At 38.3% G+C, this 144,179-nt stretch overlaps 1 protein-coding gene across 4 annotated transcripts; it reads right to left on the bottom strand.

The window, feature by feature from the left end:
* Nucleotides 1-75,048: 75,048 nt before the first annotated feature.
* LOC127421401 (zinc finger protein 516-like) lies at nt 75,049-141,503 on the bottom strand. 4 transcript variants are annotated; one of them, XM_051664429.1, is made up of 6 exons: nt 140,119-140,376; nt 104,252-106,193; nt 91,895-93,142; nt 86,505-86,609; nt 81,361-81,423; nt 80,006-80,137 (listed from the first exon to the last, which is right to left on the bottom strand). In XM_051664429.1, exons 2-5 carry the CDS (start codon nt 105,966-105,968, stop codon nt 81,365-81,367), a joined length of 3,129 nt encoding a protein of 1,042 aa, XP_051520389.1. In that variant the 5' UTR covers nt 105,969-106,193; nt 140,119-140,376; the 3' UTR covers nt 80,006-80,137; nt 81,361-81,364. The 4 variants fall into 4 exon arrangements, with proteins under 4 accessions (XP_051520387.1, XP_051520386.1, XP_051520388.1 ...); XM_051664427.1 differs by lacking the exons at nt 81,361-81,423; nt 140,119-140,376 and adding an exon at nt 141,257-141,503 and having other exon boundaries at nt 75,049-80,137; XM_051664426.1 differs by lacking the exon at nt 81,361-81,423 and having other exon boundaries at nt 75,049-80,137.
* Nucleotides 141,504-144,179: the final 2,676 nt, after the last annotated feature.

Here is a 144,179-nt window from a genome sequence, read left to right as displayed (position 1 = left end):
GCGGAGATGACGACATGCTTTCCCGGACAGCCGCGAGCGTCGGTTAGAGTGGATTTCACCGCTCTTCCCTGAACCCTCGCGGCTCTGTGATTGGTTCCTGGGCTCGCGGCGCCGCTCAAAGCCACGCCCCGCCCCGTTCCTTTCTTCCAGGAAGTGCATGAAGAGCTGACAAGATCGCGGGAGGCACCTTTTACTGCCCGGTCCCGATCTTTTCAGCTTCCCCACTCTCACTACCCTCGATGGTGGGGCGGCCAAGGGTTATTCGGCAATCCCCCGGTGGATAAAGGCGCTCGCGGTGCACCTATGCCCGCAGAGCGCCGCCACCTGGCGTGGGTGCCCAAAGCCCCCGTCCAAGGCCTGTAGGTTTACGTTGTCTCTGACGGTCAAAGCCTACGGCGCTGCTGGACAAGCCGCCTCCGCCCTGCACGCCATGGCTCTCCTGCAAGTCTGCCAAGGCGCTAAAGGAACTGCACGAGGGTAGTTCCGCCCCGGGATTGATGCAGGAACTACGCTCGGCGACTGACCTCGCTCTCCGAGCGACGGAGGTCACGGCACGGTCTCCCGGGCGGACGATGGCCACACTAGTGGTCCAGGAGCGCCACCTTTGGCTCAACCTGGTCGAGATGGGTGAGGCCGACAGGACACGATTCCTTGCTGCCCCCATTTTCCAGGCGGGCCTATTCGGCGACACTGTCGAGGACTTTGCCCAGCAGTTCTCGATGGTAGAGCAGTAGATGGATGCTAGCCGGCTTGTCCTGCCCCGGCGTGGCTCAAGATCCCCCCATCTACTCATCGCCGAGGGCGTCCCCCTGTGGTGACTGCACCGGCTCCGCCGCAGCCCGCCCCTCCGGCCCGGCCCCGGCGTGGAGCCCACCGCAGGAAGCCGACGCCACCCGTCTCACAGCCGGCACCGAAGAACCCACGGAGGTCTTCGAAGCGCCCCTGAGACGGGCGACCCAGGGACAACGAAACCCGCTGCTCTGGAGCTGGTAAGCAGATCTTCTTTTTGTTACCTTTTGCATTTAAATTGTGCTGCATGCCCAAGTGGCTGCAGTACTCAAGAGCTCCGCAAGAGTGGTTTCCTTGTTCCCTGGGTCACATATTCGGTGTGTACGGCTGGCATCACGACCACCGTCCACCACTCCATTTGGCAGGTTGGCGCTCCAGCGGCGGTCTCCCGCCCTGAGCGCCCAGCTGTGGCACAAATCCGCCCCCGATGTGACAGTCTCCACGGGTCATGAGGACAGGCCTCTTCCTCCCCCGTCCCAGGCTGTTCCGGGGGTGGTCACAAGGAGCCAGGTAAGTGCTTCGATGTCCTCGGACTCAGCACGGCCACGATGTGGTGTGGCACCTCAAGCTCCGCCCCGCCGCGAGGCCCCACCCGCCGGTACATCCGATGACGTTGTCCCTTTAGTCCCCCTTGCGCGGAACTCGGGTGCATGGCTTGCGCTTTCCAGTCCGTCGCGAGGGCTGGTCCGGACCGTCCGACTCGGCTGCACGATTCACTTCGCTGGGCATCCGCCCAGGTCCAGCGGTGTCCACTTCACCTTGGTGAAAGATGGAAACGCTGCTACCTTGCGCGGAGATCGTTACCCTCCTACGGAAGGACACGATAGAACCTGTCCCTCCAGCCGAGATGAAGAGGGGGTTTTACAGCCCCTACTTCATTGTACCGAAAAAAGGCGGTGGGTTGCGGCCAATCTTGGACCTGCGAGTACTGAACCGGGCCTTACACAGACTCCCGTTCAAGATGCTGACGCAAAGACGCATTCTAGCGAGCGTCCGGCATCAAGATTGGTTCGCGGCGGTAGACCCGAAGGATGCGTACTTTCACGTCTCGATCCTTCCTCGACACAGACCCTTCCTGCGGTTTGCGTTCGAGGGTCAGGCGTATCGGTACAAGTCCTCCCTTTCGGCCTGTCCCTGTCTCCTCACGTCTTTACGAAGATCGCAGAGGCTGCCCTTGCCCCGTTAAGGGAGGTGGGCATTCGCATTCTCAACTATCTCGACGACTGGCTAATCCTAGCTCACTCTCGAGACGGGTTATGCGCACACAGGGACCTGGTGCTCTCACACCTCAGCCGACTAGGGCTTCGGGTCAGCTGGGAAAAGAGCAAGCTCCTCCCGGTTCAGAGCATCTCTTTTCTCGGTTTGGAGTTGGACTCAGTCTCCTTGACGGTGCACCTTACGAACGAGCGCGCCCAGTCGGTGCTGGCCTGTTTGAAGGCGTTCAAACAGAAAACAGCGGTTCCACTGAAACATTTTCAGAGGCTCCTGGGGCATATGGCGTCCTCGGTGGTGGCCACCCCGCTCGGGTTGATGCATATGAGGCCGCTTCAGCACTGGCTCCAGACTCGAGTCCCGAGACGGGCATGGCGCCACGGGACACACCGCGTGGCCATTACGTCGGTCTGTCACCGTCTTTTCAGCCCTTGGACCGACCTCTCGTTTCCACGAGCAGGTGTTCCGCTAGAACTGGTCTCCAGGCGCGTCGTGGTCACGACAGACGCCTCCAAAATGGGCTGGGGCGCTGTTGGCAACGGGCACGCAGCCGCCGGCCTCTAGACGGGTCCGGAGCTGCGTTGGCACATCAACTGCCTCAAGTTACTGGCAATTCTGCTCGCCCTGCGGAGGTTCCGGCCGTTGATCCAGGGCAAGCACGTGCTAGTTCGGACAGACAGCACGGCAGCGGTAGCATATGTCAACCGCCAAGGCGGTCTGCGCTCCCGCTGTATGTCATAACTCGCCCGCCGTCTCCTCCAACGGAGTTAGCAGCACCAAGTCGCTGCAAGCCACTCACATCCCGGGCAACCTCAACACTTCGGCGGACGCGCCGTAACAACAGGTTACCCTCAAGGGAGAGTGGAGACTCCACCTTCAGGTGGTCCAGCTGATTTGGAGTCGATTCAGTCAGGCACAGGTGCACCTGTTCGCCTCCCAAGAATCCTCCCACTGCCCGCTCTGGTACGCCCTCACCGAGGCCTTCCTCGGCATAGACGCGCTGGCACACAGCTGGTCCCCTGGCATTCACAAATATGCGTTTTCCCCAGTGAGCCTGCTCGCACAGACCCTGTGCAAGGTCAGGGAGGACGAGGAGAAGGTCGTCCTGGTAAGCACCCTACTGGCCCGCCCAGACGTGGTGCTCGGACCTCACGCTCCTCGTGACAGCTCCCCCGGGCAAATTCCCCTGAGAAAGGCCCTTCTTTCTCAGGGAAGGGGCACCATCCGGCACCCGCGCCCAGACCTCTGGAATCTCCATGTCTGGCCCCTGGACGGGACGTGGAAGACCTAAGCTGTCTCCCACCTGCAGTGGTAGACACATTCACTCAGGCTAGGGCTCCCTCTACGAGGCGCCTGTATGCCTTTAAGTGGTGTCTGTTCGCTAAGTGGTGTTCTTCCCATCAGGAAGACCCCCAGAGGTGCGCAGTCAGATCAGTGCTTTCCTTCCTGCAAGAGAGGTTGGAAGGGAGGCTGTCCCCTTCCACCTTGAAGGTGTACGTTGCTGCCATAGCAGCACACCATGACGCAGTCGACGGTGAGTCCTTAGGGAAGCATGATCTGATCATCAGGTTCCTAAGAGGCGCCAGGAGGCTGAATCCCTCCAGGCCACGCCTTGTTCCCTCATCGGATCTCTGTAGTTTTTCAGGGTCTACAGAGAGCCCCCTTTGAGTTTTGCAGTCAGCCGGGCTTAAGGCACTCTTTTTGAAGACTGCCCTCCTGACTGCGCTCACTTCCATCAAGAGGGTAGGTGACCTGCAAGCGTTCTCTGTCAGCGAAACGTGCCTGGAGTTCGGTCCGGGCTATTCTCACGTGATCCTGAGACCCCCGACCGGGCTATGTGCCCAAGGTTCCCACCACTCCTTTTAGAGACCAGGTGGTGAACCTGCAAGCGCTGCCCCAGGAGGAGGCAGACCCAGCCCTGGCGTTGCTGTGTCCGGTGCGCGCTTTGCGCATCTATTTGGATCGCACGCAGAGCTTTAGACTCTCTGAGCAGCTCTTTGTCACAGCGGAAAGGAAGCGCTGTCTCCAAGCAGAGGATCGCCCACTGGCTCATTGACGCCATAACTATGGCATGTCTCGCCCAAAACATGCCGCCCCCGGTAGGGCTACGAGCCCATTCTACTCGTGGTGTAGCGGCTTCTTGGGCCCTGGCCAGAGGTGCCTCTCTAACAGACATTGCAGAGCAGCGGGCTGGGCAACACCCAACACCTTTGCAAGGTTCTACAACCTCCGGGTGGAACCGGTTTCGTCCCAGGTAGTGGCACGCAACACAAGCGGATAAGCCCGGGATAGCCGGCCGGGTGTATCGCTTGCACATAGCGCCTTCCACCTCCTTTTGAGCTGAAGACGTGCGCTGTTAATCCCAGTAGTGTTCACAAAGGTTGTTCCCTGGTTGACTTCCTCCGAGCCCTGTGGCAGTCGAGTTTTCGGAGAGACTCGCTGCCGGCCCAGTACATGCGCTAACTAAGAGCCCGGTTCTGGGGTAGGTGCTCCGCATGTGGCGGTTCCCTGTAAGGCTAACCCCATGCGATCTATATCTTCCGCTAGTTCGTTTCCCTACTGGCAAACTGCGTCTTCCTTGGGCAGAGCCCCTCAGTCTCCATGTTGTAGTAACCCCTCCCCCATTGGGTAGGATCTACCTTGAAGGCTCTCCACATGGTTGGAAAGACCATGTGATGTATTCTTCCACTTAAATATCCCCCCCTCTCTTGGGGCGAGGTGTGGTCTCCGCGGTGTCCTCCCCTTGGGAGGGACACCCCCCGACTAGACCTGGCGGCCCAGTCGGATAATCCCCCTTCTTTTTTAGGGAGTGGAAAAAGAGAAGGGGAAAGAGGCCATGACTGGGTTAAGCCTGTCTCTATCTCTGGGTAGTCGACTTGTCCCCAAAAAGGGCCATTCGACACTCATAACTGTGTTGGGGGAGGTTACGTGTCGACCTGGTGTGCTGGCTATAAGGCACACAGCAAGTCTGCCCACCACACACCGCCAGTTCATGTAACACAGTTCAGCCTTGTGGCGTTTTGTATAGGGACCCCTAGTGTCACTACATCGACACCAACGTCGAGTGAGTGACAGATAGGGAACGTCATGGTTACTGGTGTAACCTCCGTTCCCTGATGGAGGGAACGAGACGTTGGTCCCTCCTGCCACAACGCTGAACTACCCGCTGAAATGGCCAGACCTTATATCGGCTCCTCAGCGTAAAACCTGAATGAGTGGTTGCATACCAGCTCCTTTTATACCCGTATGTTCGGGGGAGTGGCATGCAAATACCACTCGCCAATTTTCATTGGCCTTTTATCAAAGACCAGAGGTGTCTCGGGCTCCCAAGAGTGACCCCTAGTGTCACTACATCGACACCAACGTCTCGTTCCCTCCATCAGGGAACGGAGGTTACACCAGTAACCATGACGTTATGTCACATACAAGGAAATAATATTGAGGTAAAAATTTAATTTCTCAGTTGTTTCCAAGTCTTCACTGAATTATTGTAAGATACAGTATGATGCATTAATGCAGATTTGATGCCGCCACAGGTTCTGACCGAAAAGCAGATCTGTAAGTAAAACAAACGGTTAAAATAAAATGATTGAATAATTATTAAATAATGATAAAAATGTTTAAAATACAATTATTCAGCCCGCAAATGATATCGTTTAGTTCAAACACATCGAAGCAGTGTGTATGCATGCAAAAGAGAGGGAGAGATTTTGGCTATTACTTGATTTTAGATGGCCAGATGTATTTTTTTAAATCTTTTCAATATTTTGGGGGACTGAAAATAAGATACTTTACTTAGGCTACTGTATACTTTGCTTGTTATGATCGCTGTTATTTTCCCCACATGAAAAAAAAAAAATAATAAAAAAAAATATATATATATATTGCTTATTTTCACTTATTTTGGTTGAGGAAAGTTTCTTATTTTTAGCTTGTTTTTACAGAACAGGTCCCTTTTTTTTTTTCTTGAGAGATCTGGTAACACTGCAACTGGTATATTACCCACCCTTAGCATAGAGTACTGTAATAAATAAAAAAAAAAAATAAAGAATATTATTAACCGTTCTTTAATTTCATTCTTACCAGTTATCAATTGAAAAGGAAGCAGCGGAATGGCGGAACCGGAATGAAAAATACCGTTTCTGCTAAGATCGATCCGAAAATGAAAACATTACGTTTTTTTTGTCCCTGCTCACTACTGGCGGAACCTGTGCAATAAGTTTAAATGAAACGGCCTAAGCCCTTGATTACTTCACCTGCTAAGAAGCCAAGCTCACTGTCACTCATGCAATAAGGCTGATATCATTTTGAGGAATTATTTTGCACCAGAGAAGACAACATTTTCTGAGAATGATGCAAAGAAATTTGTAATTTCAGAGGCTTTTTTTGTTTTGTTTTGTCTAAGACAAATTTTTTTGTTAGAATTAATTGTTAGAAAGAATTATTGTTGACTCGACCTTTTACCTCAAAAGTGTGTAAGCTGTTTGACTGTAATAACAAATGATAAATGCTTTACCTGACATTTGCAGTGTAATAATTCTACTGCAATATAATCTACACAAAATCTGCCAAGTTTATACAAACAAAAATGGTAACATTACAATGAATACAAAGGCTATGACTGTGTAACAAATAGTCAGCTTAAGGCAGATACAAGTATTCTGTGGTTAAATGTCAATATAACTGTTCTAAACTGCTTATTTGACCTAACTTCTCTTACAAGGGTGGGGGTAGGTTAAGCATGATGTCACAGTCGAGAAGTATTTTGGGATATGGAGCTGTCTGAAGCATACATATGAGTAAGATCACTGCCTCGGACAAAATCGAGGGGTTGAGGTTCTGTCAGCAAAACCTTCCCTCACCCAGTGAATAAGGTGGAACAGACTTCCAAAATGGCGGCAGGGATTCTCCCGAAGGGGAAGAGTTTAGAATAGTTAGCGAGTGGATGTTTAAAGTGAAGTGGAGCACAGCTCAGGTGTGATGTGTCTCACTTGTCCACTTGTGATCGGAATGCCCAAACCGCATCTTAATAACAAGTTTGAACAGGTACACACAACCAGTAAAACTTAAAACTCAAGTTGTTTGGTTTGTTCTTCTTTTAATTTTTTGTACTCCTGAAGTGTGTGTGGGTGGTTTCAAAGTGTGCAGTTCTTGTTATTTGTTTGGTGTTACTTATCTGAGAGCCAGTTCATCAGGACAGGAGTCAAGCATAATAATACATAAAATATTCAAATCAAAAACTTTTGTATCCTCTTCACACATTTACAGTAGAGTTTGAGTGTTGAGACAACCACACTGTCTCAACACTCAAACTCATGACACATCTCACTCTCTCTCCATCTGTATCTCTTTCTCTCCCTGCGGAGGAGGGCTGCCACATATCTCTTCTCTCTTGTCCTCATTGTTGTTCATGGATGTGGGGGCAGTACAGTGTCAGATAACTTTATCCTGGGCCACTGCCAGTATTTTTGCACTCACTCACTCACACACACACACACACACACCAGCTGTGTGGGTGACGGCTCCCAGGCAACAACAGGAGGTCAGGTGGTCCTTTGCAATGCATGCTGGGAGTGTAGGAGTGTGGGGGTGTATCACAAGTTATTTCAGCTTTTGTTTAAAAACATGTGCAACAGTTTTACTTAGTGTTCAAAATGTAGTCACTCAGGAGTTGCTGTGGACTATCATCTGTTGGAGTGTCTTAAAGGTGAAGTGGGTCATTTATCGCCATTAGTGTAACCAAACAGAATTGCAAAAATAAGGGCAAAAATTCTGAATGGCATACTACCATACTCTTCTATTTCTGCTAAATCTCTACACTGCAAAAACAGTACGAGTAGGATGGTAGTATGCTGTTTCGAACATATATGCTGCAGTAAATTACTGTTTTCAAACTGGTTTCCCTAACAATTCCCATCTTGCATTTATTGGACAAACAGATAGTTCTGCCCCAAACTCACACCATTGGTTGAGCCAATATAACTGCATTGGGTTGGTAGGGATGCTCAAACAAACAAATTGTTGGTCTTGTGTTTTGTTTTGTTTTTTTGTCTTAACTTTGTAAGCATGTCATTCTGGTTCTGTTAGCTGTATCTCCCTGCAAAAAGTCTTATTTCATTGCACAATTTCACATTTCATCCCCCGCTTCAATCACCTTCTATCATAATCAACAGATCTGAAATGTAGGTGGTGCTCTAACGCAGCTGAACACACCATAGACATCCAGTCTATTTTGGATCACATGCATGTTCCCCACTCTTTGTCAAATATCTCAGCCTCTGAGTGGACCAGAAGCTCAATATATGTGTCATTGGAAAGCATGAGACCTTGGTAACACTTTACATAAGTTCCATTTGTTAACATTAGTTAAAAATGTTGGTTAACATGAACTAACATTTTAACAATTTGTTTACAGCATTTATTAATCTTGATTAAAGTTAATTTCAACATATACTAATACATTTTTTAAATCAAAAGTTTTATTTGTTAACATTAGTTCATGCACTATGAACTAACATTAACAAATAATGAACAGTTGTATTTTTATTAACTAACATTAACAAAGATTAAAAAATGCTGTAAAAAAATATATTGTTCATTGTTAGTTCTTGATACCTAATGCATTAACTAATGCTAACGAATGGAACCTTATTGTAAAGTTTTTTCGAGATACTCATCAATAGATGCTAACATATTTTGCAGATGATTTATTTATCATGCTTTTTCTGCACATTCCTGAGAACGAGAGTTTTCATTTGATATATGAATTGTCTGTTTAAGTGCTGTGTGAAAAAACCTTTATATTCATAATCATATTTCCACATCATCACCTCTAGGTGGCGCTCCTTCGCAACTTTATTTTGTTACTTTGTGTAACATAAATGCAAAAGTGATGCTACTGTTTGACAAGTTGAGATTCTAAACTTTAAAATGGTACCACATATGAGTGTCAAGGGACTTTTACAATTTAAGCGTAAATTATCAAACACTTCTGGCCTCACCCACAGATCCGCCGGTGGGTCTGTACAGTTAACGAGGTTTTAGCTGGGATAGGAGAACGTATTTCAACATAGAAAATATTACACTCATCACCATTTTTGTTGTGGCTCCTGCAATGGATGTAGTGAATCTTTTATATTTTTGGCAAGAAAGAAAAAAAATCACAAGATAAAAGAATGATTTTTGTCTGAGTACAATCAGTTTACACTATAGGTGCACTGTCAGATGGACCAAATTCTTCATGTCTTTGTTATAATCCATCATACAGGACTATCAAGCTGATATATGACTTCCATTTAATTCGAAACGTAAGTGCTGTTGGTCACACAAGGTTCATATCCCATCGTCAGCGTTGCTTTTAATTAGCGAAACCTCTCCTGAACTCGCTGTTCACAACTCCCTAAATATTGATTTGTCTGTGGAGCACTGCTAAATCAGTCAGCACATTTAAAGCATTGATTGTGGGTGGTAAAAAATGGGACCAAAAAGAAAATAAAAATCTGAAAGAATTGTTTTTGTCGTCATGACAACCGCATTCTACATAGCCGTCTTTACCCCTCAGGTCAGGTTTGGATAGGGGTTCGGACGACGCGTAGGGAACAGGGTGATTTTGCTTAGCCTTGCCCAAAGCAGTGTACACATCTGAGTGCAAGTATGCTAGCTTGATTTTTATTTTATTTCATTTTAATTTAATTACATTTATAAAGTGCATTTAATTTCAGATTGGTAGTCTCAAAGTGCTGTTACAGAAGCAAGGGAAAGGAAATTTAAAGTTAAAGTGTGTACTTTCTGTGCCACTAGCGCTTCTGAACGGAATTTCAAAAATAAACTTGGTTTTCAAACAGTTTTCCAAATATGCCCTCCTGCCTGCTGTTGATCGAACTACCAGATAGTCTCACCACCAACTCATGACACTTGTTGAGTAAATGTTGTTGTGTTGGGCTGGATGGGCCGCTCAAAAAGAGGAATTGTTATAGCTTTTATAGCACAGAGACACAGGGTTTACAGAATTCAAGAAAATTAACCAACAAATGGCTTACTTATAGTTGTTTCTGCAGTAACAGACTTCAGCTTTAAAATAACTTTAGCTACTGTAGGCCTGAGAAAAACAGGCCTGTCTGTACTGTATGCAATTATTTCAGGATTTCAAGTTTTCAGTTTTCTAATGTTGTTTATGTTGATATTATTACATTATTTGGCAACTAAAATTAAATGGCATTATAGTCACAGCAAAATTGACTTGAATGAATATTACATGATGAAATATTAACAAAATGTTAAGACATTTTTGTTCAAAGGAGAAAAATTGCAAAAATAATAACATTTTCAAATGAACTCTGGAACTACAGTGTGGCATGCTCCATCTAAAACTATATTAAACGTAGTTGTTATTCTTTTAGAATTATGCATGCAATTTTTATGACCTCATATTAATTGTGAAACTAATTGTTGTTTGTTTTAATTTATTACACAACAGGACCAACTTCAAATAGCAAAAAGATTGACATGGTCTAAAAACATGTTCCTGGTCTTGTACTCAATTTATTAATGCACGTAAAAAAAAATAATAATAAAAATAAAAAAAAAGGCTGCATGGTCAAAGAGCTATTTAGCCATTGTTTTAGGCAATATCTTGCCAATAGTTTATGTAGTAATGTAATGTCTGTTAATAAAGGTTATGACAATAATATAAATAATGATAGAAAAAGCGTTACCATTGGAATATGTCGAAATGCTCTTGAGGATGAACTTGACCTCCAGCCTCCACATCCAAGTCAAAAGGCCTCCTCATGAGTGGGTGCCAGCAGTCCTCCGCAACTGACTGCAAACTTGCATTCAGGTCTGCCCCCGTTCTGGTATCAGACACCCACTTTTCATGATGAAGTCAATTCTTGATGATGAAAATCAAGCCCTGTCCTACATTTTTGTTGAATACCCTGTTTTACTCATAAATCTGTCACATAAAAATAAAAGGAGCTGCAAATGCCTTTTCAAGTTGACTAAATGAAATAGTAACCGGTTAAAGCATCTAAAATACATGCTTTCCATTGGACATTCATATAAAATTTTAACGAAAGTCCTGATGTTGAGAAAATAAGTTTATGTCCGTGTTATTTTTCCATGTTATTTGTCAACTATCGATTAGCATTCAGTGGTTCGAGGCTATTCATATTATAAAATAATTATTTTGAAGTTTTCTTTCTGAGTTGATATACAGTAAGAATAATAAAAAAGCTTTCAGCTTTTTGGACTGAAATAACATCCAGCTATTTAAAGAAAATAATTTTAGCTTAGAGTGCTATAGCAAAAGTGGCACAGCCGGTATATAGCTGATTTGATTAAAACCATAATATGGTGACTGTAGGCCATTGAAACATCCGCAGTGTGCTGGCGTCTGTCTGAGCGTTGTCATGGCAACCGGGACCAGGGAATACCACTGACTGCTCCTGACTGCCACCTGATGGCCGGGCCAGACACCTTGACACTCATTTATTAAATGAATCCTTCTGTATTTAACAATGGGAGCACAGTTCAGTGGTGTTACAGAAGCAACTGTATTTCAAGAACAAGACAGTTCCACAAAGAAACCCTTTGTTAAATAGCCACAGTTGGTTCAAGCATAGAAAAAAATAACAGATGGATTCAACTCTTTGAGCCTTGGGCAACAAACTCGTCCCATTAAGCTCTGTCCCTTTATCACAGACAAACAAAAACACTGCAGCTGTCCTACACTCAAAGACTCAATGTGGTGGAATCATATTCTCTCTCTTTCGCTCTCTCTCTCTTTCTCTTTACGCCTTTTGGTTGTATCTCTCCCGTGCTCTCTCTCTCTCCACTGAGGGCCTGGCAGTGCCATAAAAGGAGAATCTGTCATGCAGTCCATGATGGCTGTACACTAATTGCTGACCCTAACAGGTCCAATTAGAAGCTACACGTGGCCTGTGTGGGCCCATGGGACTACACATCCCAGCATGCTGAGCACTGACACGCTAATGAATGACATGAATGAGACAGACACCAGATGTGGCCCCTTTCTTCTTTTTACCCTCCATGCTTTTCTCTCTTTTCTTAGACTCAGGCTATTTTGTGAGAGCTGTGAGGCAACAACACATCCATGTGACTTTTTTATGGGCCTGTTGGCTTGTTTTGTCCACAGATGTTGCAGTTGTTGGGGACACAGTTGAGTTTTTGGCCCACTAGCATCACAAAATGGATTTGGAAAAATAATGACTGTTACATGCAGGTTTCCCAAACTGTTTCAAAAGTATAACCACATCATTTGAACATTATACATATTAACATGATTTTATTGTGAAATAAACAGTGAAATAAAAATAAAAAATTGTGCAGTTGTATAGAACTGTATAGAGATGAGGTAAATAAACAATTTTATAAATTTAAAATCATGGTAGCATGTATAATGTTTATGTCTCATGGCTACACTTTTGAAACAGTGTGTATTTTAATGTTTATGGACTGGCCCTATTGTCTTCCATTGTAAGTGCCTTACAGGGCTGTCCTTAAGGTGGTGCAACCAGTGCATGTCAGGAGGGGCCTGCGGTGATCACTACCAAGGGGAACCCCCTCCCCTCTCCCTGGAAGGTGATCGCTATGGAGGTGAAAGCCTGAATTCGACTTTGCCATGGGTCCCACCTTTGCTTGGGAGGCCCTGGTGCCTTACTGTAATATTGATTTTTATAATATATACAGTATATATATATATATATATTGTGGTAATCATCATTATGCCACAAATGCTTTTGATTTAGCTTAACTTGTAATGAACCTGGAACATTCCTTTAAGCTGGGATAGTGAAAAATATTTAAATGTCAAAAAAGCTACACGCTGTTGATGTAATGATGTGATTGGTTTCCAGCGTGTTGCTATGTCATTGCTAACATATTTTGAGTGTTTTCTGCATTGGTATACAATTGCTAGCGTGTACTGAATGGTTGCTTACTGGCCCAAGTTTAAAGAGGTATTTCCCAAGTTTATAGTATTCTTGTCCCTATATGGCTCGCATCCTTCCATCAATGTAAGTTTATGGAATTTTTTTCCTTGTTTTATTGTTCACCATGTGAACATCTTCTCAACAAGCCTAATGCATTACGGTATCATTAATAGGGTGTGGGACGAGTTACACGCTGAAGATTAATACTTAGATTAGGTATTAAAAAAAAAAAAACCAGAATGAGCTTTAGTGATAGTGATGCTAGCCTTAGCAATTTTCACTCAATAGTCATATAGGAATAATTCTGGAACTATTCAGTGTTTGGTTGCACTTTTGCCTTGAATAACTCTGTTAGTTTTATGAACAAGCTTGCTTCTGTTTGATGTTCTCATGCAGATGCATCAAAACACCACCTTTTTTGGTCCCGTCTGTCTGTGTTGCTGATCTAGCGAGCTCCAGCAGCCCCATATGGATCCCATTATGTCTCAGCTCTGTCAGGGAGGCATTACAGGGCATCAGGCATGAGGACATGATGACCGTATCAAAACATTGTCATGTCCTCTCCGTAGAGCTCTGATGTGGTACGCACACATGCTCCGACGTTGCCCCAGATTGCAGCATGGTTGATGTCCACGCAATTCACAAGCAAATCAATAGCATTATGTCTCGTAGCCCTCACAATCTTTACATCACAGACAAGTCCCCAGGGTCTGGAAATAAACAACATCTCTTCTAAAGAAAAAGTGGGCTAAAATGTTGAAATCAAATGATTTTGAATTAAAGTCCAAGAATTGTACAGTGTGTACTTACATGTCACTTATATGTTAAGTTATAGGGGAGACCAAGAAAGTTGTCACAGGGGTTATAACTCAGTAACTATAGGGTTTTGTGTCAAATTCCAATTACACAAATGATTGTATTCTCTATAGCAGTGGTTTTTATGTTGGTTTCAAACACAGCTCAAACCCTGTTAAATTAGAATTTATTTATATATTTATTGTAAATTCGATGCTTCAACTAAAATTACGGTACCATCAGGCAAGGGTCAGCTATATAATGAAGGTACATTTTAACCAAAAGGCTTAACTGAGTTCTCAGGACAAGGGTATATTTTATAAATGTCATATCAGGGCAATCTGTCACATTTTTATTGGGGCAAGTTGTCACACGTGTTTTGTTAAGTTTTTTAAAAACTGCTTAACAATGTTTTGATGTTTTTTTGTAGGTCCTTTTTACATTTTTGCTATTTCATGAGTTTTTTAATGATTCATAATGCTTTTACCATAGATGTTTTGCTGAAAAGCCTAAATTTATGACAACTTATACCATAGAGTGAGACAACATGCTCCACTATTGGGGCATGTTGTCACTAAAGGTTAATGTGTGTTTAATGAACTGTTTCTTTTTTGCCTGGGCAGAAACAGTGGAAATGTTCAAAAGCTTTAGATATGTATATATATATATATATATATATATATATATATATATATATATATATATATATATACACTACCGGTCAAGAATTTTGAAACACTTGACTGAAATGTTTCTCATGATCTTAAAAATCTTTTGATGTGAAGGCATATGCTTAAATGTTTGAAATGAGTTTTGTAGACAAAAATATAATTGTGCCAACATATTAATTTATTTCATTATAAAACTAAAATTTAATAAAAAAAACAAAAAAGTTTTTGAAATGGATGACTTGGAAAAAATAATGAAGAAAAGCGGCCAATAAGTGCCCAGCATAGATGGGAAATCCTTCAATACTGTTTAAAAAGCATCCCAGGGTGATACCTCAAGAAGTTGGTTGAGAAAATGTCAAGAGTACATGTCTGCAAATTCTAGGCGCTAGAATTTGCATTATATACAGTTGTGCTCAAAAGTTTGCATACCCTGGCAGAATTTGTGAAATTTTGGCATTGATTTTGAAAATATGACTGATCATGCAAAAAAAGGATAGTTTATTTAAGGATAGTGATCATATGAAGCATTTATCATCATATAGTTGTTTGACTCCTTTTTAAATCATAATGATAACAGAAATCACCCAAATGGCCCTGATCAAAAGTTTACATACCCTTGAATGTTTGGCCTTGTTACAGACACACAAGGTGACACACACAGGTTTAAATGGCAAATAAAAGGTAAATTTCCCACACCTGTGGCTTTTTAAATTGCAATTAGTGTCTGTGTATAAATAGTCAATGAGTTTGTTAGCTCTCACATGGATGCACTGAGCAGGCTAGATACAGATTCATGGGGAGCAGAAAAGAACTGTCAAAAGACCTGCGTAACAAGGTAATGGAACTTTATAAAGATGGAAAAGGATATAAAAATATATCCAAAGCCTTGAAAATGCCAGTCAGTACTGTTCAATCACTTATTAAGAAGGTCAGGTAGACCAAGAAAGATTTCAGCCATAACTGCCAGAAGAATTGTTCAGGATACAAAGAAAAACCCACAGGTAACCTTAGGAGAAATACAGGCTGCTCTGGAAAAAGACGGTGTGGTTGTTTCAAGGAGCACAACACGACGATACCTGAACAAAAATGAGCTGCATGGTCGAGTTGCCAGAAAGAAACAAATGCCACAAAAAAGCCCAGTTATAATATGCCCAACAACACCTTGACATGCCTCATAGCTTCTGGCACACTGTAATTTGGAGAGACGAGACCAAAATAGAGCTTTATGGTCACAACCATAAGCGCTATGTTTGGAGAGGGGTCAACAAGTATTGTGCTCCTTGAAACAACCACACTGTCTTTTTCCAGAGCAGCCTGTATTTCTCCTGATGTTACCTGTGGGTTTTTCTTTGTATCCCGAACAATTCTTCTGGCAGTTGTGGCTGAAATTTTTCTTGGTCTACCTGACCTTGGCTTGGTATCAAGAGATTCCCGAATTTTCCACTTATTAATAAGTGATTGAACAGTACTGACTGGCATTTTCAAGGCTTTGGATATCTTTTTATATCCTTTTCCATCTTTATAAAGTTCCATTACCTTGTTATGCAGGTCTTTTGACAGTACTTTTCTGCTCCCCATGGCTCAGAATCTAGCCTGCTCAGTGCATCCACATGAGAGCTAACAAACTCATTGACTATTTATATACAGACACTAATTGCAATTTAAAAAGCCACAGGTGTGGGAAATGAACCTTTAATTGCAATTTAAACCTGTGTGTGTCACCTTGTGTGTCTGTAACAAGGCCAAACATTCAAGGGTATGTAAACTTTTGATCAGGACCATTCGGGTGATTTCTGTTATCATTATGATTTAAAAAGGAGCCAAACAACTATATGATAATAAATGGCTTCATATGATCACTATCCTTAAATAAAAGACAGTTTTTTTTTTTTTGTTTTTTTTTTGCATGATCAGTCATATTTTCAAAATCAATGCCAAAATTTCACAATTTCTGGCAGGGTATGCAAACTTTTGAGCACAACTGTATATATATATATATATATATATATATATATATATATAGATATATATATATACACATATATACACACACAGTGCATCTGGAAAGTATTCACAGCGCTTCACTTTTTCCACATTTTGTTATGTTACAGCCTTATTCCAAAATTGATTAAATTAGTTATTTTCCTCAAAATTCTACAAACAATACCCCATAATGACAACGTGAAAGAAGTTTGTTTGAAATCTTTGCAAATTTATTAAAAATAAAAAACGAAAAAAGAAAATCACATGTACATAAGTATTCACAGCCTTTGCCATGACACTCAAAATTGAGCTCAGGTGCATCCTGTTTCCACTGATCATCCTTGAGATGTTTCTACAACTTGATTGGAGTCCACCTGTGGTAAATTCAGTTGATTGGACATGATTTGGAAAGGTACACACCTGTCTATATAAGGTCCCACAGTTAACAGTGCATGTCAGAGCACAAACCAAGCCATGAAGTCCAAGGAATTGACTGTAGACCTCCGAGACAGGATTGTATCGAGGCACAGATCTGGGGAAGGGTACAGAAAAATGTCTGCAGCATTGAAGGTCCCAATGAGCACAGTGGTCTCCATCATCCGTAAATGGAAGAAGTGTGGAACCACCCGGACTCTTCCTAGAGCTAGCCGCCCGGCCAAACTGAGCGATCGGAGGAGAAGGGCCTTAGTCAGGGAGGTGACCAAGAACCCGATGGTCACTCTGACAGATCTCCAGCATTTCTCTGTGGAGAGAGGAGAACCTTCCAGAAGAACAACCATCTCTGCAGCACTCCACCAATCAGGCCTGTATGGTAGAATGGCCAGACGGAAGCCACTCCTCAGTAAAAGGCACATGACAGCCCACCTGGAGTTTGCCAAAAGACACCTGAAGGACTCTCAGACCATGAGAAACAAAGATTGAACTCTTTGGCCTGAATGGCCAGCGTCATATCTGGAGGAAACCAGGCACCACTCATCACCTGGCCAATGCCATCCCTACAGTGAAGCATGGTGGTGGCAGCATCATGCTGTGGGGATGTTTTTCAGCAGAAGGAACTGGGAGACTAGTCAGGATCGAGGGAAAGATGAATGCAGCAATGTACAGAGACATCCTTGATGAAAACCTGCTCCAGAGCGCTGTGGACCTCAGACTGTGGTGAAGGTTCATCTTCCAACAGGACAACGACCCTAAGCACACAGCCAAGATAACAAAGGAGTGGCTCCGGGACAATTCTGTGACTGTCCTTGAGTGGCCCAGCCAGAGCCCAGACTTGAACCTGATTGAACATCTCTGGAGAGATCTGAAAATGGCTGTGCACCGACGCTCCCCATCCAACCTGATGGAGCTTGAGAGGTCCTGCAAAGAAGAATGGGAGAAACTGCCCAAAAATAGGTGTGCCAAGCTTGTAGCATCATACTCAAAAAGACCTGAGGCTGTAATTGGTGCCAAAGGTGCTTCAACAAAGCATTGAGCAAAGGCTGTGAATACTTAAGTACATGTGATTATTTTCGTTTTTTATTTTTAATACATTTTCAAAGATTTCAAACAAACTTCTTTCATGTTGTCATTATGTGGTATTGTTTGTAGAATTTTGAGGAAAATAATGAATTTAATCCATTTTGGAATAAGGCTGTAACATAACAAAATGTGGAAAAAGTGAAGCGCTGTGAATACTTTCCGGATGCACTGTATATATATATATATATATATAGTGTATATATAGCAAAGACTTTAAGGTATAGAAACTGACTTAAAAAATAAACCTAACCTTAGAACTATTTAAGTAAATAAAGTGTAACAACTAGCCCTGGTGTCCCCCAAACATGTAAAACTGCTTGCCAAAAAAAAAAAAAAAGTTGTTGAATTTCCCTTGATTTTGCTTTGTACATCTATAATTGCATGGATAATGTAATATTATCTCTTTTATATCTATTCTTTTCAATTTGTCTGTCACTCACAGCTCCATACACCAAGACTCTTAAAAGTTAATTCAAAGGACACTGTTTGTTGATTGATTCCGAATCTAGAATATTAATCCAAAATTGTATAGATAATTTATTAGATGTGAGCACTCTGTGTTTAATAGTTTATTCTTGAAATAGCATAACTGATTGAGTTGTTGAAGCTTGTGGTATTACATTATGGATAGATGATAAATCACAGCGGCTGTATATTTCCTCAGCAGAAAGAGACACAGAACACAAAAGTGGTAGAGTTGAGAGATCAGCCCTATTTTCTGCCATTTACAAACACCTTGTTTAGTTCCCCATGTTTACCGAACATTCTGCACGTTGATTCTCCTGACATTGACACATCGCCCTGGAAAAAAGCGGAATAGGTAAATAACACAACAGCAACACTGCTCCGTAATCCCTTTTGTTTCGCTGGATTTGTTCTTCTCATACGCTAAATCAAACAATCCCCCGTAAAAACTTGGCTTGCAACTTTGCCCCCCTCAACAACCCCCCTTTCCTTTAAGGCTCGTGTGTGAGAGAAAATGATATTTAGTGACTTTGATATGTAAAGCTACAAAATCTTACCTGAGGCTACACAATCATCTCTTTTCCACAATCCAGTCAAATCAGGAGAGAGAGAGAGAGAACAAAACGAGATAGGATAGGACACCAAAGAGCAATGCAAATCTCGCTTTCTGATGAGAACAACAAAGGGGGGGAGTGAAAGGATGGATGAGGAGATTAAGGGAAAGACCAAACCCACATTTGGCTGGCAAAAAGCAAGAGCCATATCACGACCCTGGGTTAGGATTCATTCCTCTTATGCTGTACTCTTTTGTACTCAGTAACTTTTCAACATGTTTATGCATGTGTAGTAATTTAAGGAAGTATATACCTGAATTTCAAAAATAAGCTCTGCTCAAGCTCAGGCACTTAAACTTTATTAATTATAGTTTGAATATTCACATAATGGCAAGAATAATAACAAGATACCTAACAGGATGGAACTTAACTGGAAAATAAAGAGCTGAAATTAAGCCATTGCTCAGGGATGGAATTAAGGTTACTTACAGAAGGTTGTCAACTTCATTCATTTTAATATTGTTTTAAACATCTTTTGAAATTTTGATTGCATCATACTAATTTCTAATTGTATATAACATGATGGAATGTTTTAAAGTAAGACAAATAAACTATTACTACGATTCATGAAATCCATTGCTATTTTGTGTTGTTTTCCCACCAAAAAGGATGCCACTTCCTGGGGGATGATGTAATCATGGACTTTTAAAGGAATATTCTGGGCTCAATCGACAGCATTTGCGGCATAATGTTGATTACCATAAAAACGAATTTCGACTCATCCCTTCTTTTTTTTTAAAAATGGCAATAATCGAAGTTGCTGTGAGGCAAATGCAGTGGAAGTGAATAGGGCCAAGTTTTGGAGGGTTTAAAGGCAGAAATATGAAGCTTATAATTTTATAAAAGCACTTACATTATTTCTTCTGTTAAAACTTATGTATTATTTGAGCCATAAAGTTGTTTAAATTATTGTTTTTACAGTCCGTTTACATACGTTGCGTCGTCATTCCAAATGAAGTTGTAAAATTTGCTATAACTTTACACGGAAAATGTTAATAAACAATTTTATCACTCAAAAATCATGTTAACACACATATTATGTCTTGTGGCTATGATATGACACAAATGGCAACATCCACTCAAACTACTCCATATTAATTTTTTTATATTCATAGTGAAAACTAGTGTAATATCTATAAAAATGTATAATGTAATATTTTTTTCCATTGTATTAAGACTGTTAAGATGGGGGAGTGACCCTTTGCGTCATTCTTAAATGTTGATTTCTATTAGGACGACATTATTAACAGCAAATGGTTGAATGTGAGAGCTGCGAGGTGAAAGTGGACAATAGACTAAATGCTACAAGCGCTCAGGGCAACACATCAGACTAATTTAACAGAGCATGCCTCCATGATGTAGAGGTCAGATCCAGAGAGTTCTGCGTCCTGAAGCCCACAATGCTTTTTAATGAAACAGACAATGGAAAGAATGCCCGGCCATTTAAAGCGCCTGACCCCAGACTTTAACACAGCACTTGTAAATTAGCCACAGAAACAGACTTATCTGAAAGGTCATGAGAGTGTTTTTCTATGGCTCTTTCTTTGACATAATCTAAAATGTAGGGTCTTAAATTAGCTTTAACCTCCCAAATGACATGTTTATTTACATAACCACTATGGACAGAGAGAGCAGCTCCACACTAGATCAAAATCAACACATTGTTTTTGCCACGTCGCGAGCAGTCCCCCAGTGACCATCTCCAACTAGCCTGGGGTTATTTGTTGTCAAAACGGGAGTTTGGCAAAGGGCTTCAAATAATCTAATCTGGTGCATCTCACTGTGTTCTGTCCTAACACGCTTCTGACCCCATTCTGTTCTTGCAGATTCTGGCGGTGGGGGGGCTAAAGGGGGTGTCGGTTGGCTCATATTGTACGCGTGGCTCTAATCCACCGAGTCAATAGCGTCAGTTAGCGCTCGCAAATAAACTAGTGCGAATAAACTGGTCATCCTCGGGGGAAGGACTTTATTTCAGTGTCGTTAAGGGAGGCTTCGGAAAAACATTAGCGTCAAACCATGTGAGCCGTTACAGAAAAGCACCGAGGAAGAGTAAAAGGAGAAAACCTGTCACAGCAAGTTGTGCTCTCTTTCATCTCATGAGGGTGACCTACGGTTTTAACTCTGTCACAGCAAGAGTCTTGAGGTTTTATGCATCTTTCAGCCTTTTGACAGCACATTTGAAATGCAAGAATAAATGCGTCAGCTTGGCACACATGCATGTCCACTGGGCCTTTATCTCACCCTGTGCAAGATGACCTTTGGCTGGTGCCCACTGGACCCAGTTTTTAAGCATTATACACATTAATTTGAGTGATGATGCATATTAGCAATTGTGCATGGGGGTTTGACTGTTATTTTTTGGTTCCTTGGGGATGTCAAAGACCTTTTTGGTGGGTAGGGGCTTTATGCGCCTATTTTTTAAGGCATTCTGGCTCACTTAAAAATGCATAAGAAACAAGTGTAACATAAGTGTAACACCCGTTAGTCTTCTTGTGCACACATGGAACCAAAATTAGTGTTGTTCCAAACCTTTGTGACTTTTTTTCTTCCTTGGAAGTTGAAACAACAAAAGAGATGTTCAGTCACCATTCACTTACATTTAGAAAGTGAATGGTGAGTGAGACTGGATGTTCTGCTGAACATCTCCTTTTGCATTAAATGGAGGAAAGAAAGTCACACAGGTTTGGAACAAGGGGTGAGTAAGCAATAATATAATTTTTTTACATTTTCGGAGGATGCATTCAAAATCCACTTAGTTAAAAATCCGAGGCAGCATGGACAAAACTCTATTGCTGGGTATTTCTTTTGCATTTGAATGAATGAATGTTACATTTATGAATGAATGTTACATTTATATAGCGCTTTTCTGACACTACACTCAAAGCACTTTACACAGTGAACAGGGGACTCTCCTCAACCACCACCAGTGTGCAGCATCCACCTGGATGATGTGACGGCAGCCATAGTGCACCAGTACACTCATCACACACCAGCTATTGGTGTGTGAGCAACTATGTGCAAATTTTTTAGCACATACACGTAAAATCCTTTCGTGTCGTATGTTTGAAAGATTGATCAGATGAGTGAGTAACGTGTGTGGGTGTGTTTAACAGTTAACACAGCAGGGAGTGGACAGAGGGCCAAGTGTGACAGGTGGACAGGCATGATAAGGAGAGAGCCGAGCAGCCCAGCTCTCAGCAGAAGCAGAGCCCAGGAGAATATCCAGCCGAGAGCAGCTAATAGCTGATACTCATCAGAGATACAGCCGCTGAAGATTTCCTGTCTCTGTGGAATAGCCCATTCAGCTACAGTCCAAATTCTCCTCCCTAAAAATGTATTTTGTACAATCGTGACAAGATATTGTTAATTGAGTTTTAAATAAAAGGACAAACAAATGTACAACAGCTACTGCAAGAGTGTGCACGACTCAGTAGAGTTCTAGCCTGTCATTTGTGCCATGTAATTAAGAGTAGTTGATGCATGACATGTCCGTGGACTTATTTTCTTTAAACATCAAAATTTCAGGCTAAAAGTTTTTTTTTTTTTTTTTTTTTTTTTTTGCTTCACTAGTTCATTTTAAATGGTCATGTGGTGTGTGACAGATGCATTTTAATGAGTACAAATAATATTCGATGTAGTCTATCATGAGGTCATAATAGCCGCATGAATAATAATAAATATAATAATTATATAAGTATTTAGTGCAAATATAATATATTATAAATTTATATAAATTTATAATGATATTTTATTTATAATTTAAATGTATAATATTATAAATATAATATATAAATATAATAATAAATTATTTGGTATTTTATAATTATATAAGATAATATATATAATTATTTGCATTATTATGCATGCAGCTTTTTTGACCTAATATATATATATATATATATATATATATATATATATATATATATATATATATATATATATATATACTGTATATACACTGGTGGCTAAAAGTTTTGTATAATGTACAGATTTTGCTCTTATGGAAAGAAATTAGTACTTTTATTCACCAAAGTGGCATTCAACTGATCACAATGTATAGTCAGGTGTAAAGGTGGCCAGCTGATAGATAGCTGTGCAATGTGTATAAACCCCACTCTCCTGACCTCAAGAGGTGCACAAGCGACTGACGCTAAAGGCTGTTGCCTTTAGCTTCCTTGTTAGTACACCCTCCTCCCATGGCACAGCAACGCCGGTTTGAGTCCCGTAAGGAGCGGGTAGAACAGGAGCGTTACAATGGTGCCGTGACCTGGATGGTTGTGAGGTTTAGGGGGGTGAGTGTAACAGTGGCCAGCTGATAGATAGCTGTGAAATGTGTATAAACCTCACTCTCCTGACCTCAAGAGGTGCACTAGCGACTGACACTAGAGGCTGTAGCCTTTAGCCTCCTTGTTAGTGCACCCGCCTTCCCATGCCGGAAACGCCGGTTCGAGTCCCGTACGGAGCGAGTAGAACGGGAGCATCACACAGGCCATTAATAATGCGAAAAATTACTATTACAATTTGGAAAAAAAAAATTCTGAACTACTTAAACTACTTCAATGAGTTCTCATCAAAAAATCCTCCAAGTGCAACAATGACAGCTTTGCAGATCCTTGGCATTCTAGCTGTCAGTTTGTCCAGATACTCAGGTGACATTTCACCCCACACTTCCTGTAGCACTTGCCATAGATGTGGCTGTCTTCTCAGGCACTTCTCACGCATCTTACAGTCTAGCTGATCCCACAAAAGCTCAATGGGGTTAAGATCCATAACACTCTTTTCCAATTATCTGTTGTCCAATGTCTGTGTTACTTTGCCCACTCAAAATTTTTCTTTTTGTTTTTCTGTTTCAAAAGTGGCTTTTTCTTTGCAATTCTTCCCATAAGGCCTGCACTCCTGAGTCTTCTCTTTACTGCTGTACATGAAACTGGTGTTGAGTGGGTAGAATTCAATGAAGCTGTCAGCTGAGGACATGTGAGGCATCTATTTCTCAAACTAGAGACTCTGATGTACTTATCCTCTTGTTTAGTTGAACATCTGGCCTTCCACATCTCTTTCTGTCCTTGTTAGAGCCAGTTGTCCTTTGTCTTTGAATACTGTAGTGTACACCTTTGTATGAAATCTTCAGTTTTTTGGCAATTTAAAGCACTGTATAGCATTCATTCCTCATAACAATGATTGACTGATGAGTTTCTAGAGAAAGCTGTTTCTTTTTTGCCATTTTTGACCTAATATTGGCCTTAAGACATGCCAGTCTATTGCATACTGTGGCAACTCAAAAACAAACACAAAGACAATGTTAAGCTTCATTTAACGAACCAAATAGCTTTCACCTGTGTTTGATATAATGGTGAGTGATTTTCTAGTACCATATTAGCAATTTAACATGATTACTCAATGATAAGGTGTTGGAGTGATGGCTGCTGGAAATGGTGCCTGTCTAGATTTGATCCAAAATTACTTTTTTCAAATAGTGATGGTGCTGTTTTTTACATCAGTAATGTCCTGACTATACTTTGTGATCAGTTGAATGCCACTTGGTGAATTAAAGTACCAATTTTCTTTTGAAACAGCAAAATCTGTACGTTATTCCAATTTTTGTACGCCAGTGTTTATATATATATATATATATATATACTGTATATCTTCTTCTTTCGGCTGCTCCCATTAGGGTCGACACAGCAGACCATCCACGATCCGCATATTTGACTTGGCGCAGGTTTTATGCCAGATGCCCTTCCTGACGCAACCCCAAGTGGCTGGGGGACTCTCACTCACACCTATAATAATTATATATATATATATATATATATATATATATATATATATATATATATATATATATTAAACTTATAGAATTATTATGCTTCTAGACTGTATATACAGTAGATAGATCTACTGTATCTCAACAATATGTCAAACTTGCTCAGATTTGCTAAGAAGATATCAAAATCTGCAATTGCCGATTTCAATAAAAGCTCAAGCATTTCTCATCAAATTCTTCAGACTATATCGTCTGTACATATTAATTTTATAGCTCTGTACTCTGTATGTAAACAACTGACTCATTTACACTTGGCAGATGCTTGTTTTCCCCTTCAAACTTAGGTGCATTTAAGGAATATACTATAGTTTTTTCAGAATGTATATTTCCTTGGAATTTAACCTCTGACCTTAGCATTGCTAGTGCCATGCACTACCAATTAAGCAACAGATACTATCTATTTCTATTTTTAGTTTCTTTTTTCCTTTTTTGCAAGTAATTTTTGAAGAAAAATCTAAGACAAAGTTGATTCTTACAAAGTTGAAAACATATGGCTAAGATCTCTGTTAAGTCTTCTGAAGTATGAAAGAGCAACCACTGAGCAATGCCGTTTTCCTCTAGGCGAGCATTTCAGGTGTGGAAAGACAACAGTATTGAGTGTCTTGTCAAACATTGAAATGTATTTACTTCTACAATCAAATGGAATGAATGAAGTATCAAATCTGAGCTTGTCTGTGTCAAGCCGCATGATGTTTGTGGTACAGTATCGTTCAAGTGATTTATCACAAACGTGGCAAACAGTGAGTCAGTCAGCAGTGTGGGTGGCAATGTGTCACCAACACACAGTGCCATCTGCTAGGAGTTTGTTTAACAAAGATCGATTGTGCTTTAGATGCTCCCTCTCTCTCTCTATTTCTCTCTCTCTCTCGCTTGTGTTCATTCTTTCACCTCCTCTCCTTTCCTGTACTCCACACAGAAGAGGACATGAGATGCCAAAATTAAAACGAGATGTTGGAAGGCACAGAAGAGGAAAAATTATCTGTTTGTCTTGTTGTTGGGTGCTGTCCAAGTCTAAAAAGTGTGTCCATTTTTTTTTTCACCATTGACTTGACACCACATTTCACTTTCCCTTTATAGAAAGAAAAATGTGTGTTTTTTTATTATTAATTATTAACTTTTTTCCAAAATGTCTAATTTTCGTCATGCAGTTTTGAGCGAATCCCTACTGTTCCCAGTGTTGAATAGCAAATTGAAATCTCATTAAATTAATAATTATTCTATTCAAATCAAATAAAGAAAAAGCATCTGCAAACATTTAATAGTATTCTCTTAAAAGAAGACACATGTCTAAATATGATTCATAGTAAAAATATGGTAAATGTCTCCAAAATTTCCTTGAGTAAAATGTCTACAAAGCTTGCTTTTTTTGGGCACACCTTTTTGAAGTTGACTTTGGGCCTTGGTCAAGTAGTCCAGGACAATCTTGAGACAAACTATCTTTAAGAAGTTGTGTTTTTACCTCTAATAATACAGATTTATACAAGTTAATATTAATTAACTTATAGTGTAGTTAATGTGCATGACTTTAAATCTATAAAATGGCCAGTTAGTTTAAACTGCCCTGTGGTGTGACATGCAAAACTCTCTCTAAAGTAAACAGACTTTTCAAAAATGTATTATAATTATTGTGCATTTAAATGATCTCATATTAATTATTAATTAGATGGAATATTTGTACTTTTAAGAATTAATTTGTCTGCAGAAACTTTGAAATTAACTAATGAAATCAGAAAGTTAATTAAAAGTGTTGAAAAGTTAAAAGAAATGGTCACCAGTTACAGCATTTAAACATACCATCTTTCTGAACATTAAACACAAAGTGCTTAAATTTGACTTTATACTCATTTTCCTGTCAACATGCATTTATATCCTTCTTAGGAAAGAAAAACAAAAGAAAACCAAAACAAAACATTATGTATCTACTTTGTGTCGGGGTCCTCCTGATCTCCCTGTCGGGGTTTATTTTGCGGCGAACTGTACATGATTCCGCTTATTACAAGGCTACTAACCAAATAAATTAATAAATACATGGACATCAAATATTGATTTGCATTGAAATTATGAAATTATTTTACAAGAATGAAATTCCTGAAAAGTGGAAATCCACCTCTGGTTTGGTGTTTATTTTGTAATTAATGATTGTCTGACTTCTCATTAGTCAGACAATCATTGAGTTGAAATTATTTTATTAGTCTACTTGTAGGGATCACATAGTGAGCAATCTGATACGTGGATGTGCGATTGTTACTGAGAATTATCAGACTGCCATTGACCAATCAGACTTGATTATTCCAAAAAGCAGTGTAATAAGTAACAATAATGCTTCATTGATATTTTTCAAACAAAGCCTTCCTCAATATAAAGATAGAAACTTACTAAAATAGCACTAATTCAGGTAACATTAAAGCCTAATTGGTTGACTAATTAAAAAAGTATATATTGTAATTAAATCAATTAAATTATTTAATTAAATTATTAAATTATTCATGGGAATTAAATCTCTTTGCTTTGAACTCCACATGAAAAGCGCTTGCAGACAACGTCTCATTCTGCGTTTTCGTGATATTTAAGAAGTGATTCTGTGGTAATTAAATTGCACCTTACAGAGGATGCAAAGTACTTGATTTTTGTAAAAGTCCCATTTGGGCTTTCTTTGTACAACAAATAGTGTTAAAAGGTCCTTTTTCCATCACTTGATCATTGACATGGAATCACTGTTGTGTGTGTGTGTTGTGGTGTGTGCGTCAGTGTAATGACCCTGGGCAGACACATAGCAAAGGTTCCACCCTACTCCAAGTATTTATAACTCACACAGAGCTGAATAAAATGCCAAAATCGAATGTCAAACCGGTAAATGCATTAATCGCAATTAAATAAAACTTAATTCATTTAATCATTTAAATGAATTGCATACATTAACACACTGCATTTGGGTAGTTGAGAATGGACATGGACATGTACTTTTTACATCAAGATTTTTAACTTAAACTCTTGATGTAAAAAGTTAATGTCCATGTCCATTTATCAACCACCAAAATGCAGTTATAACACCTGTTCACATTGGTCCCTGGGGCTATTGAGGTCAGCTAAGGCAAAAGTCAACATGTGACTTTCAAAAAGTATTGCCACTGTTTAACATACAAAAATACATCATGCCACCCGCAAAAGGGTCAAGTACAAACGGTCGAATCTCAGGAGACTTAGCTTAGCTCATAAGGCACTCTAAATGCTTCCTATAGAAATCAAGATCTACGATACGTGTCAGCCATTACGTGAGATATACGAGGTAAAATTGCTAATGTAAAATTGGTAATGTGATTAGAACGGTCCCTGGCAGGCAAGAGCAGGGCAGTGGTAAACAAGCCACCACTCCTTAAGTGTAAGTTAAGATGGTAGAGGAGACACAGACTCGACATGAATAACTTCAAACCGGCCTGTTTGCCCCGAAGCTAGAGGTCAGGACCCATTTGGGAACAGCGTGTTACACCATTTGGACACACTCGTGCGGGTGCCGAACCAGTCTTCTGTGCGTCCCGTTATGGTGTTTTATGCCCTTGGTGTTCTAACATGCCAGTTTAAGTCAACAAGGACAGCAGCCGACATTTCCTTTACTGCGGAGATGGGGAATCCATTTGTTGACAGAAGCGTCCATACATACACCAGATTGGAATTGGTGGCCCTGGTAAAGGCAAGGGTCCTACCCCCATCAGACTCGCAGCCTTGACCCTTGTTTTGGTGTTTACACTCAGGCAGGTGTGACCGTGATTGCGGAGTGCATGAACTGGCATCCATCAGGGCATCCGTTCCCCTAGCATGAATGTAAAAGAGCCTACAGTCTGTGGGTGAGGCCCTTGTCTGTTCACCTGCCAAAGCAGGGCAGAGAGGGGGCTATAGCACAGACGGCCTCTCTGGCCCTGGTGTTCCTGATGGCCCCCAGGGTCAAGGTCCCTCGTTTGCCTCTCTAAAGGGACCATGTGGATGTTTTTTACTTGTACACCTGTTTTATTTATTATTACATCGTTGATGGGCATTTTTGTTGTATTTCTTCCATGAAACACAAAAGGAGACTTCAGGCAGATTGACAGTCTCAGTCACCATTCACTTTCATTGTACGGATAAAGAGCAACATCAATATTCGTAAAAATTTCTCCTCACGTATCCCACAGAAGAAAGTCACACTGGTTTGAAACGACAATTGCGAGTGTGACATTGTTTTTATACAACAGTTTTACAAGTTCAAGTTCCAGGTTAAGTAAGTACCTTGCATTTTGGACACAAAATGGGCAGTATTGTGTTTTTTATTGAGCTATTTGTGTTCTGCTAAAAAAAAAAAAAATAGCAGCGTCACAGAACAGTATGGAAAGCTGTTTTAATATTTATGATAAACTAGAGACCATGGAGACCATGTGGATCATTCGCTGGCTTCACCACTGTCAAAACCTACAACTGGCTTACTAAGTAAGGGACATAGGTCAATTACGGACCAGGCCAATGGGGCCATTGCTCTGGGGCCCCTGACTACCGGGGGCCCTGGGAGGCCCTGGGCTGCAAGGTCTCGCAACCCATCAACTTTAAAAACAAATGTTTGTATATGCTTAAATATGTGGGCCCCACAGCTTATACAAGGCCTGCTCAACAGGGCCCTGTGATTATGAGGGCCCCCAGCCATCTTATAGGGCCCTTTTGCCTTCCTGTTTCTAATTACATTTTTTTAGAAACTCTTTAATCTTATAACGCTGCCTGGTGAAAGTTTCCATGCTCTTCTGGAAGTAGAAGACCTTGTAAAATAATTTTCAAAAAGCTACCTTCATATTTTAATGCACTCATCTTTTTTATGTGAAATCTTTGCTGATTTAGATAAAGTAAAATTAACAATAACATTTATATTTTTACTGATATTTCAAAATTAGTATTTATTTAATTCAAGCAACATATGCTTTAAATTTGATTATTTTATAGAATTTTTTTTTTTAAACAGGTTTAAAAATATAATTTTCTGACTATTATTTCATATGTTAGGCTTTATATGGTTAAGCTTTATTCTTTGTATAAAAGGGCTGTCGAACAAAAACATGTATTATACTCTTCATTGCTACAACTGCATGTTTTCCCTACATTACAAAAAATAACTTGGCTTAGGTGGTTGTGAAAAATAAAATATTGATATTTTACTTTGTGTGGTTCAAAAGTATTGAATAAGCTAGATGTGTAAAGTGTGTTGAGATATATTATAATGTTAGTCTGACAAAACCTTGTCTGAAAGTTTAAAATAGTTTTAAATGCTTGAAGTTAGAAACTTTTACAGGTCTAACAGAAAGAAAGAAAGAAAGAAAGAAAGAAAGAAAGAAAGAAGAGAGCACCTTAAAGCAGACTAAAGGAGATGTAAGCTATTTTTTTCATGGAAAAGTATGCCAAAAATATTCCTCCTCCCTTAAAAATAGTGTTGTATAAAGTATCCATTTGTCATACTTGAGTAAAAGTAAAGTTACCTTCATGAAAATTGACTCAAGTAAAACTTTAAGTAGCTCACGAGAAAATGACTTAAGTAAAAGTATTAAAGTAACTGATATTAAATTTACTTGAGTATCAAAAGTACATGTCATTTGCATAAATTATGGAACAGTTCATTAAACACATGGCAATTTATTTGATTTGTGGTGCTCATCATTTACTCACCCTCAGGCCATCCCAAATGTGTTTGACTTTCTTTCATCTGCAGAACACATACAAAGATTTTTAGAAGAATATTTCAGCTCTATAGGTCAATTCAATGCAAGTGAATGGTGGCCAGATATTTCAAGCTACAAAAAGCACATTAAGGGAGCATAAAGTTATCCATACTACTACAGTGGTTAAATCCATGTCCTCTGAAGCAATTCAGTTGGTACTGGGTGAGAAAAAAACAAATTGTAACTCATTTTCACTGAATATTTTGCCATTGCAATCTCTAGGCATGATCATGATTTCAAGCTCGATTTCACTTTCTAGTGCTTGACAAATGTGCAGAGCCTTAGATGGCACTATAGAGGTGTAATCGCGCTTGAAATCCTGATCGCCAAGGAGACTGCTAATGTCAAGATTTATAGTCGAAAAAGGAGTTATATTTTGGTCTATTCTCACCCAAAACCAATTGGATCTGTTCAGAAGACATTGGTTAAAACCACTGGAGTCTTATGGATTACTCTTATGCTGCATTCATGTGCTTTATTGAGCTTCAAAGTTCTGGCCACCATTCACATTCACTGACCTACATAACAGCGATATTCTTCTGAAAATCTTTTTTTGATTGTGTTCTGCAGAAACAAAATCAAAGTCATACGCATCTTGGATCGAATGAGGGTAAGAAAATTAAATGAACTATCCCTTTAATGGCGCATTCAAGTCACATCAGAATGATCATATTTATGGGATGAGTGTAAATGAACACCACAGTCCATAAAAATTGGAACACTGAAGGAGGGAGTTGAGTCATATTAGTGACCAGAACAGAGACTTGTGGGGGTGGGCTCTTTTAATTTGGGCCAATAAGCAACCACCCAGAACACCCTGGTAAATGCATAGCAATGTGCTGAAACACAGTTAAAACAACTTTACAACAGCATAGCAACAGCCTGACAACCTCCTAGAACACCCTGTCAACTGCAGAGCAATGTGCAAAAAAACACAGAAAACAACTTAGCAACCGCTTAGTAACAACCTGGCAACCACATACTGTAGCAATGCACCAAACACACAGCAGAGATCACCTTGACAACTGCATAACATGCCCTAGCAACCATCCAGAAAACCCTAGTAAGCACATACTGTAGCATAAATATGCTACAAAGCAAATATAGCACTTTAGCAACCACCAGAAAACTAGTTTTGCTTAGGCAAAGACCATTCACATCTTCATAAAATATCAAAATAAATATTTATGGACATATTCATGAGCAAATATAAAAATAAATATTGTTGGACATTTTCTTGAGTGCTGGTAATTATTCATACACATCATATCTTGTTTAAATGTAAAATGTAAACACATGTGATTTATATGAACATGTCTCCTGGAAAGGCGGGAGACTGATCGCACATAGCTTCATTATTTAACAGCTTTCATAATGTTTAAGCCTACACGCATCAAATGAATTAGTAAAAAATAAAAAAATAACTTACATGAGCAGTTTCTTGTCTTCCCCAGTGGAGACAGATGACAGAACACACATGTTGGTGCAGCTATCATAATGAGGACTTTCCATAGACATAATGATTTTTATACTGTACAAACTATAAATTCTATCCCCTAACCCTACCCCTAAACCTAACCCTAACAAAAAACGTTCTGCATTTTTACATTTTCAATAAAACATTGTTTAATATGTTTAAGCGATTTAAATTATGGGGACACTAGGAATGTCCTCATAAACCACATTTATAGCATAATACCCTTGTATTTACCAGTTTGTAACCTAAAAAAAAAGTCATCGTAAACCACTTAAACCTGCCCACGTAATCTGGCACGCGCTTCGCTTGTGATTTTGATTCAGATTCGTGATTCGCAAAACGAATCATTCAGACCGCTTTTTGAATCTTTTTGTTCAGTTCAAAGGAATCAAATGTAAAAGATTCGACTCTTTCCATTATATGGCACCTTGGGCGAAACCCGCTTCAACACGCCCCCAATGCTGTTGACTGGGGGGGGTGGGTGGTGGTCTTTGTAAACAGCAAAAATGTGTCTGTGGGCCGCGGACATTGATGCTTTTCACCTGTCAATCATTTTGCTCGATCTCATAGTGTTGTATTTGAAGCGGATCATTGAGGCTATGATTCATAATGTTTGTCAGTTGAGGGCGCTATTGTGCCACTGTTGAATTTGACAACCACAGACAATGCTGTTCTTTTGCTCGGTTTTGGTCTCAAAATTATCTTTGGAGGATGGGGTTTCGGAATGAGAGGGCATGGCTAATTCAACGGCTCAGTCACGTGAAAGCTTCAGAACGCTTGTGAGTAAGTTTTGACAGCTGAAGTTTGAAATTACGAACATTCCTAAACAGACTCGTAGCTCATTTAAATATTCTGTCAATGTAATGTAGGATTTTTGGACACTTTGAAAAGGCTTAAATGATGCCTTAGCAGGGCTTTTTGATGGAAGAATAAAAATGATAGCCAAGATGTAGGGTCGTTCCAAAGAGAATTTCTCAAAAAATGACCAAATGACCACTATTTTTGAGCCCCACAACTTTTAGCCCTTCAAGGCTCTCACAATGGAGGGTAAAGTCTTTGAAGGAAATAGGGTGTAGGGATGATCACTTCTGAATGGAACACACCTGACTGTAAATAACAGAACAGGAATTAAAAGAGACTTAAATCATGAAAATTGATTGCGTAGATCTCAACTTTAAAAGATAACTGGACCGGGGGGCCTAAAAACAAATTGGCCCCGGGGCACTTGCTAGTCATAATCCGGCCCTGGTAATGGATAATGGACAGTCAGCCGGTAGTAACAGCAAAATAAACCCCGACAGGTTAATCAGGAAATAATGTAATAATGTGAAATCGCTGAACAGTTGAAATCCTTCTCTGGTTTGTGTTGGAGTTCTGTTGGTGTTTATTTTGTGAAAAAGACCATCTGACTGTTTATTATGCATCTTGTTACAAGACTACTTGCCAAATTAAAAAATAAATGGACATGGAACATTGATTTGAGTTGATTATTTTATTGGCTTACTTGTAAAGATCGTACAGTGATCCGAGAAGCAGGAAAGATGACTTGCAATACCCGGATGACCGGTCTGATACATTTTAATCCCTGAATGTGTGGTTGTTACTCAGAAATATCAGACCGCTAGATGGCGCCATTGACCAATCAGAATCGAGTATTCCAGAGCGCCATGTAATCATTTCAGTTAACTTCTCCCCAACACTGTCGCAGAGAAATTAATAGACTGACAGCCTGTTGTGAATGCCTTTCCAAACAGTGAATTGACTCATTGCTGTTTTACTAAATATCAGCACTTCTGGAATGCCTCTCATCCAATCAGATTAAAGGACCGGAACTAACTGTTGTAAAAAGTGTAATATAGAACTGTTTTTCTGGTTATTTCCTCAGGGAGAGAATAGTAAGATACAGTGAAAACAAGAACAATAAATGTAAATTATGAACCCATTACCAAACAGCATAAAATCATCTCTATCTTTTTTTTTCTAACACCCAAAACCTCTCCACTTCCTGCCTATCCTTAGGGAAATGGCCACACTTCTCCAGTCTGCCTATGAGAAACATCTGTTGTGAAACACGGAAGTGTTCCCCTGACAATTCTTTTCCAACAGATTTCTTCTTCCTCAGTGCTGTTTAATCACGTGTTAAAACTGGCGACAACAGAGCAAGTCCCAGCAATCTGACGAGTAGACAAAAAGTCAAATAACAAATTTACAGATTTTTAATGAAGTTTATGTTTTTTCTCCCTCTTTCATGCTGATGTGTCTCTCATTCTCTCCTGATTTTCTCTCAGCAGCTTGAAGTTCCTCCTCTGTTAATTCCATTCCTAAACACCTGCTTTTGCACCTTTGATAATTATAGCTGGAACGTTTGTTAATCCACTCTAATAGTGCTCAAGCTGAGGCCGTTTGCAGCTAATAATTATGGCAGTCGGCATGGGGCTTGGCTCGTCTCTGGTGGAGCCTGTGTGATACAATACTGATCACAGTTCCACTGAGCTAACATCTCAACTGGGAGAACTCAACATCACGTCCCTGCTTCTTAAAGCTTCCTCTCTTAAAATTCGGCACTCTCTAAATGCAATATTCATCCCTGTTTTGGGACATCTCTTTTGGAGATATTAGTGCAAACTTGACCTTAAAAAGAGATGAATTAATCAGATGGAAGTATATCAGAAAAAATAAACGAATTCTCGAAGCCCTGAAGGAAGTGCAAACAAATCATTGGCACAGATCTCACCTTTGGGAGTTGTCATACTTTGCTTTTTTCCCTCCAATCTCTCTCCTTCCTCTCTGCTAAAAGTTAGCTAGCGCTTGCATATGATCATTAGTGTGGCTGCTGCTCTTTCAGAGATCAAATGGTGTTTTTCAGCACCAGTAAAAAGTCTGTTGGTTTTGAAATCCAGAGGGTTTGCCTGGAGGCATTAAAAACATTGCCGTGTCAATCTGTGCGTGTCAAAAGCACTCTCGCAGGCTGCTAGATAAAAAACGGCGATCATTTAAATGGTAAATAGTCTAAATGTTTGGCGTTTGAAGAGTGGAGGAATGCCGAGATAGACGCTGCCATGGTTCACAAGGAGGCAACGAGGGGTGAAGAGGCTTCGTACACTATGGCTAATCGTGCATGTATTGGAGTGTCTGATCGTTAGCGATGAATTGAAAGGAGAGTTCTAAGGCCAGCGTTTCACTCTCAGATATTTTGGTATTGACAGAATCAAGCAGTACAGACAAGAAAATGCTGTCTAGTCTACAGTAAAGAGGAGATTATCTAGTGTGACTGTACTGATATGCAAAAAAACTTTGAAAACTGAAAACAAAACCTAAAAGTCTTGAGGTGCAATCAGTGAGTTAAGGCCATACTTAAACTTACTTAGTTTAAAACATAGAAAGAGTGAGAAAAGGGATATGGCGAAAGTTTAGCAGGACCCACAGAAAAGAAAGGGCACAAAGAAGATATCTTGAATATCTTGATTTCTATATTTGAATATTTATATTTCTCCTAGATATGGATGGATACTTTTGCTGGAGCCTCCTCCTAACCAACATTCTGCCAATCTTCTCCTTTTAAGTTCCACAGAAAGAAAGTCATACAGGTTTGGAACAATACAAAGGTGAGGAAATGTTAACAGTCTTTTCAAGTCTTTTCTTCTCTAAAATTGTAATCTGATCACTTAACAGATTACCTTATCAAAAAATAATCACATTACTAATTACTTTACTAAAACAATTTTCACAGAAGTTTTTGTTTTTCTGCTTAACAAATACAAAACAATGTCTATCTTTTCTGCTTGTTCAATTTCGTTGTCCCTTCAGCTGTCGCAGAAACATAAACAGACGTCCATATGAATATATATATATATATACAGTTGAAGTCAGAAGTTTACATACACCTTAGCCAAATACATTTAAACTCATTTTTCACAAGTCCTGAATTTAATTGTAGAAAACATTCCCTGTCTTAGGTCAGTTAGGATCACTACTTTTAAGAATGTGAAATGTCAGAATAATGGTAGAGAGATTTATATATTTCAGCTTTTATTTCTTTCATCACATTCACAGTGGGTAAGAAGTTTACATACACTTTGTTAATATTTGGTAGCATTGCCTTTAAATTGTTTAACTTGGGTCAAAAGTTTTGGGTAGCCTTCCACAAGCTTCTTACAATAAGTTGCTGGAATTTTGGCTCATTCCTCCAGACAGAACTGGTGTGACTGAGTCAGGTTTGTAGGCCTCCTTGCTCACACACGCTTTTTCAGTTCTGCCCACAAATTTTCTATCGGATTGTGCACCAGTTCCTCCTGCAGCAAAGCACCCCCACAACATAATGCTGCCACCCCCATGCTTCACGGTTGGGAAGGTGTTCTTTGGCTTGCAAGCCTCACCCTTTTTCCTCCAAACATAACGATGGTCATTATGGCCAAAAAGTTACATTTTTGTTTCATCAGACCAGAGGAAATTTCTCCTTAAAGTAAGATCTTTGTCCCCATGCACACTTGCAAACTGTAGTCTGGATTTTTTATGGCGGTTTTGGAGCATTGGCTTCTTCCTTGCTGAGCACCCTTTCAGGTTATGTCAATATAGGACTCGTTTTACTGTGGATATAGATACTTGTCTACCTGTTTCCTCCAGCATCTTCACAAGGTCCTTTGCTGTTGTTCTGGGATTGATTCGCACTTTTCGCACCAAACTACGTTCATTTCTAGGAGACAGAATGCGTCTCCTTTCTGAGCAGTATGATGGCTGCGTGGTCCCATGGTGTTTATACTTGCGTACTATTGTTTGTACAGATTAACGTGGTACCTTAAGGCGTTTGGAAATTGCTCCCAAGGATGAACCAGACTTGTGGAGGTCCACAATTTTTTTCTGATTTTCTGAAAATTCTTGGCTGATTTCTTTTGATTTTCCTATGATGTCAAGCAAAGAGGCACTGAATTTGAAGGTAGGCCTTAAAATACATTTACAGGTACACCCCCAGTTGACCCCAAATAGCCAATTAGCCTATCAGAAGCTAATTGGCTAATTTCCTAAAGTCTTGACATCATTTTCTGGAATTTTTCAAGCTACTTAAAGGCACAGTTTACTTAGTAAATGTAAACTTCTGACCCACTGGAATTGTGATATAGTCAATTAAAAGTGAAACAATCTGTCTGTAAACAATTGTTTGAAAAATTACTTGTGTCATGCACAAAGCAGATGTCCTAAACGACTTGCCAAAACTAAAGTTTGCTAACATGAAATCTGTGGAGTGGTTAAAAATGAGTTTTAATGACTTCAACCTAAGTGTATGTATATATATATATATATATATATATATATATACTTGTGGCCAAAAGATTGGAATAATGTACAGATTTTGCTCTTATGGAAAGAAATTAGTACTTTTATTCACCAAAGTGGCATTCAACTGATCACAATGTAATTATACATTAATAACGTGAAAAATGACTATTACAATTTGAAAAAAAAATTCAGAACTTCTTAAACTACTTCAAAGTGTTCTCATCAAAAAATCCTCCATGTGCAGCAATGACAGCTTTGCAGATCCTTGGCATTCTAGCTGTCTAGTTTGTCCAGATACTCAGGTGACATTTCACCCCACACTTCCTGTAGCACTTGCCATAGTGCTTGTCTTGTTGACACTTCTCACCAGCCTTACAGTCTAGCTGATCCTAAAAAAGCTCAATGGGGTTAAGATCATAACACTCTTTTCCAATTATCTGTTGTCCAATGTCTTTGTTTCTTTGCCAACTCTAACCTTTTCTTTTTGTTTTTCTGTTTCAAAAGTGGCTTTTTCTTTGCAATTCTTCCCATAAGGCCTGCACCCCCGATTCTTCTCTTTACTGTTGTATATGAAACTGGTGTTGAGTGGGTAGAATTCAATGAAGCTGTCAGCTGAGGACATGTGAGGCGTCTATTTCTCAAACTAGACTCTGATGTACAGTCTTTTTAATTGTATCTATGCCTTCCACATCTCTTTCTGTCCTTGTCAGAGCCAGTTGTCCTTTGTCTTTGAAGATGGTAGTGTACACCTTTGTATGAAATCTTCAAGCATTGTATAATCTTCATTCCTCAAAACAAGGATTGACTAATGAGTTTCTAGTGAAAGCTGTTTCTTTTTTGCCATTTATGACCTAATATTGACCTTAACACATGCCAATCTATTGCATACTGTGGCAACTCAAAAACAAACACAAAGACAATGTTAAGCTTCATTAAATGAACCAAATAGCTTTCAGCTGTGTTTGATGTAATAGCAAGTGATTCTCTAGTACCAAAGTAGCAATTTTGCATGATTACTCAAGGATAAGGTGTTGGAGCGATGGCTGCTGGAAATGGGGCCTGTCTAGATTTGATCCAAAATTACTTTTTTCAAATAGTGATGGTGCTGTTTTTTTACATCAGTAATGTCCTGACTATACTTTGTGATCAGTTGAGTGCCACTTTGGTGAATTATAGTACCAATTTCCTTCTGAAACAGCAAAATCTGTACATTATTCCAAACTTTTGGCCACCAGTGTATATATACAGTATATTCTACATAAATAATTCTTTAGACATATGTGTAACCAGGGTTTGACAAACTATTTGGCTCACCGGCCACTGTGGCTAGTGGTATTGCAAAGTCACTAGCCACTCAGCATTTTCAATGGCCAAAATCCCCCGCCCCACACAAAAAGTGATAAATGTTACTAGAGACTGTACCTGCAAGCATTTGTTTGGACATTTTATTTGAACAGGAATGATATGAGTTCATCAGGACACAGGTCAGACCATGGATGTCTCCACATTACTGTGGTTAGGCTAATGTAGATAGTCTTTCTAAAAAAAATCAACTATAGTGTTTGTTATGAAAAACTAATTGCTTTAACACGTTTATAAACTTTTAACTACAACTTTCACAGTTAACAATTTCATGGAGTACAAAAGGGGATGTTAGGTACATTAAACTCTGTCACCATACACTTTCATTGCTCTTTTTTCCATAAATGGACAAATACATGAATCTTTTTTTTCCATTCATGGAAGAAAGAAAGTTCTAAGGGTTTGGATTAAGATAAAGGTGTGTGAATGATGATGACATAATGATTATTAATAATAGAAATGAAGGATTAGGCTATAAATTAACCCTAATCGATTTAATATGCATCTAAACCAGTTAGCAGTTAGTGTTATTGCAGTAAAAACATTTTAATTTGGATGATGATGTGTATTTTTAAAACCTTGAAATCAATGTTGATGCATGGTACACTGTCTCTTTACCATGTCAGTGCTGTTTATAATGTCAGGGCTGTCTAGCAGTTTAAGTTCGATGTCCTCCATATAGCGCTTTAAAGAAGAATATAATTATTGAGATGGGTCACATAAGTTTTGTGGTCTCCACCGGCCGCCACAATATTGAGTGAAGCCAGACTGAATCTCGGAAATTTCGCTCTGCGCTGTCCCAGAGCTCTAGCGACCTTATCTCTGGAGGACGCTGATATGCACTGCGGCTGTTCATGCGAAAGCACTCTTCATTCGTCCCGCACAGATGCACGTGTCAGATATGAGAAGCATTGCTGAACACGAGATGAAAACAATTAAATTTGTTTCGGTTGCGGCCACCCACCAGAGTGGCTTGTAAGAGTGACGGAGTTACCTGCCACTGACAATTTCTACCCGCATTTGGCAGGTGGGCAGGTGTTAATGTCAAGTCCTGTGTGTAATCTATGTAGCCTACTGAAAATTAACTTAATTGAAAGTCAGTAACTGTAATCTGATTACAGTTATTTAAATTGTAATGTTTTACATTATTTAATTTTTTTTTTACCTTGAAGTAATTAGATTACAGTAACTAATTGTCATCAGATAACACACTGCTCCCGAGCTATGAAAAAGCATACACGATAAAAAGAACGGCCTTTTAGTTATTTAAAAATGTAAATAAAATCAACATGTGATTTTAAATCTGTTTGAAAATAAATAAGAAAAATGAGTGACAGATAAATGGCAAAAAACGATGAGAGTGAGACAGAGACATAGCAACATGGCTGTCGTACGACTGTCCTCTCCATGTCCTTTCTCCCAGCGCCCCAGAGTCACGTATCACTCATCGTGTCACAGTGAACTCCAGATGCTCTCACCCAGGAGAACCATCCCACCCCTCTCATCCCTCTTCATTCTCTCCAACAATTTAGTAATGAAATATTGATTTTTAGTTAGATTCATATTGATGCTATTAGCTTTGCATTGATAAATCACAGCTCTGTGCCCATCGGTGGCAGAGCAAGTGTTTGCGGTGCAGTGCCGGGGAGATTACAATCAAGCCATTGATGTGTTAATTTGATGGATATCTTTGATTTCTGTGTCGTTTTTTCCCCTCGCTTTTTTTCCTTCCATGTCCTCTATTTCCACGAACTCAGTTTCATAACAATGCTTTAGCACAAATCACACACAGCCAGATTTATGAGACTCGCTGTCCATAGGAGCGCCTGCAGCCTGCTATACACTCTCTCTCTCTTCCTCTCTGTTTCTTAGTGTGTTTGTAGGAAGGTGATATCATACTCTTCGCCTCTCTTCACCCACGCAGCATTTGAGTGTCAGCCTGCACACATCCCAGTTAAAGTCCAGAGAGAGAGAGAGAGAGAGAGAGAGAGAGAGAGAGAGAGAGAAGTGAAGCTAAGACTTGAACCCCAAGAATAGTCTCCAACCACAGAATGTTTCTATAAACACAGCTGAGCAATAGATGATCATCAACATTTCTTTAAAGATGATTAAATTCACAGTATTTTAATTAAAGCCAATATCAACAGATGTTTCCTTTCTAAAACAAATAAATACATATTTAGGTTGACTGTTACTTAAGGGAGTAGTTCACCCACAAATGAAACTTTTTGTCATTATTTACTCACCCTCATGATGTTCCAAACCTGTATGCTTTTGCTTTTTTTTTGTGGAGCACAGAAAGAAAAGGAGATATTTTAAAGAATCTTTAAACAGTTTTTTATTTTTATTTTTTTATTGAATGACAGTTTATAGTGACCATATCTGTCAAGCTCCAACAAGGCCAGTATATTATATGGTTCATTCACAAATAAGGTTGTCCGAGGTGATAAAAATGAGAAATATTTTAAAAAGCACAGTTGAAAACACACGTGTCGAGTTCATAGAAATGTAATCTTTGTGTCCAACTTGGTTTCATACATTTTTGAAAAACATTTATAGCAATTTCTAAAAAAAAAAAAAAACCTCAGATTGATTGAATGATTTTAAAAATGTCATGTGGTGTAACCATCAAGTAAAAGGCATTTAAATACTGTACTTTCCTTGCACCTTGAATACATGAGTGTACACAACTTAATCATTAATTTTAAATAAGTTTTCATATTTAAGTAAAAATATTTTTAAGTCAATAATATGAAGACGTTCTCTTAGGGTTACTCCAAATGACCTGAATAAAATGTAACTTGTCATATAATGTCAAAATATCATATATATATATATATATATATATATATATATATATATATATATATATATATATATTATATATATATATATATGGGTAAAGGGTAATAAAAAAAAGGGGGGGGGGGTTTATGCAACACAGCATGACTTTGATTTTGGTGGACAATGGTAGTTTTTTTTATTTCAAATATTAATAATATAAAAAAGCAATGTTTAACTGCTTATTTTTTAATAATAAAATGTTAGTCTGCATTATTATTTTTTTAAGCTTTTTAGCTTTTAATGATTTTTTTTTTTTTTTTTTTTTTACATTACATTTTGCTTTAACCCCCAGACAAAATATCAGAATAACTTTGAACTCAGTAACTTAAAACATGTTCAAGTCTTCCCTCTGATTTTTGTCAATTTTGATTTTGTTGAAGAGTTCTGATAAGAAAATTATAAACATCAGCGACCCAGCAGAATTTCAGAATTGCAACATTTGTTTAAAGCACTTAACTAATACCTATTTTATATTAATGTTACAAAAAAAAAAAAAAAAAAAAAAAAATTTCAAAACTACACATAACAGTAGCTGACACTTTAAACTGTATCAAAATGAACATCAATGTGTATACATCAATGAAAATACTTGCGATTCTGAAGGATAATAAATATCACATTCTCTGAAGACAGTAATACCAACACAGATATCCAATGTCAGGTTCTATAGCCCTATATCTTCAAAACCATGTAACTAGTTCACACCAAATATCACATCAAACATTTTCCAGTAGCCAATGGAAAGAAATTACATTTAATCCATCTTTGCAATAATGACATTTGCCTTGAACTGAGTTTAATTGTAAATTATTATGTCTACATACAATGAAAGTGCTCTCTTGTAAGTGTAGGTAAAATGTATAGAGGGTAAATAAATGTAGGTTCGAAAAGCTAATGTTTACAATTGCCCTTCTCTCTTCTCCTTTGACCCATACAAGCAAGAGGAAGTTCACAGTCTCCAAGGCACCAGATTATGTGATTGATCCAAACCCAAAATGGCTCCATGTCTGGCATTTTCCAAGTCAGTGTCATTCTATCGGCCCCAAACTAAAAGAAACAAATAAGACTGGAATAAGGTATCAGCCTCATTATGAGGCACCACAGCTCAGACCTTAAATAATTTAAACTGATACAGTGACCAACAAATTGGCGTCAGGGCTTCTTTTCAATAAACTACAGCCTGTGGCCTTACAAAATTGTGCTCACTTTCTAAGATTTGACAAACATTAAGTAGCCTAAACATATGGAGTTGGATCCTCTTGATCATGTGAAATTCTGATATATAAATAATCATTGATTGCCTCTGTTTACTATTTCAAAAAAGTGCTGACTTGTACAATGGTGCAGTGATAGTATCAGATGGTAATACAATGTTAATATGATAGGCCTATATTGCATGGTACTGAATGATTACCATATTTATGCACCCAAGATATTTACATGATACTCCAAGGTGCTTCAAAGAATACCATGTTACTTCCTAGGTACGTGTCCAAAAGAAACATGATATTACCACTGTACTTTTTACTGCAAAAAGTAAATACTTGCCTCAAAATGCAACTTCCTTTTGTTTTCATAGTCATAGATATAGTGATAGCCCACTTCTAGTCAACAAAATGCTAAATGTTATGATATTGTTGCATTAATCTTGAATTGTTAGAGCCTACAATGTATATTCATATGTTAGAAATGTTGTGCTAATCACAGAAAAGTACTTCAGCAGGGCAAATATAACTGAAGCCCTCTCTCCCATGTAAAGATGGAGTGGATGCCTTTCTGTTGTGCTAGTATCAGACATAGGCTCTTCATCAGATGACTAATGGAGTTGTGCAGCTAACCAGGAGGCCCCAGGCTGTTTGTTAGCTCCTAACAAGGTGAACCAGCTCCTATGGAACACCACACCAGCGCTGAAGGATTTATTATAGATCTGCAGGCCATGAACGTAAGCACCTGTCTCATTGTAGTGGGTCCACCACACTAGCAGAGAGTTTAGATCATTATTGCCTCATTTTTTTGATACAGTTTTGGAGAGCGAATGATTGATGGTTGCATAATTGGATGAGTAAAGGAGTTTCAGTAGTCTACCACATTAGGGTAGAGGATAAACTAGTACTTGTTGAAAAAATATGGAATACATAGGGAAAAATTAGTTTTAAAAATGCATTTATTTAAAAAAAATAAAATGTATTGGGGTAGTTGACATGAAATTATTTTGTGAAGTTGACATGTCCTGCAGTGACATCTAAAATGGCTGATTTATAAATAGGGCTATCAATTTAATGAGCAACATTTTTTTTTTAATTATATATATATATAAAAAAATAAAAAATAAAACTACACATCTGTCTGATCTGTCACATCTTGCTGTTGACTGTAAGCTTATGTTCAGTGACATGGGAATAAAATCAAATATATTGACTTTTAAAACAAATTTTTGTAATGTCTAATTAATGTTTTAATCGTCTTCCATAATAATGCAATATGCTGTGTTTCAATCTGAATATCTGAATTACAATTTTTATTATATAAATTATATTTGTAATTATTTGAATTATTTTTTATTATTTATTATCTTTATGTGGGGGCCTTTTTAGCATGTTCGATCAATCAATCAGTATGTCATGTAATGTAAATTTTACGGCTGTCGATTAAACACACTAATTCAGTGTGATTAATTACTTAAAAAATAAAGTGTTTTAAAAACAAACACAGTTATTCTTGTCCCGAACATAATATGGAATATTCCAACCATCAGAGCAATTCAAGCTTGAAGTACCATTTGTTTTCAGCAGGGGGCAAAAAGCAAAACTACTACTTTATAGGCAGGGCCGTAGCTAGTTGGGTGAAAGGTGGTAACAATTCTGGGGGTCCACAGGTCCAGGTCCCACAAGAAATTATAAACAGTATTTTTAATAGGAAAGGGGCCCAGAGAAATATAGAGTCAGGGGGCCCAGAATACCTTGCTATGACCCTGTTTATAGGCAACGCACAGCAACCTAAAAATGCTGTGTTTATGACGTAATGCAACCAAAGTGAGATGCTCCAAAAGCATCTGACAGATGCAGGTATACATTGACGCATTGAAGCCCTTATAATAAATCTATCTCGGACAGATTGACAAATTCAATTTGCATAATGGATTGATGTGGACTGTAGGCTAATGTAGGCTTATGTTCAATAAAATGGAAATAAACTTGTATTGCTTTCTAAAGCAACTTTTTTTATTATTATTATTATTGTCAATGCTTTGCATTGGAGGGGCTTTCTCAGCAAACATTTATAAAGTTATATCATATATTTATATTTATATAAGTTATTTACAAATGTTATTAATTGAGAGTCTACATTAAATATTTGTACTTTAAAAAAAGGACCATTCAAAATTAATTTGAAGGCAAAAGGTGAATATAATTGTGAAAAAAATAAATCATGATCAGTAACAGGACCTAAAAGAAACACATACATTTATAAAACTTTTAACCTAAACTATTGATGTTAATTAAATAAAAGCTCATGGACTACCCATTGTACCTTTGTAGTTGTGGATATGTATATAACATTTTGCACAAGACTTTATTCAGAGACTGTATTTCTATTTACACAAAATATAACAATTAAACAAACTATGTATAGGGAGAAAACTAGCGCACATTTTCCCAGAGAATACTCTACCATTCTGCCCTTTTGTTCCTCATTCAATACAATCAGCTGGTGTCATCCAGCGGTCAGTCTCCGTGCAAGGAGGGGCACCTCTGTAAGAGAGGTGGAGGGGGGCTTTAAGCGACGCTAATCACCGTGCTCGCTGTCAATCGCCTGCCAATATTAGCCGCCCCATCCCCATCTGTCAGAACCGGGCCTGATGGCTCCCTCGTTAGTGACAATCACCTGCCCTGAGCCAGAGCGGCTGTGCTAACATCCATCACTCACCCGCGCCTATTTTTTCTTACTGCTGCTGTCTAATGGCCTTCGTTCAATTGTCTCCTTTAGCTCACATGCTACAAAGTTAGTTGAGCACAGGGGTGATGTGTTGGGGTGGAGGGATGTGAAGGGAGGGGTGGGAGCTGAGCAGCTCAAACATTTCAGGAATGGTGCGGTGGTATAATGAGCCATAGCAGCTGGATATACCTGTGCATGCTTTGATAAAGGTGAGCTGACACATCAGGGCCAGATAGGCACTTTGGTGTCGCAGACATATGTCTATCTATCATCACAGAGTGTTGGAGGGGAGAGAGAGAGGGAGAAAAAGCCAATAGGGAGGAAATGGTGTGAGAACAGCTGCTAGTATTTTGTAGTCATCAGTAGGTACAAGCAGCAGCCTCCAAATTGGACATTCATTGCTAGAAGGCTCTTGATCTAGGTTTCCCCTCTAACAATCCTCTGAAAGAAAGCAATATGATAAACTATGAAGAGCGTCTCCAAGCTATTCCTTTTGTGTGGCCCTCTGTCTCCCTCAATCCATGTATTCTCCATGTTTCTTTTTTTTTTTCTTTTTTTTTCACAAAGAAAAGGAGGGAAGCAAACGTTTAGGGGTGCAGTGTACCATGCTGGACTGATGCAATACATTCTCTTTGTGGGACTGTAGCGGTAAAGCCACTGGACTGTGGCTGTGCTTGCCAGCCGTGAGATGATTAATTCAAACTTAACACCAGAGAAGACACTAATATTCATCACCTCTGCTGCATTCATCCAGAACGCCAGCCCACAACTCTCCTAATTCATCAGCACTACACCCCAGCAAAGCTGGAAAACAACAGTGTATGCTGATAGAAAACAATGGAGGAAAACTCCAAGCTGGTGCGTTTGAGTATCTTAAAGGAATTGTAACGATGCTGGCTGCTGGCAATGACGAAGACGATGACGAAGTGTAGAGAAACCAAGTGCAGTTTATTTACAAATGTGATAACCTATAACCCTAACTACAAACGTGAAACATAAAACATAAACATGAACTTGACTATGACTTAAAACTTTTCAAAATAAAAGACATGAATCAACAAAATACACATGACATATCCCCTCCACTAAGGGGTGGCTCCCGACGCCCCAACACATAAACAAAACACGTAAAACATGACATAAATTCAAAATTCTATAGGGAATTCTGAGGTGTGGGGCGTGGCGTGGCGAGAAAGGGCGAGGGGCATGGGACCAGAGCAGAGTCTGTGGGGGGTGGAGCCATGAGAGGCTCGAGGGGCGGAGCCATGGAAGGTGGATCCGTGAGAGGCTCGAGGGGCGGAGCCATGGAACTTGGTGCCCGGAGAGTAGCCGAAGACTCGAAGGGCCAGGGTGGAGCCGATGGCAGGGAGGACCAAGGCGGTGCTGGAGGCTCGGAGGAGCAAGGCGGAGCTGGGGGATTGGAAGACTGAGGACCAAGGTGGAGCTGTAGGGAAGGAGGTGACCGGTGGAGCTGACAGATCGGAGGGACAAAGCGCAGCCAGAGGATCGGAAAGCCAAAGTGGAGCCAGGTGACCGACAGACCAAGGAGGAGCCGGAGGGACGAGGGACCCCGGCAAAGCCGACAGGCTGAAGGACCACAGTGGAGACGAGGGAACGCAGAGCTGAGGCAATGTCGAGGGACTGACAGGCCAAGGTGAAGTCCAGGGCTCGGAGGGTCCAGGCAGGGTTGGAGGGCTGAAAGTTCCACTTGCCTGCTCAGGAGAACTAAGGGTGGGAACCATCTCCAGGTCCAACTGCTCAGTTGTGGCTGTGACGTAGCATGGAGCAGGCTGAGGCGTTGCTGTGACGTGGCATGGAGCAAAAGATGGTGCTAGCTCAGTGACCATGATGAGGAACTCTGGTTTGGCAGCCATGACGTGAAACTCTGGCTCGGCGGCGGCCATGACATGGAACTCTGGCTCGGCGGCGGCCATGACGTGGAACTCTGGCTCGGCGGAGGCCATGACGTGGAACTCTGGCTCGGCGGCGGCCATGTCATGGAACTCTGGCTCGGCGGCGGCCATGTCGTGGAACTCTGGCTCGGCAGCGGCCATGTCGTAGAACTCTGGCTCGGTGGCGGCCATGTCGTGGAACTCTGGCTCGGCGGCGGCCATGTCGTGGAACTCTGGCTCGGCGGCGGCCATGTCGTGGAACTCTGGCTCGGCGGCGGCCATGTCGTAGAACTCTGGCTCGGTGGCGGCCATGTCGTGGAACTCTAGCTCGGCAGCAGTCATGTCGTGGAACTCTGGCTCGGCGGCGGCCATGTCGTGGAACTCTGGCTCGGCGGCGGCCATGTCGTCGACCTCTGCCTCGGCGTCTGCCTCCCCCACAGTGAACGTGGAACCAATGATCTGTAGGGCGAGGTCAATATATTGAGCCAGGCTGAGGGAACTGCGACTGCCAGGCATCAAGGAGGAGATCGGCTCCCTTAACCCCACCCTAAAAATGTCCTTGAGGGCGACCACATTAAAATCCACCTAGCTGGCCAGAGCGCAAAAGTCCTCTACATACTCCTCCAGGGGACGATTCCCCTGACGTAGCCGTATGAGCCGAACTGCTGGGTTCATTATTCGTCAAGTATTCTGTAACGATGCTGGCTGCTGGCAATGATGAAGACGATGATGAAGTGTAGAGAACCCAAGTGCAGTTTATTTACAAACGTGATAACCTATAACCCTAACTACAAACGTGAAACATAAAACATAAACATGAACTTGACTATGACTTAAAACTTTTCAAAATAAAAGACATGAATCAACAAAATAAACATGACAGGAATAGTTTCCACCAAAATAACCTGTACCAAAATAACCTTAACCTGTATGACTTTCTCTCTTCCCTGGAAAACAAAATGGATAATTTTGAGGAATGTACTACTCACTCTTTTCCAAGCATTTACAATGAATGGGGACTGGAGTTTTTTTATAACAAACTGATCTCACAGTGAAATCAGAAACAGTAGGTTGACTTTTCTTTTGCTAAAATCGCTCTGTGCTTACCGAAATGCAAATGTAAAAGCAGTAAGTGTTGTTGGGTGTATGGGTATGAGTGAGCTCCATTTTCTAGGTGAAATGTCCACAGAGGGGTGCCAAAAGCAAGTTGTTTTCAGTTGTACATGCTGTAATACAGTGAAGAGGAATGCATATTTTATAAACTATAAATTCCCCAACCCAACCCCCCAAACCTAAACCTAACCATCGGTGGGGTAAAAATATAACTTTAGAGGGAAAAATACAACCTCCACATTGTGCTTGTCACTGATTATGTGAAAATGATTACGTCCTCTTTTCAATGAGGGATCTGAACTGGGGTCTTCGACGCTGCTGACACAACACGCTTCCGGTCATGCTGGAGCCAATGCAAAAATTTCTGATAGGTGATGTCAGTGAGTCTATATAATGCAGCTGATCCAAGGGTTCCGGAACTCCCAGAAACAAAATGCCAACTTCCCATGTTGTTTTTAAAAGGATACAAAAGCACTATAAGGCTTTTGCCTTATAATCATAGTCCATACAACTTGTGTGCTGTAGATCTTTTGAAGGCTTTTCTGTCTGTTCCTTACACAAAGCTGTCATATGACTTCAGAATACTTGAAATATAGAGCACAAGTCGTAAAACTACTTATGTGATAGTTTTATGGTGCTTTTGCATCCTTTATGAAGCTTAAACAGTGCCGTTTTGTGATTATTTTTTGCATGCATCATAAAAATATCCATGTTGTGCCATTTTCACCTCAGTTCAGGCAGTTCCATCATAGGCTTGGGAATCTTCAGATTTATCATGTATGTTTGGCTACAATATTTTCCATTATACTTACAAACATATTTGTTTAGCTGCGTTATACTATTGTATTGATATTTTAGATCCCCTTTCCAACTCCCACATGCTAGAATGCCTCTTAACCACTTATAAACAACATAAAACTTGAAACAGGCAGGCAAATTTAGTCATAAAATAGAGATTTTAAAACACCTAAACCCACCCCTACGCCTAAACCTAACCAATAATATAACGATAATACAACCAACCAACAATATAAATGACATAACAAGCAGATACATGTACAGTCACAATAATGTATAACAAAAAAAGCACTATTAAAGCTGAAATGTTCCTTTAAATTGATGTACTGTACATTGTTGTTGATGATTAAGAATATCGAATTTTAAGAATGACTCATTTCATATTTTTGGTTGGTCCCTTTTCCTTATTTACATATATGACTGTGTACTGAAATGAGTGACCCTGTGCTTTTCATGCTTTTGGAAATAAATCCCATTAGTCTATGCAACATCATACACTATTGTGTTGCTCTTTGTTTCCCCGTCTCATTCACTTGCCTTGCTTGAATCAGATATACGTAGATCATCTGAATTGCGATTGTTGAATGGAAGGATTGTTAGCATGTAAATTCATCTCTTAAATTAGCACTTTTCATTGTGTAATCAAGTTCTGCCGTACGCTTGAAAATAAGTCTTTAAGGTTCTGAATCCTGCTTTGCTATAGAAATCTTTTCTTGCAGTACAATCCCTCTTCTCATCAGACGCAGAAAATACCTCACTTTGTTCTGTTGTGCTTTGCATTGTTGTTAGCCTTCCATTCAGACAAAGGAGACATTTTATGGTGCAAACGATCTATTCAGCATTGCCTCCTCTCATAACTCCTCACAGAAACAACCCTTTATGCTGGAGAAACACCTCATATGTTAAACAGACAAAAACTAAATCCCTTTTTCCAAGAGGGAAAAACGAAACGTGCGTTTTGCCCGAGAGCTATTTTTCTCGTTTTGTCACAGGGGACAGAGACTTTACACGTGCCTCAACATGGCGGCCTTGACCGTGTATGAAGAAGAACAAAAGTGCTGACTTCATCTCCACTTTCCTTTACTCTCAGTAGCCAGACAATCTCATCAGCAGTGTTTCTCTTCAGCATCTGCTTCGGTTATGATGGCCACCTGTCCTATTGTCCCCCGAGACGGCGAGATAGGACAGACAATTCACACATGTAGAATGCCAAAATATGGTGTTGGTGTTCACACCAAAATTTTTCTTGTTTCTTGTTCTCAAGACAAGTATATTCACCTATGGTCTGTAGGCAGGGTGTTTTATTGTTCACAATATGCCTTGCTTACTTCAGATTTAATTGTTTTACATTAACAGTAGGCTACATTATTTGGTCTACATCATGACTGAACGAGTTGTTAGTCTCTTTATTTGTCTTGCAATTAAAAGGAAAACAGCCAGTGAGTCAGATCTTTAGAATTACAGTCTGGTCCAGTTGTCTGAGACCACAAATCTGGGATTAAGAATCTAATTTAAAACTGCAAATAAAAGTTTTAAGACACTGAAAAAATATTATGACATAAAAATTAATTAGAAATGCTGTAGTTATTTTTAAATTGACACAAAATGAAATTGTCGATCAAATGGCTAATTCCTTTGTATAAAAAGTCAGACTAGGATAACCCAAAGGGAATGAGACAGAACTTTCTGAAAAAAAAATCAAATTGTTGACATTGTCTGAAAAAAGCTCTACATGATCATGCGGGAAGCCGGCATGTTGCTTCCAAATGTTCCAGTACCCTGACATCATTCCCATTATGCTGAGTTACTGAGTGTGTGTCTATTTTCTGCTGTGACTCAACTGTGACAGTTTAAAAAATATTGTGTTTTAAAAACAAACAGTCATTCTTGTCCCGAATGTAATATGGAATATTCCTACCATCAGAGCAATTCAAGCTTGGAGTACCATTTGTTTTCAGCAGGGGGCAATAAGCAAAACTCCAGCTTTATAGTCAGGGCCGTAGCTAGTGGGGAGAAAGGTGATAACAGCATGGAAGACTTGTGTTTTTGACCCGTGCAGAAACCAGGAAGTGATCGCGTTCACAAGAATAGTGGCGAGAGCGATTTGGAGGTTAAATTTTCCCTCTAAAATTAAATTTGTACTCCACTGATGGTTAGGTTTTGGCTTGGGGATTGGGTTTTGGGGTAGAGTTAATACAAATATGCATTCCTCTTCAATGTATTACATCATTTACAGCTAAAAACAACTCACAACTCAACTATACAACTCACTTTTGGCGCCCCTCTCTAGCCATTTCACCTGGAAACTGGAGCTCACACATTCCCTTACGTTCAAAAACATTTTCCATCTAGGCCACTGGGGGCAGTGCTTCAAATTTCATTGACCACAGACCTAGTTTAGCTAATGAAAAGTCAACCTACTGTTTCTGAATTCACTGTGAGTTCAGTCTGCAATGCTACAACTGCAGACAGTTTACATATCACAGTTGATGAGTTTGAATGAGTCTTTTTAAAAGCACACATTGAGAGTGTTTAAATATACCTATAAAATGTCTGAGTTAAAGAGTTCCCCTGTGTGTGTCTAAGTGTGAGCACATTATAGACAGCACATTACATGTCCCACCAGACAGCACATTACATGCCACACCAGAGACAGAAATACACTGGATCATTGCTACACAACAATAAAGGATGCATATCGCTCTGTCCCTAGAGCAGCTTTAGGACTCTCTGATCACTGTCTGGTTCAACTTCTTCTGACCTACAGGCAGAAACTAAAATCAGCTAAACCTGTAGTAAAGACTGTAAAAAGATGGACCAGTGAAGCAGAGCTGGAACTATAAGCCTGCTTTGACTGCACTGATTGGAGTGTTTTTGAAGCTGCAGCCACTGGCCTAGATGAGCTCACAAATACTGTGACATCATAGATCAGTTTCTGTGTGAACATGTGCATTCCTACTAGGACTTATTTAACATACAACAATGACAAACCATGGTTTACAGCAAACCTCAGGCAGCTTTGTCAGGCCAAAGAGGATGAGTACAGAAGTAGGGATAAAATCTTGTACAATCAGGCCAATTACAGACTGACAAAGGAGATTAGAATGGCTAAAAGAAGCTATTCTGAAAAGCTGAAAAAACTTTTCAGCTAATGACCCTGCATCAGTGTGGAGAGGCCTGAAAGACTTTACCAACTACAAGACACCATCCCCCAACACTTTAGGGAATCAACAATTGGCTAATGACCTGAATGTGTTTTATTGTAGATTTGAAAAGCCCAGTTACTCAACCCACACCCGCTCTGACCTTCACAGCGCACAAACATTTACACCTCCTGCCACCACACTCCTCCCCTCTCCTGCTACTCAACATGCACTTAAGATCTGTGAAGAGGATGTGTGCCGGGTATTCCGGAAACAGAAGACAAGAAAAGCACAAGGCCCAGATGGTGTTTCACCCACTTGTCTAAAATCCTGTGCTGACCAGCTGGCCCCCATCTTCACACAGATCTTCAACAGATCACTGGAGCAGTGTGAAGTTCCCTGCTGCTTCAAATGCTCAACAATCATCCCAAAGAAACCCAAGATCAAAGGACTTAATGACTACAGACCTATCACTCTGACATCTGTGGTCATGAAGTAATTTGAGAGACTGGTTTTGGCCCACCTGAAGGACATCACTGAACCCTTTCTGGATTCCCTTCAATTTGCTTATAATGCAAACAGGTCTGTGGATGATGCAGTCAATATGGGACTGCATTTCATACTTCAACATCTAGACAGAGCAGGGACTTATGCAAGGATTCTATTTGTTGACTTCAGTTCGGCTTTTAACACCATCAACCCCTCTCTCATATGGACTAAATTAACCCAGCTCTCTGTTCCCGGCTCTATCGGTCAGTGGATCACCAGCTTTCTGACAGAGAGGCAGCAGTTAGTGAGACTGGGGAAACTCACATCCAGCACAAGTACAATCAGCACTGGTGCCCCCCAGGAATGTGTAATCTCCCCACTACTCTTCTCCCTCTACACAAATGACTGCACCACCAAGGACCCCTCTGTCAAGCTCCTGAAGTTCGCAGATGACAATACAGTTATCGGCCTCATTCAAGATGACGATGAGTCTGCATACAGAAGGGAGGTTGAACAGCATTCAAAACAACCCAAAACAGTGGCGATGATAGTGGACTTTAAGAGGAACACACCAACATTAACCCCACTCACCATTCTGAACAGTACTGTGGCAGCAGTGGATCCTGGATCCTGGGCACTACCATCTCACAGGACCTGAAGTGGGAGACCCACATAGACTCAATTTTAAAAAAGGCCCGGCAGAGGTTGTACTTCCTTCGCAGTTGAGGAAGTTCAACCTGCCACAGGCGCTGCTGATACAGTTCTACTCAGCAGTCATTGAGTCTGTCCTCTGCACTTCTATAACTGTCTGGTTTGGTTCAGCTACCAAGTCAGACATCAGAAGACTTCAAAGGATAGTTTGGACTGCTGAGAGGATTATTGGTACTGGTAAAATCACTCTTGACCCCATTCACCCAGCATACTTCCTCTTCGAACTGTTGCCCTCTGGCCGGCGCTACAGAGCACTGAGCACCAGAACAGCCAAGCACAGGAACAGTTTTTTCCCTCAGGCCATCCACCTCATGAACAGTTAAAACTTTGGTCAATACAACCATGTGAAATATTCAATCCATTCATTCCTAATTATATCCATATCTCATTTATATTCTTTAACATATCCTACCTCTTCTTCATTACATTACATCACCTGCACATAACTGTATATCTGTATATAAAATATTCTAACAACATTATTGCGCTATTGTATATTTCACTTTTTGTATCTGTTATATCTTTTTTTATGTCACTATATGTATATATGTTTAAATGTATATGTTTGTATGTATGTATATACGTTGCATTCTCTTGCACTGGAAGCTTCTGTCACCATGACAAATTCCTTGTGTGTGTAAGCATACTTGGCAATAAAGCTCATTCTGATTCTGATTCTGATTTAATGTTAGCAGTATTGACAAGCTCAGGAAGGAGGAAATGGCAAAAATAGTGGAAGGCAAACTGAAATATTTCAAAAAGACCTTTATGTATTTTATCTACCTTAACCCTCAGGGGTCGACGGAAGCGTGTCCTGCTGGATTTTTTCCTCATAACAGCAGAAACGACTTAAAATACTCCATTTTTGGGCATACAGATAAGTGTAAGACATCATTAGAGACTATAAAGGGTCTACTTTTATTTGTGTGCATTCACAATAACAACAAAACCTTGTGCTTTTGTAAAATAAAGAATATAAAAGGGTGCGCTTTCAGCCGTCTCTGTCTCTGCGAGCATCTTTCTGAAACACGTCACAAAAATGAATTGAAACTCAGCGAATACTTTTAAGACAAACATGAAAAATATGTCTAAAGAAAGCTTAAAATGTCTACTTTTAAATAAAACAATTCAAATTTAAAACAAATATTCTCCTGCAATGTAATCTGTATGAAACTAAGAGGCTCAGCTAATTAATGCTAATATGAACCCACCCATGCGCAGAGTGCGCAATTCATACAGTAATGTGCTGAGACGATCAATGCAAATGTTAAATGCCCCCAACAATGCCTTAAAAAGCATCAAGTTCATCGTCAGATTCATTCACTTTCCTGCGTGTTTGGAAGATGGCACGCTACACAGGTGAGGAAGCTCTACAGATGGTCCTGGATAGTGACCAGGAGTTCACATTTTCCTCAGAAGAAGAGCGGGACTCCAATGATGAACGTTTGCATTTTGAAGAGCGACTTGATCCAGCCGAGGATACAATTTCGGATGAGTAAGTCTTTACTTACATTAGTTGACTTGCTATTTTATATAAACATGTAAATATTTTACTAGTTGGACTATTTCCAGGCTTGCCAGCCAGTATTCAGAGTATTGAAATTTCAGCTTTGATCACAGGAATAAATTGCATTTTACAATATATTCAAATAGAAAACAGTTATTTTAAATTGTAAAAATATTTCACAATATCACTGTTTTTGCTGTATTTTGGATCAAATAAATGCAGCCTTGGTGAGCAGAGGAGACTTCTTTTAAAACATTAAAAAAATCTTACCGATCTAAAACTTTTAAACGGTAGTGTAGGTCTAAAGTTTTTAAGTAAAGTCTTTATGTAAAGAAAATGTATAGTCAGATTACCTCTTTTAACTTAAACTTGATTTTGTGAATAAGCTACAAACAATACATTCAATCATTAAGTCTCTTCACATTCATTCTCTCTCAGTCACATTCTTCATTGATAGGCCCAGGGGAGGGGTCTTTGTCTCCTCAGGTGTGAATCACATCAATATTCATGATCATCCACAACTCCTCGCATATGGACTTTCTAACACTAAAAGTGTCTTACTAAAGTTAAATGACTAAATTGTTCAGTATAGAGTGTATACTCAGACTAGAGTGATCAGGATGGTTTTCACATCATTTTGTAGCAAAAACTCTAGGCTACAAGATCCAGTTCTCAAAAGTCTTGTGAACAAATGTTTAGTATGTGTTATATGGCCTTATTTCAGTGACTTAAATTTTTAGTTTTTTCAAAAACCATGCATAAACGTTATTTTCTCAAAAATACAAACATGTACATACATGTTGCTCACATATTATTGTAGCCCAGTTTGAGCTGAATACAGTGTTATTAGACTTTAGCCATTAATATGTTTTTAAGCTACTGAAAAAAGTACAAATGTCAAGGCATGTCAAAACTTCTCCAGGGCCCAAAACACCCTCAGACCCCAAAGGGTTAAAGGAATAGTTCACCCAAAAATGAAAATTTGCTGATAATTTACTCACCCTCAGGCCATCCCAGATGTATCTGAGTTTCTTTCTTCATCAAAACAGAATTTAAGACTTTTAGGATTTCATTTCAGGCCTCCTCCTCTAAACAATGCAAGTGAATGTACTCCATTGTTTGATGGTCCAAAATGCATATTTATGGTGCATCAAAAATAATCAAAACTCCAGTCGACAAATAAAGTTCTGAATGCAAACGATTGATTATTTTGAGAAACAAAACAATACTTATATACTTTTTAACAACAAATGTTCGCTTCCGTACATCTCTGTGACGTGCGCTCATGAGAGGGATGACGTAAGCTCGTTGGTAAGGTCACGCGTCACGTGGAGGAGGAGGCAGGAAGCACGTCATTGAGGGTGAGTAAATTATCAGCAAATTTTCATTTTTACGTGAGCTATTCCTTTAAGTACATTTGAAATGGTTCTGTTTTTTGAGAACTATTGGCTCTTTCTGGCATTGGTAATTGAAAGATCATCAGATAATGATCAAGCAGTACAATCTTTTTCTTATATACATAATAAATAAATAAACAAAGCCATTATTAGAAAGAGAAAACTAGGCACCATGACCATTTTACAGTTTGAATATGAAATATCTTTCACCCCTATAAATGATTATGTGGCCTTCTAGAAAACATGATTCTGATTGGTCAGTCAGTTTTATATAATGACCACTAAACTGTATAAATGACCCTTGTCCCAGGCAACCAATTTCCTGCATAGCTGTACTAGTTTCATGTCTCTCATATCATTTTGCAGTCTCATTTTGAAACTCAAATCAATATTACATGCCCATTTCTTTATTAATGTATAAACTAGGCCTGTAATAAGCGGGATAATGTACACTCAGCAGGTCATTATCGAATAATAAACCCCTCCTCTCTGTTACCGACTGACTGTACATTGTCCATTACATACAATACAACAGTAATTTTTACAACACTTGCGTTTGGCTATCATGAGTGGCACTTTGGAGCCCAAAGTTGATTGCTTTGCATTTCAAAACACTGTTTAAATACAGTAAATGAAGCAATTATCTATTATTTCTACCTTTAACTAGTTTTGTTAGTCTATCATAGCAAGTCCTTGTACACCTGCTTTTCTTTATTATTACAGATGGCTCTATCATTCCACACAATAGCTACCTTTTAACTTGCAAAAATAGCTTGGGAGTGACACATTAACACAGGTGTTCTTCTCAAAACTAAGTGCTCCACGAGGTGAAAGGCCTTTAAGTACCTGTTGATAGGTGGCAGGGAGGGACATGTTAATAAATACTGTTAGGCTGTGGAGAGAGGCCCGGTGTAATCGTGTGCAGTAAGTCAGATTGCTGTCTTGCTCTCCAGTAGCAGTAAAGAGTTAATGACACGCTGTGCCAACCGCATGCCTCCTCTGCCTCGCCTCTCTATTGTAAAGGCCCGCGCTACACAAAGCTAAGAAGAGGGATGAGCGGAGAGAGGCGGCGTGTCTGCCGATGAACAGGAAATGAAACAAAAAAAGAGAGGACGGCCTGATAGCAGTGATTATTGCCCAAAATATCATATAAAGATGGAAGAGAGTGTGAGGGGGAGGACGAGCGTGCCGCCCACTTAGCCTCACATAATGAAAACGTGTAAGGTGTGAATGTAGGCCTGAATTTTGTGTGTGTGTGTGTGTGTGTGTGTGTGTGTGTGTGTGTGTGTGAAAGAGAGAGGGGGTGGGTGGGTGCAGGGTGGATAAATGCTAGGAATGTGCTACACTGTAAATGTTTTTTTTTAAATCAAATCACTTTTATTGTCACATCACCATACACACAAGTGTAGTGGTGGGTGAAAGTATGTAGGTAGGTGCATTCTCATATACACATTATACACATAATGCAGAATATACAATGTTTACACACACACATACACATATACAGTACATACAGTGTTGGGTAGATTACTTTGGAAATGTAAGCTGGTACTGATTACAAATCGAATGACTAAAATTGTAATTAGTAACAATCTTTAAAAATTTTTAGGTAATCTAATGTGATAACTTTTGGATTACTCATTTCATGTTTGCTAAACATAATTTCAGGTGTATTAAGTACCAATAAATATAAATATACAGTATAAGTAGCTATACAGTATACAGTATATTCAATTTCCATTATACATACTGTTTATATGTCACCGGTCCTACTCCACCCGCCCTGAGCGGGATTCAAACATGCGATAACTGGCATGGGAGTCGGACGTGCTAGCAAGGAGGCTAGAAAAACCATGGCTTCTAGCTTCGGTCGCTACTACCTCTTTTAAGACCAGGGGAGTGAGGTTTACACACTGCACAGCTATCACTTACCAGCTGGTTACTGTTACATTCACTCGCATAAACCTCATTCCCATCTGGCTCTTGGCACCAGTATCACCATCCTACTCGACCCGCCCCGAGCGGGATTCAAACTGCCGATCCCTGGCATGGGAGTCAGACACGCAAGCAAGGAGGCTAGAAAAGCCATGGCTTCTAGCCTCAGTCGCTAGTGAATCTCTTAAGGCTAGGAGAGTGAGGTATACACACAGCACAGCTATCACTTACCAGCTGGTTACCATTACATATACACATATTCAGTACATGCAGGGTAAGGAACCATAATACACAATGTATAATGCACATTATGGAGGAGTGCAAAACAAGATTGACAGCAGTAATGTAGAGTGATGTTGAGTGTGAGATTTTGTGTGTGGCTTATGTGTGTACACTTTAAAAATCCGGCAGAATATCAAGGTTACCAGAATTAATTTGTCCTTTGGCCATTCTTGGGGTTTACCCTGGAGAGAAAGACTGCGGTTCCACCTTTTCAAATGGTAGTTAATCTGGGAGTAAAACGTATACAGACTCCCGGTGCCCTTGTAATATGTTGCTTGAAGGAAGAAGCCGATCAGTCTGCTTTTGATTCATGAACATATTTTTCTGATTAACTCTCCTGTGCCATTAGTGTCCCCGGAAAAGTGGTGAAACAAGGTTACAACATGCATAGATAGGTAGCATTTCCTGTTTATGGAGATATTACCGTGCATTAATGGCTCTCGCTCTTCTAAACAAATGAAATCCACAGTAGGCTGACTTTAAATCAATAGTTTTCATTTGAAAGCCACAGAAGTTGGGGCAAGCTCAAACAACGCCCTAGTCAATGACAAGGGCCAATAAATCTTCAGATTACGAGTCGGACATGGGCAATGCTGGTGTTGATTTGTGACCTTACTCAAGCTGGAGTAAACACAAGGTCTGTTACAGAGTCTGTTAAACTTATTATAAAACAGATAGTCCAGACTTCAAATTCTATTGGATGAGCTGCATTTGAAGCTGTTGTAAAATGCAGATAAGCACACACTGACTGCACACTATCTATTAATGTGCCTTGTAATTATGTTTTTTGGCAACCTTAAAGAGCCTACAGTCAGGCTAATAAATTATAATATTTTGTATTTATAATTATAATTTGTATTTTTTGATTATTATTATAATAAATAACTTATGTAACTTTCAAAATATTTATTAGGGTCAATACAGGTAAAGTAGGACACTTTCTGATAATTTCTCATTGCCGTTGTTTTAAAATATAAAGCCAGATTGCTTAGTTCCTCATACAATACCATAATTAAGATCTCTACTTCACTATACAGAGAAAAAAAAGGAAGAAACATTAAATACAAAAATGTAAGTATCCCACTTTACCAGCTGTTCCACTTTATTTGTTACCTGTCACCTTATATTATTTAATTCTATCTTTTAATGTTGTAGCCAGCATTTTTTAAAAGCAAAATGTCACTCGACGCTGTGCGTTGAAGCGATTTTACCATGGTTAAATCACTTTACATAGGGCCTAATAACACTGCTTACCTATAACTGTAACACAGCCTCCCATGAATATATATATTATAAAATATAAAATATGATTTATTACACAGAGCCATTGTGAATTCAACAGATTGAAAAGAAAACGTGATGATTAATTAGAACAAAATGTGACATGAAACTTGACAAACTAGCACTGCTAAGGAGTTTGTACTCTAGAGTTTCGAAGTGACAGACAAAAAAGTTTTTTTATTTTCAATTTTAACCATGACATTTCTAAAATTGAAACATATAAATTTAAAAATTAATTTTAGTGCAAGTGTGAACTCCCTCTTTTTACCTGCCGTCTGTTCCCGCAGTCCGACCTCCCTGTGTAAGGTGTTCTATTATCTTTTAAAACGATGGGTAGATTCTATTTCCTGTCCATCAATCAGCCACTTAAAATGTACTATGCTTGAGATTATGACGAGCAAATTACACATACAAGAGCTCTCAGCTTCAAAATGGTTATGAGAGTCGTTAAGAGTGTAATTAACCTTGTGTTAAGTGGCATTTACTAATGATTAATGTGCAGTATTATAAAGGCAGATTGTTTCCTAAAATGAATACCTCGAACACAGCCAGCTTAAGGCTAATTGATCCAGACATCAATAACCTGATGCAGGATCAATTACAGTGCCTATTTTAAGAGTGACGGGAGAACAGTCCAGCTTTTAGATGACACAAATGGCTTACTTAGAGATAGAAATTTATGGTTTGATATTTGCTGACAATACTTTGCAGGAAATGTAGGCTTTGTTGTTGACTGAACAAAGTTTTACCATCTTATGGGAAAGTTTATAATTAAGCAATATCACACTTGCATTCATGCTGTTATACTGATTAAACCATGCCTATAATTATTACAATATATGTGATATTTCGAATGAGATATTGTTTAAAGTAATATTTCAGGTTCAATACAAGTTAAGATCAATACAGTATGATACAGTATTATCATTATTACTTTGAGGATTTGTTGTATACAATATTCCTGTCTGATTTACTTTACTTTCACCTGGAGCTTATATTCTTATGCTGCAGTGTTTTGTTCATTGTTAACAGTAACAGTAAACATACAAGGCACAGTGGCACCTCAGCACACTAGAGCAGAAGGAAAAAAAACATTGCCGTTTATCAAGCGCTGAAACTTTGCTTGGTGCAGAACAGTCTGGAATAATGTTAAACATTGTGAAAGTCACCTCTTTGCAACCTGAACTTGTTCAGAAAGTTAAATCTTTGTGACACCTGCGCTAAAAACAATCTAGACACAGCGCAACAAATGAGACAGAACGCAAGTGTCTCAACGTGCATTTTTAAGACCTGAAGTTATTTTTAACTTGACACAGTGTCTAAAAATGTGCCGGTCCTGTGTGAAACACTGAAGAAACAGCGAGACACGGTGCAGCAGTCAAGGACGTTCGTCCAGCGCGTTTACATAGGAAAACAATGGCAAAACCGAGCAGACACACTCAAAAACACGTTCGGTGTGAACGGCCCCTAACTCGTGGGTGAAACAAGTTCGGAAGTCCTGTATATTTTTTCATAAATTACAAACCTCAACCCAAAGTCCTACTTGAAAAACTGACCCGAACCCGGCGGACCTCTAACGTGAACCGCTCTAAGAGCACTGACAACAGCGTATTCGCGTGTGTAGACAGAACATCATGTCACCCCTCAAGCGGTTTTTGCAGAGCTTTCCTACCAGGGTGGGGGCCCCCCTGATGTCCGGGGCCCCACGCAATTGCGTGGTTTGCATGGTGGTTAAAACCGCTACTGACAGGGAGGCATTAACAATGGAAGTGAATGGATATAACTTTACAAAGGAAAGGTTAGTTACCAATTTTATCACACTAAAATCATGTTAACATGCATATTTTCAAAATTTTGTTGCTATACTTTTGAAACAGTGTGTATTTTAATGTTTATGAATTGGCCCTATTCACTTCCATTGTAAGTGCCTCACTGTAACACAGATTTTTGCTTTTTTCACAAAAAAAGAAAAACAACATTAGGGGGAGTAAATTATGACAGAATTTTTATTTTTGGATGAACTATCCCTTTCATACCAAATAGAGGAACACATAAGAAAATGTTGGTGTCTTTGAGAGCTGTCATGTCTAATCTGCATGAAAAGGGCCATGTGAGGACTCCTCTCTTTCTGTCTGTCCGCGTCTTTCTCCCTGCTTCTCCTTTGCCTGGACTGCTGACCTGCTGTTAAGCTCTGTATTTGTGTAGCTTCTGCTATGTGTGGGGCCTCTGCTCCCTCTGTCCCTTTCTTTCTCTCATCCTCTCTGTCTCCCACTTTTGCTCACTCTGTGTTACATAAGTACGTGCGTGCACGTTTGTGTGTGTGCGTGAGGCCCTGGCCCCTCATTCTGCCTTTCACAGAGCGAGATGCCTGTCATTCTAATCACCCGGCTGCCCATCTCTACCACCACCAGCTGGCTGAGTCAACAAGAGAGAAAGAGAGAGAGAGAGAGTGTCTCTGACTTGACTGGGCTGCCAAAGAACATATGCCCTTGTAACGGTATCTACTCCCCGAGCCCTGTAGTGGGGTGAGCGGTGGAAATCGTGATCTGTAGCTGGCAGGGCCGTCTATGATCCATGTCTGTTAAACCCATGTCTGACTGACGCTGCCAGTGAGCTGAGTCCTGACACATCTGATGCTCAGCCGATCTGACACGCCAGTGCTCACGCTGGATTCTTCTGTCCACCACTTTGGAGGAGCACAGTTAGAGAGGGAAGGGGGGTGGAATTACAGAGCAGGGAAGAGAGAGAGAGAGTTCGCAGGCAAATAAGAGGGATAAGACAAGGATGGATAGATAAAAGGACCCTTGACAGCTAAAACCAAAAAAGTAAAATAAAATTAAAAAACCCGCAGGGTTGCCCACATTTTGTCCATAGCATTGCCATGACTTTTCCATGGTATTTCAAGTAATTTGTGATTACTAGATAAGGTTTTTTAAAAATCATCTTAATTCAGACAAGTTCGCTAATGAACCATTCAGAATGATCTGCGGTTTGAGCGATTCGTTGAAAAGAACCGACTCAAAACAATGATTCGCTCACAAATCAGACATTATTATGATTTGTGAGCAAGTTTTACTATACACAAGATACAATGTAGTCGATTAAATATTTTTAAGCAGAACATCAGAACTCGAAAAATGTATATTCACTAATATATAGAAATTTCTATGACTTTTCCATGACCTTTGCAGTCATTTGTTATTACTAAGTAAGCGATTTTTAGAAATCATTTTGATTAAGATCGATTTGCTCATGAACCATTCAGAGTGAATTGTTAAATGGTTTGACGGATTCATTAAAAAGAACAGACTCAAAAGAATAATTTGCTTTCAAATCAGACATCACTTTGGCTTGCTAGCAAGTTTTACTGTACACAAGAGCAATGCAAAATCAGAGTGACTATTTGCACCAGGTGTAAATAGCACCTGCCACACAGCACAGCTGTTTGCACTTAAAGGGATAGTTCACCCCAAAATGAATATTCTCTCATCATTTACACACCCTCATGCCATCCCAGACATGTATGACTTTCTTTCTTCTGCTGAACACAAATGAAGATTTTTAGAAGAATATCTCAGCTCTGTAGTCCATACAATGCAAGTGAATGGTGACCAGAACTCAGAAGGTCCAAAAATGACATAAAGGAGGCATAAAATAATTCTTATGACTCAAGTGGTTAAATCCATATCTTCTGAAGCAATATGATAGGTGTGGGTGAGAAACAGATCAATGCTGAAGTCCTTTTTTACTATTAATCTCCACCTTTAACCACCCCCAACCACAAGAATGTGGAAGTGAAACTGAAAGTGTAGATTTACAGTTAAAAAAGGACAAAAATATTGATCTGTTTCTCACTCACACCTATCATCGCTTCAGAAGATATGGATTTAACCACTGGAGTCAAATGGATTACTTTTATACTGCCTTTTGGGCCTTCAAAATTCTGGTCACCATTCACATTGTGAGGACCAACAGACTTTGTATGTGTTTTGCAGAAGAAAGGAAAAAATACACATCTGGGATGGTATGAGGGTGAGTAAATAATGAGAGAATTTTCTTTTTGGGGTGAACGATCCCTTTAAATAGTCTGGTGGAAATCAAAGACAAACTGTGCCCTCAAGTGTTGATGCAATGTCCTAAGGATGGATGGTGTGGATGGGGGTTTTTTTGCATGCGGAATGACCCGGGTTCCATTTCCACTTTGTCCAATTTTTCCCCTTACTGTTTCCTGTCTCCACTCTTAATAATACTTATAATAATAAATAAAAATGTATATAAAGTTTGATTGCCTCGCAGTGATAGGTCACGGTGACAGTCCGGGTGTTGATAGAAAGATTTGATCCTGGTAAAATTAACCATGGATTTATTATAGTAATACTGTAGTAAACAAGGTTTTGTTTGTGTGTGTGTGTGGAAGCCATAGTTTTAATGCAATTAACCATGGTGTTACTACAGTAATATGATGTTAATACTGTAACCATGTTTAATTTTGTGGTTACTTTGATTTTACTACAAAATACCATATACTATGTTTACTGTAGTAAAACCATGGTTCATTTTGTAAGGTAAGGTAAGGTTAGGGTTAGGTTTAGGGGTGGGTGTAGGGTGTTTGTAGGACTTTCAATAAACACACTTTAATTAGTGTGTTTTAATTAGAAGTGCAAATAGTATCTGCCACTATTTGCACCAGGGTGCAAATAACATCTAATACTATTTGCACTTGCAAAGAAGATGCTTTTGGATGCTATTTACACTTTGTGCAAATAGCCTCTGCCATACAAAATATAATTAGAAACATTTATTTTCACTTTTTAAGTTTCACAAAACATTACAAATTCCCCGATATTTTCAGGTTTTTCATGAAGCTGGGAACCCTGAACGTGAGAGGATCCTGAGAGGCCCAAAACAGACATACAAGAACACTCTCTGGCCATTCTTTCTGTATTTCGACATTTCAATAATCAATAGAGCCAATTTCAATATTTGTCCACCTGGAGGATATAATGCAAGAAACAATGAAAACCGTAAGGGTTAAAAACTCGCTGGTGCTCTTACCACCACGCTGCAAAGCTATTTCCTGACCTCTGAGTAGAAATTTCTGGAGGCCATGTTGTTTGAACTTACCTCAGCCCTCATAAAAACAAGCTGCTCCAGGGCTCTCTGCTTACCATAGTGCGCCATCTCCTGGTTGCCTTGGTATCTATAAATAAGATGTCAATGGGACAATTGGCTCAATTTGATGGAATGCCACTTTTATGCGGTATTTACATTATTATAAATATTTCAGTGCAGCTTGACTTGTAGATTAATTTCATCCTGTTTCTATGTCTAGAAAACATGTGCTTCAGTTAGCTGTATTTTCACCAGTCCCTGAATAAACACTTCAAAAGAGCGTTTAGTCTAATCGAATGTTTCTGTGACAGTTTTTTCATTTATGTGTTTTATATCCCTTTACTTAACCCCAGTGTATCAATAAAAAAAAAGTTACTCAGAGGTCCTTAGAGGACAAAAATATCCACATCAAAAAACTGCCATAATAATATTATATATTAATATTATTTTCCACTTTCAATTAGTTAATTTTTTTTAACCAACATTAGTCCTCATAACTACCAAATATTAATTAATTTTCAGGATTTTAACCCTTTAAATGCCAGTTTGCTTACATAATGCCACTGTTGTTTTTACACACACACACACACACACACACATTTCTCAATACACACATACAAAACACACTGGCATCCATACCAACACACCCACACAATTTTAGCTGCATCATTTATTCAGTTGCCCTGCAGTGCTCTATAATACAGCAAACAGAAAATAGGAAAAAGCATGTATTTGCTCCATAAGCTAAACATGAGAAAAATAGTGCCATCTGGTGGAAAATATTAAAAATTAAAATTTTGAAGCCAGGGCTCCGGAATGAAAGCATAAAATCATAGAATTTATGATTTTATGCTTTAATGGCACTGGGATCAAATATTGCAGTTTTTGTACTGAAGGTCCTGAGTGCAGCTATTTTGTGTACACGGTGTATTATAGATGTATAGGAACTGAGATTGAAATTTCAAAATTCCCCCCAAAATACACATCTTTGGCAACATTTATGCCGTTGACATTAACACAGCCAAAATGATCGAAAAAAAAATGAAAACGAAAAAGACAATAATGTCCCGAAGGTCGCACAAGGTTTAAGTTAGCACCTACTGGGACTGATTTATTTATTTATTTATTTATTTTTAAAAGGGTGATGTTTGTTTCATAAACTTCAGCTTTGCAAACCTCAGCGGAGCGTTTAATCCGCAGAAGAAAAGCGTGTAAAAACTCAAGTGCAATGGTGGTCGTTATAGCGATACGTTCAGGCCTGCATGCAATTCACCTTAATAAAGTTACTCTTGGCTCATTAAAGGTTCTCCCATTAACAATAATCCTTCAGCATTTCGCTTAAGGTATTTGGGCTTACGGGCAGGGGAGAGGCATGCAAATGCTCCGCTTTGTCGACTTTACGGCAACATTGGAATATATTAAACTCCTGCGCCCTTCTCCATAACTGTTTCCCGCTGTGAGTAATTAGCATTTCTTGGGTGAAAGATTCTAGCATGATTGTCAAGTGTATTGCAAAAGACTCAAATTTCTCTGTTCTTTTCTTCTTCTTTTTCTTTTTGTGGGGTATTTATCTAAGGACTGACAAAGTCTACTTCGGTTCTCCTGTGAAGCGATGGGGGGTGGGAATATCTCTAGGATACATTGCCATGTTAAAAGAATGGCTTAAACTGGGTATGCATTTGTGTAGTGCAGAAGCTACGGCATATATATCTCATGAAGGTGATGTGTATTGTACAGCCTAAATCCTTGTCCCCTTGGATGTTCTGTTGTCAATGAAGATTTCATTTAACTTTCATATAGAAATTTGAGTGAGTTGTTTCCAAATGAAAATAAATAGTAGTTTTGAGATCTACAGACTTGTTTTATGGTTTTTCAAAAATCCCTAAACCAAGAACAAAATTGTAAATTGGAACTCCTCCTAGAATGGTCAAGCTAAATCCCTCAAAATTGGCACAGACCTTCAGACTCTTCTGACTCGGTTGCTATGTCTTTTCTAACTGACCAGACCATACAGATTTTCTATAGCGAACATCTATTCATCGGCACAGAACTTACACACTTCACCTTTAAATAAGATAATTACCAAGAGCATTCTTGGTTTGCTTCCACAGGCTGTTCATCTTTTGTCTAATAAATATTCAGTTAAACAAGTAGCAAATCGCAATAAATCAGCACTACTACTTATGTTATTGTTAGCATCACTGTTTGTTGAGGGAATCTTCCTCCTCTACTCATTCATTACAAACTCGATGCATGGGAAGAGGCCTAATCACAAATTCCACTCCACTTGGTCTGGGAGAGTCGACTCTTCCTATCTCAGTTGCCAATATTGCAGGCTGTGCCTATAAAGAAGTCCCTAAAGAAAATTACACAAGAGTTTAAACCTTCAGGCTAAAAGCTTTGGCACAGACACTTTGCCAATATACATTTATCACTTGCAGCTCTGGCTGGGCCAAAAGTAGTGGGCCAGAGTCATGTCCTTCTTAGAGGTGTCTGGTTGGAAGATTGGCCTGTCCGTCATCATTGGCTCTGCCCATTTCTCATGAGTGTACAAAGGGTTGAGCAGTTGTCCTTACACCACTCTGACTTTCAGAACATCAGTTCTAGGGTATTATTACAAGCTCATTGTGAGACCTGTGTCACCAACTTTATGACTACCATTGACATGAGAGGAAAAGAGAGTTATCATAAATTACATTTATAGATTATTACAGAGTTCTCTGAAATACTTGGTTCAGATTGATCAATTGTGACATTCTGCACTCAAACATTTTGTAAAATGACTGCTAAACTGTATAACTGACAGCTGACACAGGCAACCAGTTTCCTACCAGTTGCAACCTAGTCTCACAGAATGAACGTTACATTTGAACTACGTCTAGTTAACTACATTTGTGTAAACTGAGTTTTACGCTCTGTGTTTTTATGTTTTGTCACAGTTTTCTGATTAAATTAACACAAGAGGCACTACAACAACTGTTTATTCACTTTCACACAAATCACAAGTACAATGGCTGATAATGACTTTATAAACACGTATCTTTCCCTCTGTTACTCACACACTGCTTGTTATGATATCGAAACACTTTTACTCCAACACATTATTTGAAAAACAATACATTTTAATGCTTGTATTAAAGACCCACCTACATTTACACCCTTATTCCAATGTATTTGGACTAATGCATAGCTCACCTCATACAGTGCTGGAATTGGATCTTAGAAGACCACGGATCAAGCCCAGCACACAAGCTAACACGTAAGACAAAAGTGTAATAGAAGCAATGCAAAATGACGTGATTAATTTAGGAAAATATGCTTTTCATATTGCATTTCCTTTAAAGAACACTATCGGTTAGGTTTAGGTGTTGGTTTAGCATAAGGATGTCTGTTTTGCTTACCTCTAAAATGCTATGGAGACACTATCACTTAGGTTTAGGTGTTGGTTAAGTTTAAGGTTGTCTGTTTTGTTAACCTCTTATATGCTTTTAGGACATTATTGGTTAGGTTTAGGTTTAAGTTTTTTGTTAGGGAGGTATGTTTTACTCATTAAAACCTCTATCTAACATTCACCTTAAAACCTCATCTGATTACGATACCATTTCACTCGCTTTTGCGCCCCCCCCCCCCCCCCAGACATTTCACTGGGAAACCGCAGCAATGCCAATTTGTCTTTTTATTTATTTTCCAGTTATTATCACAAAATAAACCTCCATCAGTATAATAGAGGTCCTGATCACCAACTGAACATTATGAATGTTTATGATTAACTATTTTGGGACAATACGTTATGCCTTTAATTAGGTGCCAAATCATGTAATGCTTTATATGTAAGTAATAAAATCCTTAAATCAACCCTAAAATGAATTACTAACCAATTCAAAGAAGCTAAAACTGGAGTAATATGATTAAAAGACCTAGTTCGTGTCAAAAGTCTAGCTGCAGCATTTTGCAATTTATGTTGTATTTTCGAAACACAGAACCAAAAGGTAACATATATAGAGAAGACAATATTGGCCCTAACAGGGATCCTTGCTGAACACCACAATTTATTGTTGAAGAGGAGGACATCTGATCTCCAACAGATACAACAAATTTCCTATTCGACAAATAGGAGGAAAAAAAACAGTCTAAAGCCACCCCTCCTAACATCTCCTTGTGGGTTTCACAGAGGAAAGAAAGTCATATCTGTTCAGAACAACATGAGGGTGATTAAATGATGAAAGAAATTTCATTTTTGGGTGAACTTAGATTGCTACAGATGAACAAATGAAACATAAATCTGTTGGGCACACTAGAAAAGCTATAGAATTAGCTCTTTTGTCTAATCCTTCATTAGGCTCTTTAGGTGAACATTGTATGGTTTGTTAAGTGAGTTTGACTGATATCCATGGCCCTGTACTACAGGATTTCTTTTAAATGCTTCCTTAAAATGTTCTGTTTCTCTTTGGGGTTTTTTCTTTTGTCAAAAAATAGTCTATACTGGTACTCTTGCTGTACTTCTGAAGGATTTCTGCCAAAAGCGTAGCATTAGTTTAAGCTGTAAAATACAGCTACATACATCAACTGTTAAGTATCAGTAAAAAAAAAAAAAAGAAAATTAATGGGGAAAGGGGTTGTATGAAATGTCTTTAACGTTAATGCTAATCACTTTTTGCCTATTAAGCACAAATTAGTGAGGGTGATGTTAAATGTCACTTTATGTCAAGGGAACCATTTGCACTTTTGAAAGTGGAGACCGACTGAATAGCTCTTGATTAGCATACTTTAGATATGGTTTAATTCTTTCCTCTGCTGATATGAGTAAAAAAATCACAGAGAGCTATAATGTCTCGAGTTTAAGTTTGTTAGGCAAAACAAAGTGGTGATATATACAATTTATACGCAATTTATACACAATATACAAGTTATTATATATAATTATTGTGCTCTCTCCACACAATTTGTTTATCCACATTCCCAGAGGAAAATGTACTTTTATGATGGGAAAGATCAATTAAAAGCAATGTTGAGGCCATAAGATGTTTTGGCCAGCCTTACAAAAAAGGACCATGGTGGTACTTTTGGGTTTGTGCATTTTACAACTGAGTGATATATTCAAATGTTTAAACATTAAACAGAGTAGATTTGATAATTTTTAGTTAAAGGGATAGTTCACCCAAAATTGAAAATTCTCTCATCATTTATGCCATTTATGCCTCATGCCATCCCAGATGTGTATGAATTTCTTTCTTCTGTTGAACACATATGAAGAAGAATATCTCAGCTTCGTAGGTCCATACAATGCAAGTGAATGGTGATCAGACCTTTGCAGCTCCAAAAATCACATAAAGGAAACATAAAAGTAATCCATTTGACTCCAGTGGTTAAATCCATATCTTCAGAAGTGATACAATACCTTAGGTGTGAGTGTGAAACAGATACAAATTTAAGTACTTTTTTTTTTTTATTTAACTAAATCTAAATTGTTTACTTTCACATCTGAAAGTGGAAGTTAAAGTGGAGATTTATAATAAAAAATAAAATAAAAACATTCTATTGATCTGTTTCTCACCCACACATATTGCTTCTGAAGATGTGGATTTAAACACTGGAGTCAAATGGATTTCGATTGTTTACTTTATGTGATTTTGAGCTACAAAGGTCTGATCACCATTCACTTGATTGTATAGACCTACAGAGCTGAAATATTCTTCTAAATATCTTTGTTTGTGTTCTGCTGAAGAAAGAAAGTCATACGCATCTGGGATGGCATGAGAGTAAATACAATTTTCATTTTCATTTTTCAACTATCCCTTTAAAATGTGTTAGTTTTGGTTATTTAGCCCACTTATCTTATGTATTGAGAACTTCAATCAATCCACAACTGTATTATCGAGAATGTTCTTACACAAAACGTAATTTTCTTGGCATGCTGCTTCAGCCATTTGACAACGACAATGCAAGGCGAGCAAAAGAGCATGTCTGCATCCCTGATGACTAGCGTTCGCTCTCTCAGCTGTTTGGCTGTAAATAATCGTTGATATGCACAAACAGCTCTCTCCATTCATTACTGTCAGAATAGTGAGGGGCCTGCAGTCAGAGGTCGTCCACCAGGGGTCCGCTTTTTGCTCTCAACCCCGCAGTACCCGTCACTCCAGCCTGCTCCACCGGTGCCCTAAACCCTCCATTAGCAAGGCTCCGGGTCACGACCTCGCGGTGGCATTTGTAATTCCAGATCGTTTGATTAGCAGCGTATTTACATATTTCCTGCCGCAGACACTGTTGGGGTGTCGGAAACACTTGAAGTGTTGTAATTTTCCCTGGCCTTTTTGTCGTGTGGCGATCAGGGCTCCCCCACACACAAACATGCACACACATTTTTCTCTCCCACTCACCTCAGAGGATAGTGACAGCGTCCTTCGCTTTCCTGCGACAACTCTACAGTTCTGCTCTGACCCCTCAGAGAAGTGCCCAGTGAAGTGGATCACAATCCCATCTGAATGCCCCAAAGACGGGTGGTCTCCCACTCTTTAAATGTACAGTAGTCTGAGATTTTTAATGCATGAATCAGACTTAACCTCTGATTGCCTGTTGGTCTCCATTATAAAAGTTAGAGAGGACTTTAACTGAATCAGTCAAATCAATTAATTTCATCCAGTTGTAAGAGCAGTTTAATTTCTTGATAGCAGCCTATAACACAGGAAAAGTGAGATCTCTTTAAAGACCCCATGAAATGTTTTTTTTGGGGGGGGGGTTCTCCACTTTTCTCCCCTTTTCTCCCTTTTTCTCCCCAATTTGGCATGCCCAATTCCCAATGCGCTAAGTCCTCATGCTGGCGTAGTGACTCGCCTCAATCCGGGTGGCAGAGTACGAATCTCAGTTGCCTCCGCGTCTGAGACAGTCAAATCTGCACATCTTATCGCGTGGCTTGTTGAGCGCGTTACCGTGGAGACCTAGCGCGTGTGGAGGCTCACGCTATTCTCTGCGGCATCCACGCACAACTCACCACGCACCCCACCGAGAGCGAAAACCACATTATAGTGACCACGAGGAGGTTAACCCAATGTGACTCTACCTACCCTAGCAACGGGGCCAATTGGTTGCTTAAGAAGCCTGACTGGAGTCACCCAGCACACCCTGGATTCAAACTTGCAACTCCAGGTGTAGTAGTCAGCAGGGGTGCCTGCAACATTTAATCTATGGGTACGCACAGAAATCTGCCTAATAAACCTTATATCTGGGGGGGTGTCGGGGGTCTGGGGTTATGCTCCCCTGTAAGATTATTTTTTTTTTTGTTGTTGCAAAAAACAACACCAAATCATTCAATTCTGGTGACTTTGAGATAAGCATTTGTTTTATTTTCTTGAGGATGAGTAGCATTCATGTAACTATTGGCTAAAGCATTTCTTCCAGTAACTGTTCAGACAGATGCGTTTTCGCACTAAATAAACAAAACGGATCACAATGAATAGAGCAGAATACAGGTGTCTCGAGATGCGTTTTTATCAGTTTAAGTTCTTTTTAACTTAAAAATGCAGCGCTCCCATGAGAGATGCTAAAAACACAGTGAAACGTGGCGCAGTTTTCAAAAGACATCGATCTAGCGAATGTTTAAATGGAAAACGATTGGAAAACAGAGTGAGCGGACGCAAAAACACGTTCAGTTTGAACAGCCCCTTGTTTACATGACACAGCACTAGCTCAAGTTTCTCAAAGTTACCTCTCAAAAAGACAGCCTTTTGTTTCAGTTGATTGTTGGTACATTTCACTGTATCCAGCGCTGTTTGTTCTCTGTATTCGTAAATAACCCGATACTGTTTTACTGTGTGAGAAACCGCTCCAGATGATTCAGTGAGAGAGCAGACCGAATGAATTGTACTGAATCAGAAATCGATTCAGACCGTTTTGCAAGCCTGTTTGGCCAATTCACTGAAAAGAACCAACTCAAAAGAACTATTCATTCATCAGCATCTTTACTTGATGAGCTGCCCAGGCCCCCTGCACTTTTCTTTTTCTGTGTTTTTGATGAAATAAAGTTCTGGCTGGATATCCCTTGTTTAAAATAGCTGGCGGCAGGCATGTCAAATCCGGCCCGTTTGAAATCGCCAATGGCCAGCGTGAGGTTGTTTGTCACCTTAGCAGCTGTTCACACTGAACACACTTTGTGTCTATTTGCACTGTTTTTCAATTGTTTTCCTATGTAAACTTGTGCTATACAGACATTGCACTATGTTTCTATATTTATATAGTGTATCGTGAGTCGATCAGGAGCACCGCATTTTTTAGAAGCTTAGAGGTTGTAAATAATAAATAAATAAAATAAAATAAATAATAATTTTCCTTATTTTGATGGAATTGGAAGAACTAAATCATGGACGACTGATATGCATGAGTGCAGAGAAACAGAAAAATTATTTTATTTTATTTTTTTTTTTTTTGGTCAAGAAAACATTCGATTTGAAAAGCCAAAAGTTTAAATAAATTAAACTTCACTGTTTTGTTCAATAACATTTTTAGTATCAGTCTAATTTACTCTCTCTCTTAAGAAAAAATTTGAAAGCACTTTTTAATATATTTTTTTTTTTAATTAATTGTTTTGTCTTAAGTTACCTGTATTTTTTTTTTTTTCAAAATAAAGAATAGCCCTGCTAGGCTTTAGTTTATGTCACAGTGATGAATTATGATTTGCTATTTGTTATTGTTGGTCATAGAAAGGTGGTATTGCAGGGATTTTGAGATCATTCCTACAATGTGGTGCGTTTTTATTTCCCCATTCAAGTAATGGTATTTATAATGTTTAACTTCAACCGATTACAATTTTAATAGACTTATTAAAAAATAATTACAACTTTTTATAATGTTACACACTGCTGTGGGCCTAAAAGTCAAATTTTGAATTACTGAAATAATTTTAATTTATTGCGCTACTGTCATTTCCCATACAATTAATTGTTTATTATTACATTCTAACACTAACATGGATTCATTTATGGTAAAGATGATGTTTTAGCACTACTAGTGGAGGTTTGTGTGTGTGTGTGTGTGTGTGTGTGTGTGTGTGTGTGTGTGTTCAGGAAACCTGGTTGTTTGTTTTTTTGTCAAATGGATCTTGTAAGATTAACTGCTCATTCCAGTTTACAGTAAGAATTTTGTTTTTTGTTTTTTTTAAAACACACCCTCCATTAAGATTTGCATGTTACAACCTAAGTGATATGCCTACATAAATTGCTCCAGCTTCTCTGTGTAGAAACCAGATTAGCTCCCTTCAGAGTTTCACCTTTGGTCAGAGTTCTATTGTGAGGCTGGTAGATCAGACAGGCTCCTGCAGTTGGTTAGCAATGTAATCACAAGTCATTTGTCTCAGCACAAAGCAGCACTAGTAGCTATGCAAGCACAAAAGGAGATCAATTCAATTAGCAGCCATTTTAATGCAAGGGAATTCAATACTAAAATAAGTGAACACACATGACAAAGAGAGGTCAGAGAGAAAAAAAACGGAATGTCTTTTAGAGTAAATGCAATTTAGAGCATATTTCAATTTTGGCTAGTGTGAATAATGTGTGAGTTAAATATCTGTAAAATCTAAAAAACAAAAATGGTTAAAAATATATTTAAAGCTTAGTGTGCATTCCATATTAAGATTTAGATTTAGCTAAAAAGTTATATAAATGTAAATGAGCAAGTGTATATTTTAGGTGCTGTGACTGGTCACCATTTCTTTAAGTCTGCAACCTTTTTGCCTTCATTTGAAATTAATGAGGCCATAAAACTGAATACATAACGATAAAATAATTAGTAAAACACCGTTTAAAATAGTTTTAGAATGAGCATACCATTTCCCAAAAGTATTTCCATGTCAATTACCCATAATCAACTGCTGTAATACAGTATCTTAAATGATGTGTATGAACAACAGAATATACTAACCTTTTATCCACTGTCTATATCAATATAAACACCATTTAGACCAAACTCAGGGGTAAAGTTTAATTTAGGTGGTTCAAAACTTCAACAATGGATAATGTATGTGAGATTGAGATGCAGATGATCTGAGGAGAACAAGTCGACAGTTTTGTGTGCTTCATTGAGCTCTGAAAAAAAAAAAAAAAAAAAAAAACATGGAGGGAAAAAACTCTTAACCACACAAAATATATGCCATACATTCAATTACTAGTACTACTCAAACCACAAAATTAATAGTGTTACATAAAGAAAAACAATCCAATTGCAAATGAATTCATAACGTTTATGCTATTTCGTTTTTTAGGTCTTCTGCACTAGTATACTTAGGGGGTTTAATTTAGTAAAAAACTATTAAGAAAAAAACTATTAATGCTTCTTGTGTCACTTTTTTTTTTTTTTTTTTTTTTTTTTCAAGTTTCCAAGATTTACTGTTAGTAAATTGCTATTAAGCAGTCACATTCCATTCAATGCAACTTGCAAGACACCAATTACAGGAACATTTAGTCCCTATGGAGCTTCCTAGGTTTAAGTGCCTTGCTGGCAATGGTGATAGAACTGTGTATCTCACTAGCTCGCAGTTCCTGGGTCACCCCTGCTTATCCTGCAACATGTATTGGGGTCTGTTCAGTTCAGTTTGATTGCTGTACATCAACACAGATTCACACTGGAAGTTCTTCTAAATGAGAGCCAATTCCATAATGTAGGATCAGATTTCTTGGCTTCGTATCCGAAACATTGCTTTAGGCAATATAAATGCTCTAGATGAACGTTAATTTGTGACTGTTGTACAAATATGAATGTATTTAAATGTACACAGCTGTAATAATCCTAATTGCCATAAACAACATCCATAGAAATATATGGCCAAGAATGACTTTGATTTAAGTATTCAACCTCTAAACAATATGGCATTCTAAAGCTTTATAAGTAACATTATAAATACATTATCCCCCAATCTAGTTTTGCACTAATTACTAGTCTCTCTATAATGTAATAATTTAAATGATTATACAGAGAACGTGCAATTCTGCACGTTACGTTTCAAACAGATCCTTCATCAAACAACTTAAGCATTGTAACATGGCTTTAAGACCTTATGCGTCATTAAATCAACTTATTTTTCTTTCTCTTTTGGGATACAGTAATTCAGAATCCACTTATTGAGGCAAACATGTTAAATGGAAAAAAGGGAAACACATAAAAACTTGTTTAAGCTACATCGAAAATTAAACGCATAGACACATAATATTCCTTATTTGTTGGACTAAACAGATGACTAATGCAAAATACGGCATGTCTCTTTACTTTAAACTCTCCAGAGAGATGATTTCTGAAACACTGTCACTTATGTAACTGAACATGACACTCAATGCAAGTGGAAACCTACATTAACATTAGCAGTAGCATTACAGCTGCACATAAATACTTAAATCCAGGATACAAAATGCTAATGACATATTTAGATTCGCCAAGTGTTTGTCCAACCTGTGACAAAACACACTCCTCTATAATAAGCAAACTCAAATCTAAGTACTAAATTTCACTGCATGTCTCTTCTTTGTACAGTTATGCACTGGTTGTAAATGAATGTTGTAAATGAATACAGGCTTTGGAATTGTCTCACTCAAGTCCTGAGAAGTTGAATGTGGAAAACACGATCTCTCTCTCTCTCTCTCTCTCTCTCTCACACACACACACACACACACACACACACACACACACACACACACACACACTTTCTCTCACAAATTACACACACTGCACACTAAGGCTATTCAATAAAGGAATAGTTCACCCAAAAATCTAAATTCTGTCATTTACTCATCCTCATATCATTCTAAACTTGTATGTCTTTCATTCTTCTGCGGCACACAGGAGGAATTTTAAAGGATGTCCCGTTTGCAGAACTTAATACAAATGGGAGCTGATAGTGACTCACTTTAAAGTTTAAAAACCGCCTCAAATAAAAATGTCATAAACGTAGTCCATATGACTTGCATGTCAAGGCAGCAGTATACTTCTAGCGAAATCAAAGATAGAACGGGTGTGACATAATTTCAAACGAAATCTTGACAAAAAGATTGCTGGTGTTTTTGAGTTTGTTGCGGTTTGAGTTTGTTGGAACAGCTTTCAAGTCCAAACTTTGTACTGGCTGTTAAACACCTTTTACTGCCATTGGTCAATGTAATCAGGGTGCTCCACCTACTTTGACGCCAACCTCTTTTTCCCGGTTAGTTACTTCATTCAGTCAAGATCAGTCAACACACTGGAGTGCAGAGCTTTAATATCTTTCTTTAAAAAAACAAGTATAAAAAAACCTTTTTCATGAATCCTTTAAAACAAAATTCTCATAAAATACAATAAAATATGGTAACTAGGGGTGGGTAAAAATATAGATTTTCTGATTAATCTTCATTTGAACGATATCGATATAGATATTTAAATCACAAGATCGACCTTTTACTCTATGAACAACTCTCTACTACAATGAGAGGAAATCATTCTCATTAGCAACCAAATTTCAAGCTATGTAACTAAAATGTAAATTGACAACTGGCTGGTCAATGTTCAGATTTCACTTAACAGTAATTGTGTAGTACAGTGGAGGAGTATTCAGCAGCGAGATCCTTTCACTGCGTGTTGAGAGTAAAAGTTGTTCCGTGTAATGCGTGTCCAAAGACGAGATCCACGTTACCCATTTGTCATGAAATAATGTCTTTTTAAATACCCTTTCTGTTCTTTATAATCAGTTGTTTATCAAAAACAACAAAAAAGAAACATTTAATTCGAATCACTCATAGGACAGATGAGAAAGTCATTCGAGTGTCTCGTTAACATGCGCACATTTACAGACACTCTTTACAGAAATGCTGTCTTTCTTAAAGAGACAGTACCGGTTTTTAACACGTGTTCAACAAATCAATGTAAATACCTGTAAATAGTACAAATTATGTTATTAAACAATAAAACTTGAACAAAAAATAATATATGCAATATATTATCATATTTATTGCTTGTGTGTATTTTTAAAAGTGTGACCAAAGTGATGAAAAACAAAAAAATATATAATTAATACAACTAATATTTTCGTAGTGTACCTTGTTAAAAGGTCCCCTGTATAATTAACAGGATTATCTGAGAGATCATTTCTTTCATATGTAAGCAAAAGCGACATTATAACTGAAATAAACCCATATGAATCGATATTGAATCGAATCGAAATCGAATCAAAATCGAAAGCTTATGAATCGTAATCGAATCAGGAAATCTGTATCAATACCCCTAATCAATATGGCCTTATGGTAACCTGTGTATACTATGGCCAAATAAGGCTGGTTAGTGTTAGCATTAACGACATGAATACAGAATGTAAACATGGTAAACGACACATTATCCACTGCATATTTGCCTAAACATCATTGCTGAGTGGTTGAAATGCCTTCTTTTACTGATCTCATGAGGATTATGTTTTATTAATAAGGCATGTAGTAATTGATTACACAATTTAAGACCACATTCGTTAATGTTTTACTTGTAGTCTGTTGACAGAACAGTTAGTGTGTTTCCTATTAAATGCCGTCCCCAGTGGCGCGGTTGATGCCCAGGTGTTTGCAAACAGTTTACCATTGCTCAACTGTTCGACCTTCTTTCTAGCTCTAAAAAGAACTTCACCGAAGCCTTCGTATATTTGCTTTCATTTTTCGCTCAAGCTTTTCTACTTTTATGAGACTTTTTGGTCATTTTTTAAGCTTTAAACTGAGTCTATCAACTATCAACTGTCGTTGTTTTGAAATCAGACATCCTTAAAAATTGGTCCTTTTGTGTTCCGCATCTTAAAGACAGACATAGGAGTTTGGAACAATAGCAAGGTGAGAAAATGATGACAGCATTTTTAATAAAAAATACAAGTTGTAAAAAAATTTAACTTGTTCCCTTAATTGTTACCCTGCTATAAAATGACAACATGTTGTAAACAAGAAAGTTGAATCAGTTTCCTTTCTTAATATAAGTTTCTGGTTTTATTGTGAATTGTTTAGCGGTGCATGTTATTCTAAAGAGATACAAAATGTTTGTTTTCATAATCTCTCATTACCGTCAGAAAGTAATACTTGCATCGCCAGTTTACCATTGCTCAACTGTTTCGACCTTCTTTCAAGCTTTGAACGAAAAAGAACTTCAACGAAGCCTTCGTATACTTGCTTTCATTTTTCACTCAAGCTTTTCTACTTTTATGAGACTTTTGGGTCACTTTTTAAGCTTTAAAGTGAGTCACTATCAACTGTCATTGTATTGAAATCAGAGACATCCTTTAAAATGTGTCTTTTTGTGTTCTGCACCTTAAAGACAGACATAGGAGTTTGGAACAACAGCAGGGTGAGAAAATTATGACAGAATTGTTTTTTTTGTTTTTTTGGATGAACTTCCACCCTAACAACTTTTCATTCAGGGTATTCAGAGGCAGCATTTCAAGTTTAGGGGATCAGCAGAAGTCCTTGGGTTTGAGAAAACAGGTCACTATCAAATCAGCTCTGACCTTGTGTTGCCGAGGCTTTAGCCCTCAAGTATTTCATAAGTCCTCAATTAGGGAGGTGTTAACATGTTGCAAACATGTTCGTTGATGCAGTTTAGTCTGTTCTGCGTCGTTTGTGGCCCTCTCGGTTTAATCTAGAACTTCATATCGGATTAAAATAAAAACAGACATACACAGAAAAGTCAAACTAAACTAAAAACACAAATAAACAAATCTGTAGCCAAAGTTTTTTTTAAATTCCTAAGGGAAATCAATGCAGGTCTATGCGGGCCACTCATACATCATACAGTTCTTCATGGACTTTAAGGGACCTTGGATGACCCATGTAGTAGTTTTCAACCCTTAGTTGAACTTGTGAGGGGGCGGGTGAAAGCTCAATGAGATGGTCCGTGGCTGGTGGAGTCCGTGGGTTCATTGGTAGGGGCTTGGCGGAGTCTCCTATCGGGGTACTGCGCATTGTCAAAGGCTAGACGGTGCACAGTCTGGACATGGGTCTTCAGGTTGCCTTTCTGCGAGGCGCTGTAAGGACAATATCGGCACTGGAAGGGTCGCTCACCTGGAACAGACACAAACACAAACAAGTTGAGGTCAGTGCCATGACCTAAATGTGAGATGGGCGAGCCGAGGTTCGAACCAGAGGTGAAAGGTGACGGGGCAGTGAAGTTGGTGGGCTGGCTTTAAAAATGCTGCTCTCCTTTCATAGGAAACAACAGAGGCAGGTTTGGAAGGTGGGGGGGAGGGGCCGTTGCATGATTGATGGGCTGATGACATGCCATATGGAGATGGTTGACTGTTCCCCCCCGAGGGGATGTCAGCCTTTTGTTTCATGTTTCTGTCAGCTGTTCTTACAAACACGCAAACTCACAGACACAGGGATCTCTGCCTGCCTTCCCCTGAGCAATAAGACATTACACCGACAGAAGATGCGGAAAGTCTGGCCATATCAAGTTTGTGGGGACTGGCGAACTTGACAACCACACACAGACCTAGTTTCTCCTTCTGCCCATGTCTGTTTGGGCCTCAACAGTGGGATAATTGTCAGAGTCCCAGTTTCACTGTTTAATTAGACTGATGTACAACGTTGTCCTCGTGCAACTGCATAAAAATATCCCCCCTCACCTGAGCGAAACAAATGAGTCTGCCATTCAATTTCTTTGTATTATTTTTTTTGAAAAATGAATGAATTATCCACTAGGAAATAATTGTCATTCCGAGAGGCTGAAAAGTGGTATTATAATAAATCATGCCTCTTAAAAAAAACAAAGACAGACACAATTAATCAGGACTATCTGAAGCCGAGTTGCCACCTGATAAGGTCTGCGGCACAGTAAGAGCTCATATTCAGTGGCACCCTGGTTCCCAGAGGAGAACAAAGTGAAACCCCAATCCAAAACAGAACCTGCAAAATTACGTTAAAGGTTATTGTCAGAGCATCACAGACTGCAGACAAATTTAATTTGACCTTTCCACTCGGCCTGCTTTTGCCATTTGTAATATGCAACACATGCAAAGGGGTAATTCATTAAGGGTGGGCCTCCCCACTGGAGCAAAACGCATCTCTGATTGTTAAGGTAGGATGCAATACTTTTGATCCCCTAGTGTATGGAGCGAGGCGTTGGTTTATTTCTAGTATCTTCGGTGGCGCTTGCGCGGTCACGCCGATGGCAGATAGAAACAGCACATCATAGAATGAAGAAAGGTAGAAATGATGTACAGGAGAAAAAAGTGAGAGAAAAACACACAAATAACGCAAACAACCCAACGAAAAGTGAAACATACTTGTTTAGGGCTTCTGCAGAGGTTGGACTCCAGTTCCCATGAGTCCATTGGACTCAAACATCACTGTGGGAGCAAGGTGGTCAGTTAAAAAGAAGAAATCAAATTTAAATTGTCAAAATTTAAATTAAATTTAAATAAAAAAATTCAAGTTGTAAAAAACTGGAACTTGTTCCCTTAATTGTTACCCTGCTATAAAATGAAATCAAGGTGTAAACATGATCATTCTTGAAACAATGAAACCTAAATATGAAATGAAAACTGAACCAGTTTACTTTCTTAATATAAGTTTCTGGTTTTATTGTGAATTGTTTAGCGGTGCATGTTATTCTAAAGAGATACAAAATGTTTGTTTTCATAATCTCTCAATACCGTCAAAATGTAATACTTGCATCGCCTCTTAAATTATTTTCTTTTCATCTGATGTCACCAAGCCTATTATTTGTTTAACCTTTTATGATCTAATCTATAGAGCGCAACAGTGCCCACCCACTATTTCAGCCGACATGGTTCTGGATGTATTTATCCTGTTCATTTCTGACATATGAATTTCATAAAATCCTTCATAAAAGACTTCTAAGCCATAAACCAAACCAACCAGCTCTGAGGTGATTTACAACACTACAAACTTTGGGCCATATTTTAAGAGCACTAGTGTTAAGCTATGCCATAAGTCATAAGTGCAAAGTCAGTAGGCATGGCCATTACATTTTAATATTTTCATGCAAGCATGCACTAAGTCTAAGAATAAGTAGGTTTGGCGAAATCGCACACACAACGCACAAATGGGCTGGATTAAGTGCAATTTAATTTTAAGGTTTTCTCCGGTTATTATTCCACCGTCTGCGTCCTATTATATAGTTCATTCCCTCAAGCACCAGCGATATAAACCAATTCATAAGAATTTGGTAGTGTAAATGGACTGTATGCAATGAATTAGAATTGAAAATTGAAAATCCTTGATGATTGTCGGGCGTATTTCTATGACAGTGACACGCTCCTTTTTATACGCATGGAAAATGTGATTTTTGTCAGAATTTGGATGTAGGCTCCGTTAAATTACAGAGAATGTAAGTGTTATTAATCATTTTCATCTACTGACACACAAATTATGGCTATAGTATTAACAGTGATTGTATCGGCATGCACTTCACTTCTAACAGTCGATTTTGATTTAGAAAAATGTAATTATTGAAACATGGAAACATTTAATCTAAAATATTTCTAAATTGAAATTACATTTCAAACGAAACAAAAATATAATCAACATAATGAAGTTATGAAAAATCATAGCCAACCAATTCCAAACATTTTACTCTCTCCAACTCCTTCCACTGGCCCGTTTTGCGACAACAGGTGGAAAAAAACCTTTAGGCCTACAAATTAGACTATAAATACAATTGTAAATTTAAACATAAGAATAATAATAATAATAAAAGTAAACCATGACCTATAGATAGTTTAACAGAAATCTCTCTCTATCTCATATATTTATGTTGACGTAATAGAATTAAAAATTATAAAAACACAACTAAATATAAAACAATTGATTTAAAATTGTTGATTTTAAGTATAGAAACTATATTATTTTACATTTATTGTAAAATATTCAGATATTTGCAATTCGTGGGTAGTGTAGTCCTTAACCAGGAATTCTCCTGATAAACACAATTTCTAAAAAATTAGGTTGAAATAATGCAGACTTATGGCCATCAGGTAACAACATCTGAGCTCACGGTAGGTCTGTATTTATAGGTTTATAAGTTATCGTTAAAAATCAAATGTCTCTAGAAAAAATAAATGGGATTTATTTTCCCAATGGATAAAATTAAGTTCAGCTCTACATTTTTCTCTCATCCTTTTTCACTCATCTTACGGAAGGTTTCATGTTGACTTTGATGATATCTTTTCCAGGTTGCGTTCAAAGCAAATATTCAGCCTTCTCAAAGCAGAAATTCATTTTAAAAAGCATTAAGGTGCAGTTCAGGATCCATCCGCTCATGCAGCATTAGCCGTAAAGGCCTTGAATTAGCATCAATGGTTAGCGTGGCCGTGGCAGACAGTGAACTGAAACTACCAATTTAAAGTGACACACAGAGTTAGTGTGCATGCTAATGGAGGCCGGGGGCCCCTGCCCTATTTCATTTGGTAGCTCACACTGAAGAGAGCAATCACTGGTGACATTGATTGTAAGTCTACGTGTAGAGAGAGAGCTCTCTCTGTAAAATGTAGCATTTGGCCTCTGTCACTGGGGATCTGTCTAGATAGCATGCACAACCATCACACACTAGTAAAAAATAAAATACTAAGTACAAAAAAACCTGGCTACTCTCATGAACTCAGTGGCTAAGTGCACCCTGTTTAAAAAAGCGATAGGAATCCTATTCATTTGGACTTCTGCGAGTGGAATGTGACTTTTTAACAAAAGCTGCTACAGTGCATGCTAAAAGTGTGCAAAGATTTAAAAAAAAAAAAAAAAAGGATTTGTAACAGTATTATCATTGTTATTAGTTTGCATAAAGTGATTTGGAATACAACGCCAATGAACCATTACATGCCCCCAGTTTCTGTAACCCTTTGATGCATGAGTTATTAAATCATAAGAAATTCCAAGCAAGATAATCATTCCCTCTTTTTCTTTTTCAAAATAATGTATTTAGAGACAGTTACAGATCAGTCCACTGCAAAAGAATTACAAAATATTCCAGAGATATTTCAGCTACTGCATCACCATTTTGAATTTGTCATGAATAAAAAAGACAAAGACAAATAAAGAGGACAGTCATATAGAATTGTGGATTAGGGTAACAGTGACTTGCATAAAACATCACACACCCTGAATGGTTAAAAATGTCATTTAGATCGGTCCACTCAAGTGGACGTCATGCATCAGTGGGTTAATATTAAAGATAATCGCTCACAACTTAAAGGAATAGTTCACCCAAAAATGAAAATTCTCTCATCATTTACTCACTCTCATGTCATCTCAGACGTGTATGACTTTCTTTCTTCTGCAGAACACAAACAGAGATTTTTAGGATATCTCTGCTTTGTAGGTCCTCACAATACAAGTGAATGGATATTAAAATGTTGGTGCTCCAAAGGTGCACATAAAGGCAGCATAAATGTAATCCTTAAGACTCCACTGGTTAAATCCATATCTTCTGAAGCAATAAGATAGGTGTGGGTGAGAAACAGATCAATATTTAAGTTATTTATTTACTATCAGTCTCCACTTTCGATTTTTTCGATTCACATTTTTCGTGCATATTGCCACTTACTGGGCAGGGAGGAGAATTTATATTAAAAAAGGACTTAAATATTCATCAGTTTCTCACCTACACCTATCATATTGCTTCTGAAGACATAGATTTAACCACTGTTAAAGACTTCTAGATTGCATTTATGATGCCTTCATGTGCATTTTGGAGCTTTATAATTTTGGTACCCATTCACTTGCATTGTGAGGACCGAGCTGAAATATTCTTCTAAAAATCTTTGTTTGTGTTTAGAAGAAGAAAGTCATACACATCTGGAATGGCATGAAGGTGAGTAAATGATGGGACAATTTATATTTTTGTGTGAGCTATCTCTTTAATTACAGCTTTATTAAAGTGTATGAAAGTTTGTTGTTGAACGTGAACGATGGATGTATTCTTATTTGTAAAGATATATAAAAAAGCTTTTGATTGAGATAAGTGTTTGTGTGTGTGTACAGGTTTGTGTGGATTACAGGGGAAAATTTGTAGGTTACAAACTGGTAATTACAAGGGTATTATGCTATAAATGTGGTTTATGAGGACATTTCTAGTGTCCCCATAATTCAGATCGCTTAAAAAACATACTAAATGATGTAGAAAGTTTTTTGTGAGGGTTAGGTTTAGGGGTAAGGTTAGGGTTACAGGATAGAATCTGTAGTTCATACAGTATAAAAATATTATGTCTATGGAGAGTCCTCATAAGGATAGCCGCACCAACATGTGTGTGTTTGTGTGTGTGTGTGTGTGTGTGTGTGTGTGTGTGTGTGTGCGTGTGTGTGTGTTTTGATGGAAAGACAAGGGCAAATTGTCACATTTTCTCAGTGAGCATTTGACGCTTATCACACTGGACTGGTGACTGCTCAGCTTATTAGCATGCACAATTACAGCTCCATAAGTGACATCTGATTAAAAATGTATACAATTTTCACAGGTCAGAGTCACAGGCAAATATGTTTGCAGGGAAAAAAGAAAGACTCTCTTCCAAGGACAAAGAGATCGCTCGATAGACTGTACATACACACACACAAACACACAAAAACACATGCACATTAATATATATATATATATATATATATATATATATATATATATATATATATATATATATATATATATATATATATGAAAAATGCATGTGTATATATAAATCATTAAGCAGTTTCTTCTTATAAAACATGACTTTATACATGTTTTTTATTTAAAAATTATATTTAAATTAGATATTATATATTTAAACTAGATTTGCATTTCCAGAGGGAAATACCAGTGTTTGCAAGGTAGCAAAAAATAGCGTTAAGTTTTAGGTAAGCTGTAGATTTGTTATCTGTACATGAGAATCAACAAATAATGCAACATTATCTTGGCATAGTGAAGACAGCTATAAATGGCTAAATATATGCCAATATAAAACAAGACTGGTGGCAATACAGTATGCAAAGAGATTTAAGAAGACAAATCGCAATTCTGCATACAAATATAATATTGACATCATCACTATCAGCTAGATTTTGAGTGATGAACATTCCAACAATGCAAGTAAATGGAAGATTTTCAAACTTTCATCTTTAACTTCTTAAAAAGTATAACATTTATAAGAAACAAGAAAGCACACATAAAGCTGAAATTTTCTACGAAACAAAGTTTGAATTGTACATTAATTGGTTCAGGCTGTATTAACTGCTGATGTTTTATATTTATTTTTTGAGGAATATTTATACAGTGCTGCCTTGCAAGCACAGTAACAATACAATTAGATGATAAAACAAAATGTGTATTCAGAAAAATTATAAAACACTGAGGATTTATTTTTATGAATTTCTGTTTATTTGTGTGCGCTTGTGCACACAGCATCAATGTGTGTATGTATTTTAAGTGTGTGTATCTCACCTGTGTGGGATCTCATGTGTGTGCGATAATGGCTAGGCTGGTTGAAGGTCTTCTTACAGACGGGACACACATACTCCCCTTGCTGAGACCCTGACCTCACCATCCCTACAGGTCACACACAAAAACACAGAAAGAGAGAAAACAGAAATTTAAATTTGATGTAATTTACTCCCCTTGATGACCTTCCCAACCCATAAGACTTACTTTCTCCCATAGAACACAAAAGACAGATATGGGTTTGGAAAGACAAGGGTCAGTAAATGACAACTGAATTTTCATAGTTCACCTGAACAAACGCTTTAAGAGGAGAAACATGTACCACAATTCACATGTACCAAAAAGAGAAGGTACGAGGTAAAGAGAGAGAGAGAGAGACAGAGAGAGAGAGAAAGAGAGAGAGAGAGAGAGAATCAAAGTGAGGGGCAAGCATTATTAATATGTTTCATGTGTCATTATGGGAGTCTACCTTCAGGGCTTGGATGGGGAGCTGTCAGGCCGCATCACACGAGCATCTCAGACAGCCTGACATAAACATAGGCCCATATGACTGCATAAATTATTGTGAATTAAAAGCCTTGCCCTCTGATGTGCCCCCATCTGCGCTACAATGTCACATGTCAGGTGTGCTGCTTTCTCCCTTCCTTCCTCTCTCCTTGTCTCCTACTCCCTCTCTCTCTTCTAGTTGCTCTTTTCCTGCCCATCGCTCTGGCTATGTCAGCCCTCGTCTGCGTGAGGGGAATTGCACAGACACGTGTGTGTCGGAGAAGGACTCGCTGAAGTAACGGGAACAGAAATGGAACCTGAAGCAACCAGCTTCTAGTTTCCCCCCAAGGCGCTTTAAGAGCGAACGCACTGAGTGCGAGATGAAATGCTGTCCCCTTGGCTCCTGTCCGTCACCTGGCACGGGTGGTCTTACCTGCTCCAACCCCTCTGGACGTGCTTTGTCGTAGCGACGAGCGTGACTGAGAGTGTTGGTGGCAGTAGTATGCAAGGCTACGTTTAGTAAACATGAGTCTGTGAGATATTACAATGCAACAGAGACACAACGGTGGACAGCGAAAACAAAAGGAGAGCCTAATATTGGAAAGGTCACTTTATTGTTTGTGACTCAAAGGGCTAATGTGAGCACTGATGATATCAGGCCAGACAGCTGACAGAGAATTCTCTTTTTCGTAGAAATACACTGAAGCCAGCCAAGTGGACCACTGCCTGGCAAAATGTCCTCAAATGAAGTGGAATGGGGGGGGGGGGTAAAAAAATTTAATTCCACTGTTTTGCATAGCAGCTTGTGGCTTAAAGGGATAGTTCACCCCAAAATGAAAATTCTGTAATCATTTCTCACCCTCATGTTGTTCTAATCCCATTGTATGGAGAAAAATACATTGACAGTGAATTGTGACTGAAGCTGTAATTCTGCCAAACAATGAACTACACTGATTGTATTTCAACTACATTGAAGGTATTTAAGGATGAAAATCTCTTTAAATAAACTTCTATCAAATGATAATTCTGAAATCAGAAGTTTTGAAAATAAAGTTATATAGTTTAGTGCATATAAACATACATTTATAATTATTTGAACTATAAATATAGTTATAATATTATCTTCAATATACACTCACTGAGCACTTTATTAGGAACACATGTGCACCTATCCATGTGATTACCTAATCAGCCAATCATGTGGCAGCAGCGCAATGCATAAAATCATGCAGATACGGTTAGGAGCTTCAGTTAATGTTCACATCAACCATCAGAATAGGGAAAAAATTTGATCTCAGTGATTTCGACCGTGGCATGATTGTTGGTGCCAGATGGGCTGGTTTGAGTATTTCTGTAACTGCTGATCTCCTGGGATTTTCATGCATAACAGTCTCTAGAATTTACTCAGAATGGTGCCAAAAACAAAAAACATCCAGTGAGCGGCAGTTCTGTGGACTGAAATGCCTTGTTGAAGAGGGAGGTCAGTGGAGAATGGCCAGACTGGTTCGTGCTGACAGAAAGGCTGCAGTAACTCAGATAACCACTCTGTAAAATTGTAATGAGCAGAATAGCATGACAGAATGCACAAAACATCAAACCTTGAGGCGGATGGGCTACAACAGCAGAAGACCACATCGGATTCCACTTCTGTCAGCCAAGAACAGAAAACTGAGGCTGCAGTGGGCACAGGCTCACCAAAACTGGACAGTTGAAGACTGGAAAAACGTAGCCTAGTCTGATGAATCTTGATTTCTGCTGAGGCACACAGATGGTAGTGTCAGAATTGCAACAGCATGAATCCATGGACCCAACCTGTCTCGTGTCAACAATCCAGGCTCGTGGTGCGATGGTGTGGGGAATATTTTCTTGGCACACTTTGGGCCCGTTAATACCAATTAATCATGGCTTGAATGCTACAGCCTTTTAGAGTATTGTTGTTGACTATGTGCATCCCTTCATGGCCACAATTTACCCATCTTCTAATGGCTACTTCCAGCATGATAATGCACCATATCACAAAGTCATCTCAAACTGGTTTCATGAACAAGACAATGAGTTCACTGTTCTTCAGTGACCTTCCCAGTCACTGGACCTGAATCCGATAGAACACCTTGTGGTACAACGGGAGATTCGCAGCAGGAATGTTCAGCTGACATATCTGCAATCATGCCAACATGGACCAGAATCTCAAAGGAATGATTCCAACATCTTGTGGAATCCATGCCATGAAGAATTGAGGATGTTCTGAGAGCAAAGGGAAGCCCAACCCACTATTAGTATATTGTTCCTAATAAAGTGCTCAGTGAGTGAAGTTATTGCTTTTGTGCCACATACAGTAAATACAGTATTGCGTGGCACAAAAACAAAGTATATCTCAATTAGGGTGACAACAATAAATTGAAGATATAAATGTAAATACAACAATTAAAACTAGAAACTGCACTATTTTATATACGGTAACAGAGTTGAAAACATAGATAAAAAGCAGCAATTAACTAAACATTTAGCTTGAATAAAAAAATTAAAAATAAATAACTTTGGTGCAGGGGCTCAAGTGAATCGGGGAATTATATAGTACTTAATTTACATTAAATGTCCGAACAAGTTGATTCACCAAAGCTACATTTAAGTGATTTGTTTTTTAACCAATTAATTTACAAGAACTGTCCAAACGAACCCATTCACTAAAATAACCTCTCATGAGCGTGCATTGTAGAGCGACCAGAAGTAAACAGTTTTAGTGAAAAGGACTTAAATATTTATCTGTTTCTCACCCAAAGTGATCGCATCGCTTTAGAAGACATTCAATTAACCACTGCAGTCATATGGATGACTTTTACTATGATTGTCTGTGCTTTTTGGAGCTTTAGAATGCTGATCCGCTTGCACTGTATGGACCAACAGACTGAGATATTCTTCTAAAAATCTTCCTTTGTGTTCTGCTGAAGAAAGAAAGCCATACACATCTGAGATGGCATGAGAATAAATGATGAGAGAATTTTCATTTTTGGGTGAACTATTCATTTAAGTAAGTAGCATCGCTACAAAGTCATACGGGTTTGAAACAACATAAGGGTGAGTAAAACTTTTGAGTGAACTACCCCTCTAATGTGTCTCCTCTTGCTCTTTCGTTCATTCATTCGTTAAGTTCACTACTCTAACCCCTCGGAGACCGCCTGGCATGCCGTTACGTGCATGATGTTTAAAGCTTGCTATGCCTCTCAGCGATAGCTGTCTGAAATGTTTTAACACACTTTTGTAGGTTACATTATGATGAAGAGATTACTCAATAGTTCCATTAACCTTTGCGTTTGTGCATGCTGGTAAAACAGTATGTGTGTGTGGTGTGCCACTTTAGTCCTCACCAGTCTCATTTGTCATTTCTGCTCAGGAGTAAAAAAATTTAGCTAATGTGCCTTCGCTGAATAATTCAGGTAATCTGACCTGACAACCATTTTTCAGCATGTCAATCTTTACCTGTTTGGGGAGATTACAATGGTCCTGTGACATTAGTTATTTAGTGTAATCGACGACAGTTCAGGGATTCTAAAAGTCAAGACTCAGATCTTTAAAACAGCACTCTGTCTGCCATTGAAACTTGTTTTAGTAAATGTTCCATTGGTAAACTTTAATTTCTAAAGCATTTATTGGTTTGTTGCATTCATATCTCATGATATAATGTATGTTAATATTTAATAAAAAGGTAAAGCTTATGATCACATGATATAGTATGTGTGCATCAGTGCCTAAAACAAGGACTAAGTTTGGATAAAATGTGTTTCTATTGAGTATCCATTGTCCCTTCTTCTTGGAATACTTTTAAAACATAATTCTGAAATTACAAACTGTCACTCAAGACTTTCTAAACATACTTTTTTGGCATTGTCAGTGTTTAATGTTTTCATGTGAACTTAGTTAACATGTCTTAGTTGCCCAGTTTCCTTCTTAAAGGGATAGTTCACCCCAAAATGAAAATTCTGTGATAATTTACTCACCCCCATGTGGTTCCAAACCTGTATGCATTTCTTTCTTCCGTGGAACACAAAAAGAGATGTTAGGCAGTATGTTAGCATTAGTCACCATTCACTTTCATTGTATAAAATAATGCAATGAAAGTAAATGGTGACTAAGACTGAACATTCTGTTTAGGATCTCTTGTGTTCCACAGGAGGAAGAAAGTCAGTCAAATTTGGAACAACACAAGGGTGAGTAAATTATCACAGAATATGTAAATTTGGGTTAACTATTCCTCTAAATTAGTTGTGTTTATTGTTGTATGTCTTATGCTTCCATTTTGAACAGGTCTCTCAAAAATTAGATATTTATTCTTAAGGGACTGACTGGTTTAAAAGTAAGATGATTAATAGTAAAATACCAACACCAACAATTATAGGTTTGTTTGGCATAAGAGAGAAATTTGATTAATAATAAAAGTGCCTTTAAACATTAAACAACACAAAGACCCCCACTGAACATCGTGTCAGTCTGAGATTACATAAAGTGACAAAAGCAATTGAGACAGCCTAAATAAATAAAAGAACTGAGGTGAATTCTCCAAGAAGCTTGAACATCATATCTGCCATCAACCAAGAAAAACTGTGTCTAGCTGTACCTAGGAGAATTGGTGCTGTTTTAAAGGCAAAGGTGGTCACACCGAATATTGATTTAGCTTTTTTATGTTTCCTGGACTTTGTATGACATTAAGTGATAAATGAAAACTATTTATGTCATTATTTTGGAAGACATCCTCACTATGCAACATTTCTCACAAATGCCTAAAACATTTGCACATTACTGTAAATACTGTTGAGGCCACTGTATATTAAACATATAATTGCTTGGAATAAACAAAACCATAAAAACAGGCATCCTATTCTGGTTATGAATGACAAAGAAGAGCATCTTACCTGTTTGCTCTACCATGGCATTGCTGAAGCCCCAGTGGTGGTAGAGCGCAGCCAGATCATGAGGGCTGCAGTTCTTTAAGAAACTCAAGATGTTAGTCACAGCTTCTGGACTGTCAGATGATGACTGCCTCTTGGACTGAGAGTGAGAAGATGGTCCACTCAAACCAAGTCTGCTCCAGGGGTTGTACCCTGCCAAGGACTGTGTATTCTGAGCTTGAGAATCAGATCTCCCAGGGGTTTGAAGAGCGTGGGCTTTGGAGCTCCTCTGATCACTGAGGTTGTGTTTGCTAGAGAGCATAAAATGAAGTCCTTCTTGAGGTAGAAGACTACTCTCCATCACTCTGCTCCCTGTCTTTGGGTTTCCGGTCTTCTGCGGACATGCAGAAATGGGCCGAGAGAAACTATTTTGATGGATGTCTACTTTGCGTTTGCTGCCTGCCAATTCATCTGTCCTGGATTTGCTGGTCTTGTGTTTGGACAAGAGAGACGATGTCCCTGGAGCTGTGGCTGTGTGCCAGCTCTTGTTTTGTGAGGAGCTGGACTCTATGCTACTTTTCAAAGATTTTGATTTCTTCGTACATCCAGGGCCGGAATCAGGTGGACTTGTTCGGGAGGTTCTTGTATGTGGCAGAGAGGGACAGTCCTTACCCTCCAGAAATGGAGGTGGCCCAGTACGTCTCATGAAATCAAGGAGTGATTTGGGCCCCTTGAGGCCATTCCTTGGGGCCCACTTAGGCACCAGTGTAGTGCTGTCAACTTTGTGTGCAATTCGTTGGTGGATCCAGAGAACTTCTAGGTAGAGTGTTGCATAGGAGCAATAAGGGCATGGGTGCTTCAGCAGATTGTTCAAAACTGCAGATGAAACCCCTTCCTTCTCATTATCCACCTCCATGGTGAGGTTAAGCAGATTAGAATCCACATTATCAGTGGAGCTACTCTCTTCCGCACCCTTGTTCTTTTCATCCTCATTCTTGGAAGCAGACGAAGCAGCATAGCTTAGTGCTGCCCTCTCCAGGTGAGTCGAGGTGGTGTAAGGCCAGTAAGGCTGCTGCAGCAGGGCATTTCTCAACCTGGGTAAGCCCGTGTTGATGGTTTGTTGAGTTTGGCTTTGGCTGAGTGAGCTGGTTAAGGCATCACTCCTCCGGCCCCAGTCCCCGATCACCAAATGATGGGTTTGGATGTGGGCAGCGATGGCCAAGGGCTCTGAGGTGCAAAAGTCACAGTGGTCACAGGTGTATGGCTTTTTATCTGTGGAGAAAAAAATGAATGGATATTTATTCTTACAGAACAAAATCAGTACATCTCTGAATGTTTTGAAGTTAACATGAAACCATTTGCAATCCATTTTATTTTAATATTGTGACATATTTTGGAGTAAAACAGGATATTCAAGAAAAAGAAAAAAGAAAAGATTTTTGCTCCTTGTTTCTATAAGATCAGGAACATGTATAAGACAGTACATAGGGAAAAATTTTATGTCATGTTGACTAGATACACCATAACATAATTTAGAACCAGGAATTCACTGTAACCAAGGGTGTAGATTTGGCTTGAACATTGGGGGGGTTGAAGCATGAAGCATTTACATGTTTCCATTGATCATGGTACAAATAACCCCCCATCCCCCTTGGAATCTACACCTTTGACTGTAACTGATTTTAGAGTTTCACCACAAGATGGCAACACATTACCAAGGAATTTTAAACTTGGTGTGAGATTAACTTTAGAAATTCAGTAGAGACTTTTACATGGTTTTCATAGAGATATCTGTGAATGTCAAAATTTCAAATACTAAACTCAATCAAATTCTCTCCATTTATAATCCGTCAAATAGGGAATACTTCAATTTTAGATTATGCTTAGGCCTTTGTTCACTTATGACCTACCCTGTCAAACTCAAATCATTTATATTCACCATAATAGTCACCATTCACTTTCATTATATCTTTTGTTTTTCATACCATGAAAGTAAATGATGACTAAGGCTAACATTCTGCATCTTCTTTTGTGTTCTATGGAAGAAAGAAAATCATATTGGTTTGGAACAACATGAGGGTGAGTGAATGACAGAATTTCCCTTTTTGGGTGAACTATCCCTTTAAGAGTGGTAGCACAATCACACACGGTTTGTTTATTAACTGTACAGTAGCCATACAACGGAGCAACAGAGCAGGGCCTCGGAACTTTGCCTTGGACTAACTCCTCTCATCTGTTAGCAAGATGTTTGTTTACATTGAACATGTCTGCAGTCTTTCAGTAGCTCTCTCCCTCACTCTTGCTCTCTCTCTCTTAAGCCATCTGGTTTGCATTGGGTGGCTTACACTAGCTGCTGTGCGGCTCGCCTCTTATTCCACCCTCTCTTAGGTTATTTTTGAGCCAATTCAGAGAAGGGGGTCCTCTGAGATCAGTGCTGGGTAACGTTACTTTTAAAAGTAACTCATTAAAATATTGCGTTACTCCTTAAAAAAGTAACTTAATTAATTAAAAAGATATTTTTATGGAAAGTAAAGTGTTACGTTACTTTTGCGTTATTTTTGCGTTACTTTTTTCTCACAGCCACTTTCTCTTCTGCTATGCTATGCATTCTGTACATATAAGCCATGCATTTCATACAAGAGACATTACAGGTCATGCTAGCTACTGTACAACACTCATATCAAAACAATATACTAAACAAACACATATTTAGAAAGCAGGACTTCACATCATATTTCTAATAAAGAATCAATAACAGGAATATGCAAGATTTGTTTTTCCATCAACATGGCTGCCAATATGAATAATGAAGAATAACCACCGTCTTACCTAAAGCAGCAAAGTGCTGTGCTGTGCCCATCAACAATGTCTGAGTCAACTTAAGATGTTTTTCAAAGGTCAGGATAAAATTCAGTGGGGAATGCCAGCCTAACATGTTCAAGCAATAAGTCGATAATGAATATTTTTCACTTAAGTCATCTCAGTGCATGCTTGTTTTGAGTTGATCCACGGTGCATACAGACGCCACAACTTCAAAGGCACATGCTGATACAACTTGAATGGAATCGTATTTAATGCTACCAAAATATCATAAAAACAGTTTGTTTCATGAAACAAACTACTTGTTTATTATAAAACAAAAATGCAGAATATTTTTAGAAACTAAGACATTTTCTCTGTATACATAATCAACGTAGAACGTTGCTCGGAGCGACTGATCCAGACTCTTTTTTAATCCCATTCTCCTAGTTACAGGGAGCTGTAACACGGAGCAGTTCGGCTGCATAAGTTAGTGAATTGAGTGAGTATTTCACCCTGTGTATCATGTCGTGGCCAGTGGAAGACTAGTTTTATAATCCCTCTGCCTAAATGCATTTACAGATTTTTTTAATGCAGTGTGTATTAACACGTGAATCAATAGATTGACAGGTAATGTCTATATCTAAAAGGTGATTGGCTCTTTTACCAGCAAGGTGGGACTTCCATTCTACATCCACTGTCTGTTGGGTGCTAGAGCTTCTTGGTTAGGCGTTCCAATTTCTCCCATTCATTTAAATAGAAGGAACTCGCCTCTGCTAAATAGTCTCTGGCCTCACACTCTATAGAAATACAATGCCCATCATGCACTATGTCTCCTCCCCAAAGTTTGCAAATTTTACTCCTGATTTCTTGCAATACAGGGACAGTAGAAGTGTACAAAAGCAACGTGTTACTATATTTAAAAAGTAACTCTGATATTAAGGTCTAAAATAAAAAAATATTGTGTTACTTTACTCGTTACTCGAAAAAAGTAATCTGATTACATAACGTGCGTTACTTTTATCGCGTTACCCCCAACACTGTCTGAGATTAACTTTACATTAACATAATGACCATAACTGCTTCCCTATATTCTTTCTGCCTCCAGTAGAAAAACTATCCTGCTGAAAAAAACAAACAACATCTTAAACCAGCTTAAGATGATTTGCTGGTCTTAAGTGGTTTAAGACAGTCTAAATTGGTCTCACAGCCTTGCCAAGCTTGGTTTTTCAGCCTGGCCAAGCCAGTACTCAACTGGTTTAGTTGGCAGGCCAACTGGTCTCCCAGACCAGCTGAAAAGTGCACAGAACCTCTCTATATCCAGCCAACTGAACATCCTGACCAGGTGGGAGACTAGCTAAGACCAGAAAACCATCTTAGGCTTTTCAAGCTGTTTACAAGAGGAGATAGCATGTTATTACTAAGCATTATATGGTCAAATTATGCATCTTTTAGGGTAGATTAATAAAATGAAAGAGCACTCTACAATCTTTTGACACCTACAACATGAAAATATCAGCAGTGAGTGGACATCTGTTTCAGCTCTGACACACTGAAACCTCTGTTCTGGAACATTCCAGCCATTTCAATCCCTAAGACGCCACCTTTTGTTTTAGGCAATTTAGTTTCTTAACAGAGTCTTTATACAGGGCAAAACTATCAGCTTCACGCAGGCTTTAAATATTTTGTCATACCCGACCCATTTATAAACAATTAAGATAACAGCCCACATTAAATATATCAGAAATTATCTGTCGAGGACCACCAGATTCAGTGCTACATGGACTTTATTGACTTTGCAGAAACAGTTTAAACCTGCCGAAGCTGTTTTCCAGTATTGGCTGGTCTTTTGGTTGGTTTTAATAGGGTTTAAGGCACTTTCTGGAAGACCAGCTTAAACCTTTAAGATGTTTATTATTATTATTAATATTGTTTTAGTTGATTTTGTTGTTGTTGTTATTATTATTATGTAGGGAAATACCTGCCATCATGAGTATTTTCCAGTTATATTAGAGGTGTTTTGACCGAAAAGCTGCACCGAGATGGGGAAAGTGGGAAAAAGGTCACAGAAATCTTTAGGGCTGGACAGCTCCAGCCACAAACACAAGTTTTAAAAATTCAGACTTTGATTTTGTACCTAGATAACTAACAGCTTCAAAGATCCCACACTGACCATAGACGTAGTTTGTGAGTTTTATGGAGTGGGAGAAAACAGATGTAAAGAGGAATGTGCAAGTGATACCGAGACTAAAATGAAATAAAATAAATAAATAAATAAATAAATAAATTCTAGTGTCTAGTGGCCCTTTAAAAAGCAATTTGTCATTTTCCTATTTAGCTTTAAGGCAGAAAATTAAAACAATATCAATATGTTAATAAGTTAATAAAAATGGAAATCATAATATTTCTATACTGAAGCGGAATATGGTTCAAGCTTAAAATATAAATATTATAAAAACAAAGAATTAAAGATCTCATTAATTAGATAACATTATTTAGATAACATTATTATCACAAATTAAGCGAATAAAAGAACCAAAGTGTAGCTATAATTAAAATTAAATATCTATTGCAGATTTTAAGGCATCTACCATACAAATGCAGAAACTAGAACAGTCCAACACAACTGAACATGTACAGATATGCTACAATATTTGTCCACAGGGTGTCTCTGTCCTCCTTCATTTTAGCATCAGAAACAGTATCAGCACTAAAGAACTGTACATACAGTATCTGTTTAATCAGCCGTGTTCATCTCCTGCTCAAGATTTACCATCATCCCAAAGTTCCAACCCTGCTTTAACACCTGCCAGTAATGTTCAAATGAACACTAAAATCTTGATTTTCTTGTTCAAGTGTGAAGTTTGATTAGTTCTCTGCAGGAAGATGGCTCTCCAAGAGCAGGATTAATCATAATGACAATTAATAATAAAGGCTCATAATGTCATTTTTAAAGTGAGTGCAGCAGATAAGCCTGCTTCATAATATTAATAATAATCTGTAATCCCACAATTTAATCACTCCAGTGTTCTGATCAGTTAGAGGATGAATTCTATGGCTGTGAAATAAATTCTACACATTATTTGTTTTCTCTCCTAATCTAGCCTATCTGCAAACATGTAGCAGTGTCACATGTTTAGTTTAGCAAATTCAGAATTTGTAAAATTGTTGGCATTCCTAAGAGTATAGGTTCTCAACCCTTCCCCTGGATATCAACTTATGATATAAATATAAATGTAATTCAGTCTCTAATCAAACACACCTGAACCATCTTTTAAAGGTGTTAGGTTCTCTCAAATATTATAGGTAGCTATTTTAAAGGTGTTAGGTTCTATCAAATATTATAGGTAGCCATTCTAGAGCAGGTTTAGAACTAATGCTGTCTTCAAGTCCTCAGAAATCGTAGTTATGTTGTGATGTGCATCAAAGTAATTTTGGTGGGAATAAAATTACTTCATTGGACAATTTTATATTTCTCTCTGTAAAGTCAAGTCATTTTTATTTGTATAGCGCCTTTCACAACACACATCGTTTCAAAGCAGCTTTACAGAAAACCATGCATTAACAAATAATGAAACTGTAATATCTATAAAGTCTTAGAGTCATCATTGTATAGTTTGATTAAATATGATTGTGAATTGTGTATAAAAATAAGTAATTAAATAATAATTGTATTTAGAAACCCAGTGAGCAAGCCGAAGGCGACTGTGGCAAGGAACACAAAACTCCATAAAATGTTGGTTAATGGAGAAAAATAACCTTGGGAGAAACCAGGCTCACTGTTGGGTTAGTTTTTCTCTGGCTAAACAGCATGAATATAATGCCAATATTACTTAATTATGTGTAGTACAAAATTATTACACTAAGTAAGTGTTAAGGGTCAGTGTTTAAACAAAGATTTTGTAAGAATTGTAAGATTAATGACTAATGGCTTTGAAGTTCATCCTGGATTAACAGCAGAAGTTCACATAGATGCATTGTTCTTTGTTAGTTGGCTGATGAAGGCTTTTGTTGGCAATTAATTGATAGTCTATGTATTCCATTTTAAGAGTGTAGTCCATCATTAGACCAAGGTGATGCAGGCAGAGATCAGTGAGGTGCTTCACAGTTCAACCAGCGGGTAATTTCGGTGAGGTCTATCCTACGTCCAAGGTTCTGGCAATGGCATATGAAGTTTCCCATGTATTATGGTTGGAGTTGGCATCAGTTCATCCTCTGAAGTCCATTGTAATAGACTGAAGTGATGTCTGACTGCATTTAGTCATCATCACTCAGAGACAGGTAGCAGTGGAGTCCGACACCAAGCAGGAATGGAGCTGGATCCGGCTGGTTCTGGTGATCTCGGGATAGGAGTCCCGAAGTTGAGACAGGGATACAAATCAAATAATATTAGCGTAGATACCATTCAATTTTTTGCAGAATTATAGATCATGATCAATGTTTCTGGTTCCAGCACACTTAACTAAAGCAGCCTAATTGTGAGGTGAAGAATAAATTAGTCTAGACTTAAACTCAGTGAATGTGTCTGCGTCCTGAACAGTGTTTGGGAGACTATTCCATAGTTTAGGAGCCAAATAGGAAAAGGATCTACCTCCTTTTGTGGATTCTGAAATACTAGGAACTATTAACAGGCTAGAATTTTGCGATCGTAATGAACGTGATGGAATATAGCATAGTAGAAGATCACTTAAGTACTGAGGAGCTAGACCATTTAAAGCATTGTATGTAGCTAACAGAATTTTAAAATTAAAATGAAATTTAACAGGTAGCCAATGTACAACGATAAAATGGGGCTAATATGATCATATTTCTTGGTTCTAGTCAGCACTCTGGCTGCTGCATATTGAACCATCCTCTGAGTAATGCATTACAATAATTTTGTCTTGAGTTCATGAACACATGAATTAGTTTTTCAGCATCAGCAACAGAGAGCATGTGTCGTAACTTAGCAATATTTCTTAGTTGGAAGAATGCTGTTCTACAAATATTGGAAATCTGATTTTCAAAGGACAGATTGGTATCAAATATAACACCAAAGTTCTTCGCTGTTGAAGACGATGTAACAGTACCTCCATCGAGAGTCAAATTATATTTTAGCGGCTTATTTTTAGAGGTTTTTGGTCCAATAATTAGTACCTCTGTATTGTCAGAATTGAATAGTAGTAAATTTCTGGCCATCCAATCTTTGATTGATACACTCTACTAATTTGGAGAATTGTGAAATTTCATCTGGTTTCGGAAAAATATAAAGTTGGGTATCGTCGGCATAACAGTGGAAACTTATTCCACGATTCCTGATAATATCTCCCAGGGGAAGCATATGTAAGAAAAAAAGTAGAGGCCCTAAAACTGATCCCTGTGGCACTCCATACTTAACTTTTGTTTGATTTGACAATTCCTCGTTTACATAGACAAAGTGGTAGCGGTCTGCTAAATAGGACCTAAACCATGCTAATGCAAGTCCACAAATGCCAACATAATTCTCTAGCCTATTCAAGAGAATGTTGTGATCTATCGTGTCAAAGGCCACACTAAGATCTAAAAGCACTAGAAGAGAAATGCAGCTGCAATCAGATGACAGGAGCAAGTCATTTGTAACTCTGATAAGTGAAGTCTCTATTCTGTGGTGAGGCCTAAATCCTGACTGAAATTGTTCATATATACTATTTCTCTGTAGAAATGAACATAGTTGGGAGGACACTACATTTTCTAGTATTTTCTACATAAACGGGAGATTTTAAATCGGTCTATAATTAACCAATTCTCCAGTATCAAGTTGTGGCTTCTTAATAAGTGGTTTTATAACTGCCATTTTAAAGTTTCTTGGGACATGTCCTAAGGATAGCGAGGAGTTAATAATATTAAGAAGAGGTTCTGAGATTACAGGGAATACCTCTTTTAAGAGCTTAGTTGGTATTGGATCTAACATAATGGTGTGGCTTTTGATGTTTCGATAAGTTTTGTTAGCTCTTCAAGACCTATGACAGCGAAGGACTGAAGTTGCAGATGAGGAAAATTATGAGACAATGTTTTCTGAGGTACTGTGGCAGATGATTGCATAATTCCAATTTTATTTCTGATTATTTAAATTTTATCAGTAAAGAAATTCATGAAGTCATTACTATTGTGCTGCAAAGGAATATCTGGTTCAGTTGAGGCTTTATTCCTAACCAATTTAGCCACAGTACTGAATAAACCTAGGATTGTTGTGGTTATTTTCTATCAGTTTGCTAAAATATGCTGACCTGGCAGCTTTTAGTGCCTGTCTGTAGCTATAGACACTATCCTTCCATGCTCCGCTAAATACCTCTGATTTTTTATTCTTCCATTTTGCTCCATTTTCTGAGCTGCTCTCTTGAGAGCATGATTGTGATCATTGTACCATGGTGCAGGGCTTTTTCCTTTAATTTTCTTTACTAGAAGGGGGGTGACACTATCAAGTGTGCTAGAGAAGACTGTATTTATATTTTCTGTTATTTCATCAAGTTCTTCTGGACTGTGGGGCTTACTGAGTGTATGAGATAGATCTGGAAGATTATTAGTGAAGCTATCTTTAGTGGTCGAAGGAATAGTTCTACCTGAACGATAGCATGGTGTAGATTGAGTGACATTAGCTGATCGCAGCATACAAGAGACGAGGTAATGATCTGAGATGTCATTACTCTGCAGTGGAATTTCTATAGTATCAACATCAACTCCTTATGACAGAATTAAATCTAGCATATGATTATGGCGATGAGTTGGTCCTGTCATATTTTGTCTGACTCCAAGAGAGTTGAGAATATCGATAAATGCTTATCCCAATGTGTCATTTTCATTATCTATATGAATGTGAAGTGTGAAGTCACCAACAATTAAAGCTCTATCTACAGTAACTGATAGATCTGATAGAAAATTTGCAGATTCACTAAGGAAATCAGAATAAAGCCCGGGTGATCTATATACTGTAGCAAGGTCAAAAGACGACAGAGTTTTTTTTATTATTTATATCTATATCTGACGGTGTCACATTAAGCATTATTAGTTCAAAAGACATAAACTTATATCCTGTCCTCTGAGTAACATCAAAAACATCACTGTAAATTGTAGCAACACCTCCTCCTCGAACCCTTCAAATGAGGCTCATGTTTATAACAATAACCTGGGGGAGTAGATTAATTTAAACTAATGTATATTCATCCAGTTTAAGCCAGGTTTCATTCAAACAGAGCACATACAAACTATGATCTGTAATAATTTAAATTACAATTAGTGCTTTTGGTTGAAAGAGATCTAATGTTTAGTAGCCCTACATTTATATGATGTTTATCTTCAAAAAAAATTTGTTTTCAAGTTTGACCATAATCAAATTTTTTCTAGATTATTTACATTTACATTTACATTTATGCATTTGGCAGATGCTTCTATCCAAAGCGACTTACAGTGCACTTATTACAGGGACAATCCCCCTGGAGCAACCTGGAGTTAAGTGCCTTGCTCAAGGACACAATGTTGGTGGCTGTGGGGATCGAACCAGATTACTTCTGATTACCAGTTCAGTGCTTATTTAGTGGGGAGTATGTGTTTGGTTTTTCAGGTAACAGACACAGTCTCTATATGATATCTAGGTGATACAGTCTAGTTTATGTGTTGTAGTTTATGTGAACTGTGTGACGTCAAGGCAGCTAGCAGACATTCGGATTAACCAGTTTGTCTGCTTCCTGACCTAGGCACCAGTTAGTCAAATACTATCACTATTAAGACTATGAGCCAAATTACTAGAGAGGAGAACAGCACCTTTCCTGGAGGGATGGAGACCGTCTCTCTTTAGCAGGTCAGGTCTACCCCAAAAACCATTCAAATTGTCTATAAATCCTATGCTATTCTCCAGACACCACTTAGATATCCAGCCATTCAGTGACACTAATCTACTACAAACCTCATCACCACGATGAGCAGGGAGGTGGCCCAACCACATTACAGTGTCTGACATCGTTTCTGCAAGTTCACACACCTCTTTAACATTATCTTTAGTGATCTCCGTCTGGCGATGCCGGACATCGCATGAATAACAATTTTAAAAAATGTACGTTTAGCATTAGCCAGCACTTGTAAATTTGATTTGATGTCAGACACCTGAGCCCCCAAAATGCATTTAACAATGGTGGATGGAGTCTCTATTTCCACGTTCCTTACAATAGAGTCACCAATAACAAGGGCTCTTTCAACATGATTCTCAGTGGGTGCATCACTGAGTGGGGAGAATCGATTGGAAACCCTAACAGGAACGGGAGAGTGGTGTTGCTTTGCTGAGAGAGTATGCTGCCGAGACATCACCCAAATGCCCTGCTGCGGGGGCTCTATAGCCGGAACCAAAATGTGTGTTTTGCTTGCAGTACTACCCACATCCGAAACAGTATCTACCGGCTTCTTTTTCTCTCAAACCTCCACTTGCGTTCGGATGTGTGTCTCTAACTCATTAGCAGAATCTTCTCCGTCAGCCTGACTAATTCCTTACATTTATCACATGTGAATCCCTCCCTGCTGACGGAAAAAGCTATAGTAAACATGTGGCATGCAATGCAGGAAGTATGCCATGACTTACCGCATTTATTTGTTGTTGTTGGATGTTCCTGAGTGGCGAGGGTTTGAGATCGATGTGAATCCCTCACGCAATTGTTTGTTGTTATGGTTGTTCTTGATAAACGGTGCTTTGAGATCGATGCAATTATCCGTGTAACACAGAGGAGAAAATGGGTGTGCACTGTAAAATGCACGCAGTTTAATCGCGATAAAATAGAAAGCGGATGCACTAGGAAAAATGCACGCAGTTTAATCGCGATAAAATAGAAAGTGGGTGCGCGCTGTCACTCTGTCACTTTCTGCCAAACACAAGAAACTTTTTAAGTGCTACTGAAACCAAATGAAGAGCTAATAATTTTCATTTGGTGTGTAATTGATGCTTTATCTGTATATTTCATCATTCTTGTGCTGCCGCAAAGAGAAAGTGATGGGTAATGTAGTTTTGTCACACAAGCCTATCAGCTCAGGCCTCAGCTCAGGACTCACTTTGGCACTATTCTCCATCAACAGTACGCAAAATGTATATAAACTAAAATGTATAGTCAGTGTTCACATTTCCAACCTTTTAAGATTAATATAAATTAGTTTAGTAAGTCTGGACTTATGACTTGTGACATTGTGGTAGGCTATTAACAGTACTGAGCACCTCTGATGTACGACTGACATGAATATATGCATGCTCAAGTGGTGCTTACATTTTTAAAAATGCAGCCTATGACTTAAATTTTTAAGCAAAGAGCACATTTTTAAGCATTTCACTGGCTTTTAATTTTTCAATTAGTAACATTTAAGAGATTAAAGTATTACCCTCAGTGACCATTCACTTTCATTGTATGAAAAATAGATGCAATATAAAGCGAATGCCGACCTAGGCTAACATTTTCCCTAAAATCTCCTTTAGTGTTCCACGGAAGACAGTCAGTCATAATGGTTTGGAACAACATGAGGGTGAATAAATTATAAATTAATTTCCATTTTTGGGTAAACTATCCCTTTAAACAATAAAAAAGATGTCCTCACCTGTGTCCCCAGAGGACCCTGTGTTTCTTTGATCCCTGAAGTGTTCTGCAGATTCCCCTGTTTTAGATGGACTGGACACTTGTTTATGGAACAGTCCATTTCCGCCAATGGTTTCACCCAAGCCACCATGTCTGATGAGCATGTGGATGACCATCTGTTGCTGTGTGCGGAAACCCTTCCCGCACTCCAAGCACTCTGAGGTTTTCTGGGAATTCTTCCGGCTGGGCCGAGAAGTTGGGCGATACTCAGAATCACTCAGATTCTCTGGGCTTCGCTCACACGTTGAGGCCAGACCATTCCTTTCCCCATTGCTGTGGTGTTCAGTGTTGGAGCTATTGATTCCAGAAGCTCTACGTTTCTTGGTTGGGATACTCGAAGAGGACTCTAGCTGTTTCTTTCGCCTGTCCTGTCTTATCAGGACATACTCGCCCTTTTCTCTGTCGTACGCAACATCTGCATCCGCTAACCTCTCCTCCCAGCCCAGGCTTTTCTCTGATACCTCCACCACTTTGCCTCTGGTGGCTAGCTGCCAAGCTTGGTAGCTACTTACAGGATCCAACTCTCGTATTCTTTTGCCTAGAATCCCCTCAATAGAGTTCTCCTCTTTTCCTGCTGGCTTCAAATTTAGGCACCACAAAAAGCTTGTCTTGGAGACCGATGCAAAGTCCTTATCAATGCACATTGCATTGTTAGGAGCCTGTTCAACATTTCTGTGGACCTGCTCATGCAATAGCAGGCTCTTGCGGTCATGAAAGAAGTTACCACACTTGGCACAGAGTTCATACAGACACACTTCGCTCACCAAGTTGGACTCCTCCTGTGCTACCTCGTTGACCGTAGCAGGATGGTAAGAGTCGCTCTTTGGTTTTAACTTGGTGTTGTGAGTCTTCATATGGCTACGAAGGAACCAGGGCTCACGAAAACGCCGTCCACAGATCCGGCACCCATGATCTAGGCTGTTCTGATGCTTCTTTATGTGTGCTTTCAAAAAATAAGCTTGAGTAAACACCTGGTCACATTGTTCACATGGAAACTCCCCTTTACATAGTCCACTCTCAGACTCCTCACTGGTAGGGGCTTCTTTGGTGATGGAGTCTTCTTCAATGGGGTGTACATTCTCAATGTGTGCTTGCAGTTGGTCCTCCTGCAAGGCCTCGTAAGGGCACAGTTCACATTGGAAGACCTTGTGAAACTCCTGCATATGCTGTTCAAGATCTGCTTGGCTGGGCAGTCTCTTCCTGCACAGAGAGCATTGCATTGGATTTTTGCCATTCTCACTAGATGTCCTTTCCTTCTTCACACTTTTCTTCCTTGTTTTGGTCTCATCCTCACTGTTGACTACCTTGTTGCAGGCCGAGGTGCTCTCAGTTGGGCTGGAACAACCACCTTGATCTTCCGGTACCCCTCCTTCCTTCTCCCCTTCCTCGTCCACGTCTTCTTCCTCACCACCGGCACTCTGGCTAAGACCGTCAAGTTTGTGGCTGCGAATGTGCACCTTCAAGCTACCCTTCTGTGCCGAGCGGTGCTCACAGTGGGGGCACTTGTAAGGTTTCTCCCCTGTGTGCTTCCTCATGTGCTGGGACAAGGAGCTGAGGAATGGAAAGCTTCTTCCACAGAGTTCACAAGAGTGACCCTGGCTCTTCTTGTCTTCTGGATTGTCCTGGCCAGCCTTGGAGAAGGTCTCTTCCTCTGTGACTTCATGCCGTTCCAACTCCATCTCAAGGCTTGAATATTTCACAATGCTGCTATCTGTTGTCCAATTGATTAAATCCTATTAAATCTATTTCGCCTGTAGTCATTTGGTCTGAGTAAATGTTCTCTTTGTCAAACATGTCATTGTTGGTAGTTCTATGTTAACAGTGTTGTTTTTGTCTGGAATCTGTCTGGAGTTTTTTCTCTTATGAATCATCTTACCAGCCAAGGGCATGATTCATTCTGTCACCTGAGAGGAAATGGAAACAAAATAGAGCCAAAATTAAGAACACGAAAGCCTTGCAATGGAGCAAGTAAAGGTTCTTAATCCAATAGTCTGTGGCAAGCGGTTTTTAGTAAACGCAAGACACAATGAACTACATTGACCATGTTCTTATGATTCGTACTAAACAATAGACATCATAATGAAACGCCCATAAATGTGAGCATTGGAATTCAAGTGCTCTGTCTAACAGCAGTAGAGATACAGAAATGTTACATGGAAAGAACTTTGGCCCAGTGTTTGAAACAACCCCCAGCTAAAAGAGTCCTTTTATATAATGTCATCTGACAGTCTTTTGTTCAGTCAAAACTACTCATTTAAGGCAGGATCCATACTGCATAACTGAATACAGAGGACATAGTACATTAAGTTAAATGCTGCACCATTTGCAAGAGAGTGGGAGAGAGAGAAAGAGAGTGAGAGAGAGAGAGAGAGAGAGAGAGAGAGAGAGAGAAAGAGAGAGAGAGAGACTGCTGACATCCTCATTTTAGAGTCAGAGGGAATAGCACATCTTTATGTTAAGTAAGCCTGTTTATGCAATACTTATCTGACATGCTCTCTGATTATTTGAACAAGACCATAAAAACAGAATAAATACAGAGCTCAGTATTCAAACAAATTATTAACTGTTTTAAAGTACACACATCCTGGCCTGGAATCAGGATATCCTGCCATTCAATTTTGTTTCCTATCAATTCTAAACATAGCAAACCTTTTTTTTTCATACTTCAGAATGGTTATGCTGACTGATGTACTAATGTTTATTGCAATGCCCTACCTGTGTGTTTTGTGTTTAAATGTATATCTGATGGTCTTGTTTATGTAATTGCTAGTGCCAGGGTCAAAATATTATGCAGTGGCCCCAAAAAGTAATTGGACACTTTAAATGTTTAATGTTAAATGTCTGAATGTCACTGCATTAAATACAAAATATCAAAAACCAAGTGGATGTATATTCAGAGGATATATGAAGTCAGATCCCCTCAGGTTCGCACAGGTTCCCTTGGAGAGTGACCACAGGTACCCCCCCACCCCCCCCCCCCCAAAAGTCCAAATATGTTCTGGTGCCACAGTACTGTATATACTGTATATATACATAACTATGCAGTGTGTGTGTGTGTGTGTGTGTGTGTGTGTGTGTGTGTGTGTGTGTGAATCTTTGTCTGAAGGAACAGTACAAATCTCAGTTAGTCCCCTCTGTATGAGTAGTGGCTGTCTGCTCACAGACCTAAATTCATTTTGTGTATGTGTGTGGGTGCATGTGTGTGTTGAGGCGTAAAGAGGCTATTCAGTGTCGGGCAAGACAGGGGCTAGTTGGGATGAACCCTCCAGGCCGTCCTCTCTCTCTCTCTCTCTCTCTCTCTCTCTCTCTCTCTCTCTCTCTCTCTCTCTCTCTCTCTCTCTCTCTCAGCAATCAATAATCCATTATAAACCAACTACATTTCACCACTGGCCCCGCATTCCCCCCACACAAACACACACAAAGCACTCACCTCCACACAGTTCATCTTTTGCGGCAAGTTAACTTGCCGAGCAATAAAACGCCAGGTAGGAAATTTAAAGAGGAGACATTTAGGAAATTGGAAGTTTTCCTAGAGGCCCAATAATCCATTTCTGCCCCATATATCCCTACTTATCTCCACATCTACTGTTCTTACTTTGATTTTTTTGAGTCAGTATGTTGGACAGTATATACAGTGTAGTATATGCACAATGACAATGGAATGGATGGGGTGATTAGCTACATAATAATGAAACTGAACATGCTGAGCTGTTCATGAATAGTGATTTGCTGTTTGGCAAACCAATGAGCTGAGCAATAAATGGTCGTAACTATGATACTGGGAGGTTTGGGAGATGTGTAAGAACACACACTGCACACACACACACACTGCACACACACACACACACACACACACACACATACTGTATATACTCACACACGTCAGCAGTGGGGTTATTATTGAAACATGGCTGTTCTCTGAGGGCTTATCTTAGCTCTGCTGACCTACTTATCCCCAGACAGTTCAGCTCATCTTGTAACTCCATCAATGCAGGATCAGTGCATTTTCAAACTGAGCGGTGTGTGTGTGTGTGTGTGTGTGTGCCTGCACTCAAATTCTAAGCCAAATTGTGAATTTGGTCCAAATGTACAAATGCACAGAGACAGTAACCAACCCACTAACCGGCATCACCACTAACAAGAGAACATACCGAAGATCTCAACTGTCTTTTCTTCTCATTGTGATGTGATGGAACATAGATTAATCATTTTTTTTTCCTTAAGACTTTGACCACAGACAAGGTTGTTTTCTTTTTACAGCATTAAACATATGTCTTACAACAAACAAGCATAATGAAATAAAACTTTTTTTTTCATTATCATTTCATGTTTTTTTTAATGCATTAAAGTTCCGCCCTCAAACAAACAAGCAAACAAACATAATGAAACAAAACAAAACTCTTTAAAATAACTTACTTATATCAACTCATGTTTTTTTAATACATCAAACATGTGTCCTAAATCAAACAAGCAAATACACATAATGAAACAAAACAAATCTCTATAACCACTTGACACTCTTCGTGTTTAGTTTTTAGTGCATCAAAGATCTGTCCTAAAACAAACAAGTAAACAAAATGTAAAATACCAGTTGACACTCTAGCATCAATTCACGTTTTGTTTTTAACGCTTCAAACATAACTTCATATTCCGTTTTTTAACGCATGAAACATCTGTCCTACAACAAACAAGCAAACAAACATAAAATAAAATGAAACTGTTTTTTAAATACCAATTAATACTCTTAACATCAATTAATGTTTCCTTTTAAATGCCTTAACATCAATTTATGTTTCGTTTTAACACATCATCTGTCTTAAAACAAACAACCAAACAAATACAAAACTGTTTAAAATGACCAATTATTACTGTTAACATTTGTTAACAATTCATTCCATCATACATCATTATTTAAAAACACCCCCCAAACTCCCACCCCAAACTACAATCTTATTGAGCTTCTCGCACCAGAACTGTCACAACAGCTCATGTCTATACCTCCTCCGAACTGCGGGGTGTCCAGCATGGCCATTGTTGGATACAGGGTCCATCCAATTCTAGAGGCCTGTCTGAACCATATCTGGATGGGCAAGACAAAGGGAAGTCCCTCCTGGTCCCATTTCAGAGTAGGTTTTGCCTGGTACACTCAACTACTAATTACAGCAGCAATGGAAGGGGGGCCCTGGTGCCTCAGAGTTGTGTCTGTGAGCATGATAGCAGGTGTTGAAGCTAACGTTGTCATGTTAAATTACAGATACTGCTGTGGGAGTAAATCCCACAGGTCTGAAACTGAAGAATCAAGAGAAGCCCAGAAGACACAAGCTAGGTTGGACATGGTACCTAAAGTGTCAAGTCCAGCAAAGTTATGTAATAAGGAATGCGCATACAGATGTGGTCATACGATAAAACCAAAAGGAGAATGGGCACAAACGTTCCCATTCAGCTGAAATGTAAAGCTTAGTGATACAGCTCACCCAGGGTGAAGGGCTGCTTTGTTCTGCAGAGTTTCAGAAATGAAGACACAATGAACACTTAACAGTGGCCTGCTATGCCGTCCACATTACATAGGCATAACACGATTTACAACTCAAGTCAAAAATACACTTCATCCCTGTCTGGCAGCTATGGTCTCTGAGCGTGGTTATGATGGGTTGTTTATAATTCTAGCAGTTTCCACAGTTGCAGTGAAACAGACATCATTCATTTCCAGTTTCCTGAGGATCCCTTGAGATCTTAACTTCTCTCTGACACGTCTGCAACAGTTACCCCTGCCTCAACTCTAGGCTGTCATTCCCAATTTACACTTGCATTGAAACACTGTGAAACACTCAGGTATTTCTACCTTATTTGACCCTTTCAAATTACTTCTGTTGGTGTACATGATGCTGTCAGATTGAATCAGTCAAATTAAAGGAACAGTTCAGAGTAAAATTTAAATAATGTCATTATTTCTGTCATTAGGACCCAAAAAAGTAGTCCATATAACTTGTGCACTATATTTCAAGTCTTTTGAAGCCATATGATAACTTTATGTGAGGAATAGACTGAAATTTAAGATGATATTCACTGATAACGTCAACATATTTTCATTGTTGGCATGAATTGTTCCTTTAAATAATATTTTTCTCTTAACTTAAACCAGTTCATTTAGATGTTACAATATGGAGCACATTTTTTATGTTATTTGACAAAAAAATTTTTAAAGCATAATGCAGAATATGCTTAGCAAAAGACTGCATCCATCCTAATAGGCACTGCACTTCTTATGTGACATACTACTGCTGGAGTAATTAAATCATAATTAAATGATTAATGATTAATTAGTAGCCATATGCTTGAGAAAATCCTTTGCAAACATTAAGTGAGGAAGAACAGACATATTTATGAGTGTATTTAAAAGCAGGATTTGCTGTTAACACACCATCAACACAACAACAACACAACAGCATGAGCGCAAAAACACACACAAAGACAGCCAGATTTTACTGCAAAGAAACAGAAGCACATATATAGGGCCAGTATCTGAGATCCACAGAGCCCTGAGCGAGAGCTCCATTCTTTCCTTGCTCTCTTTTCTCTTGCTGTTGAATGGCTATGGTGAATCAACTGTCTGCTCACTTATTCAACCTGACGGCTAGACCAGCTCAGCACAAACGCCCAATGCTCTGGACACTGCTTCTCTGCTCTGAGCCAGTGTGTGTTTGTGGAAGAGGAGAGAAAAAAAAAGTGCATGTATGTATCTGCATGTGAAAAAGCTAAAGCAGTCCATCAGCTGTTCATCACACATATGCTTTTGTAATAATAATAATAATAATAATTCTAATAATAATAATTATTATTATTAAAATGATTTAATGTTTATTTATAATAACACATTAATAAATATTAAATATAATTACAATAATAATACAAAAACAAATAATAATGAACACGCAACAGACATCTGAAATTTTGGGTTGTTTCACACAAAAACCTCCCAAAAAATTGAAAAATAATCGTGTGCCATCAGAAGACTTGTAATATGATGCATAAATCGCATTGAGTTCTTTTATGAGACTTTTGGGTCCTTTTTTAAGCTTTAAATTGAGGCACTATCCACTGTAATTGTATTGAAAAGACAGACAGACAGACAGACAGATATTCATTAAACATATTTTGTGTTCCGCAACAGAAAGAAAGTCATACAGATTTGGAGTGACATGAGAGTGAGTAATTGATGACATATTTTTATTTTTTTATTGGGTCAAGTATTCCTTTGAAAGGAAACTTAATGTGTTAAGCTATTAATTACACACACACACACACACAAAAACACTAAAGTAATTGTTTTGACAGCCCTAATATTTTTTGTTTAAAGTCATAATGTCTGTTTTATACACTGCCCCTGATTGGGAATTACTGGTCTAAAGCATTCAGCATGAGCAAAAATCCTGTGTGTGTGTGTGTGTGTGTGTGTGTGTGTAGTTGTTGCATCAGTGCCAAACAAACATGTTGCATGTCAGTGTGTGTGTTTGTTAAATCCTAAAATACCACAAGAGACCTGGCATTTCAAGAAGTCTTTGAAACCAACACAATCAGCACAGTTCAGGCCTGCACTGGCACAACAGCAATGCTGATGTCAATCTTACACCCCGGAAAACAACAACACTGCAATCACTGCAGTACAATGTGCATGTGTGTGTTATTGACGGCTGATGCTCATCTGCTAATAAGATTACAATGCTGCAGTGACTTCCTCACAAAACGGTACTGTTTCAAGCTCAGGTGAAATTCATTGCTCATTAATTATAATAATGGAATGATAATAGCCACAGACTGGTTCTAAATCAGTGTTATCAGACCACTGTTTCTCCAGTAGAGATAAAAGACACAGGAGCTCTCCCAGGCCTCCCTGCACCGTCACTACAGAATGCCACTCCCTAAAGCCATAACGCGGTTACACAAGCAATAAGCAAGGATTATTTCCCAGCCTGTGTGCACATGATGTCTGACCAAAGATTGTGTATCTGGACATCTTGAGAGACGATATCGGTGAAAATAATTTAGGTTCCTGTTTGAAAAATGACTCTGAATCCGATAGGTAGCCACCTTAGACTTGTGATTGCATTGTGTACCTTGGTACAAACCTTTTGATATTCTTAATTAGTATCTTTGTTTTGTTATCCAGTAAAAAAATCCAAAACACCCTGAAAACTATAGATAAATTAATATGAGAAGCAAAACTGCATATTAAGATATTAAAGGGATTGTTCACAGAAAATGAAATTGTCATCATTTATGCTCACGTTGTTCTGTATGACTTTTTTCTTCAGTTGAACACAAAAGAAGATGTTAGGAATATTGTTAGGCTCAGTCACCTTTCACTTTCATTGTATGACGAAAAGATGCAATAGAAGTGAATAGTGACCAGTGTTAGGCAAGTTACTCTATAAAAGTAATGAATTACTAACTACTAATTACATCTTCTACAGTGTAATTAGATTACTGTAATAATTACTCTGTCTGAAAAGTAATTGCATTACTTATTACTAATTACTTTCTAAAACCCTTATCAACCTTGACCAGATGAAAAATACAAGGATAGACATGAAATTGTTCTTTTAATTCTTTCAAATAAATCATATAAAATAAATTATTCATGAACTGGCCAAAGAATTTAAGGGGGCTGCATTAAATTAGAAAACATATATTTTAACATTAGACATTAAATTTGTTCTATAGTTCTCTAAATTGTTCTATAGTCTATACAGTATTTAACAAAATTACATCAGAAGTAACTGTAATTACATTTCTTTAATTAAAAATTAAGAGTAATCCTTTACTTTTTTAAATGAAAAAGTAATTTAATTACAGTAATTAATTACTTAGTAATGCATTACACCCAACACTGATGGTGACTGAGGCTTCTGCCCAACATCTTCTCTTGTGTATAATATAATTATTATTAGTAGTAGTAGTAGTAGTAGTAGTAGTAATATAAATTAATAATAATGAACGCACTGTAAAATAACTGAAATTGCGGGCTGTTTCTTAATAAAACCTAAAGAAAGAAAAACATTGTATACCATCAGAAGACGTATATGATGCATAATATGACGCATAAAACCAATCGAACTGGAATAAAGCAAAAATCAAATAAGGCAACCAAATGCAATCCTACTGGATAAACAAAAAATCTTTTTTTAAATGTCCAGCTTGTACAGCAGGATCTTATTTGACTCTTACTGATTCTAAGAGGTTTGGTCCCATTAAGACCGAGTCAAAATTTTGCTACATTGTAAAAAAAAAAAATTATTTTGGAAAATTGAGAATTAAATGTTGGCTCAATAAAAGACATGCAAATAACTGCCCCAAATATGTATTGTGGTGATAGCAGCTTAAAGTTTTCCATTAAAATGAAATATATTCTCCGTAAATATTTAAATGTGTTCAGTTAATATGTCAAGTCGAACTGAAAAATTTGTTTCGGCCGAGCAAATCACAGAATGTGTAAAACAGACTACGTCTGAGAAAACACCATTTGTACATTGGAAATGCCGCATGCGGTCGGTGGAGATCGGTGCAGGGTGGAGAGCGCATGTGGTGCCGAAGTCCAAAGACACAAACGAACATCGGTCCCAAGAGAAAAGTAAGACCGCCATTCTGAGTTTCATAAAATGAGTGGTAAGTATCGAGTACCTTGTTTGAGCTTACTGCAGTTCTCATTCTGTAACTTTAACATAGGTTAGGTAGACCAGAGCAATCCTCTGATGAAAATGTCTGCAGGCCTGCCTAGTTTTCGTGTGGTTCACTCTCAGTGGTTTCATGGTAGCATTTTCATCTCTAAATGAATTCCATTGTCTTCTTCCAGGAGCCTGTGATTAAACATTTTATTTGAATATTAAAATGTATCCATTTGTGGTCCAGTTTAAACTGTCGAGGCTTCTTTTTCTTCTTCTTTTTTTTTTTTTTAGGAAAACGGAAGCACTTTGAGTTTCATTGAGTAGTTGAGCATTGTTTTTATTCTCATTCCACATCTGTGTGAAATTCTGTTTCATATTCTGTTCATTCTCTTAGACCGCTTTTATAGGGATGGTCGGATCATTACTGAAGAGTCGAGAGGATAGATTTTTTTCTTATTAGCTATGCTGATTTTTGAACTTGAGTAGAAATGGTAACTTCCCTCTGTCAAAACAATGTTAACGTTAACTGAAATTAATTTGATTTATTTATTGGCAGGTTTTCCATCTTCAGCACTCCTTGAAATTATTCTGAATGAAAGGTACGTCAAGATGAAATACTAAACCAAATACTAAACCATGAACACCAAAGAAATGAAAGACCAAACTTGTGTCCATTTTACCACCAGACTCTATTTACTGCCACAATTTTTTAACAAAATCTTACCACAAATAAAGTAAAAAAATGTGCACAAATGTAGAAATTCAGAAAGGTTCCAATACTTTTTACATCACTGTATGCTTAAATAATTACAAAAGCTGTGTTTTTTTAATGTATTTTTATATTTTATTTTAAAACTGTTTCACTGACTTTTTTCACCCTTTTATTCCGTTACAGGTACAGGGAAGGGCCACTGGTCTTCGGGGTCTTACCTTGAATTTGAGAGAGCAGGACACTATTTCAAAGACCATTCAGGTAATTTCTTCTATTTAAGTGTACAGTGATAAAAGCTTAAACCACTGAAACAAATATGCATTAGGTATATATATATATATATATATACCTAATACTTGAAGTGGTGAACATTTTCATCAACATCAAGATCATTCTCAAATGTGGTCAATGTTGCAGTTGGAATAGCAGGTGGTTAACGACAATTTGTGAGACTTTACCAATGCGTTCATTATCTTCTTTGGATAGAGGATAACAACGACTTAAAATGTATGTACTATATATTCTTTTTTTTTTAGTTATTTCAGTTTCATTATTATGCTGCAATTTCTTTGGTAAGATGCACTGCCAACAGTTCAGCAAATATTTGTCCAATGTGTTTTCAGATGTTTAAAATGTTTAAAGTGTATGGAGCAATTTGATGGACCTACCTCTCATAAGCTGCTGGTATGAGCCGTCTTGAATGTATACAACATAATTGCAATAACTGTACTAATCTTTCAAGTGTCTTTTCTCTTTCTATAATCTAAGGTGAATTATCGTCTCCAAACATTATTCTGTTGTGCAGGTGATATGTTAATAAAGCGTATGTTAAAGTGAGATTTTTTTTTCACTGTCTGCATTTGTTTTATTTATTTTTATTGGTACAGTGAGAAATAAACAATTTGATATAAATAATATACATTTTATGATTAGGTGAACCAAAAAAGATATGGCTACTTCAGTTCAAAATATGTAATTGGACCAAAACAATATGTTTTGATAAAGTGAAGTTTTTCCATTGGCTCAACAGATAATTTCTGATTGAGCCAATGTTAAAAGACTGTTGCCATAATAGAGAATATTTAATTCACAGAACTGTTATTGGGCCAATTGAACAATTTAGATGCAACAAGTCACTAAAATATTTTGAGTTGGAGAGGTCTAAAAAAATTTACAGTGTAGAAATACTTTGCTGTTTGTTTTATATTGTGACACAAGACAGACAGATGGCGGACATGCTGGTGTATATAATTGGTATAGTATTACATTATGGTGTATACAATTAATATTGAGCCATTTAAGTGGCAAATCACCATATAAATATGTATGGGATAGTAGGGAAATGTTTCTACAGGTGTCCACAGGTGGGTTTGCATGCATGTTTTTGGATGCAAGCCAAAGCATGCAAGGGTGCATGTAATTCTCTCTGTGTGTGTGTGTGTGTGTGTGTGTGTGTGTGTGTGTGTGTGTGTGTGTGTGTGTGTGTGTGTGTGTGTTTACTTAACTATAGTTTGGGGACAAATTTGTACTCAGACGTTAGAAAAATGTCAAAACCTCCGTTTAAGGTCATTTTGGGATGTCCTCATTTGGAAAAACAAGCCAAACATAATCAAATAATGATTTTTGAAATTCTAATAATGCAAAATGTTTTTCTGGTGGGGTTAGGTTTAGGGTGTGCATTAGAGTAAGTTTATAGTAATTACAGTTAGCTTTGTATAAAAACAATAGATATCCCAATTTAGATAGCTGAGCACATGACAGCAGTGATAGAGAGATCACCAGCAGTGAGGCTTATGTAATATCTGCCCGAGCCTCTGCAGTACTCCTGATGGCAGTATGACATAACACCTTGCGGTCACACAGCTTGTCCAAGAAACACACACACACATGTAAACACTCGCATAGGCATGCATACAAAGGACTTTAATTATTTCAGTTATTATGACCATCTTAACTCAATACGTTCACTAACTGATTTGCACACAATCAATTATGTCATAATGATAATTCAGTGAAACTAAATTTGCAGGACAACAATAAAATCAAACAACTATAAAAACCATTTTTGCTCAACTCCCTCTCAGAAATGAAATGACAGATCCACAATTCAGGGATAGTTCACCCAAAAATGAAAATTCTCACACACCCTCATGTTGTTCAAAGCCCATAATAGTCTTCATTGGAGATATTTATTTGCATTACCTCTTCATTTTTTCCATACAATGAAAGTGAATGGTGACTGAGGCATGACAGTGCCTAACATTCTGCCTAAAATCCCCTTTTGTGCTTCATGGAATAAAGAAAGAATAATATGAGGGTGATAAAATAATGACAGAATTTTTAAATAAAATCACTATAGATCATCTCTGTCTTTGCACTTCGGTCGCTATCTCAGATACAGTGAGTGTAAGTGGTTTCGGATACGTCGATGTGGTTGGCGTGGTCTAGAGCTGAACTATAATCTGGAGGCATTAACTTGCTCTCTAAAAAAAGCTCTCTGAACAGGGATTAGATTATCATGGTCAGGCCAGCTCAGACTCTCTCTCCATCTTTTTTTGTCTCTCTTTCCCTTCTTTTTGCATACACCTTCACAGATGATGGTAAAAATGAATGAACGTAGAACAGGAATAGGAAAGGTTTCAGTAGGCAATTCTTTGAACTCAAATTCTTCTGAACCATATTAGTCTTTCATCTATATGTCTAGCATATGTTATGGAACAAAACAACCTACAGCATACCTTCTCACTGGGTTCATAGCTGGAGGTTGAGAGATTTCTGATTGGAGGGGTTGCTGTATTCCCCCTGGGGCAGCTCAGGGTTAAGTGCCTGACTCTGGGTTGCCAGATCTGCACCAAAAAGCTGCTAACGCTCTTAGATTTGACCCATATTTGGCAGGCTACTCATAAAAATGCACATATCACACACTCATCGGTTCCTACTGAACTCTTCAGTTGAGCATTATCGTTATATTTAATAATAGCAAAATATACTAATATGCTAATAAAATGCTAATAGCAAAGCATGCAATATTTTACCTCCTAATACCGTATTAATATTCTAATGCCAAGGATCAATATTATTAGCTAAATTTGGAAAATGTTTGGAAATCAGAGACCACCACTCTAAGATGAAATGTACTCTGTCATTAGGTCAACGAATGCACTAAAGTGATTTTATTCGACCAAAATACAAACTAACGGTGACCAAGAATAAAAGTTTACAACTTTTCTCTTTATTTTATTTTTATTTTTTAAATAAGGATGTCTGTACTGATTTAGTGCTGGGGGAAACTGGAATTTGGCGGGGAACAAAGTATTGCAATACTACACCTCATAGTAGTCTCAAAATTATAACACCAAAAATATTTATTAATAAGGATGTCCATACAGGTCCTCCGTACAACTATACTACAAGAGTTATTGTGCAATGATAAACACTCTGGAACTTAAGTAAGCAGTTCCCTTGCATTGTTGTTTTTTTTAGTATTTATTTTATTGACACTTGTATGCCTATTCTCTACAATATTTATATCACCCTTCAATGAAGTAAAAGAGGAAGTTTAGCACTTGTAGCAAAAGCACCATAGTCGAATGAATATGACTGAGAAATGAGTAAAACATATCACACACTAAACATAAAGAATCACTCCATTATATTGTGGCCCAGATATCAAAATTATATTGTGTCACCAGGTCCCTGTTGATTCCCAGCCCAAAAAATAAGCAAAACAAGCTTTTCTCCACTCAAAAATTAAAATTGGGTAAAATTGGGTTAGTAAATGATGACTGAATTTTCATTTTGGGGTGAACTATCCCTATATAGTACAATGTTTCAATCAATCCTTGTGTTATATAGACTTTCCACACAACACAGCGCATCTCTCCAGTGTCTGTATGGTTTATTGACCTTGATGGCAGCCCAAGTGGGACACACTTCTCGTAAGTATATCTGTGTCCTTGGTGAGAGATGTGATCACGGTCGTTCAGTTAGAGCGAGCAGGGCAGCCAGATGTCTTTCTTGTGGCCTTCAAAGTATTGTCTCTCTGACTGTTTATTTATTAATGTTCCGTTCACACTGCAATGACTCTCACACTGCAAACACTGTTTATAATACCAGAAAAATGAGTGGCAAGTGTAAAAAGAGTAATACAAAGTTAGATTTTGATTTTTTTTATTTTCTTTTTTTCAAGAAAATGTGAGTGGTGCTTGCCCTGCAAAAGTCACCACCACAATGCTAGTGTGTTCTGCATGGTTGCTAGGTGGTTGCTCACTGACCCAAGTCAAAAGAGCCCACCCTGCAGTCTCTTTGATATTAAGACCCCTAGATATGGCTGTACACATGTATATGAGATTTTATCATCCATCAAGCGAAAATCATAAGTATAACTGCTTAGGAAAGTAACAGCACACCTTTCCTCAACAAGCCACAAGATTTGAAGGAAAAGATCACCCAAAAATGAAAAATTCTCTCATCATTTACTCACCCTCATGCTATGCCAGATGTGTATGACTTTCGTTCATCTGCTGAACACAAACAACATTTTTAGAATCATTTCTCAGCTCTGTAGGTCCATACAATGCAAGTGAATGGGTGCCAAATTTCTGAAGTGCCAAAATCCAGATAAGGGCAACATAAAAGTACTCCAGACGACTTAAGTGGTTAAATCAGTGTCTTCAGAAGTGATATGATTGGTGTGGGTGAGAATTTATTTATTTTTTTTTGTCATTTTTTTTTACTATAAACTCTCCTCCCTGCTCAGTCAATCTATACTTCAGTTTCACTTTCACATTCTTCTTCTTCTGTTTTTGGTGATTCACAGTCTTAATGCATATCGCCCCCTACTGGGCAGAGAGGAGAATTTATGATAAAAATGACATAATTATTGATCTGTTTCTCACCCACACCTATGATATCTTGTCTGAACACATGGATTTAACTACTGGAGTCATATGGATTACTTTTATGGTCCCTTTATGTAGATTTTGGAGCTTAAAATTGTGTTCTGCAGAAGAAAGAAAGTCATACACATCTGGGATGCCAGGAGGGTGAGTAAATCATGAGAGAATTTTCATTTTTGGATGAACTATCACCTTAAGGTCATTCATGTTTATGGAACAAGTTACACGTCAAAGTTTAGGGATAAGGTTTTGTTGAAATCCCTTACTCTAAGTATGAGCAATAATAATGATGCTAGCCTTAGCAAGAAGAATAACTTGGTCAGATTTTGGAAAATGTTTAATTATTAAGGTTTGAATTTCTCCTAAAAAGTGCATTAAGCTATTGCGTTATTGTAATATAGTCAAGAATGTGAATCTAGGCTTTAGGGTCATCGTCACAGACTTTGCTGAGCGAATGAGCTCAGGTTTCTTAAAACGGCTGGTTTCTCTCACTCTGGTTAGTTCAGAGAAGGACAGGTAATCAAACACCCTGAAAGCCATCTCTCTTTCTTTCTCCCTCCCTCCATCCCTCCCTCTTCTCTGTTCTTCTTTTGCATGTTCCTGTTCTGGTAAGAAAAGATGTGTCTTTCTAATGAAACTCCCCCGTCACACCCATCTCCCATCTGGTAAGTATGTATTGTGTGTGTGGGTAATAGTGGGTGGGAGCATACATGTAAACAGGGGAATAAGAATATCTGTGTGTGTGTGTGTGTGTGTGTGTGTGTGTGTGTGTGTGTGATGTGTGTTGTCATTTCAACAGGAAGCCTTTGCTCTGATGAGAGGTCTTAATTCCTGTTTATAAAGCAACCACTGGAGTGCAACAATAGCTGGAATTGTGATAGACAGAGAGGACACCCCACTCACACCCTCCAGAGGAAAGCTTCGGTTTGTCACTTTTGCTGACAACAATTAAACAAACATAAAACACTCTTTGTGAAATCAGAGACATGTCAACATATTCAATGTTGTTAATCAGACATAAAAAAAACAATTCAGTAGCATCTTTTCTTGTCTACAGTTATCAGACTGTGCCCAAAACAGTAACTTTTTTGTTGTTGTTGTTAATTGCTTTTCTTGAAAGATATTAAGCTTATTAAACATATTAAAGTTACTATTTGGGTGACTCTCATAAACAAATGTACTAGTCATACTTGAACTTAAAAAGAAAGATAATAAATAAATTAGATTAAGAAAATAAGCCCTATTTTTAGAACCATTCATATTTTGCCATTATAACAATATTTAAATATCAAATAAATCAATAAATATTAAGCAAATTAATTATGCATATATATATATATATATATATATATATATATATATATATATATATATATATATATATATATATACACACATACACACACACACACACACACACACATATATATATATATATATATATGCATTACAGTAGTCTACTGAAAACTTACAGCAGGGGTGTATAAATGTGTTTCTCATGAAAATAATATTACAATGCAAAATATCTTTAAAGGAATGTTCCGGGTTCAATACAAGTTAAGCTCAAACGACAGCATTTGTGGCATAGTGTTGATTACCACAAAAATTCATTTCGACCTGATCCTCCTTTTCTTTAAAAAAATAAATACAAAAAAAAAAAAGCACAAACTGTGGTTCCAGTGAAGCAATGTAAGTGAATGTGGCCAATTTTTGGAGGTTTTAAAGGCTGAAATGTGAAACTAGTACTTACATTAATTCTTCTGTTAAAACTAATGTATTATTTGATCTGTAAAGCTGTTTAAATCATCATTCTTACAGTCATTTTAGGGTTTTAGGGTTTGTTGACATTACACCCTCAGTAAGCGATTTTATCACACTAAAATCATGTTACGCATATTGTTAATGTCTTGTGGCTATATTTTTATAGTTTTTCAACGTTAAAAAATTGGCCCCATTCACTTCCATTGTGAGTGGTTCACTGTAACCCAGATTTTTGCTTTTTTTAAAGAAAAGGAGGGGCAAGTCAAATTTGCGGTAATCAATTAAAAAAATCTGCAAATTTGTGGTAACCAATATTATACCACAAATGCTGTTGACTGAGCTTAACTTGTATTGAACCCGTAATATTACTTAAAATGGGTTTCCTGTATGCAAAATATAGTTTCTTTATTTTTTCTTTGTATTGTGTCAAATATGTGTGTACTGCATGGACATGTCCAGGACATGTCTTGACAATATTTGTGTGATTCATGTCATTTAGTACATATTAAGTTTTATTAGGCTATATTAACTCAACTAAACACTAAACTGCATCTCAAGTTTGACAATAGCCTCTCACATTACTGTAAAAACTGCTATTTTGGCTCACGGCTGATCAAAATGTTGGTGTCGAGCATCCCAGTCTCCAAGGGATATGTCATGTCATACTCTCAGGGATTTGAGGTCAGTCCAGCTGGACGTCTGGTGCCAAAATGAGGTGGATTACACCCTTTAATCCCAGTCACCCCAAGGAAGTGAACTAAAGCTGCCAGTGTTCTTCTCCAGACCACAGACCTCATAGATCTCATCTTCATGAACCTCTATAAACAGGCTTGGTTAGATTGCAGTGCTACTATCACTTGTTAAGATCAGGGGGAAAAAGAGATGTACAGTAAAAGACTCAGGAACAGTCTGCCGAGATGAATTATATATTTACACAGTATCATGTGATGAGTGTTAAGACTGCTTGTCAGGCAATTACATGTACTGTATAACACTTCCTTGGAATTCCTTAGAATTGACAAAATAAATACGTTTTATCCATTAACATTGACGTTAACAATTTATTATTTTACTTCAAACAAAATGGCTGCCTAGAGAGCTGTGTGTTTTTATTCCACTTTTTGTAGCACAATAGCTTCAAGTAGAACACTTTATAGTAGCTCTACTGGCAAGAAAGTTTTGTTAATAAAAAAAGAAAGGTGAGGGTCTCCTTATGTCACAACAAATGTAGGCCTATGTACTGTACTTGCAAAATGTACAGAACACAAACAGACTTCCACAACAGGAGTAAGTGAACAGAAAGGTTGCCTGTGTCTTTAAAAGCGTATTGGATATGAGAGATTTGGCATTGTGTTAGCTTTATTTTTCTCAATAAGTGAATATCCCTAGAGCTCAGGCTATTTATAAATGCAGAGCTCTTTCTCAGAGCAACAGCTGTTGGAAAAGCTGAAATTTATTCATATTCCAAAATCATAGTTTTCTTGGTTTTCTTTTTCATATTGCGGAACGCATTCAGCTTGGTGGGCACTGACTGTACCTGACCCAGAATTCCCCTGCCTATTTTCACAATCATAACTTAAACTTAGCTTAAAAAAAAAACTTAAATACATAATACTTTTAAAGCACTCATCTGGCCAAAGTGGCATCTAATATTTAGCTGCATTATATTATTTTGCTATTTAAGAGAGCACAAATGAAGAAATGAGCTGCTGGGTTTTTCAACATGTTGTTGTACAGACAACCAAACCCTGAATAATTTACAGCAGTAAGGCCTTGACATCTACAGGATCCAATTAGTCGAAATCCACATGCAATCAGTCCACAGGAAAAAGGCACAACAGGGACATCTCCAGAAAGACAAGACATTATTAGCAAGTTTCTAAAATACAGAGAGGTGCACTGCATAAAGAGGACAGCGAATGCAACAGAGATCGGACCAGTACATTGACAGAACACAGAATTCTTGAAATCAGATCAGTGAACAAAGAACGTGATACTCGTATACAAATGCCTCAACCACTCGAACAAGCTTCTGATAAGGCTTTACTGGCTGTGTAACAGCAGTGCTTTAAATAGCAACATCTATTTTTGTTAGGTATAGTGTAAGATGTTACAGTATTGGATAATATACTTTAATGCTGTATTTTCCAGCCCTGTTCCTGAAACCACCCAACACAACACATTTTGGATGTCTCCCTTATCTGACAAACCCGTTTCAGGACTTTTAGCACTTTATTAATCAACTGATGAGCTTAATCAGGTGTGTTAGATTAGGGACACATTCAAATTGTTTAGTGATGGGTGTCTTCAGGACCAAGGTTTATAAATACAGCACTAGTTTAACATTTAGTATAGTACAGTATAGTATAGTATAGTATAGTATAGTCAGTGCTGGGTGGTTTACTTGTGAATTGTGATCAGGTACTGATTACAAATTACATGACACAAAATGCAATCAGTTACGTAATCTCATAGATAAAATTTTTGGGGTAATCTAATATGATTACTTTTGGATTACTTTCAATATAATTCTGCATTTTTAATTGTGAGTGGTACTTATGTCCACAAATTCTGAAAAATGTTTTTATATTCTCATGTTTTCCCCTGTGATGCTAATAGAGGTCTAGGCCTTCCATCAATGACAGAATCAAATATGTTTATTTGATTTAACAGGCATTTCTTATTGGAATTTCTAAAATTATGGACAGGTTCCCAGGGCACGTTAACACAAATTTGGTCAAGCAATTTCGCCATTTTACAAACGCCATCCATGTGTGTGAAGTAAGAGATCAGATCAGTTATATTTGTGAATCAGCATCACAAAAATGTCTCAAAGTTATCACTATTGTTCAAAAGGCCCAGGTATTCTTAAATGTGATTGAGAATCTGACCAATCAGAGTGCTTAATATTACCGCAGCCTCACGTATTTTGAAGCTGAATACAAAAGCAATTTAAAAAACTAAAAGTAACTTTATGGCGCTAATCCAATTGAATATTGTGAAATTTGTGTATTTCACAAATCTACAATGTATTTGGAAAACATGGTTATATTACACACAGAATGATGATTATAAAAATAATTGGAAAAATGTGTTTGAGTTGGTTAGATTTGCGAAGTAAAAAAACAAAAAAAACAAAAAAAAACATGAAAACATATCTCCAAATGCTTCTTTAGATATGATGTAGAATCCTTTGCAGTTGGCAGGATATTAACTTTTGGAAGGCAGAGTTTACATTGCACAGTTTCCAGTGGTCAAATGCTGAGGTAGACCGCTCCATCTTCACCTGCCTGGCTAGAAAGGATTGGCGATTAATCAAATTTTATTTTCAATTATGATTTTGGCTTCCAACAATTTTGAAAACAAGATAATCGAGATAAAACGATTGTTGTGAACACTTTGGCGTTATATCTTTAAAGCATCCTTTATTAAAGTTCAAATAATAAAGAAGCAGGTTATGAAAATATTTAAGTGAATTCAATTAAGTGAATCATAATATATGTGTCATGTTCACTGTGTATCTTATCATGAAGAAAATCAGCGATACGCAGCTCTATTAAGAAGAGAAAGTTTGTTTTTTGTGAGTTAAAAATGGATCGAAGTGAACATAAAGGTGAGTCTTAGCCCATTACACACTGGAACAAAATATGTTTTTGATTAGTCTTTTTTGGCTTGTTTTCCAAAATAATATCTAAAACTCCTTTAAAACAACGTACATTTACTTTACTTTCTACTATACTCCAGAAGAAAAAATTGTTATCAGAGAATGTTGAATACAATATTTAATCAGGGCTCAACATTAATGCTTGTCCGGGACAAGTAGATTTTTGAAGGGGTAAGTGAAGGAGAATTTTACCTGCCCGACCGGACAAGCAGACTGATTAAAACAGAAATAACGAAAAAATAACCGGCTATATTTGTGATAGCCTAGGACTGTTTCACTTATTAGAAAGTTCATATTCTTATTCTGCTGTTGAAAGTAATCCAGAGCACGTAATTTTATCATTCGCAAGTGATCTAGTAACAGCTGCGCCCTGTTTGATTGACAGGCATATGTGTGTGTGCTGAAAATTCTCACGCTAATGCGCACTTGAACGGTCAAATACATTATAAAATTCCGCCAAAATTCCACCAAAACAGGTATTCATGTAAACACAGAGAGTGATGTCTAAAGTAAACGTAAACAGCAGAGAAAAGGGCAGATTTGTATTAAACTGTCGGACTTGTAAGTGTAAATGTAAGCTAACAGACCTGCTGCTGTCATTATAGTGTGTCATTATAATAAACAACCATAACAAGAAAACGAGAAAACACTCACTGCTCTTGACTGGGTAACTTTAGTAGCTTTAAAAAGTATTAATGTATTATAATTATGGTCGACAGATATATCGCCGAGGCCGATAAATCGGCCGATATTCTGACTTTTTTAATTATCAGCATCGGCCGATACATTTTCCCCTTGGGCCGATTTGTTTCTTGAGGGTGCAGAGAATCGCCTGTTTGCATGTGAAGCGTCTGAGACATGTAAACAACTAGTCATGGTTCGTTTTCTTGATATGTGCCATCATGTTACTATAATAACAGACCGATGTGCAACACAGTGTAATTTAAACGGTCCGCATATCAGACCCGTGGTAGACGCGTTTGAGCTCATAATGTTAAAGTGCTTGCCTGTTTCATTCTCCCTCTCTCTCCTCAACAGTTCCCTGTAACTTTTAACTGTTTTGTCTGATGATAAAAAGGCAAATATCAAACTAATCTAAATCTTCCTCTGAAGCGCGTATTCTAACAGTCTCTCCTCAACAGCTCCCTGTCATTTTTCTAATGATAAAAGGCAAATATAAATAAAGCTTCTATTATATACCGTCCGCAAATATGCAGATATTTAGTTTAAACAGATGTAATTCACGAACTTCATGAAAATCCAGCATTTTCGTCCCGTCGAGAGCTCATCTAATATCTTCCTCTGAAGCGCATATTCTATCAGCCACAAAACTACAGGATCAGGGTCAAAAGTTCCTCTGATTCACAAATCATGATGATTACAGGCTGTTTAAACTGTCAGGAGATTGCTGCTGCTCGCTGGATACGCACGAGCACGTGAGTGCAACCAAAGTCTTTCTACCAAGTGCGGCCATGTTTGGAATGCTCTCGGGAGGCTATTTCCAGTCATGAAGGTGCAGCTCCTATCTACTTGAATGGAGAAAGACCAAAATCTCCAAAATGGTTGGTCAAGATTACGATCAAAGAACATATTTCAAATCAGCAGTAAAATCTGACAACACTGGTATCATAAATAGTGCTTCTTTACCTCAGATTACGCTAAAAATGCAATTTTCCCAGCTTTTATAGCTAATGCGCATGCACGTTCTTGAGTTGATAGATAGGCGATGTCTGTATCTAAAAGGTGATTGGCTCTTTTAGCTGTAAGGTGGGACTTCCTATCTACATCCGCTGACCGTTGGCTACAGTTGGGCATTCTAATTTCTCCCATTCATTTTAATAGAAGTGGCCCATCTCTGCTAAACAGACTCTGGTGCAGCTTCAAAGTAAAAGCGCATCACGTGTGCTATGAGTAAATGTGTTATTCACTATGCACTGTATGTACAATTGGTTTGATTCGGTATTTTTTGAGTAAATGCGATTGCTAACATGGACATGCCATCCATGGTTGCTGGACTACTGTGTGTACTGTAATTTCCTTCTTCCTAATATATTATCAATATCTTCATGCACAAATAAACTACAAAAATCTGATGACTAAACAGAAATCAGAAGAAACTGCTATCTACCATTTAAAATACAATATAATTTTTTTAGATTCTGTTTTACAAATTTAAAGTTTTGTGTGAAATTGAGTAAATATATTGCTAAATTTTAAGTTTATGTTATTTACTATATTAAATTGTGTTATATATCAGCATTGTATCTGCCTACAGGCCACCCTGCTCTCTGGATATCGGAATCGGCATCGGCCATTAAAAAACCCATATCGGTCGACCATTAATTATAATCATACAGTGAAGACCATTAATAGTTTCATGTTGCATTTCATTCTGAATGTTTACTTGAATACTTGATATCCTACTGCTGTTAAAAACTTTTAAAGCTGTTTAAAAAGCACTGAATTTTCTTAATTTGTATTTATTTTTTTTTATTTTTTTCTATTTCTATTCATTGCTGTTTTTAGGGCTGAAACGATTAGTCGACTTTATCGACAACGTCGACAGTAAAAATTTGTCGACAAAAATGTTTGTACTTGAATAGTCGTTTGATCTCATGTAACGTAACATGAAATCACATTAAACTCTAATGATGACGTGAGAGGAGCACTGCAGCTCGCGCCTGATTGAAGAGAGGAAGAATTACACAGCTCACCATCCAGATGCACTCTAAACAGCTTCAGGTGATGTAGATCGCAAAGTATGAGGAAATTATTCAGTAAGTGCATACAGAAGCACTCTTGTTGTGAAATAAAGCAGAGCCGGAGCTGCTGTTCAGCTTAAGCAAAACTTGCATATCAGTGAGTCTAAAAAGCAAACACCCTGGCGTTATATCTTTAATGCATCCTTTATTAAAGTTAAAATAATAAGGAAGCAGGTCATGTAAATAAATACAAACTCCGAAACTGGCATTTCTCTGTCTGGTCAGCGCCGCTTCTATGAGTCACGTGAAGAAACCCGATCTAAGGGGGAGAGATTGGGACTGCACCCGCCTGATGTACACTCTGGCGTGGGGACGCTCATCCCTCACGCGCGCTTGCTGCAGTTAGATTATAACGTGATGGCTTGTGACATATTGAATCCTAATATATTAGTCAAGATGTGTACCTTATCGTAAAGAAAATCGGCAATACGCAGCTATATTAAGAAGAGAGGGTTTTTTTTGTGTGTGTGAGTTAAAGATGGATCAAGGTGAACAAAATGGTGAGAGAGGATAGTCTTTGCCCATTATACACAGCAACAAAATATGTTTTTGATTTGTTTTGGCTTTTTTTCCTAATATAAATATCTAAAACTTCTTTAAAACAATGTACATTTACTTTGGGAGCTATACTGCAGAAGAAAAATTTGTTATCTGAGAATGTTGAATATATTTATAAAAAATTTAATATTTTTAAATATCTAAAAATCCTTAAATAAATATGCATTCACCTGAGACGCAGCATATAAGATATTTAGACTTGCTTTCAGATAATATATCTTGAATACAAATATATTTTGTCTTTACTGCACTCGCAGAAGTATGAACAAGTGAAAAAATACACTTATGTTCGAGATACATTCACTGAAAGCAATTCTTAATATATTATACCGATCAGCCACAACATTAAAACCACCTGCCTAATATTGTGTAGGTCCCCCTTGTGCCGCCAAAGCAGCGCCAACCAGCATCTCAGAATAGCGTCCTGAGATGCTATACTTCTCACCACAGCTGTACAGAGTGGTTATCTGTAACGTTGCTACTGTAACGTTTGTTGCTGGCACTGGCAATGACGAAGAAGATGACGATAAAGATGAACCCAAGTGCAGTTTAATTTACATAATTGATATCCAAAAACCTTAACTATAAACATGAACTAAACAAAACATAAACATAAACATAAACTTGGACTGGACTGGACTGGACTGGACTGGACTGGACTGGACTGGACTGGACTGGACTGGGACAACGTTACCAAACATACAATACCTGACAAACGACAATGAAAAACATGAGGGCTTAAATACTTAGACACATGACAAAGATAACCAATAAACACTAAGAACTCTAAACAAGATAATCAAACAATGAACCAATGAAAACAAGACACATGAACATGGTGGGAAAACAGGACATCACATGACCAGGAACACATGACATGAAACAGGAACTAGATTTTCAAAATAAAAGACATGAAAAACATGAATAAAAAAAATACACATGACATTATCTGAGTTACCATAGACTTTGCCATTTTGAACCAATCTGGCCATTCTCTGTTGACCTCTCTCATCAGCAAGGCGTTTCAGCAACTGCCACTCACTGGATGTTTTTTTGTTTTTGACACCATTCGGAGTAAATTCTAGAGACTGTTGTGTGTGAAAATCCCAGGAGATCAGCAGTTACAGAAATACTCAAACCAGCCCATCTGGCTCCAACAATCATCCATGCGATTATCTAATCAGCGAATCGTGTGGCTGCAATGCATAAAATCATGCAGATACAGGTCAGAAGATTCAGTTAATGTTCACATCAACCATCAGAATGGGGAAAAATGTGACCTCAGTGATTTGGACCGTGGCATGATTGTTGGTGCCAGACGGGCTGGGTTTCTGTAACTGCTGATCTCCTGGGATTTTCACACACAACAGTCTCTAGAATTAACTAAGAATGTTGCCAAAAACAAAAAACATTCAGTGAGCAGCAGTTCTGTGGACTGAAATGCCTTGTTGATGAGAGAGGTCAACAGAGAATAGCCAAACTGGTTCGAACTGACAAAGTCTACAGTAACTCAGATAACCGCTTTGTACAATTGTGGTGAAAAATATCATCTCAGAATACTATTCTGAGATGCAGGTTGGCGCTGTTTTGGCAGCACGAGGGGGACTACACAATGTTAGGCAGGCGGTTTTAATGTTGTGGCTGATCGGTGTATGTTGCTTCTTAAGTAAATGTATCACGTTTTAAGGATTTTTAAATATTTTTAAATGGAAAACAAGACAAAAACACTTGATAACAAACAATTTTTGCAGTGACTTTTCACTGAATTAAATTGAAAAGAATTTTTTTTTTTTGTCCTTTAATTCAGTGAATGTCATTTAGAGGTATTTTTAAAAGATTATTTGTCTTCTTTATGGTTAGTAAGCATGTTTAATACAACCTTTTAACTCAGGGCTCAAGCTGAATAGTCGATTAAGAGCTAATGATTAATCATTGCAACAATTGCCCGAATAGTTGCATAATCATTCTAATAATCTTTAGATTAGCCGATTATATTAATTGTATAGTTGTTAGTTGCAGCCCTAGCTGTTTTTTATTGTTATTTTATTACTGACTATTTACTAGTCTTGAATAATTACTATAGAATTTGAAACCATTCTTTCATAATTAACATATTAGTTAGTGTTATTATTTGTTGCGGTTTTGCAGCTGGTATTGAGAATCGTCAAATTTTACTAACGAATGTATACCCTTTATTGTACATGGTAGATCTTGCTGCAATAACATGATGCTGCAAAGTAGATCTCATTCCACAGAAGTGTGAGCACCGCTGCTGTTAATGGTGGCAATGGAGGCTTTTCTTTATTTGACTACCATACGTGACATAAAATAATTATCATATGATAATAGCCTCCTCCTCTACCAAGTTCAAGATAATCCACTGTAAAAAAGACAAGTTATATTTTAAAAGTTCAATAAATGCATGATGTTTCCAAATCCAATAAGTAATCGAGTTAAATAATCGTGATCTCAATATTGACCAAAATAATCGTTATTATTATTTTTGCCATAATCGAGCAGCCCTACTAATAGCGAGTATCTTTTTTGAGTGCAATACACACAACCCTCCCCCTCTCTTCCGAAAACACTCGAAGACTAATGGCACAAAAAAAAAAAACAAAAAAAAAACAAAAAGCTTTCTCTAGAAACTTGTCAGTCAATCATTGTTTTGAGGAACAAAGGCTATGCAATGCTTAAAATTCTCAAAAAAATTATTTCATACAAAGGTGTACACTACAGTCTTCAAAGACAAAGGACAACTGGCTCTAACAAGGACAGAAAGAGATGTGGAAGGCCAGATGTACAACTAAACAAGAGGATAAGTACATCAGAGTCTCTAGTTTGAGAAACAGATGCCTCACATGTCCTCAGCTGACAGCTTCATTGAATTCTACCCACTCAACATCAGTTTCATGTACAACAGTAAAGAGAAGACTCAAGGGTGCAGGCCTTATGGGAAGAACCGCAAAGAAAAAGCCACTTTTGAAACAGAAAAACAGAAAGAAAAGGTTAGAGTGGGCAAAGAAACACAGACATTGGACAACAGATAATTGGAAAAGAGTGTTATGGATCTTAACCCCACTGAGCTTGTGTGGGATCAGCTAGACTGTAAGGTGCGTGAGAAGTGCCCAACAAGACAGCCACATCTATGGCAAGTGCTACAGGAAGTGTGGGGTGAAATGTCACCTGAGTATCTGGACAAACTGACAGCTAGAATGCCAAGGATCTGCAAAGCTGTCATTGCTGCACGTGGAGGATTTTTTGATGAGAACACTTTGAAGTAGTTTAAGAAGTTTTGATTTTTTATTTTTTTTTTTAAATTGTAATAGTAATTTTTCATGTTATTAATGTCCTGACTATACATTGTGATCAGCTGAATGCCATTTGCTTTAATGGCATTAGAAACAAGACTAGAGCTCACACAGACCTCAACACTTGGTGCAAAAACCACGATGACAGTTACAATCAACAGATAATGTTTTTTTTTATCTTGAACAGGTAATTTTGAGAAGTAAATTAACTTTAGACTTCGCAAAACAAGAAGTTACCAAATCTTACAACAAAATCAACAATAAAAATGGTGTAAATAAACTTTGGAAAACTAGCTTTGAAAAGTTAAGTAAAATATACTTATTTCATTTACCTGTGAAATTTACTCAAATTAACTAATTATTATGACAAAGTTTTCTACTTTAGGACTGATACATAATGATGCATTGTAAAGATAACAAACAATCATAAATTATATTTACTTATGAGTCAGAGCATTCATTTTTACATGTCTGAATTGAATACAAATGTAGAATTGACTTAATATCTTATTTAATGTAAAAAGTACTTAATATTTTCTGCTACATTTACTTTACCATAAAAAAAAAAAAAAAAAAAAATCAGTGTTGGGAAACACTGGTATAACATTTAGTATAGTATGGCATGGCATAGCATAGTATAGTATTAGTCCAGTGGGGTTGGGAAACACTGGTATAATGTTTAGTGTAGTGTAGTCCAGTATTTTAGGGTCGAGTACAACTAGGGTTTGCACAACACTAGTATAACCTTTAGTGTACTGCAGTATAGTCAAGAGTCGAGTAGAGTTCAGTATAGTATTATTAAAGTATAGTATTAGTCCAGTAGGGTTTGAAAACACTGGTATAATGTTTAGTGTAGTCAAGTATAGTTGAGACGAGTCAAATTTAATACAGTATTGTAAAGTATAGCTTAGTATATTTTAAGTATTAAAACAGCATTAAGGTTGGGAAACACTGGTATAACATACAGTACAGTATAGCATAGCATAGAATAGCATAGCATAGCATAGCATAGCATAGCATAGTATAGTATTGAGTTGCTTTGTACAGTATACACTGATCTGGTAAGACATTTGCCTGTGGTCTGGTAAGTTGTAATCTAAATATTAGTACCCTCAATATTAAATACAGTGTCTAGTTCCTCAAATGCAAATCCTTGGTAAACTGAATTTTTATCTTGCCTAAACTTTAAAAACAACTTCACACAATTCATGAAAATATATACTGAGTAACCTTTTTCCTATAACCAATTCAGGATTTTAAGGTCCAAAGATAACCACTTAGGCATGAACCATTGAAAACCTTTTATAGGTTGTTCACAAATCTGAATACGTCTATGTGGTTACAGCCCAGCCTATAACACTCACACAAGACAGCAAACAACAGCAACAAAACTAAAAAGGTGAGTTTAGATAACAAAATTTACCCTAGTTTACAAAACCGTTACAATGAATCTAAGCCTGAAACACAAGATTATCTGTAAAACTGTTATTAGAATTCTTTGTAACTTCATCATTCAAACTGGGTGGTTTGTATAACAAGCTCAAGAGAGAAAAAAAGCTGTTTCAGTAATGCCTAAGGGCGGAGTTGCCACAATTGTTTGTGCCGTTTCCAGCCAATGGCAACAATGGATTTCTCCTGTGCCTCTTAAATGGAATATTTGTTAGACTTTTGATTTTGAATAACTAAAGGAGGTATTTTATGGTATTGTATTAATTTGGTCTTGTTTGTTTAGCATATTATAGTCAGGTATTGTCTAGTGTGCCAATGATATGCCCTGAAGTGTTGTGGTTTGGAAAAGTACTGCCTGCTAATTGTATATCAGTCTGGTTTAACCAGGTTTGGTATGGTCCTGTGAGTGTATTGTGGTCTGATATTGGATTGTTTAATGCGGTGTGGCTTGGTATGGCGTACTTGGTATGTTTGAGTATAAAAGCCACCAATTCACAATTCAAGGTATAGTTCACCCAAAAATGACAAGTCTGTCTCATTCACTCATCCTCATGTTGTTCCAAACCCATTTTGGGGTGAAATGTCTCATTAAAAGGATGACAGTCATGGCAATGGTAGCTGAAGAGAATTCTGGCTAACTACATGCTGGACACAACGACAGTGAGGTCATGGTCAAAACAGGGATGTGTGCAGTATACATTACCAACCTGTTCCTGTTGGAACATTGGACAGGAAGATCCACACACTGCCATAAATTGTTGTGTTCTCTAGTGCCAAAGCTGTGCCCTGCTAAGCTCTCTCTGACTCTGACTCTGTCCCTCTCTCTCTCACTGCTGCCAGTTCGCCCAAGTGCCAAGCCCACCACTAGACACTGGGCATTACGCACGCCCAACACAGCTGATTCTGAACAAACCCTCTAAAGGTATTTATATGAAGAAAAAGCCTATTTGTTTATACTACACACTGTTAGCAATTTACAATGATGAAATCACCAAGCTATTTTTTCCTATTGGTGGATGATTATTAGTCAGCATTACCAAATAATAAGATTAAGCTCCAAATCATGATTTGAATAGTTTCTGGTTTAGTCAAGATAGATACCAATCTTTTTATGTAAATATACAACAAAACAACCAGTCCTTTACTGAGGTTACGTCTACATTAATCCGGATACATGTGAAAATGGCATTTTGAAATGCTCTCTGTCCACAATGCCGTTTTTAAGTGTTTTCCAAAAGTTGCTCGTCCACACTGAAACGTGTGAAAATACTTAAATCCCCATAATGCGCATGCGAAAAATAGCTGTTGTATGTACGGTCTGAAATGCAACTGTCCTTGTGCTCTGTCACCAGACAGCAATTCTGAGTAAACTTCCCGTTGCCTTTGAAGGAATGCAATGCGATGGTTGCACAAAGTAACATTTATTTTTTAACAACATCGTTTTCAGATATATTCGTTTTCGCAATCCACAATACAACGCAAAGACGGCATTTTCAAATTTATTCACTTGGGAGAGTATTTTTAAAAAGCTCAGTTTTCGCTGACAAAAATGCCATCTCAGTGTGGACGGAAGTCCAAAACATAGAGAAAAAGATGCGTATTCAACACAATATTTATTATGAAACATCAGCCATATACTGCCTAATCAAAATCAAACAAACTTAAATAGGTATATTATTTAATAAATATCTACCAATTTAGGAAGACATCTGTTCTCTCCTAACCTGGATGTCTTAACTCTAGAAATTTAATTCTTCTTGCAGAGTCTCTCCTCCCCCTCAGCTGCACTTAATCCCAGTGATTAAATAATTTTTCTTCAGCCCTAATTTTGCCTGTTACAAGGCTCTCGTGGAGGCTGGGTGTGCTCTCTATTGATTGGTGGGTTGAGCAGATTACCCTAATAGCAGGATTAACGCCCACATGTTGACCACGCGTGGTGGAGCTGCTCAGCCGTGGTGCCAGCTCCCCATCAGATGGCCAGGGGAGCAGTGATGACACACCACTCAATGACAATGTGTGTGTGTGTGTGTGTGTGTGTACAGGTTTGGGTGGTTTACGAGGATTTTACATTTTTTTTAGGTTACAAACTGGTAATTACAAGGGTATTATGCTATAAATGTGGTGGCATTTCTAGTGTCCCCATAATTCAAATTGCTTAAAAAACATCCTAAACTATATTTTTTTGAAAATATAAAAATGCAGAAAGTTTTTTGTGAGGGTTAGATTTAGGGGTAGGGTTAGGGGATAGGATCTATAGTTCATAGAGTATAAAAATCATTATGTCTATGAAGAGTCCTCATAAGGATAGGCGCACCATCATGTGTGTCTGTGTGTGTGTGTGTGTGTGTGTGTGTGTGTGTGTGTGTGTGTGTGTGTGTGTGTGTGTGTGTGTGTGTGCGTGCGTGCATTTGGCAATTTGTTAAATTCTTTTTTATTTGCAAAATCATTAGTCATTATGTTGTCAGTTATGATGTGTTTACTTGCCTCATCACAAATCTTTATGTGGAGACATGCTGTGAGAGCCAAGAGTAATAATGTAAATGTCTTAGGGGCCATTTACACGACAACATTTTCAACTAAAAACAGAACGCTTTTTATGCATTTTGGCTGTTCATTTACATGACAACGACGTTGTGAGACCTGAAAACGCAAACTTTTGAAAACGGGTTTCAAAGTTCACGTTTTTGAAAACTATGCCGTTATCGTCTCCGTGTAAACGTACAAAAATGCGAATTTGTGAAAACGATGACGTCATTCGCACGCATATTACGTGTTCAGTCTATAGGCATGAACTTCGAGAACTTCGTCCTTACCTCCAGGGCGAACAGACCAACATGAGATCACCCATTAGAGTCCTTAAAAAGGTGGCATGCTTTATAGTCCAGGGTCACATGTAGTAATAAAACAACCTCATCATCCGTCCAGACAAAACTGCTCAATGCTTTCGCCATCTTCATTGTTTGTATTCACCACTCTGTGGAAGAATGCTTATGTGCGCAGGCGCGTAGTTTTTCTTTACAAAGTGACATTGCCAACTACTGGCCTGGCATGCATAATACAGTGTTTTTAGTCGTTTTCGCAGATCTGTGTGAACGGGGATTGTTTTGACAACGTTGTCGTCTGTACGTGAAACTTTTCAAAAAGCAAAGGAAAAACTTTTCCGTTTTTAGTACATCGTTGTCGTGTAAACGTACCCTTAGATGTATAGACAGAATCCAATCTAATGCTTGTGTTAACAGGTGTTAAAGTAGAGTACATTGCAATATATTTTTTGACAGCAACCTGACTACATTAGGTATATAAGTCAATTTTAAGGGTTCGATAAGGTAGGAATACCTCCTTAAGACAACAATAGCACTTTTTTACTATATACAGTGCAGAGTTAACTTTGTCCTGACACTTCAAATCAGAGGTAGATTAAGACCACAGAAGAGAAGATTCAGAAAATGGGTGGATATTTCCTTTGAGAATTATTGTTCGAATAAGGATAAATGGCAATTGTTTCTCAAATTAATGGTGGATCCTTAAGAACTGAGGCACGTAGCTAAATGTCCTTGAAGCCATTTTCTATTAGACTGTATGTACTACAATCAACTGTTTATAAAACAGACAGTTATTCAAATTATTCCAAATCAGGAAAAACTGCACTTCAGTTGATGTCATAATCATGACCAAAGCTCTAGCCCTCTCTCATACCAATCTATTTCTGTATGGGGATGTGTATGCTTGATTACATGAGTGATGAGTGGCATGATAAAGTAATGATCTTTTTAATGGTTTTGTAAACAGCTTTGTGACGTAATATAATATGCTTCATGCCTACTCTGTTTTTCACATAAATGTTTTAATGAGCAACATAAAAATTATTGCATAAACTTCACCAACGGATCCTTACACTTGCTATTCTTGTTCTGTTTGAATCCTGAGTCCAAATGACACTAATGGTTAAGCAGCCTCAAATTGCTCCGGTATAACAAAGGCATTAAAATATAAAAGTTGCAGATGTAAGCTTTTTTGGTGTGTCCAGATGGAGAAACTCTAAGCTTATTCAGGCCATGGAAAAAAAATAAGAATTCTAGTAATCTACTGCTGATCCTTCACAATGGCACCCTTGTGCCTTTTGTTTTAGCCTCCTAACTGCCTGTACTCAAAGCCACTGATAATGTTAATGGTCCCTTCCTTCAGCAATGGAGATCTTGAGCTATTAAGGGTTGCTAGTTATAGTCATTGCAGTATGTAGATAGGACGTACAGGGTCAAATTCACAAGATCAACACGAGTTCAAGCTGTAAACTTCAAACAATACCAATGATTTGAGTGAAAATGGCCTAGTGAAAAAAAGTATATGTACAATTAGGACCAGATTCCTGAGATATATTCTGCAAGTCGTGGAATGTTATTTAATCCCCTGTACATAAGCGGAAGTAAAAACTATCCATGTTCTTAGACTACAATAGGAGTTCTGCATGTGACCCAGATATTTGGTGTAAACAGCTAGGTTTCTGTCTCAACTGGCCAAGAAGAATTTGGCCTTCAATGCATCAAACTTCTTTCAATTTTAAAAGCAATTGGTGTGCCTTCCATTCTCATTCACAGAACGAGATTGCGGAAGAGCTACCTTCCTCTTGAAATCCAAAAATCCCACATCTTTCAGCGTTTAAATGGTTGAAACCAAGCCCCCTTGCTTTTCTCAAAAGATGAACAAAAAAATCAATAAAGCACTGAACATCTTATCACTTTTCTTTCAACTCAAAACAGTCATGCCTGGGATTTCTTAGGCTGCTGAGGTCTCTTCATAACTCAAACTAGTACAACACCTACTCGCTCATTCCCGAGTGAACAGAGTTTGTTTGATTTGACCAGTCAAAAGATGTGTAGAGCGTGAACCGAAGCCATGTAAAAAATGTGCTTCGTTGAGGCTTTGCAAAGTAACCAGCTACACATGAAAAGGAAGTGACTTTAGCTAAGGCCCATGCAAATACCTCCCACCACTACTGCAAGGTGTGTGTTTGTCTATCAGCACAGTGCACAAGAACTGTATTGTCAGTTCAGTGTCATCTTTTCTTTTTTAACCAATACCTGACATTTGGCATAACCAAAAAGTTAGTTTCCATGGTAAAAAGAATATTTCTACCTGATCTACCAAAACAAATAACTTTTGTTGGTTTGATCTAATGCAGTGAGGCCGATTTAGTCATATTTAAGCAATATCACATGAGCAACAGTGCTGCTGTTCCATATATATGCACAGCTGCAATTCAGCATAGTGCTGGTAATCACAGCAGTGCTTATATATGGAACAACATCTCGATTGAGAGTAAGATATTGCTTTTACACAACAGTTCATCAAACAACTAAAATTAAATAACTCACGTTTAGGTCAAAAAATTGGCCAATTAGTTTGTGCATTTGTTCTCCGCCAGCAAAAATATTTCCAAAAGAAGCCAAAGCACCAAAAACAACTCTGGTCTTTGCACCGCTCTAATATGCTGATACTGAACTAGTGGTGTTTAATTCGTAAACTAATTAGTGTTTCTTAGCTAATCTTAAGTGAACAAATCGCTCTTGTTCACTTCCATTGTGTCAGTGGTGAACGACTCTGTGTTTTGTTTTGTTTTTGTTTTGTTTTTGGGGGGGGGGGGGGGGTTCTCCCCTTTTCTCCACCAAACTGGCATGCCCAATTCCCAATGCTCTCTAGGTCCTCGTGGTGGCATAGTGACTCGCCTCAATCTGGGTGGCAGAGGACGAATCTCAGTTGCCTCCGCATCTGAGACGTCAATCCACGCATCTTATCACGTGGCTTGTTGAGCGCGTTAGCGCGGAGACCTAGCGCGTCACGCTTTTCCCCGCGGCATCCACGCACAACTCACCACGCGCCCCACTAAGAGCGAGAACCACACATTATTATAGCGACCACGAGGAGGTTAACCCAACGTGACTCTACCCACCCTAGCAACCAGGCCAATTGGATGCTTAGGAAGCCTCAGCATGCCCTGGATTCGAACTTGCATCTCCAGGTGTGGTAGTCAGCTTCTTTACTTGCTGAGCTACCCAGGCCCTCACGACTCTGTGTTCTTAACGAACTGGTTCGAATCAATGATTGAGCGACTCACTCATTACAAAATAGACTTATTTGTCGCCACCTACTGGCATACAACCTTCAGAAATGGTCACTTAACGAATCAGTGAATTGAATCAAAATGAACAATGAATCAAAATCCCCACCATTATTTGGAAAGCTACGAACACAGTGAAGTGGAGTGATACAAGCACTCTTGGAACGCTGCTCATCCAATCTAATTCAACAGTCGTAACTCTTGTATAATAAATCATATGTTTGACTTGAATAAAACCAGTTAGCATAATTGTGTTACTACACAAAGCCCATTTTCAGGTTACCTGACAAAACATGTTTGCAGTGTATGTGTCAGCTAATTATTGCAAAAATGTTGCACCAATATAAACCAGAAGACTTCCATCATCCTTTCAATAGGCCTAATATGGGCCAGCAAAGCCAGTAAGAACACAAAAGAATGAAGTATCTCGTTCAAAGTCAGGTTGGTCATAAACAGACCCCTCATGACAAAGAGGAGGGGTATTAACCAGTGTGCTGACGCCATCCCAGCACTCGCCCCCCTCTCGCGCACCCCCGGAGCTCTTATGCCAGCAAATTCACCTCGTAATGCAGCCCAAAGAAAGCCGTACAGATGCTTGTTGTGTTATTTGCCAAGAAACTTCCCTCTCAAGTTATTCGACTGTTAAGTGGACTACTGGCTTCACGCGAGCGCGAGCAGATGTTTCTTGGCACAATGACAGCTATGATAATGCATTCACATAGCCTATCACCCTCCTCCTCGTAATCTTCACGACACCATAACCAGTTTGATAGTTTGTTTCCAAACAAATAAGCACGATAAATACGTATACTTCCTTATATGTAAATGCCCATGCAAACTTAATGTAAACTTAAAACTGAGAAAATAAAACATAAGTGTGACCACTAATTAAACTATCCAGATACGAATTAGTTTTACATTGCGTATGCAGTCTTACCATATGTATTTATTTATCAAGTATCCTCATGAGAAAGATCATTCATGCACATTCTTTAGGAAGCACGAACATCCTCTGCTGCTTTTCAGATGCTTCATTCACATATTAATTTATCCGCCACACCTTATAGTGAAGATCCCAATTCAACAGGGCCGTTATCCAAAAATTCCTTGTAAATCGCGCTCCGTCGTCCTCTACGAAAGGCTTTGAGCCTTGATAATGGTAAGCTAAATGCGAACTGACAAGCATCCGACAAGCTTTCAGGGAGAGGGGAGGAGAGAAAATTGAACAAAACAAAAAAAGTAAAGCACCAAAGCCCCGCCCTGGAATTGTGATAGCTCTCAAAGTAACATTGGGTTTGGATTTAACACCATCTGAAGCCATTGATCGCTATTGTTTTGTACACACACACACACTCACACACACACACACACACACAAATTGTATGTAGTCTATATAAATGTAAAAGATAATAGGCCATTTTTGAAAACTTAAGAAATCATGTCGATATAACTAAAAATCAATAGGCTAATGGAAGACTGGGTAAACTGTGGTGTGCCTGGTATCTGATTCTGCCTTGATATGCAAATCAAATCTAAATTCCCAAGATTATTATTTAAGGAAATGCATTTGAACTCAAACTCTTCAAAAAGTTAAGTGAAAATGTACAAACTTCACATTACAATTCTACATCCAAGTCTTAATAACAGTGCGTTTAGCAAACATTTCTGAACGATCACAGATAAAACGGTTCAATGGTTCAAGCTTCAGGACAGGAAAGAAACTTCCTAAAAATAGCGCATGGACAAACAGAATAGGTTATGGCAGAGGTTATCTGGCCAGCGTGAAAGGCGTTATGCTGCTATAACAGAAAGACAAATCATTCAGTGTGCGACTATATAATTTCAAGTGAGTTGCCAATAGATTATCTCTAATCTTAATCTCATTTTAACTGGCGCGGAAACAATATCTATTTCACATCGCGACAGCAAGCCAAGGCGAAATCACATTCAGCAATCAGCCCGTCCGGTTCTTCCTTCAAAGTACGCGAACTGTTATTGAGACGAGCGATAAATCGATTTTAAGATTTAGAATCGATTCTTTCTTAGTACCAAATTCGTTTAATCATCAAACTTACCTCGATCCCCCAAAAATGACGTAATGAAGTTGTGGGGGCAACGGCACAAACGCAAGGTGACACTCCGAGATGATAATAATGACGAAATGAGTGGCATCCGCAGTTTCCAGATGACTTCGGCGTTAAAATCACAACGATCAAGGTCGTCTGGGTTTGTAGATTGAGGAAACGATGTGATGACACCGGCCGACGTTGATCCAGGTCGAGATAAATAAATAGATCGACAGTGAAGTGTCCCGTGTGTTTGGTGCGACACCTGGAGCGGCGGTGGTTCCTCCCTCTTCCATTGACTATTGTTTGTTCAGCATAAAGTTGGGTGCTGCGGAAACTCAGGAGTTGGGTGGACTTATAATGGCAGAATCGCAGTCTTCCAGCATATAGTATAGTCATAACAATAAGATATAGCATAATGATTGTTTCTAAATCACGTAATGATTAAAAGAAGAGATGAAACATATATGCATATCATTTATCTTGCATTGATCCAACCAAGATGTTGGCATACAACAATCACCCATGCATGCTTCTTTATATATATATATATATATATATATATATATATATATATATATATATATATATATATATATATATATATATATATATATTTGAAACATTTAATTCTTTATTATATATTTTTTCTTCTTCACATTTTAGAATAATAGTAAAGTCATCAAAACTATGGAATAACATAAATGGAACTATGGGAATTATGTTGTGACTAAACAAAATCCAAAATAAATAAAAACTGTGTTATATTTTAGCATCTTCAAAGTAGTCACCCTTTGCCTAAAATTTGCAGACATGTACTCGACATTTTCTCAACCAACCTCTTGAGGTATCACCCTGGGATGCTTTTAAAACAGTATTGCAGGAGTTCCCATCTATGTTGGGCACTTATTGGCTGCTTTTCTTTATTATTTGGTCCAAGTCATCAATTTCAAAAACTTTTTTTAAAATTAAATTTTAGATTTATAATTAAAATAAATTAATATGGTGGCACAATTATATTTTTGTCTACAAAACTCATTTCAAACATTTAAGCATACGCCTTCAGATCAAAAGATTTTTTAGATTATGGGAAACATATCGGTCAAGTGTTTCAATACGTTTGACCGGTAGTGTGTGTATATATATATATATATGCCTACTTGTGTTACACATAGCTAACTAATATTGGCTTTATTGTCATGATGTATAGCCAGAGGAGGACTGACTACCCCAGCTGAGTCTGTTTTCAGTCTGTTCTCTCTCTACATTGTGTATTGTGAAAAGCGCTATACAAATACAATTGACTTTATTTTATTAATGTGTTTATTGAGTAATGGTTCTTCTTCACTTTAATTGAGTCAATTATTTGGTCTTTTGATGGAGGAGAAATTCCCAAACCAGGGCCCACGGGCCAAAGTTGGCCTGTGATGACCTTTAATTTGGCCCACCATTCCGTATATGACAGGAAGGGAATTTTTAAATGGCACTGATGCAGCTCTTCAGATTGCAGTGTAATGTTGATATATATATATGTGTGTGTGTGTGTGTGTGTGTGTGTGTGTGTGTGTGTGTGTGTGTGTGTGTGTATGTATACAGTACTGTGCAAAATTTTTAGGTACTTGGGGAAAATGTTGCAAAGTTAGGATGTCTTCAAAAATAATGCCATAAATAGTTTTCATTGATCAATTAATGTCATACAAAGTCCAGTAAACATAAAAAAGCTAAATCAATATTTGGTGTGACCACCTTTGCCTTCAAAACAGCACCAATTCTCCTAGGTACACTAGGACACAGTTTTTCTGGTAGTTTGCAGATAGGATGTTCCAAGCTTCTTGGAAAATTCACCACAGTTCTTCTATCTAGGCTGTCTCAATTGCTTCTGTCTCTTCTTGTAATCCCAGACTGACTCAATGTTCAGTGGGGAGCTCTGTGGGGACCATGCCATCTGTTGCAGGGCTCCCTGTTATTCTATTCTATTTGCAAAAGTAATGTTTGGGAGTCTAAAATGTATATTTCCTATTGACACACTAAAGCTGAAAATATAAATAACCATCTTAAGACAAATGTTTTTGTGAAGCATCTTATGTGCCTAAGACTTTTGCACAGTATTGTATATATATATATATATGTGTGTATCTATCTCTCTCTCTCTCTCTCTCTCTCTCTCTCTCTCTCTCTCTCTCTATATATATATATATATATATATATATATATATATATATATATATATATGTATATATATTAAATCATAAAGGAAGGAAACCATGGCAACTTTTATATTTTAATATAATGTTTGATATAATGCAATGTTTACTTTTGGCCCACAGCCCTCAATTAAGTTAGATTTATCCTCTTCATAGGAAAAAATTTGGGCACCTCTGTCACTGAGTGTCTGCTTTGTTTAAATGCCTTTTTTTCTTCACCACATTTTCTCTTTAAAAACAATCAGAACAATCTAAAGTCAGTAGTCAAAGTTAATCACCATTGCACAATTTCAGTTCTTCGTTACATAATTTTTAGGCCTGACATGCTGAAGTGGATAATGCAGTAGCTGTTTGGCTGGAGCAGTGGTAGGACACCTATGTGAAGAGTGGTCATTAGTGGCTCTCACCAGAGGCTGTGACAGCTGTCGCTTGTGGCTGCCGCCGGGCCCCAGTGCTTCCCCCTCGCCTGCTCACAATGCACCGGGTCTGAAAAGACATGCAACCTGATTCCCTCATCTCCGTTTACCCATCTCATATTTAATCCCAGACTCACCCTGTCATTAACCACCAACCACATTACCTCTTGCCTTCAGCTTTGAGCATTAATCAACATATTCGCGCAATTATCGAACAGCACAGCTGCGCTGCTAGGAATGCTTGTTTTGCTAACTTTGATTTCTTTTTCTCTCCCATTTTCTAGAACATTATGAATTATATTACATCCTTTA

Source organism: Myxocyprinus asiaticus, chromosome 30, assembly GCF_019703515.2.
Source record: "Myxocyprinus asiaticus isolate MX2 ecotype Aquarium Trade chromosome 30, UBuf_Myxa_2, whole genome shotgun sequence".
NCBI classification, from domain to species: Eukaryota; Metazoa; Chordata; class Actinopteri; order Cypriniformes; family Catostomidae; genus Myxocyprinus; species Myxocyprinus asiaticus.
The sequence above is the reverse complement of the archived record's forward strand: the minus strand, read 5'-3'. Positions and strand labels throughout refer to the sequence as shown.

Bases quoted from the DNA above. Each gene is read 5' to 3' on its own strand.
- LOC127421401 (XM_051664427.1), bottom strand. From the start codon at position 105,968: ATGGAGTTGGAACGGCATGAAGTCACAGAGGAAGAGACCTTCTCCAAG. The intron at 86,610-91,894 runs GTAAGATGCTCT...TGTGACCTGTAG, and splicing joins TGCCATGGTAGAGCAAACAG to GGATGGTGAGGTCAGGGTCT. The intron at 80,138-86,504 runs GTGAGATACACA...TGTCTGTTCCAG, and splicing joins ACACATGAGATCCCACACAG to GTGAGCGACCCTTCCAGTGC.